Source organism: Lissotriton helveticus, chromosome 4_1 (assembly GCF_964261635.1).
Source record: "Lissotriton helveticus chromosome 4_1, aLisHel1.1, whole genome shotgun sequence".
Classification (NCBI taxonomy): Eukaryota; Metazoa; Chordata; class Amphibia; order Caudata; family Salamandridae; genus Lissotriton; species Lissotriton helveticus.
Window position 1 is genome coordinate 1,148,345,995 of NC_136063.1, and position 144,179 is coordinate 1,148,490,173.

The window sequence follows — 144,179 nt, forward strand, 5'->3', positions numbered from 1 at the left end:
CACAGCTTCATCAGTGTGGTAAATCACAAAACTGTTGAGTCAGTATGCATCATAGACTGTTGATATACAATGTATATAGAAAGGGTGACAGTGCTCAACCATGCCTTACACCCTCACTCTATGCTGAATGATGCAGCACACTCTCCCGTAGACACATACCGCACCCTTGCTCTGGTCCAGAATATAGTTGACTAAGGAAGTCTGATAGAGATGGGTCAAAACCAAGGCTGGCCATTACGTTCCACAGTTTTTAGTGCTCCACACAATCAAAAGCCGATGATAGATCTACAAATATCAAAAAAGAAGCTTCCCTACTTGGCCAAAGTATATTTCCCAATTAAAAGCTTCAAATTGAGTCCCTGCCCGAATGCCCCTGTCCTGTTTAAAAACCGAACTGCAATTCAGATACAATTTCTTTAAATTCAGCCCAATCCTGAAGCCTGTTCAGTACAATACATCCTGCTACATTGACCAGTAAATCCAGTAATGAAATTAGCTGGTTTCATGCAGGGTTGAGTCGATTACCTTTTTTTATAGAGTGATACTATAAGTGATTCAGACCAGGTTGCTAAAAACCCTACACAACAGCAGCTTTCCAAGACGATTGTCAATAAGGGGGCCCAAAGTGTAAGGTTGACTTTAAAGAGGTCAACTGGTATACCATTGGGCCGGGTGCTTTTCCCCCTTTATTCACTTTTAAAGCTTGAGTGACCTCTTTCAGTGTGAATTAGAGGTTGATGAACAATTTGGGAGGAGAATAGATGGGAGGTGATTCCACTAAGGAGCTGCAGGCACCCGGTTTCTCTTTTGATATTTTATAAAAGTTGGAAAAGTGGGTTAACAGGAACAAACAGATAAAGTGAGGGTCCCAGGGGAGTTTAAAGACCAAGCACAGTTATATACCCCTAAATCCGAATTCTGAAAACACAAAGTAACTATGGGTCTAGATAAGCTAGTAATTGTGAAAGACTGACCATCAACCTGATCTTAACTAAAGCATAATTCAACAAAGTAAGTGATGCTTCTCGGGTGTGAAAGTACCCATCAGATATCGTTCGGTGCCGCCTTTGTCATCACTTGGGACTCCTTACACCCAGGAGGATGTTACTGCATCCAACAACAAAAATAAACGGATGCCCCAATGTAACTAAGGATCTATAAGGGTAACCTCACAATGATACCTGAAAAGCAGTGCGTGTGAAAAAAGGAAAGTGATAGCGAATGCTATAAAATTGGAGAGTATAGAGGGAAAACAATTCATTAGATACCTCTCATACTTCAAAGACTAAAAGCCAGTGCAGGAACATAGTAGTTTTCCACAAATAGCTACTATATAGTTAGAGAAAGTTGACATGTTTCAGCAGTATAAGGACCTGGTGTCCACTGCCTTCTTCAGGACCAAAACTTCATACTGCCAAGGTGTGAGTAAACTAAGAATCACCAGTGTGTATACACTGGTGATTCTTAGTTTACTCACACCTTGGCACACAACTTCGCTACTGCCAAGGTGTGAGTAAACTAAGAATCACCAGTGTGCATACACTGGTGATTCTTAGTTTACTGATTCTTAGTTTACTCACACCTTGGCAGTAGCGAAGTTTTGGTCCTGAATAAGGCAGTGGACACCAGGTCCTTATACTTCTGAAACATGTCGACCTTCTCTAACTATATAGTAGCTATTTGATGAAAACTACTATGTTCCCGCACTGGCTTTTAGTCTTGGAAGTATGAGAGGTATCTAATAACTTGTTTTCCCTCTATACTCTCCAATTTTATATCATTCACTATCACTTTCCTTTTTTCACACTCACTGCTTTTCAGGTATCATTGTGAGGTTACCCTTATAGATACTTAGTTACATTGGGACATCGTTTATTTTTGATGTTGGATGCAGTAACATCCTCCTGGGTGTAAGAAGTCCCAAGTGATGACAAGGGCGGCACCGAACGAAATCTGATGGGTACTTTCACACCCGAGAAGCATCACTTACTTTGTTGAATTATGCTTTAGTTAAGATCAGGTTGATGGTCAGACTTTCACAATTACTAGCTTATCTAGACCCAGAGTTACTTTGTGTTTTCAGAATTCGGAAAAGTGGGTTACCCATTCCATTTGAACAATTGAGATCTCTATTAATGGGCCTTCAATAGGTCTCAAGAAAGGGGCATTTATCGCACACCAAAATGCTGCGTTGTCTTTAACCATATTTGTTTCATTCAAGGCCTCCTATGCCTCCTGACTCAACAACCCCTTTCTCTGTTCTCTTAGAGGTTGTTTAAAGGTAAAGGTAAAGGTAAAGGTGCTGGACTTGTAAAGCGCACAGCTGCCCGTAAGCGTCCCGGCGCTTGCTTAGGGAACCCGTCCTGGTATTCCCCTGTGAGAAACCCCGGCAGGGTGTCCACAAGGTGAAAGCCAGGCATCCCGCCGCGAGGGGCCGTAGTGGAGATTAAGCAAGCTATTGCCCAGAGTCGCAGAGTGTGACCCCGTGAGTTGAGTAGGCACCAGAGCGAGAATTGTCGAGTCCGTGGGATTTTTTTAGCCCGAGACCTGCCGAGGCGGGGAATCGAACCCTGGTCCACGGTCGATCTCAGCTTCCGGGTCTGCCGCCTCTAACCACTGAGCCACGCTTCTCCCATCTGCATACTTTTATTTCATGCCTGCACTTCAGTGATTTATGTAGAGCATTGTTCAGTTTCTTGTGTGCCTTAGTGCATCTTCTGTCAAACCATCCATGCTTATATTTTTTAGTTTTTCTATTTAGTGTGGATAAGCCCTCCTTAATCCCTGTCATAATCAATTGGAAGGCTTCTACAACTTTAGCAGGATCCAAACTGTCATCCAGACAATCTATAAAGGCTTTATTAAATGTGATCACTAATTGTTTGATGAATTTATCATTGACCAACGAAGAGAGTTGAACTTATTTCTGTCAAGTGTGATGTCATCACTCAAATATTGGTTGTTATCCTTCATCAAACAATTCAAGACATACACTCTGGAGGATGTGATCACTTAAAGGATTACTATGTGTGATGAAACTCTTAACCCTGGTTGAGTGTCTGGTTGATAATATCACATTATCTATAACGGTATTTGCGCCCCTCCAATTAAAGGTACAGTCAAATGGAACCGGCGGAGTGCATAATTCCTTACTAAGTGCTGAACCAAACATGAATAGTATATCATTTAGGCTGTCCCCATAAGGGGTGTGTGTAAAGTGGGTATAATCAATCTTTTCATTGGATGTTAGGCCACATTTTTTTCCCATGTGGTATTAAAATCCCCACCCCAGATTATGATCATATCCATAGTAGTACCACTCTTAATATGCCTAAAAATATTTGCCTAATTGTTTAAGGATTAGGCATATCTCCTTGGTTGGTGCATTGTTATAATATTTTACCACTGCTAATAAACAGTCTGGAGCTAGTTCGGAAGTACTAACTGGATAATAAAGGTGGGATACTACAAGGTTTATCTTGGTGATGTTCACTTAGTTCAAGATATAAGTACATAAGCCTCTTTAGGTCTTCCAGATATGGACTGTATTGCTGAAGTATGGTATGTTTTGTGTCCGATAATGTGTATTTACACCGTCCAAGTTTCTTGTAGACAAAAAATACTAAAATTGCTGACAACATCTACCCACTCTAATGTTACAGACTTAAAACGCAATCCTGCAATATTCCAGTATAAAACATGTTTTTGGTACCTATTCTAATGTTTACAGCTGGGCTAACATTTGGGAAGAGGTCAGGATTACGTATGGATATTGGGGTTTCTACAGGAAAAGTGTTTTTAGATCTCTCACAAGTTACTATCAATTGATAACCTTTGATAGTTTACATCGCATTCAGTGCAGGACTATCTATTTAGACACCACCATCCTACCGGGAATGTAGATCTTGAACAGCAGATTGAGCTTTTTGTGATTTTGTGTAAATCTGCTCAGTAGTTTTTGCGGAAATTAAGGGGCAAAAATATTTGTATATCTCTGTGGTTGGATCCACGGGAGTCTTGAGAGACTTTTGCGGGAGCACCAATTCAAAAAGTGAGTGTTAGTATTGGCCCAGGGAGCTTTTATTCCCTTGGACCAATTCACTCCCATCGGAGTCAGACTCCCATGGGAGCGAATGCTCTGATTGGCTGCCAGCAACATGAGAAAAATGTTGCTGGCAGCCATTACAGTACTCAGGGACATAGGGCTAGAAGTACGAATAATTTTTGGGTTCACAATCTGTCCGATTGGCAGAACCACACCGTTTATGAATGCAAAAATGCCTCTTCTGATGTACAAAGTTCAAATTGCGATTCAGTAACCTGTTAACGAATCGCAATTTGGGTTTTGCGAATCGGCATTTGAAAGGAACATGTTTAGGGCGTCCCTTCCAAATACGGATTTGCATTGGTATGTATGACTATTTGACAACCGAAATGCGGTTGCAAAATATTTGCACTTTACTGCCAACTCCAAAATGCTGGTAGCCCATCCGCAAATGCAAAAGGGCCCCCAATGTACCCCGTCCCTTGTGGGAAAGCTCATAAAACATTTATTTAAGAGCAGCCAGTGGTCCAAGGGACCACTACCTTCTCATAAAATATGAAACTAAAACATTTCATTTTTTCTTTTTAAACAAGGCCCATTTTCCTTTAAAGAAAACGCGCTGTGTTTAAAAAAAGTGTTTTATTTAAAATCAAACAAGATATGGTGGTCTGCTATGTAGAGCAGGCCACGATCCCTGTGATATATATGCTAACGTAGATTCTGTCAGGAGAAAAGTATTTGCTTTAAGCGACCATAAACATGTATGCATGAAGAAAGTAGAACACACTTGGTTCGACGTAATCAAAAGGAATTGTATTAGCAAATTAATTCATTTCTCTTTTTTACAATTTTATCTGGTTGTAACATAGTCCGGCTGTCACAAAAAGTAAAACAATATTGCTAAACGAAGCAAGGCAAACTAATCTGTGATGAGGTGATCTAGAAGTGACAAAGTCCTTAAAGTGACTTAAAGTAAATACGGTGCTGTACAAGATGTATCTAAAATGTTCACTCAATAGACATCAATACCTATACACATGAATCTCCAGTCCATAAACAGTTTTGCTTTTCACGTGGAGTGGAGAGAGCGGGGAATAGATTGTGCAGGCATGTTGACGTTTTGACCCAGAGGAGTGCGTGATTCAAGAGGAGTCACAGGGGGTCTTCTTCAGGACACGGAGGGACACCCTTTGAGGTCCAGTGGGGGCCGTTCTTCGTGGACCACCACCAGCGACACTTTCTTTGCTCCAGGTGACTGTTATCCCCGTGAACTGGGCTACTGACACCATTCAGGAGAAGGTAAAACTTAGGCTGGACTGATGTGGGACTGTATCCTAGCCGTGCTCCATCGCGGTTGGCTCGAACTTTCGGATTTTACCTTGTCCAGCATGACCAGATTGCCTTGGTTGGTCTTTTATGCTTTTTAGTGCTACGAAAATTCATATCTCTGGTTTGATTTTTGTTTTGTTATGGTGTTATTTTAAAGATAAAAATGTTTTCTATATTTCGATAAATTGGTGTTGGATTTTCATTGTGTTGTGTCTTTTACTTACCTACTGTTTTGGTGATATTAAATGCTTTACAAGCCTGTCTCCAAAGTTAAGCCTGGATGCTACTCTTCCAAGCTGCCAACAGTTGAACAGGGATTCATTTATTGAGACTTGCCTAGACCTTATTAGTGATTGTGGTATTATTACAAACTGTAGGTACCTCCCTGCACCAATGAATACCCCACCTTCTTACAAATGTTACATACAAATATATAAGGGGCAGGGTAGGGATACCCTTCGCCCATAAGCCCCACGGGGAACCAAGAGGTACCGCTCTGGGGCAAAAAAAAAAAAAAAAATCTGCAGATTCTGCCACAAGAAAAAGGCTGCTGGGGCTGCATTGTTTAATTATAGGCCCCAGGGAGACCTCCCCCTGGGCCATATTTAATAGGGGGGAGGGAGCCACGTTGACCTCTTCCTGAGCAAATATAGGCCCTGGGAAGCCCACCACCGGGGCCAAAATCATCAAAAAGGAGGATGGGGCTGGGTGGCCCCCACTCCTCAAGTCATTAAAGTGCCTGGGGAGCCCACCCCTGGGCTGAAATTTGCAAAAAATTGGAGGGGTCTGCACGGCCAGCTCCCTGAGCCTCAAGAGACCCCCAAGGACACCATCTTCCAGGGCCAATTTCATTAATACAGAAGAGGGAGGAAGCAGCCTTCTCCACAAAATTGTAAGTAGTGGCCCTGGGGGATGGGGTCCCCAGTGCCTTTTAGAGGCTTGGGGAGGGAGGCCTTGTGACCCCCCTCTCCTTAAACTTAAGCAGTGGCCCTGGGAATTGGGTCCTCAGACTCTTTTCAAGGCTTGGAAAGGGGGGCACTTAGCACCCTCCACTTTAAAAAAACATGTTCCTGGTCCCCTTAAATATCCTCACATTGAACCCTAGGGATAAGGGTTCCTGGGGCCAAAATATGCACAGGAGGGAGCCCTCTTGGCCCCCTCTGTTTAAATACATAGGGCACCGGAGGATGGGGTCCTTAGGGCCTAATGAGGCCCCCTCCTTATTAAAAGAGATATGGCTCTGCAGGACAAGGTTCCCAGGGCCTTTGAAAGGCTGTGAGATGGGACTCACGTTACCCCCACCCCATAAATAAAAATACAGCCCTTGGGGATGGGGTTCCCAGGCCTAAAAAGCTCGGTTGAAGGGTCCACTTACCGCCCCCTCATTCAAAATCATAAGGCCACTTGAGGATGAGGTCACCAGGATCTAATGAGATGCAGGGAGGGAGCCTACGTGCCCCTCCCCTTAAAAAACATGGCCCTGGGGCAACTAGGTCCTCAAGGCCTTTTAAAGGCTTTGGAGATCCCATTGGGGGGCATGTGGCCTTTTAAAGGCTTAGAGAGGGTGCTGCGTAGTCCCCCCTCATCCTAAAAAAACAGTTCAAGGGAATGTGGACGCCAGGGCCTAGTGAGTCTCGGGGAGAGGGGCACTATGCCCCTATCCCCTTTAAAAAAATAAGGCCCTGGGGTATGGCGTTCCCAGGACCTCAAAGGCTTAATGAGGCCCAGTGAGAGGGCCACGTGGCCCCCATCCCCTTTAAAAAATATAAGGCCTTATAGTTGCACACTGCGGGGTCACCCTAGCAGCTTTTTAAGCTTCATGTTTAATAGAATGTTGTGCTTGCGGGTTGGACATTATAGGTAATACATGATAAGGTGATTCAATTAGTCAATCCAAAAACAATCTTCTTTACCTAGCATAAGCCCTAAAACCAATTAAAAGAACATTTCTGTGTACAGTGATCTAAGGAGAAATGTACATATAAAATTACTATAACCGTAATAAAAGAAGTATGTCTAAATCCGGGCAAAAATCATAAGTCATAAAATACAAGTAAGGTAAGTCATACAAACATTAAATACATGGGGCTTCCTCACAATACATGTCAACATGCAAGTTCCCTAAAAATGTAAGCCATACATGAGAAATGTTTTGGTATCAAGTATACTATAAAGATTCCATACAATGATATCGTCATATGTATACATGTTCATAGCATTTTCTGTCAACTAGTGCACTCTTGATTAAATTTAAAACAGCATAGCAGATATCTAGAGAAGACAGTTTTTTTTAAAATCCCAGGCCCAGCTGAAAATGTCTAATATTTGTCTTATGCAGCACGAGGATTAAAAAAGAAGATCTTGGGGCTGACTATAAAGGAAAAAAACAGTATAAAGGGGCATGTGCTCTGTTTCTCAGTGTTCCTACAATGACATGGGCATGGATTGTACCGCCAGACACATTTAGATGGAAAAGCAACTTTAAAATGATTGAAATGTAATAATTAATAATGCAAGATACGACCTATAGATAGGGTTATTAAGCCATAATCAATAGGGTTCAATATTTCTAATAGTTGATACCTGTAAATAATTCTCAACAGTGTGCATGGTTTGTGCTCTCAATAATTTAACAATCAGGCAGTGCTCAGACAAAATTGCTTGACCATCTCCTTACTGTTTGAGACAAGATTATGAGGTTTTATTAACATTTCACGTAAACCAATTTATGAAAGGTACTTTTTAAATATGTAAACCAGGGTATACTAATGTCTTTATCTAAAGATATGGTACAAAAGGGGGTGGTGATGGACGGATCATGTGAATCAATCAAACACTCACACCCAGTCAAAAGATCTGGGTTTAATCCATCACCATTCTTTAGCCCACTCTGCCACCCCAGTTCAGACATGGCTATATGCAAATCAGTCTGACCATGTGCCTCATGGGAACAGTCCAGCCCGAACTTCCAAGCCATGTCTTCCCTGGACCGGAAACAAGCTTCCGAGGACCGGTTTCTGGCATTCCAGCCGTCTTCAGCCCGGCTTGCTTGAATCCAGTGGCAAAGTGAGCAAGGGACTCACGTCTGATCTAAAGATAGGCAATTGGTGATACTTGGCTTTACTAATGCCACCTCTGGGTTTTGCCACCATTTTATGCCCAAAAGGAGTAGGGATTTACCAATTTGATTCTCTACATAAGGTAAACCCAAATTCTTGTGGCAAACCCAAGTTTGCTGAATTTTTGGGGATGGCTGGCAATCCACGAGTGAAACCATTCTCCAAGTGTTGGAATGCCTTTACTTTATAATACCACCAAACTCATGCACCGTACATGTCTGCAGAGATACATTTTGCTTTATAAAGGGCTATCATCTCAGCTATCAGTTTATGTTTTAATGTATGTGCAAATAGAAAGATTGACTCAATGTTCCTGCCAAATTGTTGTGTTTTCCGCCAGAGGAGAGATTTACACGCGAATGTTGAGCTAAAGGTTAGCCCTAGATAATTGAAAATCATTGTCATCTCTACATGTATACCCCCCATTTTAAAACACTTTGTTTTCCTGTTAATGGGCCCACAGGTCATTACATAGGATTTGAAGTAAATTACTTTTAAGTCTAACTCATTCCTAAAGACCTCAAAATTATCCAATAAAGGAGAGTTTTCATCCTAACTCACTCGATTGCTATATAATCTTGGGGCCTGTGCAAAAGCCCATTCTGTGGCATATGTTGCTTTCACCTCCTCCGGGACAAGAACGGAAAAGGACGTTATTATTGTATCCTTCCCTTGTGGGACTTTTCTGACAAACTCTGGTGGCTAATCAATCTCAGCCAAGAGAATGTTGTATTCTATTGTCAAATTCTCCAGAAAGATTACTTTAATAGTACATGGTATGTCACCCTCAAATTGTATATCCAAATCATAAAGTCTATCAAGAGGGTTCAGCCAGTGATCTGGAGTTTCAAGCTGTTCATATTCATCAGTTGGTCTCACCACTAGAAACTCTTGAAGAGTCTAGTGAACTATTATTACCTTTGCTGGGCTCTTGAGAAGAGTTCTCGCTCACTTCTTTTTCTGAAGAAGCGGTCTGAGGTTTCTGGCATATTTATTAGAAATCCCTGTCACTTTCATTTTTTTAAATTGAGCTTTTTGTTGTGGAAGTTTCTCTGTGGAGGTACTGTGAGACCGTTTTTGTTTCACAATCTCCTCCTGTCTGCAATTGTCTTGTCCCCCTCTCTCTGACCGCTTGTCTGTAGAGTCCTGAAAGGAACAAGAAGGACATGTATGAGAATACTGATACCTATCAGGCTGTTTAATTTTATCATGGTCACGTAAATGATAGCATTTCCTGGAACTTTTTGGTTGCGAAGATTCAGTCCGTATTTAATTTTAGCCCTGTCTTATTATTTATCCCAGGGCTTTTTAGAAGACTCATGATTCTGCTTGGAAATTGCAACCTCAGATTTGCCATTAAATTGTGGAGAGTCACGTACCGCCGCCGCCACCGCCGAGAGTCTTTAACGGGCACTAAAAGCACCAGTCGTTCCAGCCGCCACCGCCAAGAGTCACGAAGGCATCAGACTCCGCGCCGCCGCTCCGGGGGACCACAACACCCGGCAGGCCTCGCGGCGGCGCGTGCGAGGTGACGACACACGCGCCAGAGAGCGCCTCCAGGCCCCATAAAGTCAGAAGAATCCCCGCGTCGCGGGACGCGAGCGGGTCGCTCGGGGCTAAGCCCGGGCAAAGGGCGGGCCCTCTGTGGCCCTCAGGGGACCAAAGGAGACGGGACGGGCCACCCCCCTAACGTTGCATATCTCCCAGGATAAAAGATAAAGGTGACTGTTTGATGACCATTATACCTTTCTTTGCTTTAATACCTGCATCAGTAACTAATATAATTATTGTGTCACAGTGACCTTCCGGATTGTTGTTCATAATGACTAAAGTAAGAAAGACACCTGTGGCCACAAGATCATCCACTAGAAATAAGACTTTGCCATCCACACCTCTGCCGACATTGACAGCCATTGATCTAATGCTTCAAAAGACCATAGGTGTAGTTGCGGATGCTATTCAAAACACGGAGAGGCGTCTCTCATTGACCCCGGATTTGTGTTTTCCCAATTTATCACAGCATACTACAGCAAACACCACCGCAATTAATAATACTATGGACTCCTCTTTCAATCAGGAGGAATCCCTTTTAATGCAGTCTTTTACAGGGCTGCCAAGTGGTCAAAAAAGCTGTAGGAAAACCGTACTATTGTCCTCACCTATAACAGTAAATAGTTTAGAACAAAGCCCTATGCTTGTTTCCAATTTGGGGGGCAATATATGTTCTTCTCAACCTGGAATATCTACACCTAATTCGCCAGGGGGCACTTGTGCTGAAAATTTACCAAATGTCAATGTAATAACTGTTGCCAAAACACTATCCCCCAACAAGAGAAAGCGTCAACAAAAGAAACACTTAAAAACTAAATCAATAGTAAGGAAAATCTATAGACCTTTAGGCACTCACAAGCCATCGGCCAAGGATGTTTGGCGAAATTTTAGGTTGGCTAAAGCACTCAACGTTATACAAAACCCTCCCTCTACACTTGCCATCAAGAATGTTAGTATACAAAACGACATACAGGCAGAGCATACTAAGACACACTCAGTACTAATGTGCCAGACCGAAAAAGCTAGTGTATCAGATAATATAACTCCAATTGCCCTGGAAGACTTGTTAAAATCTTTACTGCAACCACTGTATGACAAAATTATTTGCATAGAGCAAACCTTAGTAAAATTTGAAAAACTACAAAGAAAGGACACTTCAAGTATCCTCAAGATCCTTTCTACATCTAAACCAAAGGAAAGCTCCATACCACCTAACAGTAACCTTAGACAATCAAAGATATCGAAGACACAAACAAATATTACTGCTTTAAGTTGCAGTCCTATTTTGACACCGTCGCTACCTGTAAATACATCAGCGCAAAACACTTTAATATTACCGACACAGGCTAATAATAACACAGTCATAGCTCAAATCTTGCCTATCTCATCTGAGAGTCATATAACTGACACTGATGAGAGTGAATGGGCCACGGAGGGTATATCTCCTGAGCCTCGCGACGGCCAAACTGAGCCACAAAGGCCAATAATTATACAAAATGCTACTTTAGACACACGACCAAATCAAACATCTACAACAACATACCCAAAAAAAGCTACCCACATTCACCTTCCACCTGACTCTCATCGGCACACCGTAGTCATGATTGGTGTGCCACAACTTGAGACAGGTAAAACAGAAAGCTATGGGGACTTGAAAAATAAAGTAAGCCACTGGTTAACTGCTCATAGACCGATTCCCCCTTATATCAGTGGCAAAATAACAAATGTTAGGAGAGTGGAATGGGTGGGAAATAGATTTAAGTCTACAGAGGGCGACTGTGTTGTAGTCAATTTTAAGGATGGCCGGGCGGTAAAGCATATAACTGATTGGGAGGTTAGCTCTATCAGCAGCCTGATCCGCACCATGGATTTGAGTTATTTCTACCCTCCGAATAATCATTCACTAACATCAGTGCACTCATATTCCATTGCTGAGCATGAAAGAGTCCCAGATAACTATAATCAATATCCCAGTGGGAAAATACCCAGAAATCAAGGTCACCACACTGCTGGAGAACAAAGGCAGCCTAGGAGGAACACATCCTGGGAACCTAGAGAGGTTAGCTATCAAGATACTTATCCAGTGAATTGGGAGGCTGCTCATGGGGCGTATTATCACCAAGATCACTCTCAATTTACATATCCAAAAACTTACTATAATGTACCTATCGCTAACAGGTTTGATGCCTTTTATAACCAGTGCGATCTGGAGGGGGTTGATTGACTTCAGGCTGGGCCACTTACAATAACATCAGATGACCTTACAGTACCTAGCAACACACAAGGAGAGGCACATAAACAAGTTATAGCAGCCCCCCCTCTGATGACAAAGCTAGATAACTCCAGTAAGAAAGTGTTAATTATAGACCATCTAACCAATAACAGTAAATCACCTGTCTTGCATGAGGTCCGTCATCCCCCTTTGGCCCACACAGAATTAGACTTGTTTAGCACTGTAAACATGGAGGCTATACATGCAGAACTAACCAACATGATGCCAGCTCCAACTATCAGAGAGTCTGTCTTAGAAACTGTATCTGGTGATTGTAGTATGAACCTAGTCTCTTGGAACATAGCCGGCATGGCCGATAAATTACGTGACCCTGTCTGGTTGACATTTGTTAAAAAATATACAATTATATGTCTCCAAGAGACATGGTTGGAGGACAATAATGCCCACATTGAGGGTTTTCAAAGCTTTGTTATACCCGCAGTTGCATCAATTAGGGGAAGAGCAAAGGGGGGCTTGGCTATCTTTATTAAACTAGGTTTATGTTGCAAAATAAGTAACCGTCACAATGCCAATCGGAATATTCAGATGCTTGAACTGAAGAGAGGCAAAAATGCTTTGACCCTGATTAACTTTTACAATGCTAATAATGGTAATGTTGAATGCAACATTGTGTCTTTAACAGAGATGCTGAGAAAAAATGCACGCACCCTGTCACGGAAGATGCTGATTGTAGGTGATTTTAATGTACATCCATGTGGCAATCCAGGCTCTACCCCAATGGGATCCTTGGGATGTAATAGTGTAGAAGGTTTCCATTTCGCCCACTCAAGGGGTGGGGTGAATTTGAATGACTTGGTGAACGAAAATAATCTAATTGTAGCCATGTCTATGGTTCCTGAGACAAAGGTCTATGATGTTTCAACATTTAAAGGATTAGGTCAGGGGTCCTTTATAGATTATATATTAATATCTACAGATCTTGCAATCTGGGTCTCAAATTTCACCATTCACATGAGTGTCTATAGTGATCATAACCCCTTAACTATCAAACTGGGTGGGATTTTATTTGAACAGCGAATGCCCCGTGAAGATCGGGGAACGATGAGCTGCATAAATGGTAGACGCCGTATAAAGTGGTCAATGGTAAATCAAGCAATTATGTACACTAAAATAAATAAGACATGTGAAGAGGAATTGATAATTTGTACATCTTCTTACTCCCCTCCTGAAAATATTTTGTCCGGGTTTGAGGCGATAGTATCAACAATTGGCTCTATGCTAACAGTGCCGATTAAAGGACAAAGTAGAAATAATTCTAAATGGTTTGACCATAACTGCTCTAAGGCAAGTAGTGACCTGAAAAATGCGCTAAAAATCACACCCAGAGATTATGGCCAAATTAAAAATTTACGCTTGATCTACAAGAAAGCATTAGCCGTTAGAAAAAAAGAAATCAAGGCTAATACTATGGAGTCCCTCCTTGACCCCTCAGTGCTAGGGAATAGTAGTACGTTTTGGCAAATCATTAACAAACCTCTGTTTGATAACTCTAATGATACGGCCCTTGGTACTAACATCCCAGAGGAGGAGTGGGTGACCCACTTTAGTACAATTTTTAAGAGTAATGAACAACGGGCAGAAAATGTACTTTTAACTTCATCTGTGAATTCTCTGTGCTTCTCAGTTAACGAGGTTGAAAGAGGTATTCAGGGACTAACTAGTAACAAGGCCCCAGGCCCGGATGGTTTACCACCGGACCTTTTTAAGTCCAGTATTTCCTTTTGGGCACCCGTCCTCACTGCGGTAGTGAACGCAGCCGTGATCTCGGGATGCCCAAATGCGTGGGGGCTATCGACTATAGTCCCTGTTTTTAAAAAGGGCGACCGTAGCAGCCCATTATGTTACAGGCCGATATCCTTAATCAATTCCGTGGCTAAAGTGATAGGTGGAATAATTCTAAACAGGCTATCCACATGGGCAAAAGAAAATAATATTTTATCATCTATACAATACGGATTCAGATCCGGTCATTCGACAATCACACAATGTCTGAACCTGTACCTGATCCTAAGTAAATATACCCTGGCCAAACAAGGAACTGTCTATATGGCATTTATGGACCTATCGTCTGCTTTTGACTGCGTGGACAGAGGCAAACTATGGGCTACCTTGATAAAAATGGGCGTAGAGAGGAATCTAGTTAACTTTTTGGCTGATCTGCATGCGGATACAAGAGCCAACGTTCGTTACACTCAAGATCTAAAAGTAACGGGTGAATTTAGAATAAATCGGGGAGTGCGACAGGGATGCATCCTGGCTCCATTCCTCTTCAATTTGTACATCAACGAATTGGAGGAAAATCTGCTAGAAATTGAAGCCGATTACCCCTTTGTAGAGCGCAAGGGGGTTCCTGTGCTGCTTTATGCAGATGATGCTGTCCTTATTTCTAGAACAGCAAACGGCCTCCAGAAACTACTAAATTCCTTCTTTAAGTTCATGGAGTCCCGTGGCCTAAGCATTAATAATTCTAAGTCTTGCGTTATGAAAACAGGTCAGGGCTCACGGAAAACTAATTCTTTCAGTATAAATGGGGAAAAAATCCCTACTACCAACACCTTTTCGTACCTTGGAGTTCTATTAGATCATAAATTATCCTGGGGTCCCGCTGTTACCAAAAAGAAGGGGGAGGCAACACGTGTTAATGCGGCCATTCTTGGCTTTGCGAAAAAAATTGGAAATTGCCCAACGGCCGCTTTGCTTAAATTATATCAGGCAAAAAGTGTTGCTGTCGCCTGCTATGGTAGTGAGCTCTGGGGTTATTGCAAGATAAGGGACCTAGAGGTTACAGAAAATAATGTCCTGAAGAAGATACTGAGGCTACCAAGGGGAACTGGGAATTTTCCGGTGCATGAGGAGTTGGGTGCCCCCTATTTAAGTGACAGAATAGCAATGAACCCGGTATTGTGCTGGTTGAATTGCTGGCTCAATAAAGATATACCCCTCACCCAAGCCATATTAAAAGAAGCCCTAACATTGGATGGTAGGTTTAAGGTTCCATGGCTGAAGTATATAAAGGACTGTTTGTCGGCAATTGGCCAGTCTGATTTATTTTTAGTTCCTAATTCAATTACGAAACCCGATGTTATCTTTGTAAAAAACGCCATGCTAACACTCAGATGTACTGACAGGGAAGAGGCTGAGCTACAGAAGGACAGTGTTAGGAAACATCTATTTCTTATAACTTGTCCACAAATGGAACCTTACTTATCATGGCCCATGACTGGCTATGAACGCTTTCTGTTAATAAGGTTCCGCTTTGACCTATTCCATCTCCTATTGGCGGTACCTAGTGGAGCTCATCGGGGCGTGGTGTTGCCAGCTTGCGGCTGCGACGGGAAGTCTCCGCAAGACCTGGCACACTTTTTATTCATTTGCCCTTACTACACATTACCCCGGAAATTATATCTTAAACCGTGCCTCAAAAAACGGAATTTTGCACAGATCAAACCTGCACTTTATTATCTCCAACTACTGAAATGTGATTGCACTTTATTTGTTTGTAATTTTTTGAAATCAGCTATCACTTTCAGGAAAAGTATGGATGGATAATTATGTTGCTAATGCTTTGAGCACTTTTTACCTTTTATAACGAAATTATTTAAATATTTATTGTATTTTTAAAAAATATGTTCATGTTGCCCGTTGCTTTTTCCTCATTCATATTGTTTATTGGATTTTGTACTTGTCAAATGAATTATCCGGTCTGTTTTTAATTGTCTGTTGATGAACTGTACTTTTATGATTGTAATGCTTACAATCGAATAAAGTCATTTGAAGATCACTCGATTGCTATATAATCCTGGGGCCTGTGCAAAAGCCCATTCTGTGGCATATGCTGCTTTCACCTCCTCCGGGACAACAACGGAAAAGGACGTTATTATTGTATCCTTCCCTTGTGGGACTTTTCTGACAAACTCTGGTGGCTAATCAATCTCAGCCAAGAGAATGTTGTATTCTATTGTCAAATTCTCCAGAAAGATTACTTTAATAGTACATGGTATGTCACCCTCAAATTTTATATCCAAATCATAAAGTCTATCAAGAGGGTTCAGCCAGTGATCTGGAGTTTCAAGCTGTTTATATTCATCAGTTGGTCTCACCACTAGAAACTCTTGAAGAGTCTAGTGAACTATTATTACCTTTGCTGGGCTCTTGAGAAGAGTTCTCGCTCACTTCTTTTTCTGAAGAAGCGGTCTGAGGTTTCTGGCATATTTATCAGAAATCCCTGTCACTTTCATTTTTTTAAATTGAGCTTTTTGTTGTGGAAGTTTCTTTGTGGAGGTACTGTGAGACCGTTTTTGTTTCACATTCTCCTCCTGTCTGCAATTGTCTTGTCCCCCTCTCTCTGACCGCTTGTCTGTAGAATCCTGAAAGGAACAAGAAGGACATGTATGAGAATACTGATACCTATCAGGCTGTTTAATTTTTTCATGGTCATGTAAATGATTGCATTTCCTGGAACTTTTTGGTTGCGAAGATTCAGTCCGTATTTAATTTTAGCCCTGTCTTATTTTTTATCCCAGGGCTTTTTAGAAGACTCATGATTCTGCTTGGAAATTGCAACCTCAGATTTGCCATTAAATTGTGGCTTATTAGTCTTGGTTTCCAAACTATCTGGACCGATAGATGTATAGGTTTCACAAATTATTTTAGGAAGCTTGTGTTCCTGATCTACAGAGGAAATTAAAGCAAGCCATTGGCGTATCACCAAATAAGCTGCCGCCCCCTTTATATTACTTAAAATAATGGAGGATACTGTGGCAAACTTGTAAATGAGTTGCATCTCCAAAAAAACCTGCTTGAAGATGATTTGTAATTGAGCAATCCAAACGGAAATTCAGCACGTTTAGAACGGACCCATAATGGCATTAATGGTATCTGGACTAACTTCAGGCATAGAGAACCACACCTTTTCAGCTTGATGAGCACTTGCTGGGGCAGTAGTAAATGTGTGCATAACATACTGCATCCGACATCGCTATAAACTAACCAAATACTTTAAGAGAGCAAGCATCTCTTGCTGCATTAATGCATTTGCAAGCGAATAAGGCGTATAACCTGTTTAGACAGGCCAGGTTGCACCTTCATTACTGATAGGGTCCGGTCTTACATTTTGAAGTGTATGTGGAAGGGCTGCTTGGAATCACTTATGATGTTGCTGGTAAGTAAATGTTATTTCTAAATATTCATAAGCTCTACATGCAGACAGAACTGCAACCTCAGAGTAGATGTAAAATGTTTGTGAATTCACATCAACTGCAGGAAAATTAAACCAGGAATAAAAAAATAACATTTATACTCTCTTTGTGCCTCAACCATGAAAGTAACATCTCTACCACCATTGGTTAGCCCATATCTGACCAAATGCTTAGTGATAGCTTGTTTACAACTAACAGCAATAATCTCTGCTTGCACAAAATTTTATGAATGGAATTCAAAGAAGGGAAACATTATAGGGGACAGCCCTTTCAAAAGATCAAGCTTGATCAACCTACAGACATAAATAGTATCTCCCTATTAAAGCTGAGGAGGATAAGCCCTTATCATCACAGATGTCTCTGTATGATGGCAATAAAGGAGCCTTGGACACACTAAATAAACCACTGAGCAGACTCATTAAATAGTTACCAAACCTAGAATGTTGGAGGCACCATGTGATATGGTTCCTACAAATCTAGTAGGATAGTGAATTTGGTCAACAACACTTCACAATATAGACTGACTACTCAGTACCACATCTATACTGCTAAACCTCCAACGTTGTAGATGCTGTCAGTTACCTCGAACATGACCACTCTGATTCCCAAGGAATTTGAGGATACAGATCTGACCCTTTTGTTTCTCCCTTTTGAATGCCCATGGGGTTACAAAGAAAAGAAGCAAAAGGAAATTTTCAAATGTTTATTGAAAAAACTAATCCTTGTAAATAAACATGAACTGCAATTATTTGACAGATGAAACACATCGTTGTTATAAGAATCATTAGAATGGTGAAAAACACAAACAATTCAACCATGTTCATTGTTCATAATGTTACTCCTATCTGTCACTAATACTGCTACACTAGTGAGAGCATGTTGGAACTACCTTTTTGCCAGACCTGTTTTTGAAATGATGTAACCCCATGCCTTGGTATAGTTTCCGAGGGAGCCAGCCTCAGTGCATTATTGGATGCACCCCGTCTGCAGGCATGCACACTACAGCTTGTGTGGCTATCTTTATTCTCAGGATAAAGTTCAGGGCCTGCAGGGCTGCATCTCTTTCACAGCATTTTTTCCGATAACTCTGGTGTGAAGTGTCTCCCACTGAATTCAACATAGGTGCTGTTTAAACAATGAAACACCAGCCTTATAGCACTGTGCCAGAGGCTCAGAACAACATCTCTAGTTAGTCTGGAGGAAAAGACGTATCTCCAATGAGCACAAAATAAAACAAGGACATCACATTCTAATTGTATGACCCTAGAACTAACATTGCAGACTATAACACAACAATGTCTACTCAAGAATAGATAGATACATGCATGATGCTTGCATGTTTTAGTGAAAACATTCTTATACTACAATCTTAAAAATCCAGCACTTATTTCATGGATCACATATTTACTGAGTGCAAGAAAGGAAAACACCACACAGATAGAAGAGATAAAGAAAGAGAAAAACAGGAAACCCGTCACAAAGAGAGAAAGCAGGAACCTGCAAGTGAAAAATAAAGGGCCAGGGACTGTCTGGAAATGGACTAAAGACTATGTACCAGCCTTGGTATTCACCATGCCTATGTTTAATTGCATAGGCTATGGGCTTCTGGCTAGAGCTCCTGCAATTGCACTCTTTCTTTAAAAAATTAAGCACTTTCTATGTCACTCCACTCTACCCCTTCTCATGTTTTCACATTTCCACTGTATGCCACTCCAGTATATGCCTCCACTCTACTCAATGCTATTCCATTGTGCACCACTCCACTCTAGCACACTACAGTTTGCAAAACCCCACTGCACACCACTTCACTGTACGCCATTCCACTGTGTACTACTCAACTGTATGACACTCCAGTCTAAGCCACTCTGTTGTACATTACTACCCTATATGCCAATACATTCTACAAAATTCCAGTGTACCCAAATCCACTGTACAACACTCCACTCTATGATATGCCATTTTATGCCATTCTAAGTCATCCACTCTACATCACTCTAATATGTACTATTCTACTGTATGCCACTGCACTGTACTCCACTCAACTACAAGCTACTCCACTGTATGACAATTTGGTGTGCATGTTTGAACTGTACATCACTCCATTCTATGCTACTCCACTCTACTCTGCTCCTCTCTGCACCATCTGCTTTTCACTGTACAACTTTCTATTCTATGCCACTCTACTGCACACTATTCTAGTATAAGCCACTCCAGTCTACATCACTACACTGTACACCAGTAACAGTCAACTTTATTCTACTCTGCTTCAATCTAATGTACACTACTATACTCTATGCCACTACAGTCTTCACTTTATGCCACTCCACACTATGCAGGTTTAGTCTAAGCTATTCCAATGTACATAACTCACTCCACTATATTCTACAGAACACCACTCTACACCACCCACTCTGTGCCACACCACTCTGTCCCAACTCCAGTGTACACTATTGCACTGTATGCCTCTCCAGTGTACACAACTCCACTCTACTCAACTCAACTCCACTCTATGTTATTCAATCAATCAATCAGGATTTATAAAGAGCTGCTAATCATCCAAAAGAGTATCCGGGCACTTGTAGGTCCCGGAAGTCTCATTCAAACAGACAGGGCTTGAGGGCCCTTCAGAACTGAGATGATGGTCCAGAGATGTGTGAGGAGGCTGTTTCAAGTCTTTTTTGTGAAGTGTCCTTCACATCTGCTTCAGTAGATGTGGGGAGTGTGGACAAGTGATTGGGAGGCAGAGTGTAATCTTTTCGATGGGTGGAGAAAGTTCAGGCAGAGATTAATAAAGGTGGGTACTTGGTTGTGTAGAGCCTTTTTGCATGGGTCAGCAGCTTGATTTGACATCTCCTGTACGGAAAGCCAGTGAAGTTGCCTGAGGTAGGGTGTAGTGTGTGTTTGTTGGGGGAGGTTGAGGATGAGTCTGGCTGTGGCATTTTGCATGGTTTGAAATCTCGGCAGCAATTCCTACATAGAGTTTTGCCATAGTACAGTCGGCTGGTGATGAGGGCCTGTGTCACTGTAGGTCTATTGTACAGAGGTATTCACTTGAAGATCTTACTAGGCCTGAACAGAATGAGGACGAAGGTGGAGGAGATGGTATTGATCTGTGATTGTATGCTGAGCTTGTTATCAATGATGATTCTGAGGTTCCTGGCTTGGCCGGCCAGTGTGGGTGTGGGTCCCAGGTCTAATGGCCACCGGGATTCATTCTATGAGGTGCTATTGTTGCCGAAGATCAGTACTGCCATCTTGTCAGTGTTCAGCGTCAGACAGTTGCTCTTCATCCAGTTGGCGATGCTTGTCGTGCATCTGTGGAAGTTGGTCCTGGTGATGGTAGGATCATCAGCGTGAGTGAGAGGATGAGTTAGGTGTTGTCTGTGTAGGATAATATGTTGAGACCTTGAAGATCTGACGATGTTGGCCACTGGGGTCATAACTGTGTTAAAGAGCATGGGCTGAGGGATGAGCCCTGGGGACACGGCAGATGACATCTTTGGGTTCAGAGGTGAAAGGTGGTAGGCGGATCCTTTGTATGCTTCCAGTGAGTAAGGAGGTGATCCACCTGAGTGCGTACCATTGCATGCCATTGAGGTGGATTCTTTCAATCAGTGTGTGGTGGAATATGATATTGAAGGCTGCTGAGAGGTCAAAGAGGTTCACAGCTGCTGTTTCTCCTCAGTTGTGGAGGGTTTGGGTGTTGTTGGTGGCTGCGATCGAGGCAGTCTTGATGCTGTGAATACTGCAGAAGCCGAATTGGGAGGCACTGAGTAGCTGGTTCTGTTTCAGGTGTGTCTTGAGTTACTCATTGATAGTCTACTCCGGTACCTTGGCTTAGAATAGGAGCAAGGAAAGTATATTGGCTGGAAGTTAGTGAGTTTGCTGGGGTCTGCAGAGAGTTTTTTGAGTTGTGGTCTGACTTAGAAGTGTTTCCAGGTGTCATGAAATGTTGCAGTGGTGATTGAGGTGTTGACTAGGGTGGTGATTTCCAGGCTGATCTTTTAGTTTCCAAGTTTGAAGATGTGGTGCTGGCATAGATATGTCGGAGCTCCTGAGTGGATGGATGTCATAATGGAGGTGGTATCCAGGGAGGAGAGGTAGTCCCAGGTGATCAGTCTGGCTCGTGTCAGTTGTGGTAGAGGCATATCTGTCAAGGAAGTCCATAAGTATAGGATGGGGTTTGGAGTTCTGGACTTTTTGGTTCCGTCCAGAGGTGTCAGGGACAACACCCGAAGACCCCGGAGTTCAACCTGTCTTGGTACACAAATAAACAGAAACACGGGCTTCTCGATGGTGGCGTCAAAGACCAAAGGTTTATTACTGCAGGGACACAGAAGTCACAGAAACTACACATGGGCAGTATCTAGGAGCCTGTTCGATTTGTACAAAGAGGGTTGTTCCTTATATACTAAATATTGGGCTTCAGGCAAATTCTTTACATGTTACCACAGTTCTAAACATTCGTGTCTTATACAATAAATATTTGGCGTTGCACAGGAATCGTCAACAGTATCTGATGTCAAAACATTACAAATGAGGGGTTCCCACTAGTCCATCATAATCCCATGTCAATTCTTCATTCAAGACCCGGACCGCCTCATCGTAAATTTCGTTACCACCCCCTACTAAAGGCCCAGAAGGAAAGGAGCAGAGCCAGGTGTGGAAGATAGAAAGACAGGATAAGAAATGTTTGTGGGTCGTAAATGGGCACGGTTACCAGCTTCGGCCGCCTAATCATGATCAGGCCACCGAACACAAGAACCAGTATAGCAGGACTGGCCTCAGGCTGGGGAGGCAGCTCTTGCCGAGTCATGCTGCCACAGCGTTGCTGGCCTAAGGTGCACGTGTCACTTGCAAGGTGATTCGCCGGCCAAAGCCTACGTGTCCTGTAATGAAAAGAGGTCATTGCGTGTCCATTGACTATGTGAGGGCAAGGAATACAAAATGGCTTCCGTGTTCTAAGATGGATGCCATGGGTAGATCACAAATGTGTTGGTAACAGGAGTGCTCTTGCTCGTAGCATAGCGAAAACACCAGGATATACTAAATGGATCATTTGCGGTTCACCGATACCAAAATTATGTATTTACGACAATGTTACAAACACGAGTAAAATCGTCATGGAACCTCAGACCCTCCTTTTGCCCTTACATAGGCAATTACTCAGTCTATATCAGAGTCAGAGTCCATTTCTATGCTCATTAGGTCAGCGACATGTCGTTGTATCATCATCCTGCCTCGTGCCTTTTCTCCTAATGCAGGTGGTTTCCTGAAACAGGTTGCAGCGCAGAGACTACACAGAGCGGGACCACACTGGATAATAAGACAGCACGAGAACAGAAATACTAGGATGACACCAATAACCATCAGAACCTTCCATCCCCACGCTGATACCAGAGTCCAAAACCACTCCATGAAGGACCAGTTTCCCTTATCTACGTGTATAGAGTCGGAAATCTTGTGTAGCTTAGAGATTGCTTCATAGACTGTTGGAGCATTATTAGGAATAAAGACACAGCAGCTCGATTGGATCATTCTGCATACCCCACCTCGATCTGCAAGTATTACGTCTAGAACCATACGATTCTGCAACGTCATGAGACGATCCGCCTGAAGCTCAGCTGTTAAGTTACTAAGAGCACCTGCAGTTTCTGTAATAGTAGATTCAACTACCCGTGTTAGTTGGCGAAGATTTCTACTATTGGCCATAGGCCCCCAAAACGGAAGGAAACCTTTGAAGAAGTCTCCAGCTTCTTGACCAGCGGTATCTTCCTTGCTGAAGACACCTCTTGCTAATCTGGGTTTATGATAATCTGAAGAAGCAGTGTATGTCGGGGGTAACAATCAAGCAATATAACATGAACCTGAAAAGTCAGCAGGCAGCCATGTATATGCTCTGTCCTGACAAATGAAGTAGGTACCCCTAGCAGTCAGAAAGGCAGGGGAGGAGTTAGACGGAAATACGTAAGTCTCAATGCACTCACTCTTCCCTAGCTGAGCTCTCGGATTTCTCCCATTTCCTTGCAAACAGACCTGACCTCGGTGAGGCACGACCCAAACTGAAGTGGAGCTTTTACGCTTGCTTTCTCCCAAACTAAGGCGATACTCTGTAGAGTTCCAACTCAGATACACCAGTAATTCATCTCTAGGATAAGATGGAGTATTATTGACGTCTTTAATCATATCAATAATTCCCTGGACTAAAGCTTTGTTGGCTGAGTTGTATTTAGTGGACCGTGGTGGACGCGGAGGATAGGTCTCAAGGGCATAAGAAAAAATGGTCTGAAAGGCCTGAAATGATCCATTATAGCTAAAAGGCAAGACTAGATAGGGAATGCCTTTATCCATAGTGTGAGGTATCAAGCCACACACCCAGCAGTTTGTAGTATTAACTATCAGTTGGTGTTGATGCAAGAGCTGTACAAATGTATTATTAATAAATTCTGAGCGTCGAGCTTGTTCGTGTTCAGGAAATGAGTGAAAAGAATGCATAGAAGAAACCGTAGAAGTAGTAGGATCGAGGGGAGGTACTGTAGCTATTGGCACAAAAATCAAATGTACGCCAAAGACGATTCCACCCACCAGCGTCATCAAAACAATTAAAAATGTAACTGCACATTGCATTAGAAAGCATTTGCTGTGTAGTATTCTGTACAGTCTATTTCTGCGAACATAAATTACATTTTCTCGTTGTAGCTCAGGAAGCTCCATCTTCTACGACCGTTCGCGACCACTGATGATGTGTACGTAGATGAAAATGCCTCTATCAGCCCTGGGAGTTCCCAGAACTAACAGAAAGATCGACCTTGTGTCAGACCCCTGCAGATTCAACTAGGCACACAGCCACGACCCTACGGCTACCCAGACGGCAAGGCAATTTTAAAACAAAAAGAAACAATACAAAGTATTAGCAAACTTCCTGGCTGGAGGCAATGTATAGAAAATGCAAATCTGAAAATAGGCAGTTTTCTGCTTTATTTGTCCATATCGCGAGAACGTAAGTTGTATCTCAGTTTTGCAGGAGCTGTCTGATCTGGAAACAATGTATTTTCAGCTGGCGTTGCAATGTTCACGTTCGCAGATGGCAAATGTTCTTTTGGTGCAGAAGGCAAATGTTCAGGGTTCAAAAGAGCAGTTTCAGGAGGAGAGTCAGAACTTGGTGAATCCGTGATCAGGTCTGCATCGCTGAAAGGTATGAACCTGGGGACTCGTTCCGTTTCAGAGGCACCGATTCCTTTCTTTACCCAGTTGTCGTAAGGAAGTGGCAGAGGCACACGTTTAGCATGTGTCGTGTGGATCCAATGTTTCCTTCCGGCCACACGAATAGCAGTTCTCGTTGCTAACAGGACCTGGAAAGGGCCAATAAATCTGGGCTGAAGATTTTTCGTTCTTGCAAAATTTCGGATGACCACCTGATCACCCGGTTTCAGCTGATGGCCTGGACTCTCCGGTGGCTTTGGCAATGCGTCGAAAACCTGTTGGTGAATAAGACTCAATTTAGCAGTCAAGTCGAAAAGGTAATCAATTAACATTGGGTATTCCAGCTGCTTAAATTCTTTCGGTCTAGGTATCCCCCAAACATTTGCAGGACGACCGAAAACTATTTCGTAAGGACTAAGCCCTACTCTAGAATGTACAGTTGCTCTTGTTGATAGCAAAGCCAAAGGCAATGCATCTGGCCAGGACAAACCCGTGGATGCTTGTATCTTAGCGAGTTTCAGTTTAAGGGTGCCATTGTAACCCTCGACTAAACCCGCGGACTGGGGATGATTCGCACTATGAAATTTTTGCCTAATCCCTAGGCCGGCACACACACTCTGCATAACTTTCCCTACGAACTCACTTCCGTTATCTGACCATACAATCCGTGGCATTCCGTATCGGGGGAAGTATTCTTTAAGAAGAATTTTGGCAGTGGATAAGGCAGTATTGTCCTTCAGTGGGTATGCTTCGATCCATCTGGAAAAAGCACAAACTACCACTAGGACGTATTTCAGGTTATTACAACGGTCCATGTGAATGAAGTCTAGCTGGATCACTTCAAAAGGGCAGGAAGGAGGAGCGAAGTGACCTGCAGGTGTGGGGATTCCCTTGCCAGGATTATGCATCAAGCATACCATACAATTTCTCACCACTCTCTCTGCACACTTACTAATTCCGTCATTCTTCCAGACCGGGGCCAACATCTTACAAATCCCTTTTGAACTGATGTGTGCTGTTCCATGCGCCATCGTCACTACTGCAAGCACATACGCATCAGGCAACATCCAACGCTGTTGTTCCGACAAATCAATCCAACACCCACTCGAGTCCAATTTACCCATGCTCTCTCTCCATGCACGTTTTTCCTCCTCAGTCGCCTCTTTCTGAATTTCCTTCACGCTTTCCACTGTGTCTTCACACATTCCAGACTCAGAAATCCATCTTGCAGACGTTGCAACATATATTCTATTCATCATATTTCTAGCTGTCTGTTTTGCGATCTCATCAGCAAAAGCATTCCCACGACCAACATCATCCGTGATTGCTTTATGAGCACTGCATTTCACAATCGCAACTTCAGTCGGTAAGGTTAGAGATTCCAACAAGTCATTAACTAGCTGACCATGTTGAATCTTAGTCCCATGGGACGTAATGAAACCTCTTTCTTTCCACAAACGGCCAAAACTATGGGCCACGCCGAACGCGTACTGACTATCTGTGAACACATTCACTCTCTTTCCCTTAGCTAAAACGCACGCTCTTGTTAGCGCGATCAATTCTGCAGCCTGGGCAGAATTCTGACTCACTCTTGCAGTCTCCACAATCGTACTCAAAGTCGTTACGGCATAGGCAGCAGTCACATCACCATTCTCCAATTTGAAGCAAGACCCATCAACATACAACGTGCCATCTGGATCTGACAACGGAGTATTTTTTAGATCGATTCGTCCTTTTGTTTCTTCCTCAGTTCTGAAACAACAGTCGTGTGGTTCGGAATCACTCGACTCTTGGCTAGTCGGCAACAATGTTGCTGGATTCAATACATTGCATCTTTTGATCTGAATATGACTAGCTAATAGTGTCAGTTCATAGCCTGATAATCTAGCACTGGTAAGGTGTTGCGTCTTGGTTCGGTTCATGAGTGTATCCACAGCATGAGGAACCATAACTACTAGCATGTTGTTCATTACTAAACCAGCAGATTGTCGAATGGAAGCTGCAGCTGCGGCTGTAGCTCTCAAGCAACTAGGCAATGCTCTAGCTACTGGATCTAATGTTGATGAAAAATACGCACAAGGGCGTTGTTTATCACCAAATTTCTGCGTCAAAACACTCAATGCACAACCTTCTCTCTCGTGGACATAGAGCGTAAATGGCTTACTGTAGTCGGGTGTACCCAATACAGGTGCTGAACACAGTGCATTTCGTAACTCAGAAAAACTCTGCTGACATTCAACAGACCATGGTACCGGACTCGGAACACCTTTCTTAGTCAAGGCTACTAATGGTTTTGCTAAAAGAGAAAAATTTGGGATCCATTGCCTACAATAGGAGGTAATACCCAAAAAGGCACGCACTTCTCTCTGCGTGCTAGGAACATTCATCTGTGTAATTGCTTTTATTCTCTCTGGGGTCAACTTCCTTCCCTCCTTTGACAAGAGATGACCTAGGTAGGTCACTTCTTGGCAGCAGTATTGCATTTTTGAAGGTGACACCTTGTGATTTAAATCTGACAAGTGATGCAATAAAGAAATCGTAGCTGTTTTGCAAGTTTCCTTGTCATCGGCAGCCACTAGAAGATCATCGACATACTGTACTAAAGCAGAACCACGAGGAAGTACGAAGGAATCTAACTGACTTTTTAATGCTTGACTGTAAATGGATGGGCTTTCACAATAACCTTGTGGAGCGCGTTTAAATCTAAAACTTCGTCCTCCTAGAGAAAAACCGAAAATATCTCTGCTTTCCTCGGCTATCGGAATGCTGAAAAAGGCATTTTTCAAGTCGACAACTGAAAACCATGCTGCTGTAGCGGGAATCAACGTTAACAATGCAGTAATGTCTGGTACCACAGGAAACTGTGGGATCACAATTTTATTAACCTCTCTAAGATCAATTACGAACCTATATACTGGAGGCTTTGTAGGGTCAGTTCGTTTCAAAATAGGCAGTACAGGACTATTACAGACATTACCTCTAGTCTCTTCTACAACATCTTTCTTGATCAGGTCTTGTACTATCAGTAGGAGCGCACGCTCACCTTCACTAGAGATTCTGTATTGTGGAATTCGTGGAAGTTTGACATTTGCTTTCAAAGTTACTACATAGGGTGGAATTTCCAATAGACCTACATCATTAGGACCAGTCGCCCAAAGAGTATCAGGGAGTGAACGCAGCTCTGGTGGGAGCGCATCCATCGACAAGTACATAGGGGAGATGATTCTTTTACCCAACGTAAGCTGTACTCCCGCTGGAGAACAGTACAATGTCGCGTACAGGCGTTTTAACAAGTCTAAACCAAGCAGATTTTCGTTACAACCTGTCGTCAAAATCAGGGGTGCTTTCAATTGACGGGGTCCAACAGAAATAGACAAAGGACCAGAAACAGGGTTGTGAACAGGGGCGCCCGAAAAACCTACTGAAACGTTTGTTGAGCCAGACAAAGGTGCGCCAGGGAGTTTTGCATGTATGATAGAACTTTTTGCTGCACCAGTATCCAACAGAAACGGTTCGACTATACCTGATGTTGCTACTGCGACATAAGGCCCACTCTGATCTACTGGTACTGATACTACTCCCTCTCTTTGTCCATGGCTGTCCTAGTATTCACTTTGCTGACCTTCCTCACTAGCTTCATAATAGTCTTCAACATGATACTGTGGAGACCTATTCTGTTGGGCAGATTGTCCATTTCGCTGGTCGAAATAATTAGAGGGGCGATCACTTGTCTGTGGAGGCATAGCACCTCGTCCTCGACCTCTAGAGTTTTGCATAGAACTACCACGACCTCTCTGAGCTGCCGCATCATTATTTTGTGTTCGAACTGGACACTCACTTTTGTAATGACCTTCCTTTTTGCAATAAGCACATTGATTCCACTGGTATTGTGGCCTTTGAAAGTTATAATCCGTTCTTTGATATGACCCCTGCTGCATATTAGTTTGATTCATGCGAGGCGGATAAGCTTGTTGTAAAAGTACTTTAGTTTTTAAATCTTTCGTCTTTTTATCTGATTTTTCCTTCTCTTCTTTATCCCTATTTTCATAGTACTGAGCAGTCGCAAGTATTTGCGCAGTCGTAGAGACAGCCCACGCACTTTCAGAATTCTTTAATTTACTACTAAGTTCTGGCAACAGATTGTGCACGAATTTATCGACAAATAATCTCTGGCCTCCTTCTGTGCTCATATCCTGACCACTATGATCCACGAAAGTCTCCTCGAATCTTGTGAAAAAGTCGGAGATGCTTTCGTCTTTCTTTTGTTTGCACGCGGACAATTTGTCCCAGTTAACGCGCAATGCTGGCATCAAGGTTTTCATTAAATCGATTATTCTACCAGGCAAATTAGCAATTAAAGGTTCAGGTTTGGAACCACCTATTTGTTGACCATCCGCTGCAATTATAGCTGCCCAGTCACCACCTAGGGCAACTGGATGATTCTCTTTACGAATTTTAGCCCAAATTGGTTGCGGTACTACATTACCAAACAGCAGATCTATGTCAGTTAAATTTAATACACAAGCGTCAACTGTTTGAGCTAACTCTTTGTAGTACCCTGCAGGATTTTTACGCGGATCTGGCAAAGCCTGTTTTACTGCTAATACTTCAGCTCGCTTCCATGGAATATGTATCCATACTCTCTGGAATTGGGCCGGAGCGGCTGCAATACCAAGCGGTGCATTAGCTTGCACAGCTTCGCGCCAAATTGGTGGAACCTCTCTCATTGGATATTGACGATTTCGTTTCGTACTACGTTTCTCTAACTCTCTCGGTGAAAGAAGGGATGAGTCGGATCTATAACTTAGAACCAGTTCCATCGCTTCTTTTATATTTTGTCCAACTATCATACCTGTAGCAAACTCCTGCTGAACATTAATTAATTCTCCTAGATTTGATTCAGGGTCATCCTCTTCCAATTCCTCACGTAGAAGGAAACACATTTCATCGAACACATATCGTTGTGTCGGTTCGTTCCATTGCATAAATGTATCTAATACATTTTGTACATTATATCTTCCAACTTTCGAAACCCATCTAAGAGCAGTGGAATCTAGTATTCCTCTTTCTTCAGTACTGGGAAGCTGACTACGTCTCTGCACAGAGTCAGAGGTAGGAGTCTTAATCAGAGTTTTATAGAAGGGAGATAGAATATTAGAGACAGAATCAGTGATTCTTCGACGAACAGAAAGCGGAGTCATAATATTAGCAGAGGCAGTGAATAGAGTAGCAGTTGGAACAGATAGATCAGGAACAGTAGGAGTAGCTTGAAAATTAGCTTGTGAAGTAGCAGGTGTGAGCGACACAGGCATAGGTAAAGAAGTCGGCAACCCTAGAAGAGGGGTTGTCGAAGGAACATTAATATTGACCACAGGAGGTACAGGAACTTGATTCAGGGGAGCGAGAACAGGGACACCAGGTTGTCCAGCAACCGGTAATTGAACATTCGGTATAGGTGGAGCCGTAGCACCTTGTGCATACGGTGGGGGTGATCGTAACAAGTAAGACAACAGGGGATCCTTTTCAGGGTCCTCTACTATCTTAGCCGTACTCGATGGTAAAGCAGGATAGCACTTGTCTATCGCTAAATTACGCTCTCTATCGGCCACCTCCATCGCTTTCTCAGACTCGTTGAGTTGCAGCTGCCTAGCAGACTGTTCTAAAGTCAACTCTTGCTCTTTTTGTTCTTTCTTCAACTTTTTAATTTCTCTCTGTTTAGATTCTTTTCGCCAATAACGGAAAGAATCAAACATTGCCGGCCGGGCTTTCTTCTTAAACAACCTTCTTTCTAGATTATCGAGAATTTCAGGTTCAAAACTACCATGTAGTGGCCAACTAAGGACACCATCTTTTTCTGTATAGCGGATCCATATCTCGTTATAAGAGATAGGGCCCACACCAAATTTGCAATATAGATCATAAAGGGGAGTTCCAATCGGAGGAACCAAACACGAGTCCTCCAACTGGGAATCACTGTTGCAACTAAAACAAGACAACATACAATTTTTCTGACTTACCATTTTATAATCCGGAACACAAGACAAACAAAACACAAAAAGATGCGCACTTGAACCGAGAACTTAGGCCTACCAGAACTGACAATTGTATCGATACCTGAACTGAACAGAATGATTATCGTAACTAGAATAACCAGTGATAACCTTACAGAACTGAACTGAACTGAGAACTAAAAGGATTATCCAAATAGGAGCAACCCTCACAAAATAACCAACTAGCAACCACTAAATACTTAACTGAGGCACTGAAGACGTCACCAAGGAGAAACCCGTCACGTTTCGCCGTACTGAGGACTGCACCTCGGGTCCAAGACAGGGCGACGGTCAAGGCAACGGACCACTGCAGCCGTCTGAACGGGAACCCTCGTGGAAGAGGACGTCGGGGCCACTTTTGCGATATGCCGGGATCGATGAAGTGGGGCGCCTCCCTCTGAAATCTTCACACGAAGCTCCTCGAATTCTTCAGGCTTTTGGACCGGAACCGAATGACGTCGCCCCACGTTGGGCGCCAAATGGAGTTCTGGACTTTTTGGTTCCGTCCAGAGGTGTCAGGGACAACACCCGAAGACCCCGGAGTTCAACCTGTCTTGGTACACAAATAAACAGAAACACGGGCTTCTCGATGGTGGCGTCAAAGACCAAAGGTTTATTACTGCAGGGACACAGAAGTCACAGAAACTACACATGGGCAGTATCTAGGAGCCTGTTCGATTTGTACAAAGAGGGTTGTTCCTTATATACTAAATATTGGGCTTCAGGCAAATTCTTTACATGTTACCACAGTTCTAAACATTCGTGTCTTATACAATAAATATTTGGCGTTGCACAGGAATCGTCAACAGTATCTGATGTCAAAACATTACAAATGAGGGGTTCCCACTAGTCCATCATAATCCCATGTCAATTCTTCATTCAAGACCCGGACCGCCTCATCGTAAATTTCGTTACCACCCCCTACTAAAGGCCCAGAAGGAAAGGAGCAGAGCCAGGTGTGGAAGATAGAAAGACAGGATAAGAAATGTTTGTGGGTCGTAAATGGGCACGGTTACCAGCTTCGGCCGCCTAATCATGATCAGGCCACCGAACACAAGAACCAGTATAGCAGGACTGGCCTCAGGCTGGGGAGGCAGCTCTTGCCGAGTCATGCTGCCACAGCGTTGCTGGCCTAAGGTGCACGTGTCACTTGCAAGGTGATTCGCCGGCCAAAGCCTACGTGTCCTGTAATGAAAAGAGGTCATTGCGTGTCCATTGACTATGTGAGGGCAAGGAATACAAAATGGCTTCCGTGTTCTAAGATGGATGCCATGGGTAGATCACAAATGTGTTGGTAACAGGAGTGCTCTTGCTCGTAGCATAGCGAAAACACCAGGATATACTAAATGGATCATTTGCGGTTCACCGATACCAAAATTATGTATTTACGACAATGTTACAAACACGAGTAAAATCGTCATGGAACCTCAGGTTCTAAGTTTCTGTATATGGTTGTGATCTTGTCATGGAAGAAGTCGTAGAGGTTGTTGCATAACTCTCAGGACGGTGTGATGTTGTTTTCGATGTCAGCTGTGTTGGAGAATTCCTTGACAATGTTTAAAATATTCTTGCTGTTGTTGGCACTGGTTTTGAAGCATGCTGCTAGGGCTGTCTTATGTGCTGCTCTCAGCAGATGGTTGTAGAGGATGAGGGAGGTCTTGAAGGCTGTCTTGTCTGAGGTGTCTTTGCTGGCGTGCCATCTCCTCTCCATCTGTATTCTGTCATGTTTCGTTGTTCTGAGTTCAGCTGGCCATTTTGGAGCATCTTTTCTGATTGTTTCTCTAGATGGGAGTGATTGTTACTCTTGATGGGGGCAATGCTGACATGCAGTTCCTGATCAAAGTGTTGAAGTTCATAATTCCTTCTTCCAGATTGATTGCAGCAGCTGGCTGGGAGATATTGAGGCGTCCATCTAGCTGGTCTCTGAAAGTTTTCTCCAGTTGTGGTGGGGGTGCTGCTCATCTTGGAGGTGGTGGTACATGGGCTAGAGTTGTTGAAGTGGATCATGAAGTGATCATTCCATGTGAGTTCTGTGACATGTCTGTATTTGACGCAGTTGCTGAAGGTAAAGATGGATCTAGCATGTGTCCTGTGGTCTACATGGGGTCACAGATAGTGCGGGTCAGACTGAGGCTGCTCATACTATAGAGTCATACTGTCATACTGTATGCCACTACCCACTACACTGTATGCTCACTCCACTCTACAGCACTCCACTGTACGCCATTGTACACTGTTCCACTGTATTCCACTTCACTATAGAACACTCAAGTGTAGGCCAGTGCATAGTACACCACTCCACTATACACAATACACTCTTAACTGTATACTTTTCAACTGTAGCACAGAAGGAGTATGCAGTTCCTGTAGGGTAGGGAAAGAAGAGAAGGAGGCTAGGTTGGTCAACACCATCCCAATTTGGGAAGTGGGACCCGCACACACCCATTTGGTTAACATGCTTCATCATAGGGCTTGCTCCTCGTCGGGCCAGTGCTGCGATACCTGACAGGCACCCTATGAGGGGCTCTTTTTCGGAGATCTTTTTCCCAAGATGTATAGGTGAGGTGCGTCTGAGGAGCCTAGTGGTCTAGATGTGAGGTGGTGGAATAAAATGGGGTGAGGTGGTGCTACAAAATGAATTTCAATCTGCGAGCCTACTCGTCTCAATTAAAACCAGAATAGGGATACCGCTGATTATAATGGTCGGAGGTGTCTATATGTGTGTAGTCATGGTCAACATGTTTCTAGCCTTATGTGTAAAAATCTCTCTGAAATTCTTAAGGACCTGTCTTGTTGCTCTATCTACATGGTTGGTTGGTTATAGAAAATTAACCAATCACTCTGATGACCCTTCAATGAGGTACCTTAATAATACTGAGGCAGAGCAAGGGGTAGATTCTCGGCATCTGTTTTCCGGCAAAACTCATGACATTAAATTTTGTAACGAACTTTGCTCTGCCTAACTATTGATGAGGCGTGACTTGAACCCAAATTGGGAGAGTCAGGCCTTGCAGTAGTGAAACAAAATCATAGGCAGTAGAGCGAGGACTACTCCCTGTAGTCACACACTATGTGTAGTTAAAGTGGTAATGCATCGATAGTTCATTTGAGGTTCAGACACTCAATACTGCCACTCATCATCCATGCATAATAAACAACCGGGGAGTTTCCGAGACACCCAGTTATATTTTTAACTTATCGTTCCATGCCGGGCCTTCCCCCTGGCAAATATGAAGGTAAGTGCCATCTCCTCTCAACCAAGCCTTTGTCTGCCCCCAGGTTCCCGCTTACTTCATCAAGGCGAGTCCGTCACTGAGACTCTGTCACTCCCAACGCCGAGCAGATGCTGTGACTAGCTTCCGCAGCCCTTTACATTGAGCATTCACTTTCCATGACGTGATCGCATTTGCATGTTACGTGATGGACTACAGGTAGTTGTTGTTGCTCCCCCGCCTATTTGAGCACGAACTACAGTGAAACTTGATAAGATCTACCAAGTATAAGCTGATATACTCCATTTCTTAGAAATTATACAGAAATATGGTTTTGCAATCCAAGTGATGATTTTTTTAATGAAAGATTAGGGGTTATTTGACAAGTTCATGAAAGACGAATGTCTTAGTTTACGGCGATCCTATAAAGGATAAATTATAAGATATTGATAGCCGCGTTGCACTAAATGAGTTCAGAGGGGCAAATTTACTTGTTTCATTATTATGCACACATGTATTCACTTCTGTTTTCTTTCACATGTTTATATATTCTTTCACTTACAAATTTTATCTAAGTGAGATTACATGACCTGTGGCCTAAACTTCGATCTACTGAGAAAGGTAGGAGAGAAGGGTATTAATTAGGGGTGGGCGGAATTTCTGTAGGTGCCCTACGTAAAGCTCTGCGAAACTATAAAAAATCTCTGCGAGCAAGCAGAGTTCCGCGAACACGCAGAATTGCGTTTGTTCTGCCCATTCGCAATGCTTTTTTCCTGTTCGCAAACACTGTTTGAGTCCCCTGGGGCAATATTTTGCGAACACGCATTTTGAAAGCGCAAACAAGCAACAAATTCCACAAAGCCGCGGATAACAGAATTTTTGGCAATTTTGCGTTCTCCGCGGAACACAAAATTACTCGAATTCCGCGAGCGGAACGGAATTTACCACCCAGGCCTAGTATTAATAGGGGGAACTAGTAGCCCTGATTAAAGCCTGGAAAGACACTGAGACCGGCTGAAATAGGTTGACAATTCTTGCAGAGTCGAGGGGTTAATGGTCCATAACCTACCAATTCACCTCCTACCACTGGTTTAGTGAAATCCTTTTTTTATTCTAACCTGGAAATCTACTAATAAAATGGACATTTGGAGAACCTTGAGTTAGTTTTAACTTTGTTTGTCTGCACTTTAACTTATGCTTTGATCCCTACTCTTCAATATGTTTGTATTGTTTCCCCCACCCTAGTGCTCCACCTCATGCGTTGACTTGCACTGAGGTGTGGGTAAGGGCGGTTTTCTAACATAGTATTTTTGCCATATTTACAGCTTAAAAATAGTGACTTGTTATGCTCCTACTTCTTTTTGTGTGTGATAATGTTTATTTTGCCAGGTGGTCATGGCAGTGGAAGTTGCACTCACAGTTTCTGCAAAGACAGGCCTTGTTGTGTGTTTTTTGCCTGGCCTATTGTAGCTTTCTGTTCTTTTCCTGGGATTTAGTTTGAACACCAAAGACAAGGTAAAAAAAACAATGCCCCTTGTTATTCTCTCTGGTTGGACACTAGCACATAGATATAACATGAGAATGCAGCTGCTATTTGTGAGCAAACATGTCTTGTCATCTAACTGAGGGAAGGAGTTCAAAACACACACACTGAGCAAATATTGTGAGTCAAGATTACCACACCAACTGAGATGTAGAACATCCACCTCTGTATGCTAAATCCACCACTAATCCCAGAGATCTTTGATATATAATATTCAGCTTCAGTAGGAGGGGGTGGGTGGGTTAGGCTAATTTGTCTTATAACTTCACAGGGCTTTTTATGGAATATGGTTTGTTAACAATGCTAGCAGTATTTTTACTATGCATTTGTATTCAAATTGTAGTGAAAATACTGCATCTTAGAGCATGATAGTTTAAATAAATATTCTAAACTTTCTTCGTGTCTCTTGTTTATTTTATTGTGGACAAGTACGAGTGAGAGAATGAAAGGGCGTGTCATGTTACCGAGATCCCTGAGTGGATCAAGAGTGTTGTGTTCTGGGGTGTCATCTCACTTGTTTCCCTGCAAAGGTTAGGTGGGCAAGTGAGGCACTGTAGCTAGTCTGACTCAGGCTCACAGATACTGAGTTGGTATAGTGACTTCAGTTCCTACATGTCAATGTTCAATGGTCCAAAGCATTGTTCTGTTCATGAGCAAAATCGCTGCAACAGCCTGAGACATGGCTAAGGGCCTACTTAAATTGGTGGCACAATCAGTGCTGCAGGTCTACTAATAGTGTTTAATTTAAAGACCATGGGCACATGTAGTGTACTGTACAAAGGACTTATAAGTAAATTAAATATATCCATTGGGGATGAAACAATATTACCATACTTAGATGAGAGAACACATGCCCTTTAGCACTGTTTAGCAGTGGTAAAGCGATCAGAGTCCTAGGGCAGCTTTAATTGAGGAGTCCAATTAATATAAGCATGTTAAAGTGAAGTATGGGCGGATTTTGCAGATTCGCGGTCCGCGAATTTGCGCGAAATGGCAAAAAAATCCGCAAGTTTGTGGGAAAATCCGCAAACTCGCAGATTTGCACAAACGTGTGTCTGTAACTTTGCCACCGCGCCGAAAGGTGCAGAGGTCCCTCGAGTGAGCTGTCCATCATAGTGAGGAAAGGGCGGGTAGACGTTGCATACCCTAGTGTGTGTGTGGCGGGGCCAAACAGGCGGGGCTTCTATGCGAGTTTACATGCCTCTTGTTTATAAAGGGTCAGAGACCGATCAGAGCAGCATATGAGAAGAAAGCAGCCCCCTGGTCACAGGAAGTACAAAGGGATTGCGCTAGAGAAATTCGTGGATGCAAAGACCTCCATCAAGGATTACATCTAATTGTAGGCGGTAGATATGGGGAGGAAGCACACCTGGACCATGCTCACAAGTTGTTTGGGCTGATTATAATGCGCGACTGAATTTGAGCTTCAACTCGGGCACCTGCTTATATCTGTAAGTGCTTCCTGTTGAGGTTTAATTTTTGTGACAGGAGCATCGTGCCAGAATGAATCCTGCCTGCATATGTTATGTTTGTTATGTTATGTTATGCACTTTTGTATTGCGCACAGCTGCCCCAGCTAAGGGGCGTCCTGGCGCATGGCAGGCAATGTGCAACAGTTAGCAGAAACACAACACGGATAAAAGAATTTATTAAAAAAGGAAAGTTTTCAGTGCTTTGCGGAAGGCCAAGAGGTCATCCAATAGTCGCAAGTCCACCGGGAGGGAATTCCAAAGTTCAGCCGCCCTAACCCGAAAAGAGCGACCACCAACCCGACACAGCCTGTATCGGGGGACCACAGCGAGCGCTTGGCTTCCCGATCTCAGAGCGCGGGAAGGAACATACCACGACAGGAGATCAGCAAGAATTGGCGGACCTACTCCCCTCACGATCTTAAACGCCAAGCACAACACCTTAAACTGGATGCGTGATTTGATGGGGAGCCAATGCAAAGATCTCAAAACTCCCGAGACAGAACTCCTTCGAGGTAAGCCAACAATGGCTCTCGCCGCAGCATTCTGCACGCGTTGGAGGCGGGTGATCTCAGCCACATTGGTCCCTACCAAAAGCGAGCTGGCATAGTCCAGGCAAGATAATACCGTGGCCTGGACTATCAGCTGCCTGGTACCACGGTCAAAGAACTTAAGAATGGGCCTCAGCGACCGCAAGATACCAAAACAGCAGGCCGCGATTTTCTTCGAATGGCCCTCATAACTAAGAGCAGGATCCATCCAAACTCCCAGATTCCTAAGTTCAGTGACCGGGAGAGGGACCGGCCCCAGTTCAACGGGCCACCACTTGTCCCCCCACAGTTCCGCCCTCCTGCCGACGATCATGATCTCGGTTTTCTTCGCGTTGAGCTGGAGACAGTTGTTCTTCATCCAGCTTGCCACCGCCCTAAGTCCACTCTGAAACCTGGGGGCATCCCGGTCCGCATCCCCGCTGATAGTAACCGCTAGCTGAGTGTCATCAGCATACGAGACCATAGTCATGTCCCATTGCTTGACGATCTCAGCCAGCGGTCTCACGTACAGATTGAACAACGTGGGACTCAGCGAGGAGCCTTGCGGGAACCCCTGTCTCAGAGGAAGGAATTGGGACTGGAACGGTGGCAGAGCAACGCTGAAGAAACGATCGTTCAGGAAGGAGCGAAACCACTGGAGGGCAGAGCCACCCAGCCCAATCTCCTCCAGGCGATGCAACAGGATAGGATGGGACACGGTGTCGAACGCGGCGCTCAGATCTAATAAAACGAGCGCCGCTGTCTGCCCCGCATCCATCACTGTGCGCAGGTGTTCAGCCATGGAGAGAAGGGCGGTCTCCGTGCTGTGACCCGCACGGAAGCCATTTTGGGTGGGATCCAAGATGTTAACCTGGATAAGGTGGGCCGAGAGAACTTTGTTGACATGGGCCTCCATTACTTTGGTAGGCCAGGGAAGCAAAGAGATAGGCCGATAGTTTTCAGGCTTGTCTGGGTCCAATGAGGGTTTCTTTAGAATGGGAGAAACCACCGCCCTCTTCCAACTAAGGGGGACCGTGCCCGACTCCAACGAGATGTTGATCAAGGAGTGTACCACGGTCCGGCCCAAGAACGACTCATCTCTAAAGAGAGCCGAACTAAGAGGGTCAGCGGGGGACCCAGATTTCACCTGCTTTGCCAAGATGTCAAACCCTTCAGATGTCAACAGGGGCAACGCGTGCAGGGCCGTGTCTCCACAGATGGAAATCGGAGACTCAACTGGGGGTCCTGTAGATGGAAAGGTCTTATAGATGTTTTGGACCTTTTCCTGAAAGAACACCGCAAGGGCCTCACAATGTGCAGTGGAGCCAATCGTCGGGGCACCAGGGCGCTTAGCTAGAAGATCCTTCATCAATTTGAAAATAGTTTTCGAGGGATTAGAGCTGTTGCCAACTTCGGCAGTATAGTAGGTTGCCCGAGCACGGCACACAGCCCGATGGTACACTTTGACGGAGGCGAGATAAATAGCTTTTTTCCCGGAATCGTACGCCTTCCGCCAAGCCCTCTCCGCACGCCTACAGCTACCCTTGAGCGCACGTAGGGCGCCATCGTACCACGGGCTAGAATCTCTAGCACTGGTCTTACAGGCGGTAAGTGGAATAAGCGCATCTAGCGCCTTGGAGATCCACGCGCAGAACCCATCGTAACCTGAATCAACAGTTACAAACGGATCTAATGGCTCTGCAGCGAGGACACGGTGCAGATCTTCCAACCGTAATTTACCCCAATGCCGCCTTACGACCAGCTTGGCAGGAGGAATGACAGTCCTACCTGGTAAAGGGGTACTAATGGCGACCAAAGAGTGGTCAGTCCAGCCCAGGGGCGAGACGGCGGTGACAGAAGCATCTGCCAAATTAGTGAAGAAGGGATCTAGCGTATGGCCACCGGTGTGGGTGGACTGCTGAACAAGTTGCGTCAGCTGTAAAGCCTCCAAATCCGCGAGAATGCCACTGACCGCGGGTAGGTTGGGTCTGTCGAAATGGAGATTGAGGTCCCCTAGAATAGAAAAATTGGGACACCCTACCACCAAGGAGCTGACCACATCAGGGAAAGCAGCGCGAAAATATTTATCCGCGAAGATGCCACCGAGTTGTGCCCTACCTCTACTCAACTGGAGTACTTTCTACTGGCTAATCAGTAAGTGCTACCTCGTTGGGTAAATGTATAGTGCTTTTGCTACACTACAGCTGCGTAAAGGGCCAGAAGAGTTGTCTCCAGTGACCATGTGTGTCTGTAACTTTGCCACCGCGCTGAAAGGTGCTGAGGTCCCTCGAGTGAGCTGTCCATCATAGTGAGGAAAGGGCGGGAAGACGTTGCATACCCTAGTGTGTGTGTGGCGGGGCCAAACGGGCGGGGCTTCTATGCGAGTTCACATGCCTCTTGTTTATAAAGGGTCAAAGACCGATCAGAGCAGTAAATGAGAAGAAAGCAGCCTCCTGGTCACAGGAAGTACACAGGGATTGCGCTCAAGAAACTCGTGGATGCAAAGACCTCCATCAAGTATTACATCTAATTGTAGGCACTCGATATAGGGAGGAAGCACACCTGCCTAGCATAGACCGTGCTCACTAGTTGTTTGGGCTGATTATTTGAACTACAACTAGGGCATGTGCAAAACAAATCTGCTCGCAAGCGAATTTGCGAATTTTTCAGCAATTGCGTGAGATTAGCGGATCGCGAAATTGCCGAAAATTCACAAATTCCACGAGCGGAACGGATTTTGCTCCCATACTTAGTTAAAATGTTGTTTACGCACAAAATATAAAGGTAGAGAGGTGTGATACCTCATGTGCGAGTAGGACTATCTCTTAGTGTATCACTTAGATACATGAGCGAACACTAGTACTTTAAATTGTTAGGGTATTGGAGAAACGTGTATAAATATGCATATTTGTATGTTTTTTGTAAGTTTATGTATATATCATTGTTTGTGTTTTTGATTAATTTATGTGAAATCAATTGGTGGGCCAGAGACGGGCTCAATGGCATGTGTGTGAAACTGAATCATTGATAATTGTTTGTTGAAAATCTATTGATAATGTTAGGGTAATTAATTGTGCCCTGTTCACAAATAAATGTGAGATTCATCCCTCCATACTCTCTTGTACCTCATCATTCAGAATCCTAGGGCCAGCAAAAATTAATTCATCAAAAAGGGGAAGGCAAAATGTTTGACAGTGACCCTGCAAAGAGGGCAATTTCTGACATCTAGCCATCCTGAACCTATCCTCGACACCTAGGTTTAATGCACAGGTAACATATATTTTAGATCAGGCCTATCTGCAGGGTCACCCTCAAACTTTCTGCCTTATGTCCCTCCACTTTTTGCTGAATTTTTCTTTTATTGGCCTTAGGTTCTGAGCACTTTACCACTGAGAATCAGTGCAAATGTGTGTGTGCTCACTCATTATGGCTTATAACCAATTGCCATATTTATTTTACTTAAAAGTCCCTTGTAGAGTGGTATTCCATATACCCTCGGGCCAGTAAATTAAATGCTACTTGTGGCAGGCTGCACCAATTGTGCCACTCATTTAAGTAGCACCTTAAAATATGACCAAGGCCTCCTATCACAGCATGACTGCAGTTTTAAACAGCCATGTTGATTTTGCAATGAACCCATTTGCCAAGCCTTAAACTACCCTTTTATTACATATGTTACCCCTAAGGTAGGCTGTAGGTTGTCGATAGGGTGAGGTGTATTTAAAAGGTTGGCGTTGTACTTTTAAGTTTTAGATTTCCAGGTAGTGAAAAACTCTTACATTTGTTTTTCACTACTGTGAGGCCTACCCCGCCCATAGCATAACATTGGGGAATCCTTATTACATTTTAATAAGCTGTAATTTTCAATTTGGGGCAATAAGCTGTAATTTCCAATTGGGAGCAGATAGCAATGTCATGTATGATATCTTTGGATTTATAATGAAAAACCCAAGTCAATGGTACAATCAGGGATTTTTTTATTAAAAATTAAAAAATGCCACTTTTAGCAAGATGTCATTTTTCTGCCCTTGGCTCATTTGCACCTGTATCATGTCTTGGGTCACATGACTGGGTGTAACGGACTGTTAGACTTCATGAATTTCTCCCGGACAATCAGAAAATATATGGATTAGGTGTGCCTCAATGAGTCATCTGATGGCAGAACGTGGGGGCAGAGCTGAACACAGCCTGCTGCAACTGAATAGGGAGTGCTCTACCTTCACACAAAGGACCTTTCACCTTCACATTGTCACTGCAGCCAGCTTGGAGCCAGGGCAGGGGAGTCAGTAAATTGTATGCACTCTAAAGCCACTGTTTGGAAGTCTCTTCCACCTTCCTGAAAGATGGCACCAAGGAGTAAAAATAGGACCTCAAAACCAACTTTTCAGTACACTTCTGGACCTGTGGATACTCTGCTAGGAAGAAGGACTGCTGTGCTGCTGAAAGGGCTGGCTCTCTGCTGGACTGCTGACCTGCTGCAACCTTACTTAAAAAGTTGGCACAAGATCCAAAGCGCCGAGGCAGGATCTCTAAACTCCCATCTTTGGATTGAGTTGGTTCGCCACAGAAAATCTCCAGCCAGGGAATTTGTGCTCGACTCCCTTAAGTCACTGGGATTGAGGGACCTTTGGGGAACGCCAACAGATCATCTATCCTCTAAAACAATTGTGACAAAGAAAACAAAAAGGGCATCTGCCTTAGAAGACAGGGATACACTCGCTAAAAGGGCACACGGCTGGGTAGTGCTCAGTGACTACGAAGAATTCATTCTGCAACCTTAACTGAAAATGGGATTCAAAACGAGGACAAAGGAAAAATTCCTAAAGTTATGGCTAGGCGTCGTTCCGATTATCCCACATCTCCCACCATGGGAAAGGAGATGAGGTCTGCAGTCCTGTTGCCTCTGCGGAAGAGGCAACGAGAATCTTATCCAAGTCATCTGTATCTGCTCCAACTTAAAGGACATAAAAAGCACTTTATTGTGACCATCATTCAAGCGGTACAGAACCAGGACCTGTAGGCAGGCAGTAAAGCTGTGCTTCAATCCAGCCGAGCTAAGCTCAACTGCCGGCTCACAAAATATTTACCATCGCAATACAAATTTCATAAAAACTCTTAAAAGGTCTGTCGTTAAACACTTTAAAAAAAATTTCATAAAAGGAGAAACTCAGCAATGCAGAATAAAACACATAGTTGAGAGGGCCGGTCTCTCTGTGATAAGCTCTCATCCTGTTCAGCCACTTCCCGTGTCTACCCCGTATGCTCGACCTTGATCTCTCTCTTGCTGAGTGATATTGCACTGGTATTAGGCAGTCATGTTCCATGAGGTGCCATTTGGTCCCGTTGTCCATCTGCTACTCTGCCTGCATCCTTGATAATTTCCACCAGTTTTGGCATTCTCTGTTCGGCCACTCTCAAGAATTACACAAATCTGCAGTTCAGTTGCGTGTTTGATGGATTCAGGCAGGCAAGCACCACTTGCCTTCTGGTGCCAATCCCTCTTTGCTTAAATTGATTTTGAGAAGCAATTGGCGTGCCTGTTGCAGTTCTTCGCATAGGCAAATTACATGAAGGATGTAGCCCTTGCTGGCGTTGCATAGCCTGTTGGTCTCGTTTCCGTCTTTCCGGGGAACGTCCTTTACAACAGAACTTTTACAATGAAGCACCGTTACGACGCAGGTTTAACAACGAAAGTCATTACAACGACTTTCGCTGGAGGGCGCTCTAGGATAGGTAATAGTTTAATTTACTATCCAACACCTTCCCTACTATCCACGGGGACTGGAGTTGGAATCGTAAATTAAACTATTCACTATCCAGCGCCCCCCAACGCAAGTCATCGTAGCGACTTGCGTTGTAAAACCTGCGTCGTAACGGTATGCGTTGTAAAAGCACGCGTTGTACCGTCATACATCTGTATTTCCTCAGCCATGGTGGTAAGCGCCCTGTGCATGGCAGAATCCCTAATCTGTACTTTTAAAAAGTTCATTTTAATGGCTTTCGGGAACGCCTGATTAAAGTATATTTGTGGTGTTAATGATTTGCAGGAGTTGAGAGTCATCCATGCGTGTGATCTTTTTGCAATTGAAGCCTTATCCTCCAGTAAGGAGAGTAATTTGACTTTTTTCCAGGCTATTCTTTTGAAATTTCCATGCCCAAGTTGTTTGTCCCAGATCTCTGAGAGTTTGGTGACTCCCAAGGCTGACTGGAGGTATTTTCTTGCCTCTGAAGTGTCCCTGCTTTGTATGTCGCTCCATAGCAGAGAATTGAGTGTATTGTAGTCGCACTTCTTAGTTTGTGGCAACAGATGATGTACGCTCCGTGCCTGGCTAGATATTGTTTTTGGAGGCCGAACTCCAATCTTATTTGTGCTGGAGATGTGCAAGTCGGGAGTGAGAACACTGTTCTATAGGCTTTGACCTGTATGCTGTCTAGGTCCTTGGAGTCCCATCCCCGCATTGACTCACTGCCGTATGTGATCGATGGAAGCAGTTTTGCCTGGATTACCTTCAGGAACGGGGTTAGTGTCGGAGCCATCAATCGAGTTGCCAGATTTTTCATTGTCAAGGCAATTAATAGGCCTCTCCTTCTAATTTCCTGCCTCTGTTGTGAAAACGAGCCTTCCTTATCAAATGTGTCTCCCAGATATTTATACTCGCAAGCTGGGTCAATTTTTATGCCGCCAAGAAACCAGCTCTTCTGTTGTTTTTTGTTGGTGTGCATTGACATTGTGCGTGTCTTGCTGAGATTTATTTTTAACAAAAAACACAGTTGATGGACAGAATGGAGTCAAGCTATCCAGGCTGATGAAGGCTGATAGCCAGAAACCGGGCCTTGGATGCTTGATTCCGGTCTGGGAAAGACATGGCTTGGTAGTTCGGACTGGACTGTTCCCATGAGGCACAGGGTCAGAGCTGATTTGCATATAGCCAGTGTCTAACCCAGGGTGGTGTGGAGTGCAAAAAAACGATGGATTTAGGCCCTGATCCTTGTACTGGGGTGAATGTATGACATTGTTCTACATTCTGTCCATCACTGTGTTTTTTGCAATTTTCACCCCGAGTGGGCTGGGTATGCTCAGACGTGAGTCCCAGGCTCTCCACACCACTGGAGTCAAGCTATGCAGGCTGATGAAGGCTGATAGCCAGAAACCGGTCCTTGGATACTTGATTCCGGTCTGGGAAAGACATGGCTTGGTAGTTCGGACTGGACTGTTCCCATGAGGCACAGGGTCAGAGCTGATTTGCATATAGCCAGTGTTTAACCCAGGGTGGTGTGGAGTGCAAAAAAACGATGGATTTAGGCCCAGATCCTTGTACTGGGGTGAATGTATGACATTGTTCTACATTCTGTCCATCAACTGTGTTTTTTGCAATTTTCACCCCGAGTGGGCTGGGTATGCTCAGACGTGAGTCCCAGGCTCTCCACACCACTGGAGTCAAGCTATCCAGGCTGATGAAGGCTGATAGCCAGAAACCGGTCCTTGGATGCTTGATTCCGGTCTGGGAAAGATATGGCTTGGTAGTTCAGACTGGACTGTTCCCATGAAGCACAGGTTCAGAGCTGATTTGCATATAGCTAGTGTCTAACCCAGGGTGGTGTGGAGTGCAAAAAAACGATGGATTTAGGCCCAGATCCTTGTACTGGGGTGAATGTATGACATTGTTCTACATTCTGTCCATCAACTGTGTTTTTTGCAATTTTCACCCCGAGTGGGCTGGGTATGCTCAGACGTGAGTCCCAGGCTCTCCACACCACTGGAGTCAAGCTATCCAGGCTGATGAAGGCTGATAGCCAGAAACCGGTCCTTGGATGCTTGATTCCGGTCTGGGAAAGACATGGCTTGGTAGTTCGGACTGGACTGTTCCCATGAGGCACAGGGTCAGAGCTGATTTGCATATAGCCAGTGTCTAACCCAGGGTGGTGTGGAGTGCAAAAAAATGATGGATTTAGGCCCAGATCCTTGTACTGGGGTGAATGTATGACATTGTTCTACATTCTGTCCATCAACTGTGTTTTTTGCAATTTTCACCCCGAGTGGGCTGGGTATGCTCAGACGTGAGTCCCAGGCTCTCCACACCACTGGAGTCAGGCTATCCAGGCTGATGAAGGCTGATAGCCAGAAACCGGTCCTTGGATGCTTGATTCCGGTCTGGGAAAGACATGGCTTGGTAGTTCGGACTGGACTGTTCCCATGAGGCACAGGCTCAGAGCTGATTTGCATATAGCCAGTGTCTAACCCAGGGTGGTGTGGAGTGCAAAAAAACGATGGATTTAGGCCCAGATCCTTGTACTGGGGTGAATGTATGACATTGTTCTACATTCTGTCCATCAACTGTGTTTTTTGCAATTTTCACCCCGAGTGGGCTGGGTATGCTCAGACGTGAGTCCCAGGCTCTCCACACCACTGGAGTCAAGCTATCCAGGCTGATGAAGGCTGATAGCCAGAAACCGGTCCTTGGATGCTTGATTCCGGTCTGGGAAAGACATGGCTTGGTAGTTCGGACTGGACTGTTCCCATGAGGCACAGGGTCAGAGCTGATTTGCATATAGCCAGTGTCTAACCCAGGGTGGTGTGGAGTGCAAAAAAACGATGGATTTATGCCCAGATCCTTGTACTGGGGTGAATGTATGACATTGTTCTACATTCTGTCCATCAACTGTGTTTTTTGCGAGATTTATTTTTAAGTCATTTTCCTTGGCGTATTTCTGCATGCCGATAAGGAGTCGTTGTAGGCTAATGTAGGTGTGGCTGAGTAACACTACATCATCTGTATACAAAAGATTACTCAAGGTTTTTCCTCCTACCCTTAGGGAATGATAATTACAGTCATCAAGCACTTTCAAAAGGTCCGCCATGTAAAGATTGAACAAGGTTGGTGCAAGCACACACCCTTGTTTCAGGCCTTTAAGTGGTTGATACTTTTGATGACAAGTGGGTGCCACTTCCTAATTTCACCTGAACCCAGGTGTCCATATGGAGGAGCATCAGCATATTTAGGGTTTACTGTGGTAAACCCCATTGCGCTAGTTTCCCCCAAAGTCTGCCTCTATTGATGTTATCAAATGCAGCGCTGAAGTCGATATAGCACAGGTGCAAAGGAATTTTGGATGTTTTTGCTGCGTCGATGATTAAAGACATGGCAAGAATGTTTGTTGATGTCCCAGTCATTTTTCTGAATCCAGTTTGGTTCAGCGGTATTATCGAGTTTGACTCGGCCCAGAGTTTAGGCTCCTCTAATATAGTACCGGCAAAATATTTCACCTCGTTGTCAATGAGGGCTACTAAACGATAGTTGTTTGGTTCAGCCTTGTCTCCCTTTATATGAATTGGGACAATCGTCGAATCCTTCCAAGATTCTGGGATTTTGTTTAGTAATCTGATTTCCAGGAATAGAGGTTGCATGATTTCAGACCATTTTTTCTTCTTTGCTTTGTAGAGGGCGGGTGGTAGGCCGTTTGGCCCGGGGCGCCTTCTTTCCTGCCTTTAGCTATCTGTCTTTTGATTACATCTAGCTCCTGGCTCCTCGATGTATCTGAGTGAATGGTGTTTTTGCTGGAGAGGGCTCGACCTCGTGTGTCTAGCGTACACATTTTCAGATTTGCCTCTTTGAAATTACATGTCCCCATTTGGGCTCCTAGGTTCTTTATATCATCATTAAAATGGCTGTAGAGATATTTTGTCCAGATCTCTTCTGTGATGTGAGATCCTATTTCTTTGCGCTGCGGACGCATGAAGCCCTTTACTATTTCCCAGAAGCGGGCACTGTTGTTGCTGTTGGTAACGTACAGAAGTTTGGCCCACACTCTGTTTTCACCCTCTCTCTTGGTATTCCATTTAAATTGCTTTAGCGCTGTTCATTGATATTTCAGCCCTGTTCGTAAGCTGATGTTTTTAGGATCCTTTCTTAGTTTGCGTAGGGTCGAGTTAACTGAACTTTTTGGGTCCCTTAATTGTACTCTCTGTACTTTGTTTAGATTATATCTATAGCCCCCTGAACGAAGGTTATCTTTGGAAAGAGAGTTAACTGCAAGCTTTTTTAGCAGTGTTTTAGTAAAGTGAGCCCAGTAAGTAATATGCCCAGCCGCAGTCGGTGCTTGGCTGTTGAAGAGTTGAAGTGCAGTTTCAGCTTGGAAATTTGTGTTAGCAGACGTGCATTTTAACCACTTTTAGTTCAAGAAATAGATCAGCCCCATTGTTGTATCTGGCCTGATTAAAGTAGGCGTGATTGATGTTAGATGACATTCCTGGGGACGATGGTCTCTGTCACCCTTATTGCCCATTCTATATCCCAGGATGTAAGGAAACAGCGCAAGGCTCACGAAGGTATAATCCAGTATGGAGCTTGTTCTAGTCGAGCAAAAGGAATTAACTGGAGGAGAGTCTGCCGGAAATCTTCTGTTTAATGCCCGGAGATTTTGGTGTTCTAAGCCGTTAAATAAGCGACTGTTGTGATGTTTTTTCCTATCGATGGTGACACTTTGCAGTGGAATATTGTGAGTTCTATTTTAAAGCCAGGATCTCCTCCCCTTCTGCCGAGCCAATTAGGTCTTGATTTAGATCCTCGGTCAAAAGGAAGAGTGGGTTTTCCATTTGGATGGCATACTCGGCCAGTTGGTTATTAATTTTGGTTGAATCTTTCAGTTTATTTTTTGGATGTACATATGCGTTGATTATGCACACCTCCTCTTCTTTTCCATCAAGGGCAATTCTTATTTTGACTGTTAGTGTTGTATTTGAAGTTGAATCCATAATGGTTGCTGATGCTATTGTTGTGGTGGAGACATAGGTAGCCAATCCATCTGAATGGTGGTCAAACCTGCTAGTCCTTGAAGGTGAGGGGGTAAAACATGTGTAGCCCTTGATGTGCTGTGCATCCTTGAGCCAGGTTTCTTGGAACGGTATAATATCAAAAAGGGAGATGTAAGCCAGGAAGTCTGGGTCGTCTATTTTTGTGGTTAGACCGTTGATATTGCAGGAGCATAAGCCTAGGATTGGTTCCCTACCCCTCCTGAGATCACTGTTTTGGAAGTAGCATCAGTCCTCTTTCGAGCATAGTGTGATGGTGCGGGACAGTGTTTCCCTTAATGGGCCTTGTGGTGAGTCTGTTGCTGCCGCCGACCGTAAGTCTGGTCAATCCCATGGGGTGTTTATAATTCATTTTGGTGAGCTTCCCCAGGCGCCCCTGAGCACGCTGGTGGGATGAGCCTGATGTATTATTGGTGGTGAAATGGAAAACACATCTTTCAGTGAAAGTGTCTTTTAAATTGTCTGCTTGAAAATGCCACGTTTAGAAAGTGGCATTTTCATGTTTAACCTTCCTGTGCCTCTGCCTCCCTGTGTAATCAACGTCTGATTTAGACTGACAGGGGCCTGTTTGTGCATTTACTCTAGACAGTCTCACAAAGGGAGTTGAGGTGAGCCCTGCATATCCTGATTGCCCATCACCAGGTTGATGAGCTTTCCTGTGCTATAGGTGTGGGAGGAGTTATCACTGATACCTGAATAAGGCTGTACCTGGTCTCTCACAATGCTGCCTCCACCCCCCTGGAGTGTGTCTGGAGCCAAGAACAGGCAAGGCAAGAACTTGTGCACTACAAAGACAATCCTTTAAAGAATGCCTACTTCAAAGGCTGAAAGGGGTATACATATTGTACCTAAAACCCCAGTTTTTCAGAACACTTCTGCATCAAGAGGAGGATCTACTATGGAGAAGATCTGAAGACTTGTAAGGAGGAGTACTGCCCCTTTGCTGTGTGTTAATATGCTGGGTTGGCCTGCAGTTGCTGCTTCTGCTTCTGCTTTGGAGAAGAAAAGGACTGGACATTGCTGTTTATCCTGCTTGAGAATGTTCAACAAGGGCTTGTGTGTGCTTGCCTCCTGTTTAGAAGTCTCAGGGACATCAAAGACTTCCCGTGCAGCACCCTGAAATCCACTGCTGGGAGTTCTGACCTGTCAAGTGGTGCAAATGCCATTCTTTGTTGCTTGTAGGTGGCTCCTTCTGCAAAAAGCTAAAACAGACTTGAAAATGTACGCTTTGCTGTTCCAGTGCCTGTTTTTCTGATACGGCACGCTGTGAGGGAAATGTTTCCATGGACCACTGCTGTGCGGCCAAAGAAATTGTTACAGAGACTGCCCACAGCCGAAGAAACCTCTGCAGGCCGAGTTCTGTGCACTGTCTCTGATGTACAAGACCCCCTCACTGGATCTGATGCAGGTCCTGCTGTGTGGCTCAGAGAATTAACCCATTGTTGGACCATGGCTGAAGAAATCGATGCTGCATCTGATTGCCACCACCGCATTGACCACCAGCGTGTCTAGATTTCCATGTTTTGCACTTGGGTGCCAAGTTTTCCACTGTATCACCCCCATCACACTACTGCCTTGGATTTCACCATATCCCTTCTCCTTACAGTTTGGATTTGAAACAATACTTCTCCTGTGTGCAGCAGAACTGACACATCACCTCCCCAGGACCCAGGAATCAACGCATCACTGTGCTTTCTGTTGCTTCCCTCCTCTAAGGTTGTTTTTCCTTGTGAATTCTGTTGTATCTAAGGTACTTTGTGTAAAATCACTGAATCCATGGAGTTATATAGGCAGAATTTCTTGAAACATTTAAAAAATCAGATTTTGAGTTCTGCATGTTGATTTTTTATCTTCTTAGCCTTGTTTGATTTAGATAAAGATACTTTCTTTTTCTAAATTAAATTGGTGTGGTGTCCATTTGTAGTGTTTTCACTATTACTGTGTGTGTTATGTATGAATATTTACACACTGCCTCTAAGATAAGCCTGACTGCTCGTGCCTAGCTACCAAGGGGGTGAGCAGGGGTTATTTAAGAAGTGTATCCCCTTTACCCTGACTAGGAATAAGGGTCCCTACTTGGACAACGGTGCAAACCATTGCCAACTAGAGAAATCATTTCTAACAACAGGACATTATTGAAAAAGCAGACTGATGAAGCTGCTCTTACGTACTTTTGCACATTTGTTGCATTTTTTTATCTCTCACTTGCAGTTGTATAAATTAGTCAAATTTAAGGCCCTATTTTAAAAAGTTTGAGGGAATGCAGCGCAGCACCCAAATTTGCTGTGCTGTGTTGTATGAGAGACAAGGGCAGTCCCATATCTACAGAGATATGATACTATTCTCTCCCCCTAGTGTCTGTGCAGAATGATGCTGATGGGTGCCACTCACACACCTTTGCTCCATACTGCAAAGGTGTCTCTCTGAGACTTGCATAGGTTTTGTACCGGATATACAAAATTCTATGCTTAGACTGGTTTACATCTTTTCTCACTTTGTAAGTGTGCTATACAGTGCAGCACACATACGAAGTTGGAAAAGATAAGAGAAATAAAAGCATTCCTCCTTTTTACACCCGCTTTCAAGTGGCGTCAACTTGTGTCGCAAACCAATATCTGCTATTGTTAGTAGGTAGGGCTTTATGTCGAAGCCATGGGTGGTAGCACAAGATCCCCCATGTACCACCCACGGAAGGACCCCTTGATGCAGACTAAGGCACAGTAGCCCTTCGCGCTGGTAGGTTTTACTTTTTCTTTACAAACCAACGCAAATACCAAATTGCGTTGGTTTGTAAATCCCCCAAAAGATTTTACGATGGTTCGTAAACCCGACACAGAACCTTTATAAATCTGGCTTAAATGTCTTGCATATTCATAAGACAAATAAATTAATTGATATGATGATCGAAATGATTGTTAAATCAGTGTGAGTATAATTATTGAACTAACTCTGAGCCGATTTAAGATGGAATTCAGAAAGGGATTTCCTTAAAAATTACACAGTTAATCATAAGTAGCACAGTAAAGCACTGGCTAGAAAAGGCAAGTAGTTTTATAAAACTATAAAGGGAATTAACAGGAATATTGTCATTCACAAAATGCAGGGTACATAGAAATATTTGATAGTTATAATTATCCTACGATATATTATATTATCAGTATTAATATGTAAGAGGTTTAGAGTGGTTCTTCACAGTGTGCTGCTGGGAGCATTTCGAGAGCAAGAAGCCAATGGCTTAATATTTAACAAAGTAAATAAAATGTGGAGTTGATGGTTACGTTTACCATTTTTTTTTCCTACAGTTGTTACTGTGTAGATTAAATAGCAAGGATCGCAGATGATCTATTTGCTGCAATCTGGTTTACATCATGCGCAGTAGTAGCAACATGTAAGAAGTGACCCGCGATGTGACCCGGGGTAGAATGCATTACACTGTGTCACTATGCGAAAGAGATTAGCTGTTTCTAAATGCATGAAGGAGCAAGTTATTACCACCGCATACTGTAGCAGATATTTTTCATGCCGGTGTCTGGAGCAGACGCAGGCACACACGTATTGCACTAATGGCACATTGTGGGTTCATTAAACTTGGCTGTTTAATGACACTCTAATGAACTCAGGCTCTTACTGTGCTATTCGTATTATGGATGGTTTAATGGCGCTCTGCGAGATTACGGCGCCGAACAGTTTGCCGGTGTAGAGAAGACAAATCGACTTCTGCCCGAAAGATCAAATATCTCGGAGGACATGATGCAAGAACGGCAGCTATTCATTTCGGGGCAGATTTATGTCGGACTTGCGCCACGTTTACGCCGCCGTTGCGTCACGCAACGGCGCAGAAACGTGGCGTATCCCTGCGTCCTATTTACAACGTGACGCATCTAGGCAGATGCGTCACGTTGTAAAGCCCTGCGCCACATGAAACCTGCGTCAGGTTTCATGTGGGCGTTCTGTCGCAGGGTGGGCGTTCCCTCGTAGGGAAGCCCCGTAAAACTGACGCAGTGAAATCTATAAGATTTCACAGAGTCAGTTTTACGATGCTGCTGGGTCAAATCCTTACGCCTGCTTAAAGCAGGCGTAAGGAGTGACGCACCACGTTATGTATGGGTGGCCTCTGTACATTGCAGGAGTTGCGTCGCACTTGCGATGCTACTCCAGCAATGCGCCGCCCGTACACCACAAGATGCGTCACGCATCTGCCCTTCCTTGCACCATGGTGCGCCGCATTGTAAATGCGGCGCATCTGTGGTGCCGCAAGGAGGGAATTGCGTGACGCATCAGTTCTGGCGCATCCCTGCTGATTTGCAGAGATGCACCAGAACTCATAAATCTGCCCCTTCATGTTTACTTTTTGAGTTCTGGAGTTTAACCGATTTGAATAGAGCCATATGAGCTGCAACAAATATTTCCACACTCGATGAACAGACAGTTGCATTTTTGTTTTTCTGAGACCATAAACCGAACATATTTTAGAGTTAAGAACATTTTTGAAGAATATTTCTATTACTGTGGTCTTGCAAATAAGGATTCAGAGCGTTATCGTGAGGGGTTAGTGTGTTTTTTTTCGTAGAAGCATAGCCACTACCCGCAGAGGAGTTTGAAATTAAGCATATGCAAACATTTGAGAGAGAAAGATATACTAATGCAAGTGACAAATTTGCCAGAGTGCAACTTGGTTTAACCGAAGATGCAGTTTAAAAGATTCAGCTTCATGTTCTGTCGGACAGAAGTTGATTGCGCTCCAAGAAGTACTGTAGAAAATATGTTTGACAATTGCTGTATTTTTAGTAATAATGATAAAAGGCCTTCGCGCCATGGATTCAGTTTGTGCCATATTAAATTGTAGAAAAGAGCATCAGTGCCGAATAGTGGTCACATTCCAGGGGTGATCGTGATCGTGGTCTACCGAAGACACCTCCTCCCACTCGACCATAAGAACAACCTGGAATAGCGAGGGCCGATCCATCAACTGGTGTGGACTTTTCGCTGGTGTGTATTTACACCCGGTGTCTTAGACTGACTAGTATCTTCCCGTACACTAATCTATTGTCAACAAAACTCGTCTGAGTAGAGAACTCGTTTGGTTCTGTGCTGGTATAGCCTTTACAGCATCTGCCTTGTTCTGTCTATTTATCCATAATACGAAAACTACATAATAAAAACGAAGCTACCAAGAGTGTGCATGGCGAACTCACTTCCAAGTTCCTACTGTTCAATGTTACTGCTATTGTCATTTGGCAGATGATGGAAAAAGGGACCTGAAAAGGCTGTGACTTAAAATGTTGTTCTTGTTATGACCACTGACTCCTCCAGTCCACCTCCATTAAACAGCTACTAAATAGACCTAAAACACACTGAAAGGGACACTATGAATGGAAAACATTCTTGACTGGAACTCACACGTTTTTCCTCTTTTTTAAGTTTTAGGGAACTCATGATCTTCCCACACTTAGAGCCAGGCCGAATAACAGTCGAACACAACCAGTTCTACATATTGCCCATGCTGAGAATTTTCAGTTCAGGTGACCGGAATTCCCGAGTTGCCGCAGAGAGAGGAGGAGCCTACTCTTCGAGCCCGAGCAAGCCGAGTACGTCTCTGCCCCAGCCCGGCCTTTCCTTCGCGCTACGGAGAGAGCCGTGGAGAGATTGTGGGGCGTCCGCTTCGGCTGGCCGAATCAAGCAGCGGGCATAGCTGCCAAGGTTTCTGATTGCTATGTGTGACATTTTCATAATTTCTGTCTAATAATGAGTGACATTTCAACGAATATGAGTGACATTTTCTTGCGCGCAAAATCAAGCAATGAAGACGAGGGAAACATATACATATCAGAAATGATCCCTATTTGATCAAAGAGAAACTCTAAGAAGATCTTGCCCCAAGAATAAATTGTCCTATATAGAATCTGGAAACCTCAGTGTTCTAATTGTGGCCTCTCCACCTATTAATATTGTGTGATCCTTATCAAATCACCGATCTTCATGTACTCCTCTGTTACCTACAGATTAGAAACAGGTTGCCTGCCTGCTATGTAAAAAACACACACTCTCCCTCGATTAGTTATTATTTCTGAAACTCTCGTCTTTCTAGAGCCACTTCTAGAGTACTGTATGCATGCAAATACTTTAAAGGGGCTACAAAGGAAACATGTTTCTAAGAAAGATTTCAAGGTGTGTTTTTCGTGAGCTACTTCATTCTGACCTGTGTTTTACCTCCATCCAAAAGTTAGTGTATACCATATACAAGAAAGAGGCTCTTTGCTCACGCCTTGGAGTCTCTACTTCATAACTGTTGCTGTTTTTGAAAGATATTTTAGGTTTAAAATGGTTACCAAAGATCAAAAAAGTTTAAAGAAACACTACCTAAAGCAGAAAAGTGCACTAGTGTTGCAGAAAATGTTCATTATGTGTACAGTTTTACCTCCTCTAAACTCAGATATGAAGTAGCATGACCATTCAACCAGACACTTGTAGTGATGTCACAGCCTATTGGCTCTGATGAAATCACGTTGAGGTTGATGCACACAATCTACGATTATTTCCCCAAACGTCACAAAATCAGACCTAAGCCAGGTGTAAAAGTTGCACGGGGCAGTATATGGATGTTAGAGACGCCCCCGCTGGTATCCTAATGATGCTTCTGACGTCAGCGCTGGGCTACAGATTGCTGGGGGATCAGCTCTGTATCTTAGCTAATAAAAAAATTAACTTGTAATCTTAACACATTTATTTTTCTCCAGTTCAAATAGCGCCAAGCCTTTCTGGGTACAAACAAGTGTTTCACAACTAATACAAACAACAGAGGTTTATTATATAGCGCCTCGCCCACCTTAAGAGATGTCATTTAACCAGGCAAAGGGCTGATCCAGCGAGTCTTTGGGCTTTTACACCGATCTTTTTTGTGTCATCCAGCAGATAAAGTTGCAGTTTGACACCCTGCTGCAAGACTTGATCCAGGAACAAGAGTCTACAATCATATTGCCATGTTTATCATTTCATTCAACTAGTGACTATCACCACTAGAAACAACAGAGTTGTATGCATTACTCACAAAGCCATTCATCGTGGCACCCCAGAATGCTCACTTCTTTTTCTTGTGGATGCTGGTCATAAAGAAACAATAAACTCCCTTCTACCACAACCAATAAGGTTTAATAAATAAAACTCAATCTCTATATGGGAAGCACGCCCAAAATTTAAAAGTTTCTCTCTATAGGAAATTCACCAAACCGCTCGTTCTAGATTATCAAAACGGATCAAAAAAACTTTTGGATCAAGAAACAGCCTTTGAACAAAGCGCTGCATCGTAACATGTCTATTTTTTACAAACATGATAATGTGATGGCATATAGTGAGCATGGCAATGTGACCTAGTTTGCCTCTAATGTTCAACCTCTGGTACACATCACTCGAAACCACAAGCTTTCGCCCTCACATTTTCTTCACAATATTTTGCTACTTTTGTTGTATGTTACTTAAAGCGCTCTGATACCCTGTTGTCTAGTTCGCGCTATATAAAACTAAGGAAACAAAAAAAAAGTACAATGCTATGTTTTTTCAGAAACTAAAAGAACAATCAGAAGCCCAAATCTCTGTGGAAAGTTGTCATGGTACAGCTGAAAATCTCGGTAAACTCGGCATTATCTGATGTTTAAAGAACGATTCTATGGTTGGTGAATAAGATGTGAAGTCACACAAATACTGGGGTTTATACCGCACTTGAAAAACAACAGGAGGAGGGGGTCCCACTCTTTCCCTGATGTGCCAGGGAGTCGCAGGGCCCCTTTACTCGGCACTGACTGTGCACTAGAAATGCCATATGGGGCAATTATTAATTTAACAACAAGTCAGCACAATCTAACACGGTACCTCTGAAATGCTGCACAAGAAGGCCGATGGGGTCGGGTCTCTCTCACGGGATCACACACTGCAGGGCAGCCTATCTGCAGCACTCTCACTCGGCCCGGCAAAGCTCCTGGCTCGGAAAAAGTTTTCGCTGACACTCAGCAATAATTATTCTGGCCCACAGTGCGGGCGGCCCGGCCGTGCAGCAGCCAGTGCCATCAGCGGCGTTGCAAGGCGGCTGAGCCCATGATTCCGGCACCGCCTGCGGTGCTAACCATTGTGAGCAGCCGGCCTCCACCTCCATAATTTCATTACAAGTAACTCCCGGCGCGCACCCTCAGCAGGACGTGACGTTGCGTGCGTCCCCACATGGCGCCAGGGCAAAGTTGCCACATTAAAGTTAACTGCGGCGGCAGGCCCCGCCCGGGTCTCTAGGCACCCGGTCAGATATAATGCAACATTGTAGAACTGGGAGCAGTGCGCGTCTGAACTTTCACTGTTCCATTCGGAGCCTGCTGCCAAGTGAAGTCTGCTGCGGCTGGGCCGGGCGCTGGGAACACAGGTGTCAGAGGCGCCAGTGCGTGCGCTAGCACCTAGCATAGGCTAAGGCAGCCTTTCAGCGCTGTCGGGTCAATGGCGCAAAATGCGTGACAATTAATTTCAGTGCGGTGATGCGGGAACACCACACTGAAATGCGTTAGCGTCACGCCTAATGCGTGATACTTGACAGAACTAAGCGGGAGTCTTTGACCCGCGCTGGATACACTGTGCACGGTTGTGTGATCCGTGACTGAGCCGGCTTTGAGTCTGGTCGGGTCGGAGCGAAGAGTCTGGGGGGCCGGAGCCAGGGGGTGAGCTGTGGTGAGGTTTGCCGATCAACTTTGGCGTGGCGTGGCGCGCAGACTATTTTGCGTCTCGCACCCGCACCTTGCGCCGTGTCGGTCTGTCTGACTCGTGTCTGTAACCTCGCTACTCCCCCGCTCCCCTTCCCCGCGTCGCAACGTTGATCCCGACCCTGACAGCTGACTCCCTTTGCCGCCTAAGATGTTAACAGCTCTGAATTGACGCGGGGGACAACATTTCCCACTTTTGTAGAAATGAGCTTTTAAATAATGATCTGTCGTTGGCTGCAAGTGTTAGAAGGCTTTTAAGTAATTTTTATGCTTTGCTGTCTTCACACTCTCCTACAACAAGTGGAGACTGGGTGTGGGTGTTAAGTGGGCTGGAGCAGGTGCCTCTTCCGGCCCCCAGCACCTCGAACACCCCAGGCAGCATTTGAGCCCATGCTCCCCCATAGAGACTTAGGAACAAGGGGGCATCAGAACACCAGGCCAGCCCCACCCCCGGAGAAGGTCGCATAAGGACACTAAAGGACACTTTAGCAAGTGGAGTGGGGTTGAGCAGTAGAGCAAGGAGCAGTGAGCAGTGACCAGAGGGTTCAGAGGAACTTGAGAGGCATCGGGGTTGGGGGTCACATCCCACCAACCCCTCCCCGCCGCCTCCACTTTACACCACTCCTCTCCCGCTTTCTGACATCTGCTTCTCTAGCAATCTGACATCTGTCTCTTATCCCTTTACGATCCCCCACATTTGTCAGGGATAGCAGACACTGTATTCTTTAACTCCAACTTAGATTTTGCATCTTCTGGCCTATCAACCAAGTTCAAAGACCAGGCGTTTGCCAGACACTCACCGCACAGAACGCAGAACAACCATGCGGACAAGGAATGTGGGACTGATTTAACCCCAGTCCAATTACCACCGTCATAAATCTGCAAGATGCCAAAAAGACAAGATATTATATACCCATGGTAAAGACAGTACAAGACACGATCCAACCTTACAGGACAGGACCTCACAGGATGGGAAACAATTGGGAGAGGAACAAATAAACCCTCCCCTAGCTTCCAGGACAAATACCAGGAACACAAATACAAATACAATTACAAATGTGAATACAGGTATAACTCAAAACCCGAGTGAACATGTCGAAATCGACAACTATAACAGAAACAGTAACAGAATCAGCATCAGCATTTGCAGTAGTGACAGCCCTAAAGGCAACAACGATATCAGAAATTATTTTCAACAATTGTCTAAACAAGGTAACTCCACCGCTAGTGGAAAAACAGTTGATACATTCTTCTAAGCATCTAGGGCGGAAACCAATGGAATTATTGCCAACACACCACCATGTGCTGCTAAAAACAAAACTTTGAATCAAAGCCTTTTACTGACTGTTCCTCTCTCACCAAAAGTTTCCATTGTGAAAGGCAACAGAGCACAAGCTGAAGAATACTCAATCGATCACAGCTTGTTTTGTTTTAACTACTCAGGAATCAGCCCATCGGTGCCTACAAACTCGGATAATGGTCTCATGGAAGCTCCACCCACCTCTGCCCCAGAGGAAAGTGAGACAAATAAGGAACTAAATTTTTTATTACGATATACCACGGACACCAAGGATAATTGTATACTTCCGAAATCTCAGTCGGACCCCCTGACCTTTCAGCTTACACACATTAAACCGGGTGACGATGACGAGGGCCTTTCACGAAAAGAAAATCCTGACTTAGACTTGGTGCAAAGTCCAATAAACGCAAATGAACCACGGCGACATGCATAAAATCAAAACGGAACCTAATCTGGCACCAAAAAGAATAGAAAATCATCTTGCATTGATCAATGAAGCTTTGATATCAAAGGCAAATGCAGCTATAATGCATGCGGATAAATTAGACATCTAAATAAACATACTGCAATCAGTAGCTAGCCTTATCTCCGGAGTGGATTTAAAATTGGAACATTTAAACTCACTAATACGTAGAGCACAGGCGAACACAGAAGTAAAGGTAAAAACAAATAATTGCAGGCGCTCCTCAATACTGAAGACCTTGGGAAAACTCCCAGAAATAATGAGCACACCAGTTACAGACCTTAAGTGTGAGGCGAATGGATGGATGAGCAATACAACACACTCCTCTCCCCACAACTCAACTCAGAGTCTAAGTGCAAAGACCACATATAAAGAAAAAAATAAGATAAAAGCTACGCACGCACCACTAGGGCTAATGGGAGATCAAACTAGCAAAATAATTATAAGTGATACGCAGTCCGCTTCGGACACACATCAATGGTTACAGGAAAACCAGGATAGCCTAGAGAAAATGCAGGAAACTTTTGGCATTGATAATAATGATCTCAAATGCCCATTGAGCATTAACCCTTTCGCTTCAAATTCAAATTCAAAGTCAAAACCCCAACCTTGCCAAATAATCAATAACAGTCCTGGAAAACCTGATGACCCAAAACCACCTCCCTTAGAATTCCAATCTTTATCAAGGAAAAACAAGAAAAAACTGAAAAAGTTAAACAAAACAAAAATTTATAACAGTCATTTAAAATGGGACCATTAGCATCGGTTTGTGCCAGTAAACCAGGACAACAAAGATAATAGCAAGGAGAACCAGAAGGATTGTGATTGTATACAAAAATCAATCACTGCAGACCAATACAGAGACACACAAATACATGGTATAATCATCAATGAAATACCTCCTCAGAGCCTCTTATACACCTCAAGCGGGAATTTGACTAAAATCTCGACTAAAAGATCTCCTGCGCCCAGTGACCACTTGAGCAATGCACAGGGCCCTCAGATTAACGAGCCATGCCAAGACATCACAAATAAGCTTGATGCCGTGCAGACAATTGTCTATGAGCCCCAAATTGAAAACACGTTTAACGCCCAACGGGAGAGGGACATCATCCAAATATGTCTTAAAGACTGCCAACCCGCCCCTGACTGCACTGTCAGCTTTAGGACTGACTCGCAAATCCGTATCGTAAACACAAATTGGACCTGGGGGATCAGTTCTCTGCGATAATTCCATGGGGAACTTATGTGAGCCTTTGGAAACTACTAAGGCTCTTTCCAACTCACTTAACCCCGGCCAGACTCTTGGCATGGACCGTGAATACCCGAAAGTCTTGTTATATCCCGAATACACTTTGCAGGGGAGCTGGGACATTCTCAACAGAGGGAACCTTCTGAAGCTCTGCGAAAGCATTCCAGGTCTTGAGAATATAAAATCAACAGATATTGAGAGGGTGTTTTTTTCCAGCCCAGGGCTGAGTGAATTAAACGAAACAACTGAGATAACCTTCTCCAACCAGATCATAGCGAATGCTCTGAAAGGATACAAAACACAACTGGACAACTGGGGCATAAAAATTAAGCCTCCACTTGCTACCAAATACCCAGAGATTCAGAAAAATAAAGGGCCAAATGACCAACAGGGAGATCAAGACCTGAAGGGACAGGAAAGGACAAACAGCAAACACCTCACTTCACCTGCCACTGGATCGATCTTAACCCCTTTCATGCGTCGGACGGCCGGCGGCCGTCCGACGTCACGGTGGGCGTGTGCAGAGGACGGCCGGGGGCCGTCCGAACCACGCCCACGCCATAAATCACCCGCACCGCGGCGGAATTTTCACCGCGGTCAAGGGGTGAAACGGCTCTATAGGTGGCACACAAGCAATACAGCGGAGCAGCAACTCAATCCAACTCATCAAACATATAGATGGAGGTAATCGCTCCTGCTTAATTATGGGATATAGTACCAAAGACTGGACCTGGCTCCCTCTGGCCTTAAATTCTAGCTCCTAATATTAGCTATTTGTCGGGTAATCATCCGGTACCAACAAAGATCCCCACCGGCCACACCCAGCACAACAGCTCCACAAACAATCAATATATTGTCTTGGAATGTTGCAGGGATACAAAAAGTTTTGCAAAGTCCATGGGCAACCACATTTCTAGCAGGAGCTGATATAATCTGTGCACAGGAAATATGGGCTACCTCCTCAACACCAATAGGGCACTATGCTGAATATTTCAAATCCGCAATAAAGGCCAATATTTTTGGGAGACCGTCAGGGGACATCTCGACATAAGACAAGCATGCACTGAAAGTAAACTTTTCAGTAATACAGAACACATCAGACATGTTTTTGGCTGGAATTTTGAAAGGCCTGATTACGACAGACTGCCCAACATCAATACTCCTAATCAATGTCTATTACAACTGCCAAGGGCCGGGATAAAACGACAAACTCAACCAGCTATTAACAAGATTGAAACTCTATTACTACAATATGCAGGCATGGATTCCATTATTCTGGGCTATCTTTACATGCACGACATAGGGCAAATGATCCCTGAAAATCACCGCAATGGAAGCACCAGAAGATTCAATGCCCTAATGCGGGTTTATAAGCTGGCAACGACACACTGTTTAGATACAGAAGACAACCCAACAGAATTGATAGCACCCACTTACAACAAAAGATTATATTCTACTAAGTGAGAGCCTACAAAAACACATGTTAAATTATAAAGTCTACCCCCGGATCAAAAGTGACCATGCTGCTCTTACCTTAGAGTTGTCCATTAGTACGAAAACACAGTATACTCTCTGCTGTATTGGAGCCACAAAGGGAGAAGAGTTATGTAGACTCCTTAGAAGAATCAAATGGGGACCCTTTCCGAGCCATAAGTCTGCCTCATGGAAACTAACACGGAAAGGCTGGCAGACTGGCCATAATGATAAGGGCAGAATAGGAGAATGGGGCTCACTCGCATATGACTTAGCTCACCAACTTCTTGGGAGCGACAATCAAAGAACCCACGTCAACTCTGCTTATAAATTGGGATACCAACCAGCAATCAAGAAATGCTCAAGAGAACTTCACTCCAAACATAGAGCCTATCGAGCAACCAGATTGGAGTCTGCAAAAAAAACAGTGGTCTGGCAAGTAAAACGTGAATTTACAGAGGAAAAATGGCTGAAGATTATTGAGTTGCTTGCCCCCAATAAATCCCAAGAATTTTGGCAATAAATAAATAAGGTAATCCATGGAACTTTCAATAGAGAGAACTCACTTGATGCAAGCACTTGGTCAGCCCACGTAAAAACTCTCCACACCAACGATTCAAAGAAAAACCCAATTGAAATAACAACTTTCAGGGAACATCTAAATAAAACATCGATTGAAACCATGGACTCCCTAGCCAATGCCACACTTGCTGAAACACAGACAATACGAACAATTCTGAAAAAAATACGCCACAATGGAGCCCCTGGACCAAATGGCCTGCCTGGCTCCCTCTTCAGAGAGGACATCAATTTCTGGGCTAAGAATTTGGGACAGTTGTATGCGAGTGTTTGCTCTTGGTGGATGTCCCAGATTCCTGGAGGGGATCTCTACTACATCCAATCTATAAAAAAGGGCCAAGCACGGACCCTAGGAACTACCGCAGGATTGCCTTATTGGACATTGAGGGCAAGGCCTATGCAAGCACTCTCCTGATGGAACAAGTACATTAGGTCAGTAAGGAGAATCTGCTTCCTTTCTATCAGACCGGGTTTCGCCCAGGAGGCTCCACATTAGATAATATCATTGCCCTATCATATTTAGAACAAACAACAATGGCTCGGGGCAATCAGCCGCTTCTTGCCTGCTTTATTGATTACACAGCAGCATTTGACGGGGTTGACCGAAACATCTTATGGAAGAAATTGGCCTGTTGGAATATCTGCCAGAAACTACTACAAGCCATCAGATCGTTGTATACATAAACTTGGGTAAGAGTTAAACTCTCATGCGAAACAGTCACAAAAAAAATCAGCACTGATCACGGGTTAAAGCAGGGATGTGTTTTTGCCCTGCTGCTTTTTAATCTATACACAGCAGACCTGGGTAACAGCACTGCACGTAACGACTCTGGCGACTCCCAGGATTGAGGAAACCAGAATCCAGTTGATACAATATGCAGACGACCTGGTCCTCTTGAACCATACCAAAGTTAGCCTTCAAAAAGCCCTAACAGCACTCACAGAGTATAATGCCAAAAACAAGCTGGTCGTAAACCCAACAAAATCTAAGATAGTGATCTTTGGCCGTCACCTGTAAAAGAAGTTAATGAAATGGAGTTTGGGAGCATTAACATTGACCAGTACACAATCGTACAATTATCTCGGAGTATGGCTCAGTGAAACAGGCCGGCCACAGGCTCATCGACACAAGCTCCAGCAGAAAGGCAAAATGGTTACTTACACCATCTGCAAACTTAACGCCATCTTGTAAAGTCCAACGACTACGGCTATCCAACGAGTTCTGAGTACAAAATTACTACCTTCCCTCAACTACGCGATACAGGCGTTCTCAGGAAAATGTGTGCAAGATCTTGAAAAGATCAACTGTGCAGCCTACAAAAAGTTATTTTGCCTTCCATCGTGCACAAGGAACACTCTAATTTGCGGGGAATTTAACCTTAACTGACAATCTTTGGAAGAACTGGCAAGTCTGGCAAAATACTTCTAATTAACCAATGTGGCCCCAGAGAACTCAATGAATTTTGTTATAAACAAAATATTCAAAAACCCGGGCAACCCGTGGTCAACCGGTCTTGCCTTAGTCAAAGATCTCTTGAACCTAGCTACAGAGAACTGGGACCCCAATATAATTAAGTATACAACTATTAAAACATCAATATCCTTCAGTGAAAGTAAGACCAGCGATTACGGAGTGTCACCTCTGCCATTACAAGCGTGAAACACTGGCCCACATCTGGCCCACATCTTACTATGCTGTGCCGCCCTGTTGCCAATCCGCCGAATCCATCTAAGGCACATTCTCCTCCAACTGGACACGCGGACGGCAAAGGAGGCAGTTCTTCAGCTATGCTTGCTGGACACGGTGAAGCACTTGGCCAATTTTGCTAAGTTCATCTATCATGCCCGCCAAGCCCTAACGGACAGGTCAACCATGGCACTGCATGGAATTCATCCAGAGGAAGGCCCTATGCAGTCTGGCTCCAACTAAAAACTTGTCCGTTGCACCTAAAGGAATAACATTTACTGCATCTTAGAAAACAAAACACCAAATGGTGGGTTTAGGATTAAGCCCTGTGTATATACATTATTACTTTACTCAATTGTAACTATCCTTTTTATATTGATCGTTCATTTTTTTGTATAGGTTTATATTAATCACACAAATAAATTGCCATTGTCATTGTCCTTGTCATGTTTCAGTTCCTACCAAGTCCATATTAGTAGAACTGGGTGGAATGTGCATAAATTACTTTGTTTAAATTGCACAACATGCCCATATGCCTTTAAAATATGCGGAATTCTGTATTATTACATGAAATACCAGTTTAGAATATGTTGGGCTATTTTTATAGCATAAAATTTCACCCATTTACTTCTGTAGTAAGGACGCAGTTTGTGCTAAAAGATGGCAAACACTTGTGTGAGATGTGAATACAAATTTTCGTTATCGATTTGTTCATCTCATCCCATGCCCCCATGGTAGGATTTTTACCTACAATGCCTCAATTACCTGAAATCGGTAACTGGAATATTTGCATATATTTTGCGTAATTGTAATGTGAAACGATGAGAATTTCTGGAGATTACGCAGAAATATGCAAACTTGGCCCAGGCCTATAGGACACGCAACTTTACCGTTAAGAAAGAGTAGTAGAGAATCAGCCAGAATCAGGCTTATGCATGGGTATTTGTTTACAAAAGATTATTGTTCAGAGCTAGCTTGCTATCTCTCAAATAGGCGGTATCCTTACTACTTGAAGAGAGATCCTTTGAATGAGTAGGGAAGAATGTATGCCACCTGAAGGGTGGCCGGTATAAATCGGTGTAACTCTAAAATCCCACTTTCTCCTTGATAAAATATTAAGGAGCTTTGAAAAATCTTTAAAATGGCACACACGAACACGAGTATTTATACACACACGGGCACACACACCGGTTGAGATTAAAGTCCTCTGCCTGGCTTTGGACAGATTGTGTCTCTCTACAGTGTTGCATTTCTTGACTGCACTGCTCGTTTTCCCAAATGAGCTCTATAGTGATACAAGCTCACTGTCAATGCTCTCTTTATTTTACTTTACAGCAGACACTAGAGTGGCGCTGTGATTTCTGGGTAAGAGTCATATTGCACCTGTAGTCTGAGGGGGGCGTTGCCACCCTCTCATTTTGAACTACGGGCCAGATTATGAGTTCCGCAGTCCATCAGACCGTTGAGTGGTGGAGGTGGAGGTGGGGTTGGAGTCGGGGGCTGCCGCACCAGTGTTCTGACCGCCATGGTACAAGTTCTTTGGCGGTGGAGCAGAGGTCTAGGACAGCAATATGATTGCCTGTGGCACTGCAAAGCATATTCTGAGTTTCCCCACCACCACAGTTTTCATTGCAGTGAGATCGCCATGAACAGGTTGGTGGCAGGGAAACAAAGGGTGCCTTACAGGACCCCCTAATGCCACTGTACAATGGGGTGCATGCCTGCACAGTTCCTGCATGGCATGTACTTTACAGTCCAAGCCATGCAAGAACTTGCTTTGGCATTTCCATTTTTCAAAGGCATCGCTGTGGCAATGCCAAAGGACTATATCACAAAGAAGAGAGGGGGGACCTTAGGTTTATTGCAGCGCCGGCCCTACGAGGAGCACCGCCCGATGATGAAGCATGACATCCTACGGGGTGTGTGAGGGCAACAGAGGACAAAGAGTGGTCTTCCTTTAGTAGAGTGGGTCCTTCACCTAGGATTTCCTTCACTCTTCTCTTTCTCCGTTCTCTTTTTGGACATGGGTGACTTTTTGCACCTAGTCATAGGAACAGTGTCCTTTATGGGTTTTCATGTTGTTATAGAGAGCATGGACACTGGACCTCAATTAGCTCTCTGATCCCCCCTCTCTTCTTTGTGATATAATTAAGTACGGCGGCTCAGCCAAAGAACCCATCTTCTTCTTTTTTGTTTCCCGCTTCTTTCTAGTTGGTACACGAGCCCTCACTACACCTCCAGTGGCGGAATTGGTGTTTACGCATACGTTGCGACACCACTCTGACATTCCTTTTCCCTGTTTGTGCTAATTGGATAAGTATAGTTAGTCTTATCATATGGGGATTTATTGACTTGATTATAGCCATGTCTCCTCATTCTTTATATTGGTTTCCATTGGTTCTTGACAGGACTTAGCCACTTTTACAATATTGGATACATAGATATTAATCTTGATATGTCTTTCCTACCCTCTATTTTCTTTCCCCGAGAGGGGTGCCCCAGTTACCAGGCTCCTTTTTTCGTTTTTGTTTAGTCTTAGTTTACTTTAACTGAGTTCACATTGCATGGCCACTGCCACATCGATGTCTGAGGTCGGAGGTTTATGCACGATAGTTACCGTCTGCACGGCAGTTTGACGTCCCACACTAGCATATTTTCACACATGTGGCGCCTTTAATTTTATGAACTGCCGGCATTTATGAATCTATTCTTAGTGCCTCTGAGATTTAGTTGAAGGGGATTAGTTCCCCTTCTATACGCATGCGCACCTCCGTCTCTACAGCAGCACATGCGCATTTGGGGGTTTTCGCCCAGGGACCTGCCCCCTTCACTATTTCAACCGCATTAGCTGCCATTACTAGTTGTTATTTGGCAGTTACGTGGGCGGGGCAGGCTCTCACGGGCTATCACCGGTGCAGAACCGTGAGTTGACTACGAACTTTTAGTCTTTTTTATGTACGGAGCCTTAACTGTTGACTACTCGCTGACTGGGGACATGTAATTGACAATGTTTCTGTCCTCTCCATTGTCATTGTAGCCCGGTAACTTGCAGGCAACTCACACCGCAAGTTTGTGAAGAAGTTGTGAAGAAGTTGTTCTGGTACTGTTTGGTGAAGACTTGACGCCCCCTCATTGTGATGTTTATCTCAGCGTTGTACTTACTTTGGGTAGAGGTAGTTTGGCATGTACTTTACCTTTCACCTTTCAATATCATTTACCATCGATTTGGGTTTTTAGGCAGAACTCCCTCACCTCTCAGGGGTGTCATTCCACTTAGCACCACCAATGTAATGGTGTTATTCGTGTACCTACTTCTCTCTTTTTATGTGTGGTTGTTGTGCACACAGCTGTGGCACACTAATGATGCATCAACTTCTACTGATGCACATGCCTGTTATCTATACTGTTTTTTCTTTTCTAGGTACTGATCAGGAGCGGCCTCCATCATTACACTGTAATCACAGTGAGGGTATACAGGTTAGTGCCCTGATCTACATGGAGGGTATATTTTATGTTTTGTTTCACGTGCACCACAATTTTAGTTCTGGTCCTGAAGAAGCGCATTTGACCCTTATGGCGATATAGGCGCGAAACTTGTCGACCTACGACCAATGACACCCGGGCATAATATGCCACAAGGGGAACATTTTATTTTAGCAGTTAGATTCTGCTAAGGGTACATCAGTTTTACACTGGCTGCATGATGACCCTTTATTAATCGTCTACACTTTTGCACGCACCACTTTCTCCCTCCACAGAGGAACCACTCTCCACATACCCACATGCATCATCCGGCAGTCCTTAAAAGATCTCCGACAAAGTGACCCTTCGGGGGGCCCATAGGTTTATTGCAGCGCCTGCCCTACGAGGAGCACCTCTGGATGATGAAGCATGACATCCTACGGGGTGTGTGAGGGCAACAGAGGACAAAGAGTGATCTTCCTTTAGCAGAGTGGGTCCTTCATCTAGGATTTACTTCACTCTTCTCTTTCTCTGTTCTCTTTATGGGCATGGGTGATTTTTTGCACCTAGCCATAGGAACAGTGTCCTTTATGGGTTTTCACAATGCCAAAGGACTGCCTGCCAGACCAGGAGAAAACTTCTAATCTGGCTGTCGACCGACGGTCGACTTCGGCTGTGCAAGGGTGGGGTGGTGGCGTGCTGCCCGCTTCAGCACCACCAAAGTCGTAATCAGTCCCTTCATGTTAACTGATGGTGGTGGCAACAAGAATCTAGTTGTGGGCACAGGAATTTTTACTTGAATTCCTCTGTGGAGAATGGCTATATGACCTTTCCATTAAAAAAGACCGTTGAGCACACACGTGTAGTTTTTGGAGTTCCCGATTACTGGAGATTCCTGTTATTTTCCTGCATATGATACGTTAGTTTTCTTTAACTGATATTAATAGGTACTAATAACTTTCAAGCTCTTTATATATGTGAAAGAATATTTTGTTAGATCGATCAGCTGTACACTTTGAGTGCTGTAATACCACGTTGCATTATTAGTTGGGCCTACATTGCCTGCGAACACATACCTTACTCTTTCTTTTGAGCCATATATTGAATACTCACAAGTGAAAGATGTGTGAGATAGACATACTCACAAATGTTGAAAATGGGGACCTGGCATCACAGTAGTCCAGGTTTTCAAATAGATGCCACCTTCCACTTTATATACTTTTCACAAGAAGTATGTGTGACCCATCCAATGTCTGACTACATTTATAGAGCCCTAGGGAGACAAGGCAGCATTCACTGTTTAAGGCTCTAGGGGCTAGATGTAGGTAAATGGTATTTACCGAATTTTACCGATTCGATATTTACAAATCGGTAAATGCTATGTAGGTAAATATTCGGTAAAAATTCGGTATTTACCGATTCGGTGATTGCCATTGATTCCTACGGGCCTTGAGGCCCATAGGAATCAATGGCAATTACCGAATCGGTAAATACCGCTTCGGTAAAATTATCGAATAGTCAAGGGTGGCAGGGTGTATGTGTGCCACATAGCACAGGTGTACATGCCCAGATTTGCATATACACTGGAATTCGTTATTTACCACCAACTAATAGTTGATGGTAAATAACTAATTCTTAAAGGCCTGTGGCACTGTTTCCAGTGCCACCTACATCTCAATTTACCGATTCGGTAAATTTACCGATTCGTTACCGAATCAGTAAAATTACCGAATCGGTAAATTTTAAGCCCCCTACATTCCAATCTCCAAATACCGGTCGGTAACGGCCGAAATCAGCTGTTACGACCAATATTTGGCGACCTAGATCTGGCCCTTGATTATGAACAGTTTGAACTATTGCTCTAATCTTGCCCCTATGGTTTTGCAGATTAACACTGCAGACCCTTTTCTTAATTCCTGACCTGCAGCCATGACTTCTGCTTCCACCACGGCCTTCTGAACCTGCCCTGCGTCTGGAAGCAGTACATTATGAGATTCAGTCTTCTATAGGGAAGACAACCTTGGGACACATAAAGGGAACTGCACGGTTATAAAAAGAGAGGAAGATAAAATTCATAAAACAAAAACCTCGAATTGCTTCAGCTGCCAGACAAAGTCCTATTGGCCTTAAAAACATCAATCACACAAGAAGTGGAGGTGTGTGCTTTCCTTGGCTGTCATCACGGGGTCTTAGAACGCACTTTAGTAGCCTTCTTGATATGAAGATGCAGCTATTTTTCAACCTCTTTGTATGTTCCTAGAAGTATAGCCTTGTTGTACACCACTGTTAGCCCTAACGTCACCTTGTTGACTATGCAGAGCACGTCACTATAGACACCACTTTACTTAGTGAGGAGCAGGCGCATCTATTGAAATAACACACATACAAGCAACCATGCTTCTGATGGGTTCTCTTGGAATGGCTGTCATTGGGGCATACCTTTTCGTATGGCCCTAAAAGGAAGCAGCTCACCTTCCCTACAATATCCAATTTACACATTTCGTTAGCAAGCTGCCAGGAGGGTAAATCTACACCAGTTACACTATAACTGTATTTTTCACATCAATATTCGTACATGAGCACGACAATATAAAATTTGTAGCTGCAAGCAAATGCTAGTATATCAAATATGTTTCCTATTCCTTTTGACAAATAAGTAGATGAAAGGCACTGACATACAAATACATTTGCATTCAACTTTTTGTTTTTGTTTGATCAGTTGCAAATATAAGTCTCACACCTTTTATTTACTGTGTGAAGATGGACGCAGCAACCGTGGGATGTCAGTGTTGCTAGAGTCTTTCATATATCATCCAAATGACCAGGGTTGTTACTAGTGAATCTGAGTGCATCTTAGTTTCAGTCAAGCATGTGTCACATGGCGTCGAGAGTCAGAGCGGACAACGATGAAATGCAAAATTTCAGAAATGTGATGGAACACATAATTGTGTATGGCATTGCGCTCTGTGCCTCTGTCATTCGGGTTCATGCGTTATCATTGTGTCTGATAAAATAAACGATAGGGCAGGGAGAATACAAACACTGCTCAGTTGTCACAGAAAACAACCCGTAGTATGTGTAAGCAATGGAGTAGATCATTTGGGGTATTTTGAGGACCATGTTTTGATTGATTATACGGACATTATGGTAAGTTCTATGTGGCCATGAAACAGCTGGTCATCTATGGCCCTGGTTCCAAGTTGGTCAAAGTTGGTTGTACTGGATACAATTCAACTCCCTTGGGTTTTGTATTTATTTGGTGCAATATATAGCACCTATTCCAAACCTTTTGGGAATAACATGTAGATGTTTGTGCTTTCTGTACCAAATGCTGCATGCCATAGTAAGAATTGCATCGTTTTCCCCAGTCAAATTCGGGCAGGGTTGACCTGCTGATATTTAACAAAGAGGGAGGTATTTAACAGACCCCCTAGTTACCGACTGTTGAAATACCACTCAACCTACTATTCCAATTGTTATTTAAGGGTTCATAGGGAACAATGTTACAACCTGGAAGAATAATGCTAGTGCTGAATTATGATTTGGATAGTGAAGCAATGTATGCTTTTTACAAAGACTTGGAAACTTTTTTTTTTTTTTTTAAGTTTGATTTATTTAAGAATGGAAAAGGTGAAATGAAGGGAAAGGGAGGGAAGGAAAAGAGGAGTTACAATAAGCAAATGGCAGAAATAAACAATAGAAATAAAAATATCAAAAAATAAGCAGTATAAGCATGAAAAAGCATGAACATATCATAAAAAACAGGAACATTTAGGCAAAAGTATAATGTATATGAATACAATAGCAATATCAATCAAACACAAATGAATATATAAGTAATAAGGAAATCATGGGGGTTTACGAACTTCAGCTATGTGTGGAGCAGGAGAGGGAGGAGCTGGAGCAGAAGAAGAAAGATATGTTACCAAAGGGAGCCAAAGTAGGTCCCGTTTAATAGCCAAGGATATGGGGGAGACGTAATTGGTGTCTAAACGGTGATTAAAACAAATTGCATTCCACCAGGATTGAAAGGTAACATTCGTAGCTTGTTTCCAGTTAGAGGTAATGGTATGAAAAGCTACAGCAAGGAAAAGGTCAAGTAAAGAGTAATGACTGGGAGGATGGGAAAGTTCTGGCGAGAGGGAACCTAGAAAAACTAGTAGAGGTGAAAAGGGGATCTGGAATCGAAAAATCTTTTGAATTTGCTTCCAGACCAACTGCCAGAACTTGGAAATAGGGGGGCAGTTGAACAGCATGTGTTTGAGATCAGCAGAGGGGAATGGACATGACCAACAGGAGGAGGGAGTGTCTGATGTGAAACGGGATAAGGCGAGTGGGGTAAATAAAATTCTATGATAAATAAAAAATAAAGTTTGGGTAGTGTTAGCAGCTCTGGAGGTCTTATCGAGTTTAGTCCAAATTTTGTCCCAAAGAGGAACCGGCCATGTCTGAGAAAAGTCCAGTTCCCAAGCGAGTTCAGTAGGAGATTTCAATCTATCTTTGGTGAGACGAAGAGAATTGTATAAGGCGGAAGCAGAAGGAGATGTGTCTAATAGGAGGGAAGTGGGTCTGCAGGACGCCGGAATTTCATTAGAGGAAGGAAGAGCTTGAAGATATGAAAGTAAGACTGGGTAAAGGGCATCGTATTGAGCCCGGGCAGAAACGGGTAAAGAGAAAAGAGATCGAAGGTGTTGAAATGAAATAGGCTTGCCTTGAGATATTAATTGAGATATCCAGGAAAGGCCTCGAGAATGCCAAGTTTTCCAATATATGGTGCGATTTTTTATTTTAAGAAGAGTATTATTCCAAATCGGTTGCTCATGAAGAGAAAGAAGAGATGAATAAGAGGACGAGATATAAGGAGAAAGGAGAGTACGAGAATATGAAAGAATAGGGGAACGAAAGCAAGTTAAGGAGGATGTAAAAGATAAGAATTCTTGAAAGGTGAAGGGAGAAATAAAAGAGGATTCCATGCTTAGCCAAACAGGGGGATAGTGAGGTTGATCGGACGATAACCAGCGGGTAGTTTGATTCAGAGAAAAAGCGCGATGATAAAGTTTGAAATCAGGAAAGCGGACACCAGAGTTAATTTTGTCTTTACGTAAGGAAGCAAGGGCTATTCGGGATCTTTTACCGTTCCAGAGGAATTTTAGTAGCAGGGAATCAATTTTTTTAAAGAAAGAGAGAGGAATATGCAAAGGAAGCATGGAAGTAGTATAAAGGAGTAGAGAGATAACATCATTTTTATAGAATTAAGGCGACCCCACCAAGACAAAAAGAGTGGATGCCAACGAGTGATAGCTGCATCCATTTTTTTATATACGTAATCAAAGTTAAGCTTGAGAGTATCAGATAATAAGGGAGCAAACCAAACCCCTAAATACTTAATTTTAGAGGGTTGCCATGAAAATCCTGTGGAAGAGAAAAAGTGTTTCTGACAGAGAGGATTTAAAGGTAGTATCTCAAATTTATCAGCATTCAAACGATACCCGGATACTGCAGAAAAAGAGGAGACTTGATTAAGAAAAGAGGGAATGGAAGTAACAGGGTCATAGCAGTAAAAAAGAATGTCGTCGGCATAGACCGAGAGCTTGACTTGTTGGGAACCAAAGGGAAAACCAGAAATAGTGTCATCTAAACAAATTTTTGTAAGAAATGGTTCCAGAGCTAAGATAAAAAGTAAGGGAGATAGTGGGCAGCCTTGTCTAACTCCTCTATAAAGGGAGAAGTAATCTGAGGACATGCCATTAACAAAAATAGAAGCTTGAGGATTAGAATAGAGCAAAGAGATAACAGAGATGAATTTAGGAGGAATGCCAATCCAGCGTAAAGCCTGAAACATAAAATCCCACCCAATGCGATCAAAAGCTTTCTCTGCATCGAGGGAGATAGCAGCAAAAGGAAGAGTAAGTGAAGAAGATTTACCGAGTATGTTAAGAAAAACTCGAGAATTGTCGGAGGAAAGACGTCCTTTTACAAAGCCAGATTGTTCAGGTCCAATGATGTCCGGCAAAAGAGAATCCATACGCAGGGCCAATATTTTTGCCATGATTTTATAATCCGTATTGACCAAAGATATTGGTCTGTAGTTTTTGCATAGGGAATGATCTTTATCCGCTTTTGGAATTAAGCAAATCAAGGCTTGTTGGAAGGTGCCACTAGAGGAGCCAGAGTCGGAGAAGGATTGAAATACAAGTAGGAGTTTGGGGAGAAGAATAGAGGCGAAGTGACTATAAAACTCAATGGTAAAACCATCGGGACCCGGGGATTTACCATGATGAAGTTTGGAAACAGCATGGGAAATTTCAGAAAGAGAGATATCGCGTTCTAAAGTATGGAAATCAACATGTGAAGGTGAGGGAGAAGGTATGGATTGAAAATAAGCTAGAAGATCATCAGGAGTGGGAATTTGTTCAGGAGTATAAAGGGTATTATAGAATTGAGCAAATTCCGCAAGAATCTCTTTATCTTTAAATGTAGTTTCACCAGAAGAGGTTTTAATAGAGTGAATTTTTGTGCGTTCCTTACGAATCTTTAAATAGTTAGCCAGGAGTTTCCCCATTTTATTCTTACCTCCGTAATACCTAGAATTACATTTAAGAAGAATATTGGAAGCAGCTTCTGTTGTGAATTTGTTAAATGAGATTTTGGCATCAATAAGATCTTTAAGGGAAGAGTCAGATTTAGAAGAGAAATAGGTTTGTTCTAAGATCTTAATGTCGGCCAGAATTTTCTCTGATCTGGCCGCATGTAATTTTTTCCGTCGGGACACAAATTTCATAATAAAACTCCTAGCAGCTGCTTTAAATGAATCCCAAACTATAACAAAGGAAGAGTCGGGGGTTTGATTTAAAAGAAAGAATTCCTTAGCGAAAGCAGTAAATTCAGTTTTAAAATTGGGGTCTGTAAGCAAAGCATTATTAAAACGCCACCTGCCAGAGTGAGGGGAGAATGGAAGTAAGTCTAGGTCTACAAAAACAGGGGCGTGATCGGAAAGTAGAATGGAGCCAATTTCTGAGCGGATAGCGTGTTGGGATAGGGGTTTACTGAGAAATATATGATCAATACGGGATTGGGAATGATGAGGAGGGGAAAAGAAACTATATTCCCGAAGGGCAGGGTTACAAAGTCTCCAAATATCCACAAGGGCATTATTATTAAATGAGTTAATAAATTGCGTATGCATTCTAGAGGGGGTAAATTTAACTTTGGAGTGTCTATCAAGGAAAGGGTCTACAATCTGATTGCAATCTCCAGCGAAGAGAATATATTCTCCAGTAAGGGAAGACAATTTGGTAGAAATAGTAGGCCAGAAAGATTTATCAATTGCAGTAGGAGCGTAAACATTAAAAAGGGTGAGAGGAATGTTATCAATAAGCAGAGTAACAATAAGCCATCGGCCGTCAACATCACATTCATGAGTAATGGAAGAGACATTTAACTTTTTGTGTAACAAGAGTACAACTCCATTTTTCCTAGAAGCAGTAGGAGAACAAAGAACATGACCCACCCAGCAACGTTTAAGTTTCAAAGCCTCCGGTTCAAAAAGATGAGTTTCTTGAAGGAGGGCAACATCAGTTTTGAGTCTTGCTAAATGCGAGAGAACCCTCTGTCTTTTAACGGGGTTATGTAAACCTTTAACGTTCCATGTCGTTACACGGAATGAAACAGATTAAAAAACTATTATAAATAACATGCTCAAAACTGCATAAAAATACAATAGAAGCAACATGCATAATAATGCATAAAAGTACAATGGAGAGAAAAGAAGAGAAATAGAAGAGATGGATGAAATGGAAGAGAAGTAAAGGATATGTGCAGATAAAGAGAACCAATGAAGAAAAAATAAGTAGATGTGGAAATGATAGACATGGTAAAGAGAAGGAGGAAAGAGTGGAAAAAAGGAGAGATAGGTGAAAAAGAATCCAGGGAAAAAGGAGAAGAGAATGCAAGAAAAGAGAAAGGGAAAGAAAAAGTTGACAGAGAAAAACAAAGAGACAGTACAAGTTCGAAGAGAACGACTGAAGGACATACTTACGGGAACGAAAAAACTCGAACAGGAATGGGGGTGGTGGTTGCGGGAGATGACGACATTAACAACCAGAACGAGCAACCGACCAGTGATACGTAGATGAAATGGGCAAGACAAAAAACACTGGGAAGCATCGAAAGGGGTCGACGAGGGAGACATCTAAAGGAAGGAAAAACATATTAGAAAGTAGTATACGAAATCGCAGTGAGAACATAACTCGACGAAACATCACAGTATAGAGAAATGAGTTAGCAACACAGCCAATGAAATAAGAGAGAAAACAGTTAACATTAAATAAGCAACATTAAGGAAGAACAGATAGAAACATAATCAGACGAGAACAAGCAAACAAATCCAACAGTAGCAACAGGCGTCCTCAGCCAGACTTGGAGGTGTCCATAACATCTGGATTCAGTTGGCGAAGAAAGGCTTGCAGAACCGCAGGATCATCGTAGGTGGTGGTTTTGTCTTTGTACGTGACCTTGAAAAGGCAAGGGTGTAGGAGACCGTATCTGGCATTGATAGCTCGCAATTGAGGTCTCAAGTCTAAAAACCTTTTCCGTCGATCAGCAGTGGCCTTGGAGACATCTTGCGAGAGATAAAGACGGTGACCCTCCCATATGATTTGTTTCTTGAGTTTGGCAGCTGAGAGGACCTGCAGGAGATCTGTATATTGTAAGAATAGCATGATAACCCCTCTAGGCTTGGTAGAAACCTTGGGGCCAAGACGATGTGCTCTCTGGATATTTATGGAGGATAGAGCCGGATTGTCTAGTATCTTCGCAAGAAATGACTGGAAGAAGACGGTAGGGTTAGACCCTTCTGAAAGTTCCGGAAGGCCGTACAAGCGAAGGTTGTTCCTGCGGTTTCTATTTTCCAAATCCTCGGTGTGACGCCTGAGGAGAAGAATTTCAGCCTCTAATGAAGTAATGCGGGAGCAGGAAGAATGTAAAGAGTCTGAGGATTGTTCCAAAGTTGCAACTCGAGAGTCTAAAGAAGTCCATTTCTCCTGCATAGCCTGCATATTTTTTGTGGTGGCTTCCATAAAGGGTTTGAAAGCTCGGAGCTCCTCCAGAATGAGGTCCATGGAGGAAGAAGAAGAGTTGCTCCCAGGCGAGGGTGGATCTTTCTTCAACCGTTTGGACGAGGTCAAAGAAGGCTGTGCCTTTCCTCCAGTGTGAGCTTTAGGGATAGCTCCATGAGTCGAATCAGATTTTGAAGATTTGCCCTCCTCCATTTCGTGGGTTGGAGAATCAGAGTCAGATCCAGATGGCAGTTTCGGCAAAGAGGTAAGCTTCAAGGTGCAGAGTTTCCCCATAAAAGACAGTCAAGCACCAATATAAAAGGGGAGATAGGAGATACCTCGCAAAGACAATGAATAGCGGCAAGTAGTGGTCCCACTGCGTAGAAGAAACAATCCAGAGACTATCAGGTCTGAACGCAGGAACGAAGGTACTTGGGTAGAGGAAAAAGGCCTTCCAAAAACTTCAAAGCATGGAGAGAATAGAAGTACCAAATACTGAGAAAAAACGCTGCATGTAGACAATATATAGCAAAAGACGTTGAGGTGATGATAAGGCACGCAGTTCCAAATAGGATTCAAAAATGTGAAGGAGAAGTCCTCAGTGAATAGAAAAACAGCGTTCGTCGAAAATGGCACTGCGAATGTACAATTCGGGGTCAAAGAAGGAGCAGAAGATCTCATTTAAACTTCAGCAGGAAATGGCAGCTGTCAGAGATGGAAGCTGTGAGGCATCCTACAGTGCAGCGCAGTTGAGATAGTTCCTGAGAAAGTAATGAGGAAATGCGCAGTAGAGATACATGCAGTACTCCTCTGAGGTGTTCTTAGTGTCACATGAGTAAAGTAAATGAGAGTGCGTCACTGCCTAATGCCAACAAAAGTTGTGGTAGAAAGCGCTTGGAAAGCGGACTATGAAGACATAGGGCTTACCGAAGATCGCTCTGGAAATTGAGGCGTAGCATCCATGATATCGGCCATGGGAACCGCCAGGCGGGAAGACGCCTTGAGGAGCCAGCAGTCGCGTCACTCCGCGGTCGTTTCAAAATGACGGCGACAGCCGCGAAGGGAAAGCCGTCGGGAAACTCCCACGCTGGACTGCAGAAAGTCGAAATGAAAGGAGCGCCGTACTCCTCTCATGTTCCGATGCACGAACATGTGATTAAATATAAGGAACTCACCGACATAATGCCCCTTGTGAAGAGGAGATGTGTGGTCGGCAGCGGAGCGCTCGGTTTACGCGGCCATCTTGGCCGGCGTCCAAGCCACGCCCCCCGGAAACGTTTTTAAAGTTTAATGGAGATAAATATCTTTGAAAATGTGATGAAAGTGAAGTATTCCTACCTATGCAACACAAGCTGACAGGAGTGTCCACGAACATGAGGAAGGATCACACAGGGTCCTTAGATCACACACATATTGAAAGGGTAAATAAGCCTAATAAGTCACCTGAGTCGCCTGCCATCGGGTATAGGATTGGGGTGGTCTCAACATGTTTGACACTGAGAGACCACTATGGCATCCATGTCAAATACATTAAGACCATAATTTGTCATTACTTCACAAGTATGTACATTGGAAGTCCTTACTTCACATTGAGGTATATGGTTTTTTATTTTAGGGTGAGCGGGTTATTGTGGTATTAGGGGTTATGGGTGGGTAGTGTTCCTGGGGACTCAATGTTCCAGGTTATTGGGCGCATTAAGGGTTAAGGAGGGTAGGTTTCCGGGGGGGCAGAATATTTTCAGAGCTCAGTGACAGAATTTCATAGTCGAAATATTGGGTTTAAAGGAATTATGGATGGGCAGTACATTTTGTGAAGGTTTTTTTTTAGGGTTCAGATGAGGGTTCTATGTTAGATGTTATTGGGGTGTTAGGGTTTATGGGTGGGTATTGATTTTTTTAAGGTGCAACATTTTGTGGGTTGCTAGTGGATATGAGTGACACCAAAGGGAATGATGGACGGAACGTTTGAGCAAATCAAACACTCACCCTCAGTCAACTGATCTGGGTTTAATCCATCATCATTCTTTAGCTCACTCCACCACCCCAGTTCAGACATGGCCATATACAAATCAGTCTGACCCTGTGCCTCATGAGAACAGTCCAGCCCAAACTGCCAAGCCATGTCTTCCCTGGACCAGAAACAAGCATCCTGGGACCGGCTTCGGGTTCATAACCTTCATCAGCCAGGTTATCTTGAATCCAGTGGTAAAATGAGCAAGGGACCCTTCTCTGGGCATACCCTGCCAACTTAGGGTGAACAAAGTGATACCAAAGGGGATGATGGATGGAACATTTGAGCAAATCAAACACTCACCCCTCAGTCAACTGATCTGGGTTTAATCCATTATCATTCTTTATCTCACTCCACCACCCCAGTTCACACATGGCCATATGCAAATCAGTCTGACCTTGTGCCTCATGAGAACAGTCCAACCCGGACTGCCAAGCCATGTCTTCCCTGGACTGGAAACAAGCATCCTGGGACCGGTTTCGGGTTCATAACCCTCATCATCCGGGTTATCTTGAATCCAGTGGCAAAGTGAGTAAGGGACCCACGTCTCGGCATACCCTGCCAACTTAGGGGGAACAAAGCGATATCAAAGGGGATGATGGACTTAACGTTTGATCAAATCAAACCTTGACCCCCAGTCAACTTGATCTGGGTTTAATCCATCATCATGCTTTAACTCACTCCACCACCCCAGTTCAGACATGGCCATATGCCAATCAGTCTGACCCTGTGCCTCATGATAACAATCCAGCCCGAACTGCCAAGCCTTGTCTTCCCGGGACCAGAAACAAGCATCCTGGGACCGGTTTCAGGTTCATAACCCTCATCAGCCAGGTTATCTTGAATCCAGTGGCAAAGTGAGCAGGAGACCAAAGTCTGGGCCTACCCTGCCAACTTAGGCATATGCGTGGCTAGTGAATTATTTAAGGGAGATTTTTAGGGTTTAGGAGCAGGTTCCTAGCTCCAGGTTATTGAAGTATCCAATTATTTTTTTGGGGGGGAAGGTACTGTGATCACCTCTCATTTCCATCCGGGCTGTTTCCCTCCCCAAGTTAGCCGTATCAGTTGTGTTCTCAAGGATTTGAAAAAGTATCTACCTGGATTATACGGTATATTGATGACATGCTATAACAGTTTGGGTACTTTAACTATCTTGATCAGGGAGATCCTTCCCTCCATCAATAAGGGGATGGCAATCCATTGTGTGATCAAGTCTACCAAGGTCTTCAATGCTTTACCACAGTTAATCCGGATGAGTTCCATTCTGTCCCTAGTGATTAGCATCCCCAAAAAGTTGGCTTTGGTAGAAAACCATATTAGTGGATAATCTAGGTTTTAGGGGCGAGTAGCCTCCATAAGAGGGAAGATCTAGGACTTCTCCGAGTTAATATTGACCCCTGAGAGCTCACCAATGGCTATCAACTCTCTAAGAATGGGGTTGAGGCTAACCTAGTGATCTTGAAAATATATAGTAATGTTGTCTACACAGGCACGGCCCATGCAGGTAAGAGCGGTGGTGCCGGGTGGGGGGGATTTTGACAGGTAACCATGAGGGAAAATTAAATACATGATACATTTTCCTATGTGGTCGTCAGTCGAAATCCTCCCCACCAGGCCCTACCACCCCACTGCTTTTACTTGCACAGGCCGCAGCATTGTTTGCATTGAGGGACACCAAGAGATGTCTATCCTGCTACCCCAGTGCATACTCCCAGTGGTGTTGTCACAGTTTGGCGAGTGGCTTGATGGACAACGCAAAAAGAAGGGAGGACAGGGAGCAGGGCTGTCTAGTACCTCGAGAGATTGGAAAGGAGGGGGTGCACACTGCATTGATTAGTATTGCTGCTATTGGCTGACAGTATAATAATTGAATCTAGGTGAGAAATTGTGGTGGAAATAACATATGACCCAGGATCCCCCAGAGGTAATCGAACCCTAAAGAATCGAATCTCTTAGTGGTATCCAGGAAAACTGCTACTGTGGCCAACAGGGGTCCATATATTGCAACAGGGAGAAGAGGGTGCGAAGGTAAAGCGACGTCACGCGACCAAGTATAAAACCCAACTGGTCTGGCAGTACAAGGGATACATTAAGTGGACTCAACCTGTTGGCCGGTACTTTAGCCAGTATTTTTATGTTGCAGTTGATTAAGGACAGCGGCCAGTACGATTCACAGTTATCTACCGGCTTCCGAGGTTTTAGTTTTGCTCATGGTCAGAAGGAGAACCCCATCTTTTCTGGATTTCTCGTACACTCCCTTAGTATAGGGGACAGGGGACCAATGTATTTTTCATAAAAGTCTGTTGGGAGGCTGTCCGGGCCAGGATCACGGTCCAATCTCAAATGTATCACTGCCTCCTTGATCTTGTTTACCTTCATTTCAGCTGATAGGAACCCCCTCTGCGTCGCCTCCAGCCATGCCAAGGCAACCTGCCCCAAGTAAGTTTCCGGTGCAAGTGGCTACGCTCTCTGCATGGTGTAGAGGGTGGAGTAGAAGGTTGTGAATGTTGTGAATGTCTGGAGTATTTCAGCCATGTCTCTACGAGCCATACCATCTGGCTCCTGTATCTCCAGCACGTAGTTAGAAAACCAGGGTTTTCAAATAGGCTCCACAAGCTTCTTCCCAGGTCTTTTACCCTCGCTGTAGCTATGGGCTTGACAATATTTGCTACAAAGCAACCTTTCCCTCTCAGCAGTATCTTTGAACTCCATCATCATATCCCTAATGGTGACCTGTATATCCCCAGAAGGGAAGGCGATCAGTTCCTCCTCCAGGCACTTGAGTGGTGCTTTTAATCGAGTAAGTGTAGTGTAGAGGTCCCACAGAAACTCCCCCTTGTGCACTGCGCAGACCTCTTTTAGTAACCGTAACGACCTCCCAAACTGTTATTAGTGGAGGGATCAACCCCTTATGCCATTGAAGGTATATATCTCTTTCCCCACTTCCTCCCAAAATGGGATATTCAACAATAGTGTAGGGGGAAATATCCAGGCTGTATATCGTGTGTGATCAGTTGAGGGAAGTAACAACATCACCACTGGGGAATTATCTGAATATGTGAGTGCTAGGTGTTGTACCTGCCTTACCCAAGGACTCAAATCTCTAGAAATGTACCAGTAGTCCTGCCTCACCCATGTAAAGTGTACTGCAGAGTAAAATGTACCTTCCTCTTGAGTATAATGAAGGTGTCTCTAAGGGTCTAGCACACTGTTTTCTTCTACAATTCCCTGAACTGAGCAGCAGAGTAAAAATGATAAGGTTGGGGATGTAACTTGCCCTTTTGTGGCTCTTGCGCTGTGTTAAAGTCTCTCCCCAGATCACATGAGTGGAGACTATCTCCACCATCTTTCCCCAGATGATAGTAAAGAATTCGGGGTCATCCTTGTTGGGACCATAGCAGCTTACCAATGTGACCTAGTGTGATGCCAGCCTTCCCCACATGATGCTAAAATAGCCCTGTGTGTCCTGAAGAGCTCCATTTCAAGAAGGACTGCAAGACCTGGCTCTTAAAATGATCTTCAACTAGCAGCCCCTCCCAGTGCCCTGAGACCCTCAGGGTCTCAAGGCCATGCTATATAAGCCCCTGATTTATTGATTGATTGATTGTTATACTACAAGGGTGAGGTTCATTGAGCAGTTTCTGCCATAACTCCATAGTCAGTTTTATGTTTGAGGCACTACAGCCTACTGTAACTGCATAGGAGAGAGTTCTGCCAATTGAAGATGACTTCTGAAGCAGAACCATAGTGAAGATGTAACAAATCAGGCAAAGTACTCTGATCCCGCAGTGCACTTCCGTGCAAGTCTATCCAGGCTCCCATATCAGTGGGTATGGGTGGGATGGCGGCTACACCACCACATCAGAGGGTGACCCATGGGCGACATGCTTCAGGAATTCAGTCACATACTGGGGGTTCATGAAAATGTGTTGCTCCCCTGATACAACATAGCATAGTCAATTTGGGCCTGCTGCAGCTTTCTTTTCACTGGCACAAATGTTCTCTTGGCTTCCTGCACTTTCATGCTGAAATCAGGCTATATTGTCACTTAGCTCCCTTTAAAGTTGAGTTGTTTTTTCTCCCGGGCTAGGGGAAGACTGGCATCTCCAGCATGATAATTGAGGAGCCGTGCAATGATGGTCCTAGGGTTGTCTGCCGGAGACAGCCTCATCACAAGTGAGCAGTGAGCTCTCTCCACCACCAGCTGTGTAGAGAAAGCCTAAGCACCGAAGATCAATGTTACCAGGCACTCAACATAGTCTTCCATGCGTCCCGTATTTCAACTTTCAGGAATACCCAAGATGTATATGTTGTTGCACCTTGATCTAGCTTTTAAATCCTCATTCTTGGTCACAATAACTTTCAGAAGGCGCTCCATGTTCAGTACCTGTTCCCTCCTGTACTCCGATATGTCCTCTAAATATGAGATTACATGTTCCTCTTCTACGATTTGGCTGTCGTGTTTTTCCAGCTTCTACGCTATAAAGTCTATGCGGGTACAAACGGAGTCCATCTTGGTCTCATTGAGGTTGGGGCCTCTCTACCATGTTATGCTCTGTATTGTTCTGCAGGGTGTATAACGATTTGCAAGGCTTGAAGGGCAATTTTTCCTGCTTCCCCTCCGTTCGCCCCCATACTAGGCTCCAGATGTCATCCGGCTCCAACTAGAGCACACCTCAATAGTATGCTATGAGCGTTAATTTTACAGTGTATGGTGATTATTTGGTTGAATGGATGGGCATGTTCTTTAAAGGTACCATGAATCATCCAAATATTGCTTCTCTCAAATACTTTATTATGTGTGGAAAATATCTATTGTCATTTTTAGAAGTCTTGGTTAGCAGGGAGAAGGAAAGGGTCATTAATGCTTTCGGTGCTCATGACAGAACCATACTGTCATGCTTGTGTGCTTATGATTAAACCATTCTGTCATGTGCACAAGCACACAGAATCCCTCTGCTGTTAACAGCAGAGGGATTTCCTTTTTCTCTCTTTATTGGCCTCGGGAGGTGGGGAAGAGCTTTCTCAACCTCACAAGGTATTTTTTTGTCAATGTAATGACAATCATGCGCATGGCAAGCTGACGTCATTACATTGAAATTGAAACTGAAATTTAGTTTCAGTTTTACTGTTTTATTTCTTGTGGAGCTATCTCAGCCCCCCAAACACCAAAACACATTGGAAACGGGAGAATCTCACCTTTCCTAGCGGCTCCCTGCTTTGAGATCACCCCAGGAGGGAGATCCCCAAGCAGGGATACACCCACTATGCACCAGTGAGGTGAGAGCGGTCTCTTGGGCAAGGGTCTTTGCTCCCCTCATATAGGATAGAACTTCGACTCTTGAGGCGGAAGCCGGGAGTCAGGGGCTGAATAATTTTATCTTGTGTAATTTGTAACAATTTGTATCTGTGTTACGTCGTGTTTTAAAATTTACCTCAGGAACATCATGTGATTTGGACACATGTTTTAAATTTATTGCACTTACTCCCATTCTCCACCCGCTCCTCACGAGGGTCCACGCGCTCTCAAGTTGCCGATTTGGGGCTCCTGGACCGCGGGATCAGGCAACCGAGCACTTCCTGCTCAGGCGCCATCTTGGGGGAGGAAGGTCGGCGCTCTAGTGGTGCGGGCGATTCGGCCCTCCCACTACAAAATGCCTTCTCCACCTCGTACGCGCAGCGGACGAGCGCAGCGGGCGCGATGATGGCGCGCCGTCTGCGCCACGTCGGGCCCAGGGCCAATTACCTTGGTCCCACCCCAGCGTAAGAGTATAACATACTCTAGGGAACTCTTGGGACAACTTAACCAGCCCCCCATGTCCCTCTGTGCCCACTCCATTAGAGTCGATGGCCCTTGTAACCACTGTCTCCACTGCTCATATAAACTATCCACCCCTAAGAACGGCCACTCTACCCAGACGGTCACTAAAATGGCTATGGTAAATTGCCGATCCCTGCCCAAACACGCGCAGGAAATCCATATGCTCTTAGAGGAGCAACAATTGGAGATTCTGTTTCTAACCGATACATGGCTCTCATCAGATTCTGACCCGGAGATCGTTCAGGCGCTGCCCCAGGGCTTCCTCATACAACACTTGGACCGAGTGAAGGGAAGGGGAGGAGGGATAGCCATAATACATAGAGACCACCTTCTATGCCGGCTTCACGGCAGCCCCCTCTCCGACTGCGAAAATGTCCAATTCACCATCCAAGTGTCCCCATGTAAATCCCTTTCGGGAGTTCTTATCTACCGCCCCCCAGGACCCATGGGACAGTTCTGCAGCTCTCTCTTAGAAACCTCAATGGCCATGGCCAGTACTCTGCCCAACTTTATGATCCTAGGGGACTTAAATATCCACTTTGACAACAACAATGATAGTATAGCTTTGGACCTGTTATTAGATCTAGCAACCCAGCAGCTCCACTTGGGGAACGACCAACCCACGCACACTCTGGGGCACCTACTAGATCCCATTTTTTCAAATATCCTGGACCTTAAAGTCGGAGTACCCATCCCGATACTGTGGACCGACCATCTGCTTATTCCATTCAGCTGGTGGATCCCGACTATCCCGCCCCCCACGCAAGCGCCCGGCAGACCCGCACGCCCTTGGTCTAAATTAGACAGTGTTAAATGGAAGCACACCCTGGAGCTTTCTCCGCCAAATTATGAGGCTGACCCCGCAGCTGCGGATGTCAAGCTTTCCTCGTGGATTGAAAACTCCCTTAACATCGTCCTCCCTAAAAAAAAAAAACATCTTAAACCATGGAAAAAAACCTCTTTGCCCTGGTTTACTCAGGCGGTTCTTTGTAAAAGATCTGAAAAACTATGGCGGAAGGACTACGACCCCAACAAGAAGAGGGATTATAAACTCACCATTCATAACTACAAAGAGGCTCTTAAAACTGCGCAAACAACCTTTTTCGAAGAAAAAATCAGAACTGCCTCTAGCTCGTCACGAGAAACTTTCCTAATTGTAAAAAAACTTTTAAAAATGCCGGAGCCCACATGCCCGGGTGATTCCTCGGATGATCACTGTAATAAGCTAGCAACTTTCTTTGACCAAAAAATCCAAAATATCCTTATACAGCTCCCCCCCCCTCCATCCTGTGGACCTATTCGACCCATGTCCAAGACAGTCGCAGAACCTTAACATAGGTCTGGACATGTTTATTCCTATCAGTGAGGACACCCTGTCCCCTATTCTACAGTCGATTAAGAGTGGCTCCCCCTTGTTCCAGCCCCTGTTAAGATCTTAAAACTTGTGGCACCTACCATCCTCGCCCCGATGGTGAACGTGATTAATTCCTCTCTGTCGCAGGGCTTGGTTCCCCCCAGTTGGAGAAGGCTGTGGTCAAGGCCCTATTAAAAAAGCCTAACCTCGACCCCCTAAATCTGACCAGCTTTAGGCCGATCTCTCTCCTACCAAGTACCAGCAAGATGGCAGAAAAATTCATCAACAAACAACTGTCCAACTACCTTGAATCCAGGGAACTGCTTAAACCCTCACAGACAGGCTTTCGTCCGGGCCAGGGCACCGAGACTGCGATGGTGGTGGTGGCCGAAGAGGCCACGAAGATCATCGATGCAGGAGGATCAGTGGCAGTGATCCTCCTGGATCTAAGCGCGGCCTTAGACACTGTTAACCATCGTACGTTGGTCCAACGGCTCAGGGATCTTGGTATCTCAGGGCTTGCCCTGTCCTGGCTAGGATCCTTCATTCACGGCCGCTCCTTCCAGGTGGCTGAGGGTAACCATCTCTCCAAAGAGACCCCAATACACTGCGGAGTGCCGCAGGGCTCTTCTTTGAGCCCTACGCTCTTCAACGTGTATATGTCTCCCCTCGAAAAAATGGTCACCCCTTATGGCATCAAATTACTAACATATGCCGACGATACCCAACTTGTAGTATCTCTAAGTCACCAGGAAAATCCCACCATAGATCTGCATTCCTGCCTTAGAGATATAGTCAGTTGGATGGATAGGTCCCACCTAAAACTGAATGGTAATAAAACGGAGATTATGGTGATGGGCAATCAGTCCCACTTCCGTCCAGAGACCTTGTGGCCCCCCTGAGTGGGTCCCCCTCCTATTACTAAATCTGACATCAAAAGCCTTGGGATCTGGCTGGACCAGGATCTCACACTGAATACCCAAGCAAGGAAAACGGCTGGAGCCTGTTATGGTCTCCTCCGTACTTCCCGTAAAATCCTTCCGTTGCTACCCTTTCAGTCTAGGAAGCTCCTGGTCCAGGGCCTAATACTGTCCAGATTGGACTACGGAAATGCCCTCTACCTCGGTGCACCCAAGAAAGTGACAGCCAAACTCCAAGGAGTGAAAAACACTGCCGCCCGGATCCTTACTAAAACCAACAACCGGTGCTTGGCCAAACCAGCTCTTAGAGCACTGCATTGGCTGCCAGTACTGGAAAGAGTTCATTTCAAGGCCCTTTGTCTTACACACAATATACTGCACGGTAATTCCCCCCATCCTCAAAGATCTTATCGTCCCTTCCACTACCAACAGAACCCTCCGATCTTTGAATCTCCGCCTAACCCTGACGCCCAGGATCAAGAGGGCCCGATCTGGAGGTCGGCGTTTCTCGTACATCGCCTCCAAACTGTGGAACGCACTCCCTCTGGATCTGCGTGCTCAACCCAATCTCCTTCCTTTCCGTAAACTTCTGAAGACCTGGCTGTACCCGTAACTCTCCCCCTCTTGCTGTCGCTTGTTTCTATCAATAGCGTTGGGACGCTTACGGGCAGCCATGCGCTCTAGAAATCTTTAAACATTAAACATATAGAAATGGGCATATTAAGTCTTTCTGCCCCCTAGACACCATGGATCTTTTTTTATGGTTCAGTTGTCGGAGCTGCCTACAATAGGCATGCCAATGCCCCCACCATTCCCTCCCAAAAAATGCCAAAGTCTTTCAGATGTGGGAATAGCCCCTGATTTGCCCCCCGGGGGGAAGAAAGCCCACTAGACAAGAGAGATTTGTTTTTTTTTATATACATAGGGGTGGGAGCTGCTCAGAATGGGCAAGTCAATGTGCCCACACCCCAAAAAATGGCTACAGTCTTTCTGCCTCCCCCCAGAGGCAGATGTTGGCAATAGCCCCTGATCTGCCCCCCGGGATGGCAGAGAGCCCACTAGGCACCAGTGATTGTGCTGTTTTTTTTTATACAGAAGGGTTGGGGCTGCACCGAATGGGGATGTTAATGCCCCCAACCCCCCAAAAAATGGCCACAGTCTTTCTGCCACCCCTTGGGGGCATATCGGGGCAATAGACCCCAATCTGCTACCCATCAAGGCGGCAGAAAGCCCACTAGGCACTGACCTTTATTTTGGAATGTGCCTAGCTGTGGGTTTTGGGCCCTAGTGCAGTCTGCACCTAGGGAAACCTAGCAAACTTGTGAATGTTTTAAAAGTAGACGCAACAGGGGAATCCAGGATGGGGTGACTTGTGTGCCTCTCACCATGTTCTGTTACCCAGAATCCCTTACAAATCTCAAACTTTGGCTAAAACCCCCCACTATTTTCTCATCTTTCTGCGATGGAAAATTCTAGAATATGCGGGGAGCCACAAACTTCCACCCAGCCAGCATTCTCCTGATAACTAAATGTACCCCACTTGTGTGGTTAGGCCTAGTGCCTGCAACAGGAAATGGCCCAAAACATACTGTGGAGACTTCCAAATTAACGATCACAAAAAGACTTGGTTTTGCAAGGGAGTCTGCATTTTTGGTCTGGGGCTTGGTGGGCATCGAGGGAAACCTACCAAACTCACACATTTCTGAAAACTAGACACCCTGAGGACTCCATGAAAGTGTGGCTTGCGTGGATCCCCCAAGGTTTTCCCACGCAGAATCTCCTGCAAATTCTGCAAAAGTGTGATGTGTCCATGTTGCATGTTGGGCCATTTCCTGTTGTAGGCACTAGGCCAACCCACACAAGTGAGGTACCATTTTTGTTGGGAGACTTAGGGAAACTCAAAATTGTAGAACAAGTGTTAGTGCTAATTGACTTTCTTTGCATTTCTGCCTTCTAAATGTGAGACAATGTGTAAAAAAGAAGCCATTTTGAAAAAAGTCCTCTAAATTACATTCTTGTATGGGTGCCCACAATTTTGGAGATGTGCAGATAACCACTGCTTCTAACCTCCGAATTTCGTTCCCATTTTGGAAATATATTGTTTCCTTTGTACGTATTTTTCACTCTTTATATTTTATCAAATGAATTTCTATATACTCGATACACAATGAAAAACCATTGCAAGACGCAGCTCAGTTATTGGCTCTGGGTTTCTCGGGTCCTTGGTAAGCCTACAAGTCCTATATATCCTTGTAACCAGAGGGGTCCCGTGGACATAACGGTATATATATCTTTAAAAAATCTGACAATACTTAGAAGAAGTTGCAGGTAAAAACGTTGGCACAAATGGCTGTTTTTATAACTTAATTTCAATATTGTTATTATTTCAGCTGTTAATTTCTATTAAAAAAAACCTTGAAGGATCTGCACAAATGACCCCTTGATGAATTCAGAATTTTTTCTACTTTTTAGAAATGTATAATTGTCCTGGATCCATTATTGCCTCCACACCCATATCTGCCACTAAATAGAAGGAGATTGAAAGCACAAAAGATAAAAAGAATGAGCTTTGTCCCAGTAAAATATAAAATACCAAATTTGTGTAGAACATTTTAGTTTTCTGACAAAAGTCTGCCTGTTCCTGAAATCTGGAAAGATGGTGATTTTAGCAACTCAAGCCCTTTGTGATACCCTTTGCAGCACCTTTTTTCTATTTTTCAGAAAAAACAGGGTGTATATTGGGATCACTGACATAATATAGAATGACAAAATATAGACTTACCAAAATATAGTCACCAAAATATAGAATGCCAAAATATCGAATTCCTATCTACAAACAGGTAAAGGTAAGTACAAAAATATCGAATCCAAAATATAGTCTGTAAAAAATATAGTCAGTCAAAATATCGAATTTTTTTAAATGTCTTAAAAGTAATTTAAAATTAATGAAATAATAAATATAATTAAGATATAATTAATTTAAGTTATTAATAAAAAATGTACAATATTTTACCGTAGGATAGCAGGAGGGTAACATTTAATATTACCACTCCAGTGAGTGCAACAGTAGGGAAAGCGTTGGATAGCGTAGGGGTAAAAAATACTATTCCCACTCCAGTGAGTGCAACAGTAGGGAAAGCGCTGGATAGCGTAGGGCTAAAAAATACTATTCCCACTCCAGAGAGTGCAACAGTAGGGAAAGCTTTGGATAGCGTAGGGGTAAAAATTACTATTCCCACTCCAGAGAGTGCAACAGTAGGGAAAGCGTTGGATAGCGTAGGGGTAAAAAATACTATTCCCACTCCAGAGAGTGCAACAGTAGGGAAAGCGTTGGATAGCGTAGGGGTGAAAATTACTATTCCCACTCCAGAGAGTGCAACAGTAGGGAAAGCGTTGGATAGCATAAGGGTAAAAATTACTATTCCCACTCCAGAGAGTGCAACAGTAGGGAAAGTGTTGGATAGCGGGAGGGTAAAAATTACTATTCCAACTCCAGAGCGTGCAACAGTAGGGAAAGCGTTGGATAGCGTAGGGGTAAAAATTACTATTCCCACTCCAGAGAGTGCAACAGTAGGGAAAGCGTTGGATATTGGAAGGGTAAAAATTACTATTTCCACTCCAGAGAGTGCAACAGTAGGGAAAGCATTGGATAGCGTAGGGGTAAAAATTACTATTCCCACTCCAGAGAGTGCAACAGTAGGGAAAGCGTTGGATAGCGTAGGGGTAAAAAATACAATTCCCACTCCAGAGAGTGCAACAGTAGGGAAAGCGTTGGATAGCGGGAGTGTGAAAATTACTATTCCCACTCCAGATAGTGCAACAGTAGGGAAAGCTTTGGATAGAGTAGGGGTAAAAATGACTATTCCCACTCCAGAGAGTGCTACAGTAGGGAAAGCGTTGGATAGCGTAGGGGTAAAAAATACTATTCCCACTCCAGAGAGTGCAACAGTAGGGAAAGCGTTGGATTGCGGGAGGGTGAAAATTACTATTCCCACTCCAGTGAGTTTAACAGTAGGGAAAGTAATGATTTAATATATTATTAAAAATAAATTAAATATCAATACCAATAAAACATTAATTGAAATAATAACCAATTTAATATTATGTAATAATTATTTAGAAATACAACTACATATTAGTTATTAAAAATTAATAACCTATTCATAATTATTTAACAACTAATTAATTTTCAATAACAAAAACTAATTAATAATAAAAAATAATACCAATTAAAAATTAACAGTAAATTAATTATCAATACACAAAAAGTATTTTTTATATGTAATTAATTACAATTACATTACTTCCCACCCTATTCCCCTATAAACCCACATCCCACTACAGAAAATACATTAATACAATTATCATAATTATCAAATATTTAATTAATACAAAATAATTACCAATTAATAAAAATTAATTAACAATTAATAGAAATTAATTATCAATTAAAAATTAATTAACAATAAATTTAAAATCAATACCAATAAATGAAAAAAAATATTTACTTAATTACAATTAAATTACTTCCCACCCTATTGCCCTATAAACCCAGAACCCGCTACAGAAAATAAATTTAGAAAATTAACATAATTAACAATTAATCAATTAATACAAATTATTTGGCAATTAATAAAAATTAATTACCAATTAAAAAATAACAATAAACTCAAAATGAATACCAATAAATAAATAAAAATATTTAATTAATTACAATTAAATTACTTCCCACCCTATTCCCCTATAAACCCACAACCCGCTACAGAATTAAATTACGCAAAAATTAAATAACATTACATTTATTACTTAAAATACATTAAACATACATTACAAAAATTAATATACACTTTTCACACATATACTAACATACAAAACACTTTAAAAAAATTGATATTATAAAAAAATCGATATATTTAATGCCTATATTGTATACTTCGATATTTTGACTTCTATATTTTGAAAATCGATATTACTTACCTTAAATTCGATATTTGTAACCACTATATTGTGTCCATTCGATATTTTGTCCATTCTATATTTTTACTTCGATATTATGTCCATTCTATATTTTGGAATCGATATTATGACTGTTTACCCCACATTGGCCAATTTCTTGATCCCCTCCAGGGTAATCCACAAGCCCTGGGTACCTGGACAATCCTCAAAATGTTGGAAGAAAAGCACACAAATTTGGTGTAGATGCCTTTTGTGGACAGAAGGTTACAGGGGCCTAAGTGCCATCTACCCCAAATAGCCAAAAAAAGGCTTAGCATGCCTTTGCATCGTAGGGGTTAATTTTGTAACTTTAGGTTTTTCTGGAATGTTAATATCAGAGTATGTTTTAGTCTGGGGTAGGAGATTACTCCTCACTTCATTTTTTTCGAATAATTAATGTTTAAAAGGTTGGTGACGGCATGCATTTCTCATGCAAAATGTTGAGGTATGTTCTGGCATCCTCTCATAGAATTCAATGTGAGGGCTCACTATAAACTGCTTTTATTATTCCATCTGTTTTTGTGGCTGCTACTTCTAAGGCAGAGGCAGAGTGGTTGTGCTCTCCCAGACTAACATTGTATCTTTCCCTGTAATAAACATACCCCATATGGCTTAGTAGCCAATTACCTCTCATAGATAGAGCACATTTAGCCAGAGTCATGATCAGAATTCTAGGGCAATAACATAATGTACATTATAATTATTATATCTTTTTGAGAAATTTACATGTATTTCGAATATTGTGTTTACATTTTTTTTTTCGGTTTCAGCCTTTACTGGTATGTATGTTTTCTTAATATGTTCTCCTTAAACTATTTATGTTGCCTGCTTATTTTCGTGGTATCTTTGGCTAGAAAAAAATATATTATTATTGAATTATATTTGATGTCTTTCCTTTCCCTGCAAAAAGAAGAATTTGATTTTCATACAGCTTTTTCCTCCATGTTTGACAAGAAATATAGTGTTTTCTAGGTTCTCCTCTGAAGAGGAAAGGTTATTATGGTTCATTTTAGATTGCAAAAATAAATTATATAAATGAATATTAAGGTACAGTTTACTTGATTTATTGTTGCCATTTTGAGTAGTAATGGCTGTTGCTAGCTGTGGATTTCCTCTTCAGAAGCTGCGTGAAGATGTTCAAATCTTCTCACTTGTGGAATGATGTTCTTGCTCTTCTACACAAAGTATGGTTTTCAGGCAAACCTAAAATGGAAAAAAGGGTACTAAAAATGTAAGGAGCATATTTTAAAGAAACGGATGGAGCGCAGAGCTGCAGTAAATTTTGCAGCTCCACAACAATATGGCGCAACCCTGTGTTTTCCCTGGCAGTGGCACCGAAAAAATAGCTCCAATGCAGGGAATGATTATTTATGTGCAGAAAGGTGTCCGTTGCTGCACATAAACAATGGATAATGGTGATTTGCAGAATTCAGCACACATAGAAGTAGCAAATCGCCAGTATTTAATCATTGTTTATGTGCAGGAATGGATGAAGTACCTTCCTGCACATAAGCAATCAATAATGGCATTTTGCTCTTTCTGTGTGCTGCAAAATGCAGCACACACAGAAAAAGCAAAAACGAGAAGAAATAAAATAATTTCTCCTCATTGTGCCATTCTAATGCCTGTTATTGCATGGCATTAGTTTTTGCACCTGCCTCCAATTTACACCATCTTGTAAATTTGGCGCAGGGTCAAAAAGCAATGGGTGCTGCAGTAAAAGGAACACAGCAACACCCATGGCACTCCCCTTTCACACAGATACCTGCATGAAAGGGTACCATATTTGCAAAGCAACGTTAAGCACAAAAGATGGTTTCTGCCACTTTGTAAATATGGTGCAGGCCGTTGCAACACTGGAATGTCGTTAAAAGTTATGTTCCAGTGGCTCAGTCCCTTGTAAACATGCCCCTTAATGTTTTTGTGTTAACACTAGTTAATGTTTATAAAATGTTACTCACTGTGTATGCATGCTTACCTTTTTCAGAAAGTAGGTGGCACTGTTTTCTCCTACCCTCACTACTTGACGAGTCATGTCTGTGAAGGAGTTATCCATTTCTATTTAAAAATGTGTTTTATAATCAGTAAAAAATGTATTTCAGATATATAACCGAACCTTACTTTTTGGTACAATCAATGATTTTAGCATTTTAAAAGTTGTACAATAGTTGGAAACCGTACCTACTTGGTTGCAGTTTAAATTGCAATTCAACGTATATTTGCAGATGTATTTATACTAGAGTCTTAAAATGTTCAAATAATGATTTATTTGATTTAAATACACATTAAAAAAAAATCCAGTAAGGAATATATATTTTTCATAAAAATAAAAAAAATCTTTTGGTTGCACTGCTGTACAAAGTTTCTCAGGAAGGCCAAGTGTGTGGATTTGTTGCCATCTTTCTGGAATGTACCTGAACCACATAAGCAGTGACTTTGTATAAAAAAATTCCGGGCTTAACTGAGGGCAGATGTCAGGCGATTGAAAATGCATGGGCAAAGGAACAGGTATGCTACAGTTTTGTGCCAAAGTTTATCCTGATAGTGCATTGGTCTGCCACTTTCTATATAGTTGTTCAATTCAATTCAAGGATCTGTGTGGCATATTATCAACAAGTAGCGATATTTATCGCTAACTAAGCTTAGCAACATTTTTTCTATTGCCGTGCTTCGCCTGATTTTATCGCAGAAATAACGTGCTATTAGCAACGTATATCTCAAATGTGATAACATTTTAGGCGTTAGCTGCGAAATGCGTGAATATCGCTGGTAATCCACCGATATTCACGCATTATCGCCAATGGGGACTAAGCGAGAATATCCACCTCCCATTAGATATAATGGCTAAGAACTTGTCTGAGCAGGCGTTCGTTTTCAGCTAATTTTTTTATCGCTACGCCTGCGTTGATAATAGGCGATAGCGATGTTAGCGACTGCTTTCAGTCGCTAACAGTTTGGGTACGCCCACTTTGCATGTAATTAGCAATACATATCGCTGACATGCAAAGCGGGCCCCAAACCACTCGCTATCGCCTACAAACTGTCGCTAACTGCTGTTAGCGACAGCTTGCTGATAGGGCTATGAAATTATCGCCACTTAGCAGCCGAAACCGGCCGCTAAAGCAGCAATAATTTCATATCACCCGCCTTGATAATATGCCCCTTTATTCGGATGCACTGTGGCATTCATAAAAGTATCACACATGTAAACAAGACAGAATGATACAAATATGTTTCATGAAAATGCAATACAGCAAGAGAAACTGGATTAAGACCATAAAAATAATCCGCAATATAAGAGTATTTGAAGCATAATGTAGCACAACATAGATATGTAAGCAAGCACAGCAAATTTCAAAAAGGTCCCAAAGTACAAAAGAGCTTCAGCATTAGATAATTGAAGTAGAAATCAAAAAGCAGGCCTGCGTTGCCTGATATTATAACAATGCTTTTTTAAAACTGGGATTAGAAAGAGTCTTCTATACCTTGCATAAAATGTACAGGAAAAAGTGAAATGCAACAATCCATTGGCCTGCTGTGTCATCGTAAGAGTATGGTCTTTCATCAAGATTCATCTGAACCCGAGGGAAACAACATATTTTACCGTATCTGATCTGAACCAAAACAAAAGAAAACTTAGACTGAATTGATCATGCCAAGGTACAGGAACATATTAGTACTATTAGTTAGAACAGTTTGACATAATTGAGAGTTGTTTTCACCTTGGTCCACAAGACATAATATGGGATTTTCTGAAATTGGTTTTCAGATTCAGTGAGGCCATGAAATAAACAAAGGCAAACACCAGCTGACGCAGTGCCCTAGGTGTCCATGAAATAACTCAGCGCGGGCAAGGTAATTGTTTATTTATTTAATTCCTTACCCTACACCTGACCTTCGAATGTCGGACTCCACTACCCCCCCACCCTGCCCCTCCCCCATCCCGCCCCACCGCCCGCAGCACTCCCTCGGCGAGATGCCACTGCACTTAAGCAGTGCTATAGTACACCGGGAAGCCAGCACCTGCATTGCTTTCTAAGTGTACTATTACATATTTTTATGCATATCAAAAAGTCTACAACTATGTTCACACGGAGGCCTATAAATTTGTCCATACTTTTACACTTGTGTTTATTTTGCCCCTTTGCGTTTTCCAGACGTTACATTCTGGAACAGAAATTGCAATTCTGAAGTGGATTCTACATGTCTACTTGAAAATGTAGGTATTATATTGAGGATTATGACACCCTAAATTCCAAGATGTATTTTATTTTTTGGGAAACACAGGACCCAAATTCACATTTGACTAAAAGTGATATTCGAATAGAACAGTCTTACAAATAGCCTGTGATGCCCAAGGTGGTTTTCTGCACTGTTTTTGCTCACTTGGTCATTCTTCACATGGAATATTGACCGGTATATCAAACATGTATCTTGCATGCTGCCTATAGCTGTCTTTGCTTTTACCAGGAACTAACATTACAGGAAAACTGGATGATGGATTAATCAATTATTCTTGATAATATGATCACCACCAATGAACCATACGGAAATAAAGGAATGGACCAAGTTGGTGACTGCGCTCAACTGCACTCCGACTCTAGTCAACTCAGCTAAGTCGCTAGGAATTACTTTAGACGAGAATCTTGACATGAAAGCTCACATTAATTCAATGGCTAAAAGCGCCCGCTTCCACCTGAACTACCTAAGAAAATTGAAACCATTCATCTCAGAAGCAGATCTGAAACTGGCAATCCAATCTTTAGTTATCTCTAGGATTGAATATGGTTGCACCACCTTAGCGGGCCTACCAAAAACATCCACAGCACCACTAAAAGCTTGCCTCAACGCAGCGGCTAGATTCATCTCTGGATCAAGGAAATTTGACCACATATCTGCTCACCTGAAAGCATTAAACTGGCTAACCTATGAGGCCAGAATTCAACTAAAGATAGCATGTATCACCCATAAAGCGCTCCACTACAATACTCCTGGATACCTATCCAAGAAAATTGAGCTGTCAGGAGGCAACAGACCAGCTAGGAGTGCCAAGGAGTTGGTGCTGCGGCCAGCCATCTTCCGAAAGAAAAAAACTTATGACAGAGTGTTCTCAGGAGCTGCCCCCAGAATCTGGAACTCACTCCCTCCAAGCATTAGGAAGACTCATAATACTGCAACATTTAAGCGAGAAGTGAAGAGCTTCTTGATGAGTAAATACCTTACATAGAGAAGTTTTATGGATCACTATTGTGATCTAATGCTGCCCTAAAACAGAACACTGACGTCATCAGAAAGGGAAGGCTCGACGTGAATAAGCTGAAAGATAAATGATGGCACGAGACTGACGCCACTCCTTGTGATTAAGCTGTATACTAACTACTACCTCATGTCAATGTGAACTCATATATTTATCTCACATCCTGAAACCATATAACCTCCTACCTCATATATGTTGACGTAAATGGCATATGATATAAATTCAGCTTTATAGTACCTCATAATGCAAAGGACTAACTTGAATGGAATGTAGATATATAAGCACCCCCCTAAAGCCATATGATTATCTACCTCATATCTATATGTTGTTTAATGGTTACTATCTTGTTAATCTTTATCCTACTTCTATGTAAAGCGCTCTGATACCCACGGGTCTTGTTCGCGCTATACAAAACTTTTTAATAAATAAATAAATAAATAAATAAATTTTACTTCTGCACTGCTCTGCTAAGTTCTAAGAAACACCAAGTTGGTGTTGGTTACCTTCTTTTGGGAATGTTCCCCAATGACATAAGCAGTTACTATGTTTTTTTCTCCATATGGATTGGCTCTAAAGGTTAGGCCACAATATCTTTACTTTATGAGTTGTTATTGTATTCATTTTATCAATTCATATTTCCCAACAGCAAAGGGATTTAATTATTAGCCAAGAGATATAGAAGATCAATGATGAATTACTCTCTGTATCATATTATAAGCATGTATTCTGGTGAGTAGAGTTTAATGCTCTTTTGCCAGCTCATGGCATCATCAATGATTTAACTTTTGAGATAGATGCTCTATATTTTCTAGCTGTTGTATTCAATCACTTACCTTATCCTTGTGGTGGTTCGCTCTGAAATCCTTCGATTATGCACCAATATGCTCAGTTTTAATGGCAGGTTGCAGCTCCAGTTATTGTCTTGGGTAGAAAAAAGGTTCTCATTGATAATTCCTTTGTTGTTGTTGATTTATTTAATTTGTGGCTAGAGCAAAAAGATACAGTTATCCACAGAAATCTGAACTAAAGACATGCCAAGAATAGAAAGTCAATTTATGACACATCAAAGAATTCACTCCAGATGTTTGGATTATTTAATTAACAATGATCATCTTAGGAAGGGTAAATTACAGAGCTAATAAAAAGTAGAATACAAAGATTGCTGATGTATTCAACTCTTCAGATACTCAGTGACATTAGCCTATCTTTTGCTTGGAACACCACACAGACATCTTTCATTCCATTACTTGATTTGATCAATTCTCACAATTCTTCATCTGCAGTTGGTCTAGGAGCTTACCAATTACATGCTGAAAGCAATCCCTGTGTTGGATCTGTCTACTGTTCCCTGTGATTTAACTTATCCTGAAGGAGATCTGTGCTCTTGTAGTGGAAGCGTTGATACTTATTCATCAGTATATTTTGCATTTTCCAGGGTTTGTCTATGAAACAGAATGCAATGCCATTCACTCTGGCCTACATTTCATCATATGCGCTAAATTTTACACTTGTGCTTTCTGTATATGTGGACTTCATTTTTTCAGAATATATTTATCATTTTTTATGACAATTGTCATGATATCTCGCCCTCTGATGTACTTCTGCTTCCAAAATAGTGAGTTAATATTCTCCCTGCATTTCAAACTTGTCATTTTGATTGGGAGGGAGGAGTCCTCGGAGTCACTCAGGTTGCAAAGCTCTGCTTTCTGCAAAACCTGGGAAAACCTGCCTTGACCAAGAGCTATTAGTACCTGGATTTCCAATATGTACAAAGAGAGTCCCATATTTTTTCAAATTTCACCATTCTGCCTTGTAAAAGGGCTGTTAGGTTCCATGGTGTTTATGTTCTAGACTGCCAGCGGCGGGTGTTACAGAGACTTCCAGAACTGGACCATTGTTAATCTGGTGGCTATGAGAAAGTGACTTAGGAGCTTAACTAGTCGAGTTGGGATAGGGTATTCGGAATACTCTCCCCTGGCTCTCAGTATCGGGGTGAGGGCACTCATACTTAGTATTAGGGTCTGATTAAGATCTTGGTGGACAAGTTACTCATTATAATGTTGACAGATATCCTGTCTGCCGAAATATAAATCCCATAGGATAGAATGGGATATATATTTTAGCTGATGGATATCCATCCATGTTGTGACAGAGTAACCCATCCGCCAAGTTCTAAGTCAGGCTCACAGTGATATTCCTTTTTGGATCATTATTATAATATATTCCAAAAGGTTTGTATTACTGCAGAGCCCCAATTCATTTGTAACATTTTGTTGAGCATCACCAAAATTGGGAGGAGGGACAGTGTTAAATACCACTGGCATAATACCTTGTAGCTATTTTCTTTATATTTAGTGTAAATCAAGGCAAATGCTGCCCTGTCCCAGAGCATCACCCAGGCGTCCTTGTCTATTTCCAAACCCAACTCTTCCTCCCATTTCTTTGCATATAAGAGGTTTAGTGGATGTACTGGAGGATTCTAAATACCTGTAGAGATGTGTAAACCCCTTCTTTGTTTCATCCTCTTTGATGAGGAACTTATTAGGTGTGAGGTCTGTAGTGGCTCAGGTTTGTCTCGATAGTGCAAGCTACCTTAATCAAAAGACATTTCCAGGGTTCAATGTACATTTTTCATTCAATTTGTGGGAGTTAAGGTATTTACCCTTCTTATAGAGGTCTCCTAGAGCAGTGCTGAAACTTTGGAACCAGTTACAGAAAACCTAGTTGGTCAGGCCAGGCAAGAAGTCTGGATTATTAAGGATCAAGGACATTGGCAAGGGGAACAACGGTTGGCCCCCCCTCTCACACTATCTGTCCAATGTGTCACGATGATTCACATGAAGGTGAGTAGGCTATGTAGATGCCTCATTCAAGCGCCGAGCCCTGGCAGAGCATGTATAGAGGTAGTGGAAATCCCTCCCTCCAGTGATACCCATATTTTTTTATCTCATGGGTTCACTAGATCATGTAAAAAGGCAGAGCTATGCTGCTCGAATGTATCTGTCAATCTGTAGAAATCCTAGGATCTATCTCTTGGTGATGGCTATACAATATAATTTTGGCTACATTGAGTGTCCCGCCCCCCCAAAAAAACTTCCATAAGCCAACTCTGGACAGTACATACACCTCTATTATGAACAGATGAGGCAGAGTCTACATTTATCAGTCTAGGTAGAACGTTCATTTTTACATAGGAAATACAGCCAAGCCAGGAGATCGCCAGCAATAGAAGTATTTGTATAGGGTATCCAGCAGGAGAGGGATTTTTTCTCTATAGAGTTGCTCTTTCTGAACAGGAATACATATGCCTAGGCAAGCAGGAGTCCATGTTTTGTTTAGAAGCTCATGAGCGGTCATGGCCGCCCTCCATTAAGATGGAAGATAGGGAACTTCAATAGTTAATTTCAAAGCCCAAGACCACTGAGAAGATTTCAATTTTGTTAATGAGCATGGGCAAGGATATCTGAAGATCCATTAAAAAGCACAATAAGCTATCTGCAAAGAAGACTAGTTTATATATGGTAACTTCACCTCCAGCCCAGAATTGCAGGGTTTGATTCAATCATACGGACCAATGCTCCCAAGCCTATAGCAAAAATGTTGGGTGAAAGAGGGTACACCTTTCTAATTTCCATTTTTAATAGGAGTTGTTGACCTAGTGTATTGTGAATGCGCCGTCTTGTCTTGGAGTCGACATAGTTAGTCAGTATTCATCATTTTATATCACTACCACCAAGCAGGCTCTTATCTTATTGAATACTTTGAAAGTATATCGCCAGTCACGACTATGAAATGTCTTTCAGCGTCCAGAGAGAGAAGCAGGACTTTATTATAGGATTCATATAATTTTAAAATATGTACTTTTAGTCACACATTTTTAAATACTTATATACATACACATAGATATTACCTACTGGTTGTCCCCAGTAGGTAGTTACAGTTAGGAACAAGTTTTCATAGGAAAAGCATTTTTGACTTGGCCATAACTTTGGCGACAATTCAACAATATTCATGATTTTTTTTTTTTAAGTGTCAAGTAGGTTTTGGTTGTCATGGAAAGTTTGGGGGTGATCTGTGCAGTTGGGACCGAGAAATTGGGGCAGGAAACAAGGGCGGGTTTGTCATTTTAATACCCATAGGATCCTTTAGCCACACTTACAGCCAGAACCGCTGAATCAACTTAGACCAAATTAGGCAGGGAAGAAGATGTTGATTCAAAGAAGTGCGTTTTGCCTATTTAGTGTAAATCTGTTTAGTAGCTGTGGAGCAAATCAAGTTTAAAATTATAGTTTATGGTTGCGAAGTCTTCGCGATAAAGATGAGCTTGTGCAGGGAAATGCGCTGCTCTGATTGGCTGCCAACACTTCAACCAGGAAGTGTTGCCAGCCATCTTGGGACTTGGAAAAGTGTAAATAAAGAAAATGGGGCAGAGTAAGTACGCCCTGACCCCGAAGCCATGGTCTTGGGTTTCCCCTGGGACCCCGCCATAGCATAAAACCATTTATTTTAAACAATTGCTGCAAATAGGTGATATTTGCTATTTCGGTGCACGTTTATTTTTTAAAAGCAAAGTCCCAGGGGCATATCATATATATATAGGAGGGGGGCACATGCCCCCCCAGGGCGTATTAAACCCTCGGGACTGCCACATCCCCGGGGCTATTATCATTATTTATGCAGGTGGACCTGGTGTGCCCGCCTGCAGCCAAATTGACTGCCACCTCTCCGAGGCTATTGTGTGGTATGTGGGGAGACAGACCCGGCAACAAGGACTGCCATCTCCCCGGGGCTAATTGAAAGAATATGGGGGCCTCATGGGCTCCCATGCCCCGGGGACCACCACCTCCCCGGTTCACATGCATTTTAAAAAATAAAATTAAGTGGGGGAGGCGCTATGGCCTCTCCAACAGCCCTGGGGACTGCCATCTCCCTAGGGCTAAAATAAATAAATAATGATGTGTGGAGGCACTCTGTCACCCCACACGCAGCCCTAGGTACTGCCACTTCCCGGGGGCACACATACACTAATGAAGGGGCCAACACCTCCCATGGACTATATACAAGATGAGAGGAGGGTGCCCGGCCCCCTCTAGAAGCCCTATGGGCCGCCACCCCCCAGGGTCGTCTCCAGCAATGCCCGGAGTGCTCACCCCCTGGACCTTGCAGTTTGCAATGGCTTTGCTGGAGCACCACTCCCGCCAAGCCATAGCAAACTCTTGTCTGCTTCATGGTAGCGAGAGCACGTTTCCCTGAAGCAGGGCAGAATTGCCTTTGGACAGAGGGAGCTGCAGCTCTGCAGTTTCTGACTGTTTTTCAATTATTAATAAAATCCATTGCCAGTTGACCTCCGATTCTCTCGATGGTAAAGCCTCAAATCAGAACAGTGGCTAAGCCTCTGTCAGAATCCTTCATTTGCATTCAAGTACAGTTGGCGAGCCTCTCATTACAATACAACTTCCATTGACCTTGATGAGCAATGCCCAGCCAGTTGAGTTGGGGCTTGTTGGCACTGTTACCGCAAACATATTCCATATGCAATATCATGCACATCGTGTTTCAATCCCAAACACACCTTAATCATATGCAGAGGAAACAGGTGGTCATTAGCTGTTCTGTTAATTAGATAGCGTTATTTAAACAGTAAAGAAGGATAGCAGTGAAACCCAGTTAATCACAAGATGATCATTTCTTTTCAGTAAAAACATCCAAATAATGGGAATCAGTGAGCTCGTCAAAATTGAGTACTCTCATTCAATCTACCACCAGTGCACTCACTTGATATGTGCATGAGTTATCACTGATAAGAGTTCCCACATACTTTATGTAGACTGCAATATCTGCTATGATTTGCAACAGTAAAAAAGCATTATTTCATCCATCCCTTTTTGTATTTTTACCTTTGAGCCTTAATTATATCACTAACGGAAGAGCTGGTGTTGACCTGTTTACTCAGCATATGATTAAGGCCCGTTTGAGATCAGAGTGCATTATGCTTAATGGATCTCCAACTGCAAATAAAGCGGTGTTCATCTGCATAGATCACCACCTTGAAGCCCCAGTTCATCCACAACACCCAGCCTGCTTTTCATGCCACACTGACCTTCACCTGCAACAGTTTCATTGCTTCCTGTGAACTTCTGCACTGCTAACAGCACTCTTGGCACAAAACTTGAGAAGGTAGACTTTAGCAGGGCTAATCTTGGACTGTATCTCACCCGCGCTCTATTGCAATCAGCCTGAACTAATGACTTGGATCCGGTCTAGCACAAATCTGATGGCTTGTCAATGTGGAACCAATAAATATGGGTATTGTCAACATGGTGAGCTAATGTGTATGTTGGGAATTTTAGGTGCACCAACTTGGTTTGTAACCCTGTGCAGAATATGCATTGAACGCTTTATATGACTTTTCGAGAGAGCACATTCTAACATTGAAGACATCAAATTGAAGACACCCGGAGAACTTTGCTCTTTGGACCCTGAAAATGTTTGCTGGTATTTTTTTTTTGAGTCCTCATATCACGTATACTTCAAAATCAGGCCATTTCTATAGGTGCTTTCTGACTCTCGGCCTGCAGCGTACTTTCGCTAACCCTTTCCACGGCAGTCAAAACCAGATACCTGTTTTCTGGCTCCACCCAGGTGTAATCATAGCAGCACTCATTAGGTTGATGTTTTAGCCCTCATACAACTCCATCTTTAAAAAACAGCTCAGATCTTGTTTTGCTTGACCCCACCGGGTCTACAGTCAACATCCATTCGGCAATTGTATCTTCCAACTTGAAATCAATATGCCGCTCTCAGAGGTGATGTATCTGTCCAATGATTACAAATCTTTCTCCTAGCTGAAATAATCAAGGAACACAACAAAGCCTGCTTCGATCTGATCTGCAGGTGTCTGGGAGAGTTTTTCACTCCCATTAAAACTAAGGTTAGGCTGAATGTTATGTTCATCCCAAAAAAATCACTGACCACATCATCAATGACCTGCCAATAAGCCTTCATTTCTGGGCATGTGAAAAATACATGTTTGTCATTGGTTTTGAAGGGCCACACCTGCAGCATATAGGAGTAGGCTCTTATACATACGTTGCTATCTTTAGAGGGGTCGAATACAATCTATTAATGGTAAAAAATGGGTTACACTTAAGATTGGCTGATTTTACCATTGAAAAGAGTAATTTTAGGGAGGTGTGCCATACTGTTTGAATCTCAGTCCTGTGAATGCATTCTTCCTAGACAGAGTGTGGAACCTTCAGTTTCCTATCATTGCCATCATGCAGCTTCCAATACCACAGAGAAACCTCTTTAAGTTTGGTGATCCCTCCTGCAATTCTGACTCAATTTCCCACACCCCTCCTATCTCCCATGAATTGGCTACAAACCAAGAAGACAACTGAAGATATTTTAATCCGAAATGGGAGTTATGAGTCTTAGCCGCTGAAACATCCCATAGTAATATACCCTGTGCTGTTAGTAATTCCCCCAAACTTCAATCTTTGCTCTCCATAGTGGAACGCTCATCTCAACTCTAAGACACTTAGGTGTACTCAGAGAATCCCAAAATTGGTGTGGAATCTAAAATGTTTCCTATGCCCATTACCCTCCAAACTCCAAGCCAAAGTTACACAGCTGCCTTCAAATCCTTCAGCCAAACCTTTTTGAAGAATTTGTTTGTCACAAACTTATAAAAAAATCCTTCAGAGCCCCACTCCCCTACCATCTCTCCCAGAACAGCTCCCTAAGTTGAGGCCACCGGTTTGCAGAGTATCCTAAAGTTTTTAAACAGGAAAACATACAATAAAGCTTTAAGTCTGGGAGGGCTTAACCACCCTTTTCAAGCCTACACCTCAGTTTTTTCCATGCAAGCCTCGTTCCTGTAGATGTCTATATAAAGCATACTATTTTTCCCTGATTCGTGTCTATTGTGGGTCCTGGGAATGTCAAAGGTATGCAATTAAAAAGGTATGTCAATTTAGGTAGTATCACCAGCTCAATCAAATTGACTCACCTGTATATTGTCAGGGGAAGGTTCCTCCATCTAGTGAGCAAAACATCTACCTCCTTTGTCACCCTTTCTAAGTTATACTGTAGAATTGCCTCCAGTGGATTTAAAATTTAATGCAGAGATATCCGATCTCTACTTGCATTTCTCCCTTCTAATCTGATACATTCAAGCACATCATATCCAACTTCAAATTACTTCCTAAGTATCCTGAAAAGGCCCCAAATTCATTCACCAGGATTTCCACCCTGGGAATAGTATGTACAGGGTCTAAGGTATAGATTGTTAAATCATCTGCATACAGCGCAATTTTATGATTAATAAGGGACGAGCAGAAAGAAATAACCTGACGTCTCACCATAAGAGCTGGGCGAGGGGCTTGATATATATATTGAACAGTAATGGGGAGAGGAAACAGCCTTGCCGGGTGCCCCTAGAAACAGGAAAACTCCTGGTAAGCGAACCATTAAGAAGGATCTTAGCTGTTGTCTGCTCATAGAGCACCTATAGGGTAACGATAAAATGGGGGCTGAATCCCAATATCGCCAACATGTCCCATAGAAAGGCCCAACAAACCCGGTCAAATGCCTTAGCTGCATCTAACGTGACTACAGCCAGGGGCATCTATACAGCCTATTAGCTGCTGAGTAAGCTCATGGATATGCCTCCTCGGGACAAAGCCCTTCTAAGCTGGATGTATATGCTGAAGGACAAGTTTGTCCAGTCTCCCTGTCAAGATACTTGTGAACGCCTTATAGTCCACATTTAGTAGATATATTGGTCTGTATGAATCAGCCTTTCTAGAGTGATTTGCTGGTTTTGAAATCAGGACAATCGTGGCTTCCTTTCTTGAGTCAGAAATCTTTGCCTTCCCCTGATATACCAATTTGAACAGGGTACCCCAGACTGGACCAACTTCCTCCCTGAAGAGCTTACATAGTTTCGGAGCTATGGCATCTGGACCTGTTGCCTTCCCATTCTTACTGCATGAAAAAAAACCTCTAATTTCCTCCTGAGTTATCTGAGTTTCCATACATTCTTTTCCTTCTTTTGAAAGCTCACTGAGGCCTATGCCTCCCAGCCGCTCTCTGAGTTTATGAGGCTCCAGGGAGATCTCTTTCATATAGAGAGTGGCGAAAAGGAAGACCAGCTGACTCTGCATATATTTTAATTTGTTTGTAACATCTCCCTGGGGACAGCTCATTTATCATATTCCTAGATCTTTTAACTCTTGCCTTCCCTGCCATTAAGGCCCCAGCATGCTCCCAATACTCAAACTGCCTCATGCATCCATCCTGTCAACTTTCCCTACAGTTGGATCCAACTTGATTTATAATATAACTGTGCCTCTTCCAGCTGTCCTTCAATCCGCTCTGCATCTGTAAGGTGGCCTGCAGTCCCCCAATATCATGCTTCAATGTGGCCAATTCTGCCTTCATCTCCCTGTTCTTTGATTGTACCTGACTTTTTTATTACCCCTCCTATAAATACATCCCACACTACTCCTGGGGGGGTTGTGCCTGTATTAGCCAAAAACAACGCATCCATGGCCCTTTTTAATATAAGCGCCACATCATTATCCAAAAGGATAGTACGCTTCAAAGACCACCCTAAAGAGGGCCTATTTCCAGGAGATTGTTATGAGATAGAGATGGCTGAGTGGTCCGAGATATGCCCGAAGGCGATTGACCTCTCTAATATGCGCCCCTAAACCCCTATCTTAAAAAAAATAATCAAACCTCGAGAAGTGACCATATTTTTTACTATGGAAAGTGTACCCTCTCACCTGACCTTTTAGATGGTGCCATACATCCACCAAACCTAAATCTTGAAGCATGTTTCTGAGGGCCTGTCTCATCCTACATGCCTGGACACGGTCCCTCCGGGTTGATCTGTCTAAAATAGTTCGTTCGTTCGTTTTAAACTTTATTTCGGTTTGTTTATGAACCATAAAAGTACAACACAAAAAAAAAATACGTTTGAGACAATAGGCTAATACACGAGTTACATCTCATTTCATATATACAGTCAATAGGTTTACATATGGTTATGGAGTAACAATTAAAATAGTAAGACAATAATTTATATATAAACAAATTAAAAAGTTAAAACACAATAGAAGCCCAAGTTTTCCTGAGACAAATTATCTAACTACAACCAGGGAACTTTGTTGCTTCCGTATCATTCTCCGCCTAGTTAACCACATGGAAAACAGGAATTTACCAATAGCTGTAACAATTAGTGCATTAGTATCAGATTTTAAAATTCTAAAAAACTCTAAATAGTTCCTAACTCCTAGGTTCACACATAGCTGTATGATCCATTTCTTTCTGCTAGTGGAGTAGGCAGGACAGAACAGAATCACATGCGTTGAGGTCTCATTTGGGTCCTCACAGCCTGGGCAGGGGCTGGCTGGACCCACTTTCCATTTATCTGTGTGTGAGTGCAGGGGTAATGTACTGTATCAGAACTGTAAATACAGTTTCTTTGCTAAAACCGGTTCAATCGTATCTAGTTCCTTCTCAAAGCCGTAAACATTCTTGAAATCTAGAAAGCTATCAGTGAGACTAGAGGGCCTGGCTAGTCGGAGAGCTTCATGTAAGTTGTGGTGTTTTATGGTCTCTGCCAGGGTTCGCCTCGAGGTAACTTGGCACGCGGCCTCCGGGTTTAACCACAGATTCTCCATGCCAATCCTGGACGCCTGCCCCCTTATAAATGATAGCCACTTAATCCTCCCTGCACCCGGACAGGCCATCACAATCTTCAGTTCTTCTCTATAGCACTCAAGCTCCGGGACACTCCACAATCTTCGCCAATAGAGAAGCGGGCGTGAGGCAATTGCATCTGCAATCGGCCTCAAGTTTAAGTCCAGCCTTAGTGGAATTAGTGGTGTATTTTTTTGTAAAGAAAGCAACTGTCTAATGAAGTTGTTTTCAGTTATACTAATCTCACTCGCTGGTCGGTGCCCCCAGAGTTCCGCCCCGTAAAGAGTGGAAGATCTGACTTGAACCTTATATATTTCCAGCGGTGCACTCACTAATTTATGCACACAAGATTTCTGCACTTTTAGGATCCCCCCCACGGACTGAGAAAGCCCTAGATTGGCCCTAGACATTTGGGTATCCCAACCCATTTTGTCATTCAATGTCAGACCTAGATAGGCAAAGTTTTTTACCCTTTCCAGGGGTCGTCCATCCATTTTCGGGCGAGGGCAATTAATTGTGCTGGCATTAAACACCATGTACTTTGTTTTATCTATATTAATCACCAAATTCCTTTTCTTACAGAATTCGGTGAATTGGTCTAACACCCGCTGCATCCCCATTGATGTTTTTGAAAGTAGCAGGGTGTCGTCCGCAAACATTAGTGCAGGAAATTTACCGCCAGCTAGGTTGGGTGCGTCATTATTATTTGCACTAGTCAGATCATCTACAGGGCCGTTTAGAAAGAGAGAGAATAGGGTAGGGGCAAGTACGCACCCCTGCCTAACTCCCTTCTCAATTAGGAATGCTCATGTCAGCTGGCCAGATTTGCCATATCGTTCCTTCACAAAGGTTCCTTCGTGGAGTCTTTTAAATTGATGGCACAAATAGGGAGGATCCCCATTGTGGTTAATATGCTCCACAGTTGGTTCCTGTCCACCATATCAAAGGCGGATTTGAGGTCCACAAATGTAAGATACAGGCTGCCCCCTTCCAGAACCACATGCTTCCAGTAAAGTACCTGGAGCCGTAGTAATTGGTCGATAGTTGATGTTTTGGCTCTGAACCCTGCTTGCAGGTGAGAGACGATCTTATTCTCTATAATCCAATCTTGCAAGCGTTGTAAAAGCAGTCTGGCATAGATTTTTTGAGTAACATCGATAAGGCTTATTGGCCTATAGTTTGACGGGGCCAGCGGAGAGCCCTTTTTATAGATCGAGATGATTTCGGCCCCCAGCCAGGTACTAGGGACTTCTTGTCCGTCAAGGATGGCGTTAAATAAGACGGTCAAGTAAGGAACCCAGATCTTCAGCTCGTCTCCAAAAAGATCACCAGGGATCCTATCCAGCCCTGGGGCCTTGTTGGATTTCAAAGCTTGTACCGCTAGTGTGACTTCCGACAGGGTAAATGAAGGAGGGTGCCAACTTGGGTCCATTCCCAAGAGCGAGCTTAATAAGACTTTATTTTGGGAAGCAGGACTAGAGTAAAGATCACTGAAGTAGGCACACCAGGCTTCCTCAGCAATGTTAGGGTCGATCTTTGCCTTGCCCTCTACCTTCCCAGTGTGAACCAGATTCCAAAAGGTTCGGGCATCTTTCACAATTAATGCCTGTTTGATTGCATACCATCTCTCGGTTTCCCATTCAGATTTTGCATGGGAGAGGAGATTCTTATAGGCCTTCCTTGCGGTCAAAATGGAGGTTCTATTGCCTATTTTGAGAGCGGATACTAAAATAGTTTTCGCCCTCCTACAAGAGTGGTTATACCAGGGATTGGAGTCCCATATCTGCCGATGGCACTCGTTGGAGGGTTTGTGAAAGCTGCCCGCCAGGGCCGTTGTTAGTTCTTTATGGATGGCTAGGATTTTAGCGCCTTTGTCATAATTTGAGACGCTCTCGTGCAGTGCTAACAGCCGCTCAAGCTGAGGAATGACACTTTTGTACAATGAAGCCAGATTTTCTGGCGAAGATTTAATAGAGGCCCATCGGATTCTTTTACCACCCTGTATGATCCTGATGTTACTAGAGACCATGTCAACCTCTTGATACGCCCCATCGGGATGTGGCAAATCCAAATCCGCTACCAAGTGATTATGGTCACTTTCCGAGCGATCGTGTACATGAAATTGTCGGATCAGTGGCCATAAGGACAAGCTAGCCATGAGGTAATCTATTATTGATGAGTGGCCCATTCCATTATAGGTACTCTTTCCTGGGGAATCCCCCGGGAAGCGGCCATTACAGGCTCTGAGCGAAAATGTGTACGTCAATGAAGTAAGCTGCATAACCATGGGTGTCCAAGATTTGGTTTGATAGGCATTAGGGGGTGGGATCTGACAGGAGTCATCCTCGTCTGATGTTATCTGTGAAACCCCCCCAAGTGGCTCATAATGGCAGTTAAAATCTCCCCCTATTAACACCTTGGTCTCGCTGGGGAGGCTATTCAATAAATCGGTTAAGGACTCTAGAGTCTGTGATACCCCTCCCCCATGGACAGGGCGTAGATAGATGTTGATAATTGCTAACTTGGGTGTGTTTGGGCGAGCCAAAAGAATGCATAATATATCACGGCTATTGGTATTAATCCTTTTAACCGAGAACCCGAGGTGGACACCCACCCATTTGGTCTGGCCACCAGATGGTCTACCTCTAGGTCCCTTTGTTGCAAGCTCAGCATAAGTAGCAAAACCCATTCTGTGATGGATAGTCATGGCCCATGTTTCTTGGAATATGCAGATACCATGGTTATCCACAAAGTCACACCAGTCAGTGCTGTCTAGTTTTGCAGCCAAACCCGCCACATTCCATGATAGGAGTGCTAGATATCTATTCTTACAAGTCAGTTGGTCGGTTGACTGATTGGAAGGTATAACAGATTCTAAGGTTGGATCACCTACTTCAGGGCTCATCTGTCCCTTCGAGGTATCGTGGCTATGTATGGGGCAATTGACCTCGTGTGTGCTAGAGGGGGGAATGCTGGATTGGGAGGGTGTGGATGAGAACCTTATCCCACTCAAAGTCTCCTCCCTACCTGGCTCCCCTCCACCCACCCTAGGGCCAGTTATAGGAGGGATAGTAGAAACGGGAAGTCAGTCGCAGTCATCAAAGCAGGAAAGGACACCATATCTGTTAAAGGTTTCCAGTGGGGTAAAAGGGATCAGGTGCTCCATGTTCCTGTTCCCATGCGGGTAATCTAGCCCCCCTGGCAGCGTACTGCGGCCACTAACAGGGACTGTGTTCCACCCCGGGGTGTTCCTAATAGGCAGGGGCCTAGGAAAATGGCTCGTATGACTTTTGTGGGAGGGCATATACACATTCCTGGTACAGTGAGGGTCTGCTAGCCCTCCGGGGAAAAGGGCGGGAGTTGCATACGATCTTGGATAAAAGTAAGTTAGATCGTATGGGACTATGGCAGTATTCAGGTTCCCAGAGGACCCTGTTAGAATACATCTAACTGCCTCTGGGTTCCTAAAGTTGATTACAACAATGTCTCCCTCTATGTTTTTTTCCCTGCTGCCCAGCCAGGGCAGGTGCCTGACGTGGACTATCTCCCCGTCGATGTAGTATGGGAGTGGTCTATTTTGTCCTAACCAGTGCAGAATCTTATTTTTTAACTGGGGATGCCCCTCCTTTTTGCCTGCTTCTAGGGTGGGGACACCTGTGAGTACAACTACAAATGGTAGGGCCTCGGGGGTAGTTCAACATTATAGCCCTGTGGTTTATCATTAGTGGGCAAACTCAACCTTCCCCTTCCCAGTTGCTGACTCTTAGTACTGGGGTTTACACCACCCTTCTGGAATTCTCTTGCAGCCTGGGCTATAGATTTTACCGCTGATGCCACAGGAGCCTTGACCTGTTGGGGTACCAGATTTTTCCGCTGGATATTACTAAGAGGCTTGCTAACTACATTATTAACCTTGCTAGAGCTTTTGGGAGGGTCTGCAGTTCTCGGTATGTTGTTGCCAGAAGGTTTATTGGTTCCTATATTACCATTATTAGGACCGTTTGGAGCAGCCAGGGTAGGAGGAGGGACAAATGGAATCTGGGGTAGAGTTGTCGGCAAGGTGGAGGACCTTGGGGTGGTCATAGGAAGGCTTGTCCTATCCTTGTCAGCGAACAATGCCTCCAGGTTACCTAGTCGATGCTCCACCCTCTTTAGAATATCCAGTATGGGAAGCATAAAGGACCTAAGTAACTGCTCAATGGTGTTCCGCGCAGTATCGGTAGAGGAAAAAATTTCTTGGCATGAGGCGGAAGTAACCCCAGTTTCCCTCCCTTCATTGTTAACAGACAATGTATCATTTGGGTCTAGGGTAGGTACTGCTATAGACACTGTATCAGTAGGTACAGGGGCATCAATTGTGGTTGCACCAGTAGTCTTAATTTTCATTGATTTGCCAAACTCGGAATGGCTAAGCTTGGCCCTTTGGGGAGCACCCAAACCCCTCCTCTTTTTGGTTGGAGGTGGTCCGAGAGCTTTGGTCGTATGGGGTAGCTTGCCCAACCTTTTTGGCAACTCCCTACCTGGAAGACAAGACACATTTTCTACATTTAGACCTAGACTTGGGGCACATGAAGGCAAAACATTAGATGGAGAGTCAATGGATACTGGGCCAGAGGGCGGTGGAGTACTTCTGAGGAGTAGGGGGAATGTATCCAGGGACAATGGATCTTCATTGAGGGAGTCAGTGATAGTATCCGACAGAGTGGGTGTAGTCGCCTGATCAATCAGTGGTCTATTTTTCAAGGACTCAATAGAGCGGCGGCGTTCAATCCTACGCTCAGTTAGTGAATCATCCTTGTCCAAGTCCACAGAGGCCCTAGTGAAGTAATTGTCTAGTGTTCTTTTGCTGGTCCCCACAGTACTAGAATTATCGCTATTTGATGCCATAGTGTTGTATTCCTACCTTCGAGCCTTGGTTGAAGGTTTTAAGGGGGTGGCCCGTCCCGTCCTCGGGCGTCCCCGGACGGCCACAGATGGTCCCGCCCTTGTCCCGGGCTTCTCCCGCTCGCTCCCGCGAAGCGGTAGCACTGATCACCTTTGTTCAAAAAAATATGGCAACCTCATAGGCTGATAGGCGGGTGGGCGTGGCCAGCGGGGAGAGCAGCCCAGGTGACTTCAATCGGGTGCGCAGGGACTCCTGGACACTGGAGTCCCTGCCAGAGTGCTCGCAGCCCCGCTGACGCTGTCACCTGCCCCGCGCTCCTCTCTCAAAGCCTCCCAGACAGCCAGCAGCTTCAGATGCCAAGAGCGCTGCGGGACCCGCGAAGCGGGTCCGGCGAGGCGCTGTAGAAATCCTGGGGTGCAAGGACTTGCTGTAAATCCAGGAGAGGTTAAAGGGCCAGGTAGGCGATTGCACACAACTCCCAGAGGGTCCCCTAAAATAGTATATAATAAAATATTAAAGTCCCCCTAGAACGAGAGGGACTGAAACCTCCACTAAATTCAGCTGCAGATCCATACTATGCTGGGGATCATCCACATCTGGCCTACAAAATTCCACGCATATAAGCTTGAAGTCATCACATCTCATTCTAGCTAAAACCCACCTTCCAGTACTTTCTGCTTTAGAATGCATAATCTCCTCTCCGGAACCTTTCGATGTCAGAATTGCAACTCCTTTGCAACACTGGGACCCAATGTGGGATCACACAGCTTCACCTCCCAGCAGGTTCACCCCTAAGTATTATGGTGCATGCAGTTCTCCAAGCATGTGAACTTGCAAGAGACTTTCAAGTATTTCACCAGATTGGTGCAGAACAGTACTGGCCATCTCAAAAAAAAAAAATGTAATTTTTTTTGTTTTGTTTTCTATAGCGCAAACCAGACCCAAGATAGGGTAACAGACGCTTTCCAATGTGAGCAGGGAAATAAAAGGACATTTGTTACCAACAACACCGATCAAAACAACGCAAAATAAGTAGCAAGTACATAATAAAGTTTGGGGGATAAAGGCAGAATAGAGAACAGCTCTGCGATAGGGAGTCAAATCAAGATTGAAAAAGTCTTATCTTCGAGAAAGAGTTTGAAGCTGGCTTGGTATTTGTGCGGAATTTACGGTAGGATTTTGCTCATCAGGAATGATTTTGCTTCCTTTTTGAAGAGGAGCGTTGAGGTGATTTTTCTGATGAATGGCGGAATCGAGTTCCAGATTATTGGCGCTGCTCCAGAAAATGCTCTGTGGGAGGTTTTAGTCTTGTTGAACATTACGGGTTTCAGGAGTAGGTTATCTGTGCTCCTGGAATGTCTGTTTCCTCCAGATAGAGTACGTTTTTGGGCTAGGAACTGTGGGGTATTGTGGTGTAACGCCTTATGAGTAATACAAGCAACCTTTAAGTGTTTCTGGATTATATTTCCGTCGTCAGTGGAGATTAGGCATTTCAAATATTTGGGGCTGCCAAAGTATTCTCGGGTCACAGTACCTCTCAAGGCATGCAGGTGCCTCTCCACGAGCTCGTCAGCTCAAATGGCTCGAGGTAGCCTTTTAAACAGGAAACCAATGGGGGATCACACTGCTTCGTCTAAACAAGAGGAAGGTACCCCTATATGGTATACAGGGAGGGGGTAATAAGCATGAAAAAATGTAACCCTGTGGTGACAAAGGGCCTATTTGGCACAAGGGAATGTGTTTTTTACCCAAAACTAATGAACATTATTAACTGCTAAGTCATAAATGCATTTACAATTTGTCGGTATTGACAAGACTCACAGTGTTCTAAATAGTACATACAAGTTTATAGAAGGAGAGTATATTTTATTTGATTCAATGCCTCCCTGCGGGTTACACTCTAAAAAAGCAACGATTACACCTGTAATCAGTTAAAAAAGATAAAAATGAAACATGCATAAACAATACAATACAATCAATAAAAAACAGTGGACGCGGCGTTTCGGTGTGCAATTGTCTTTTCCGCCTTCATCAGGACAACAATGATGCGTGTTCTATAAATAAAAACAACAACAACAACATTTTAAAAAACCTATCCTTATACTGTGACTCATTGGATAAATACAATGTCTAATACCTCTCTATTTCCACGAATCAACAACACTGTTGCCAGTGGTATAATCATCTCTGATTATCTACGTGTCAATATAATGAACCATTTTTCTTAATGTACCCATAGATAACCTAGTTTTATTGGCCCACCGTTATATTACTAATGAGCAATATGATTTATCATCAATTCATCTATTCACTTTGATGGTTAAACTAGTCCCATTACTACTTAAATCTACTTTTCTGATTGCATGGGATCATTTTATCTGAAGTTTGTTAAATCTCACAGTACCTTATGTTTAATCTTTTGTGGAATGTGATTCATCAATTTCACCATTCCATAATTCCAAGATAAAGCCTTTTCTTCTATAGCTCTATTGTGAGTAGCTTTTGGGGAGAGAAAGCAACCATTATGTTCTGTCATTAGATTCATTTAAGGCAATCTTTAAGATCTACCGCCACTATATGTTCTAATAGCATTACCTGATTTTTATAGTTCCTATATGCTCGTTTTCGGATGTTTTATACCAACACTGCATGTCGGAGCCACCGTTCAATACATCTTGTGCTCTCTTATATAGCCCTCGCGTATATGGGTTGGCAAAGCTACGAAGAACAACACCAAACTTGCCTTTAGTTATTGGTACGATTTCTTTATGAATTTAAGTGGAACCAAAGGTTTAACTCATTGCACACTTACCCCTTATTCAATTGCATATGTGCCTTCTGGACTTAAATCGTCGTTTTGTCACTTCAATACGTGTTTGATTACGATTTCTGTAAGAATATATACATATGTTACTGATCCCCTACTTGGCCAGTTAAATCAATTTTCAATGTTACGATTTTTTATTACTTATTTCAGTGCCTGACTTCTATAACTATCCTTGTGTGGGGATTGAAAACGTATTCTATCCTGTCGTTTGCCGTACTCTCTTAAAATTCATCTCACCGTATTACATGGTATTAGTGATTACTCAACATTCGAACGATTGTACGTGTTAAAATAACTGTTGTGATCACTACCTTATGTCGTCAGGTGCTATGGGACCTCTTTTGAAACCCTTTGAGTGTCTCTATCTTATTATTAAATTTTCACTATTGATATGAGATGTTGCAACGATATTAACCCGATGCATGTCACCGAAGGATTTCGCTAAACCACTCTTAGTGCTTTTCTGATTTGGACAAGTTACATCAGGGTTATGCATATATACCTGCCACTCGGTTATTACCATCTATACCGATTGGGGAAGGTTTGGTATCTCGCTCGATAATTTACATGGACTAATAATTCCCCGATTCCCGTCCATTCGTTAACAAACGCCCAGACATACCTGATTTCTTTTGTGGCGGCCTCCCTGCTCCAAAGTGCATCACCGGAAGTTTTTTGTGATAAAATGACTTCCGTTCCCCTCACTTCTTTTATCCTATCAATCACTCCGTTGACCAGGAAGTTTACATTTGAGATTTATCATCAATTCTTTATATTTGAATCGTTCTTGTTATATGTTGTTATATACCTTGTGGGCTCAAACAATTCATAGATTCACTCACAGGTTTTAATCTGAGCAGTGAATTGTATTTTGTCGACGGTATCGAGGATGAAGAGCTGTTGGTTACGGCTCTGCATGTTGGCGGCCATATTTAAATATCTGATGTTGTGTTCAAATGACACTACTTGCAATATATTGTCATTACTGTTATGATATGCACAGAACCCTTACTGTTCAATTTCTTTTAAATACAACTAAATGTAATAATCCGGTTGATATACTTAGTTGGCCAATGTTATTCATAATCAACTGAATTATTATGATAGTACTGGCTTAATATCATATTGTTCCCAAAAGGGCTGGTTGTGTTTATGAATTCGCTACCCGATTATAGTCTAAACTGTACATTATACTATTTACGCAGGTATTATAGATCCCAGAACTGCCTAATTATGGCTCCGATCGGTGGCGGCCATCTTTGACTATCTAATATTGTATTCAGATGACTATCTCTACGGTGAAGTCTCATTGATTTAAGATATGCAACCAACTACAATTGTTAAAATTAACTATAAGGTCTGTCCACATCATTACGGCAGCTCAATCATCATTTGATATACAAATTGTGCATTAATCATTATATCTAGTTCCAGTGTTTGTCACGCAGTAGTTCACATTGGGAATTAGATATGTTGTACAGCACAATGCTGTCAATGGTGCTGATAATTACCCATGTTCTTAACATCTTTACAGTCATATACTCAGGGCTCTTTGAGCATTACATCAGTAATTATACCTTACTCCAGTCTCTACCTCGCAGAAGTTCACCCTTGAATTTAGCAATATTATACAGCATAATCCTATCAATGGTGGTGATCATAACCCAAATTACTTACACCATTACAATAAAATAGTTGGGGTTCATCCAATGTTACGTTGGCGGATACAACAATTTCATAATATCATTCATTTTTATACATTTTGGCAGACTCTGTTAAGATTCAGTACGTAGTCAAATCCCATATTCATTGTTATTATCATCAATTCCCCGTTGGTCTATACACTTTGATATTGCTTATTATATATGAATCTGTATTGCCTGTCCCTAATTCGTGAATGGCTTCCCTAGATGATCAGTCTTTCCCATTCCTCTTTGTTGTTAAGTCCAGTCCTATATGTATTGAAATGGGACATATAAAATTGTTCTCTCTTTTTCCTTTTGGTCAGACTGTTACCGCCTCTCACACTATGTTGAATAATCTCTATTCCACACCCCTTTAATTCATCTATTGTGTGGTTCTCATTAATCCAATTTTCTACCAATGGGGCTGTTTTTTTCTTAGTTCTTATTGCTGACTTGTGTTCTGTAATTCTGGTTTTGATTTCTCTCGACTTTTCCCCTATGTATCCTTTGTTACATGGGCAGATTATCAAATAGATAAGATCTTTTGTTTTTGCAGTTAATGAAATGTTTTATTTTGTGTGTAATTCCATTGTATGCAATTTCTGCACCTTTGATTATGCTATTGCAGTACTTACACATGCAACATGCAAAAGTTCCAGTGGGTAGGGGAGCATTATTTATAGAACGCTGGGTTTGGTTGTTTTCTTCCCTATATGTATGAACAAGTCTATTCCTAATTGTGCGGTTCCTTCTGAAACTGAACATTGGTTTCGGGAGTTTGGTACTGCTTGTTTCATTTAGTAATGACCAGTTTCTATTTATGATATTTTTAACTTTATTACTGGCACAGCTAAAATTAGTGACAAAGATTAATTGATCTTTAGCTTTATCATCTTTGTTGCATTTAGCCTTAAAGAGACTATCTCCATCGTAGTATTTTGCTCTTTTATAGGCTTTCCTCACTATATTTTTAGGGTAACCCCTATTTATTAGTTTTTTAGTCAGGTCATCCGCGTGTGTATTGAAGTCTCTTATGTTTGTACAATTCCGTCGGATTCTTAAATATTGTCCGAATGGAATGTTATCTTTCTGACTGTTGGGATGATTGCTCTTGTAGTGGAGCATTGTATTGCGGTTAGTAGGTTTAGTATAAAGCTCTATTGCTAATTGGCCTTCTGTCTGTTTAATAATATATATAAACTCAACCTTTTCTTTGGCATAATTAGAGGTGATTTTAAGATTGCTGTCACCCAGGTTCAGCCAACTTATGAAGTCATTTAGATCTTCACCTGTCCCTGTCCATATGAAAAAAACGTCATCGATAAATCGTGACCAACATGAGATGTTTTCATAAAAGGGTGCCATTGGATTAAAAATATGTTTATTTTCAAAGTCGGCCACATACAAGCAAGCCAAGCTAGGAGCACAGGTGGCTCCCATGCTGGTACCTTTGACTTGCCTATAGTAATCATTTCTAAACAGAAAGATGTTATTTTTAAGTATGATCTCCACACATTCTAAAATGAAGGTCGCATGAGCTGTTAAATCGCCTTCATCAGTGCTCAAAAGGCCCTCTAACATGGTGATGGTGTCATCCTGGGGGATATTCGTATAGAGGGCCTCTATATCTAAAGTCACCAGCCATTGAGAATTGACATTGTATGTTTGATGTTCAATTTTCTCTATCATACTCGTAGTATCTTTAATGTATGCTTGCTGACTAGTAAGCAATGGTTGCAGAAATGTGTCTACGTATTTGCTTAAAGGTTCTGTCACTGAGTCAATACTTGACACAATTGGTCTCATTGGTGGGTTTGTTAAATCTTTATGGACTTTAGGCAAACCATAAATCGCCGGAGTAATTGGATTCAAATTTTTTAAAAACTTATATTCGTCACTGCAGATGATCTCATCATCTTTTGCGAAATCCAATAATCTTACTACTCTCTGGATTAAGTCATTCCAGTCTTGCTTACTGGCCTTATGGTAATGTGATGTGTTGTTTAATAAAAGGAGCATTTTGTCATTGTAATACTCCGTATCCATTAAAACAATACTCCCTCCTTTATCTCCTGGTTTTACTGTCAATGCTTTATTGCTCTCTAATGTTTTTAAGGCTATTTTTTCACCGGTACTCAGATTATTCTGCCAATGTAACGGTTGGGCTAAAAGGTCTGATATATTACTCTCAACTACTTTCTCGAAGAGATCAATTTTATTATGGACCATATTGAGTGGAGGTGTCCACTGTAACTTAGGTTTCAAACCTGATTTAATAATTTGCTGTGTGTCTGTCATTTCTTTGTCCCTAAAAAAATTCTGAAGTCTAATCTTTCTAAAAAAACACTGTAGGTCTCTTTCGAGATTAAATTTATCTATGTGTGTGCTGATGGCATAGCCTAAACCCTTTTTTAATACTACAGTTTCTTCTATGGTGAGGTTTATACTTGAGAGATTAATGATGGCTGCTTTCTTTGCTAATCCCACTTCGCCTGGCTTCTGGTTCTAATGTATGGTCTCTTTTGTTGTGGAGGTTGAGGGTAAAAATTCCCTATCCCTCTCCCTCTCTCTCGATTTTGATTGCCACTTGATTGTCGATGATCTAAAAAAGAGAAAGTATCTCTACTAGCTCCCGGCATAGGATCGCTGTTTTTTTTGTTATTCTCGGCCATATTTTCATTCTCAGATTCCGGACTAGTGTACGACGTGTCCAAGAACGTTACTCTTTTTTTTGGGTAATTTCTTCTAGGTGTTTGCCAATTATTGCGACTGTAGGTATCTTCCCTTGGTCTATCAAAGTAATCTTTTTGTATATATGGATATACGGATTCTAAGTTGTAATATGTTACCTCCTTTCTAAATTTGTTGGACTTTTTATTAAGGAGGTAATGTTTATATCCTGATATATGTTTTTGGATATCATCTAATTTTTTCTTTGCATCCTCTAATGCAGTATTACCTGTTAATTGACTTTCAAGCTCTTCTATTTCCCTTTTTTCAATAATAAGAATTTCACTGGCGGTTTCAATAATCAATAACATCCAGTCTCTGCTACAGCGATTTGCAATAAGGGTCCAATTCTCAATAAATTTGGCATGTCTAATGAAGATCCCGGGTTCATTCTTAACTTGTAGTCCTCTTGGGATGATCCCTTTCTTGCACCATTCAATAAGAAAATCAGTGTGCAGCTCTGTTCTAATGGCTTTTTTCTTATTATTCCACAATTCCCTCCACTGTTCCTCATCACAATTTGTGGTAGAGACTGAGGAAAAACTTTTTGAGGTGCCATTGATTATTTTATTGAATTGCTCCTCTGAGAAGCCATATGTTTTCAGTGCATCCATTCTTAATTTAGACCAGCACTCTTAGCTTTAATAATATTATAAGAGTCAGTATACAAAAAAATCTTCCCAGCTAACAAGCTGTACTTATATAGTCTAAACAAAAGGAAGGTACCCCTATATGGTATACAGGGAGGGAGTAATAAGCATGAAAAACTGTAACCCTGTGGTGACAAAAGGCCTATTTGGCACAAGGGAATGTGTTTTTTATCCAACACTAATGAACATTATTAACTGTTAAGTCATAAATGCATTTACAATTCGTCGGTATTGACAAGAGTCACAGTGTTCCCGAAAGTACATACAAGTTTATAGAAGGAGAGTATATTTTATTTGATTCAATGCCTCCCTGCAGGTTACACTCTAAAAAAGCAACGATTACACCTGTAATCAGTTAAAAAAGATAAAAATGAAACATGCATAAACAATACAATACAAACATAGGTTAAAAAACAGTCGACGCGGCGTTTCGGTGTGCAATTGTCTTTTCCACCTTCATCAGGACAACAATTATGCGTGTTCTATAAATAAAAACAACAACATTTTAAAAAACCTATCCTTATACTGTGACTCATTGGATAAATACAATGTCTAATACCTCTCTATTTCCACGAATCAACAACACTGTTGCCAGTGGTATAATCATCTCTGTTTATCTACGTGTCAATATAATGAACCATTTTTCTTAATGTACCCATAGATACCCTAGTTGTATTGGCCCACCGTTATATGACTAATGAGCAACATGATTTATCATCAATTCATCTATTCACTTTGATGGTTAAATTAGTCCCATTACTACTTAAATCTACTTTTCTGATTGCATGGGATCATTTTATCTAAAGTTTGTTAAATCTCACAGTACCTTATGTTTAATCTTTTGTGGAATGTGATTCATCAATTTCACCATTCCAAAATTCCAAGATAAATCCTTTTCTTCTATAGCTCTATTGTGAGTAGCTTTTGGGGATAGAAAGCAACCGTTATGTTCTGTCATTAGATTCATTTAAGGCAATCTTTAAGATCTACCGCCACTATATGTTCTAATATCATTACCTGATTGTTATAGTTCCTATATGCTCGTTTTTCGATGTTTTATACCAACACTGCACATTGGTTCACCTCCCAGCTGGTTTGCCCCTAAGCATTATAGTGCATGCAGTTCACCAAGCGTGTGTACTTGCAAGAGTCTTTCGAGTATTTTACCAGATTGGTGCAGATAGGTACTGGCCATATCTTTACACGTATTTCTGGATAATTATCCGTCGTCACTAGAGATTAGGCATTTCAAATATTTGGGTTTGCTGAGTAGGCTGCCAAAATATTCTTGGTCCACAGTACCTCTCAAGGAGCGCAGGTGCCTCTCCACGAGCTCGTCAGCTCAAATGGCTCGAGGGAGCCTTTTAAACAGGAAACCAATGTGGGATCACCCTGCTTTACCTCCCAGCAGGCTCGCCCCTAAACATTATGGTGCATGCAGTTCGCCAAGCATATGTACTTGCAAGAGTCTTTTGAGTATTTCACCACATTGGTACATATAAGAAGTGGCCATCTCTATACACGTATTTCTGGATTTTTTATACGTCATCTGTAGAGATTAGGCATTTCAAATATTTGGGGTTGCTGAGTAGGCTGCCAAAGTATTCTAGAGTCTCAGGTACCTTTCGAGGCGCGCAGGTGCCTCTCCATGAGCTCGTCAGCTCAACTGGCTCGAGGGAGCCTTTTTTTTTTTTTTTTTTGAAAAACCTTTATTGTACCTTTAAATTTCACACAGCTGTTGGCCTACAACCCGTAGGGCCGGCCGCCATCACATTCTTATAGTTACCATGCAATAGGCTAAAGCTTGATACTAAATGCGATTCTCATGCAGTACTTATTACAATTTTAAATGAAGAAAAAAGGGTACATTGCTCGCGATACTCTGCTGATCAACACAGGTTTTTTTGATTTTCTATTTTTGAACAAAAAAAACAACAAAAAACATAAGGAATCACATTGCGGTCGTCCATTTTTGGTTATTTTTCGCATTAGCTGAGTCAAGAAGCGCTCCACCAATGCACACCTATACTATTCCCCTCCAATACCACACACAATCGTGACGATAGGAGTGATTGGGCTCTCCTGGATGTAACTCCCCAGTTGTCCCTTCCTTCAGGTCCCTTCAGTACTCCATCTAAAACCTAGGTCGAGGGAGCCTTTTAAACGGGAAACCAATGTGGGATCACACAGCTTAACCTCCCAGCAGGTTCGTCCGAAGCATTATGATGCATGCAGTTTGCCAAGCGTGTGTACTTGCAAGAGTCTTTCAAGTATTTCACCAAATTAGGGCAGATAAGTACTGGCCATCTCTATACACGTGTTTCTGGATTATTATCCGTCGTCCAACCCTGTTTCTGTTTAAAAGTACTCCTGTGAGTCATTGAGCTGACGAGCTTGTGGAAGAAGCACCCGCGCGCCAGTGAGAGATACCTGACCTGATGTGATGTTTGGCAGCCTACTCAGCAAACCCCAAAATTGAAGCCTGTAATCTCTACTGATGACGGTTAAAGAACCAGAAACATGTGTCTAGAGATCATCACCATCTGCGCCAACTCAGGCGAAACACTCCGAAATATTTCAGCAAAGCAAGCAACATGAGACTGCATTTACCATAATGCCAGGGGCAAACCTTTCTGGGAGGTGAAGCGGTGTGCTCCCACCCCTGTTTCTATTTAAAAGTACTCCCATGAGTCATTGAGCTGACAAGCTTGTGGAAGAAGCACCCGCGTGCCAGTGAGAGGTACCTGACCTGATGTGATGTTTGGCAGCCTACTCAGCAAACCCCAAAATTGAAGCCTGTAATCTCTACTGATGACGGTTAAAGAACCAGAAACACATGTCTAGAGATCAGCACCATCTGCGCCAACTCTGGCGAAACACTCGTAAATATTTTAGCAAAGCAAGCAACATGAGACTGCATTTACCATGATGCCAGGGGCGAACCTTGCTGGGAGGTGAAGCGGTGTGCTCCCACCCCTGCTTCTCCTTTGCAACACTGACCTTGATCTGTTACCACAAAACTCTTGGTTCATCTATACCTCATGAAAAGCTCCCTACTACCAAATGTGTCTCTTGTAGAATGATAATAAGAGCCAGGCTTTATTCTGAATACTTCAGGACCACCCTCTGTCTAGCTTGAGACTGAAAAGCATTCACATTCTATGTTACCCACCCCAGCCATCATTTCCTTCTTCAAATAATCCGTCTCTTAAGGAGAAAAAACCTCCATGTTGATATTGAGGACACTTTATTTTTTTTCCACTGCTCCCCACTGTGTGCCCCTCCACCACAACCCCCACCTCCCTCCCCTCACCCCACCCCACTCTGGGGAACCCTCCAAATTCTTGTGGGCATATAAATACCTTATGGGCTACCTTGTGGGGGTACACAGATGGTTTTAACTGCAGAAGACTAAAACTATCGTTCCTAACACCATATAATTGATATTCAGATGTCCTCTCCTTTCTTTTTGATGTCGTCCATCAGTGCGTCTACTTCTTCCACCACACAATGGTTATACATTTGATTACTCCACATAATGTGGAGAGTAGTGGGGAATTTTAGTTGTACTTTTGCTCCCAATTTCAGAAGATCCTCCATCCTCTTGCCTAACTCCCAGTTCCTCTGTTCTAATGCCTTACACATATCCGATCTGATTGTGAGAGAGAAACCTTTAACGAAGTGAGGACTATCCCCAAGGCTGCACTCAAGATTGCCTCCTTGACCGCGTATAGGAGGACGTTTACCAGGATCTTTCTTGTATTAATTTTTAGGGGATTCTGTCTTAAAAGGTGAGCTCTCTGGATCTCCTGCTCTAAATTGATTTCCGGCATGTTCTTTAAGACTGTAGCTCGCAGGACACTGCAATGAAGGTCTTCATGTCTGCACCCTCCTCTGCCTCGGGACATTAAAAAATCTTACGTTATTCCTCCACAAATGTTTTTTGACCCTCTCAATGCCCTCGCTCAAAATTGTATTTTCTTTGGCCAACATGGTGATCCCAGTGGCATTATATGCCACACCTTACATTATTGATCCTACCTCCAGTTCCAGGGCTTTGGCACAGGCAGGGACTTCATCGAGCTTCTGTGATACCTCAAAACATGAGGCTTGGATGCCCTCCTGATTAGCCTCTGAGACTATAAACTGATTTTTATCTCTTCTTTTTGTCCCAGTAGAATGCCGGTCAATGAATCCTCTACATTTTTCATAGATGTTTACACCTTTTTTATTCAATTGATCCCTCACAGATCCTAAACTGGTTCTGGCTCTCCACTTGATGCCAGGACCTCAAACTTATCTCTAGTGGGAGCAGGCGCCCCCTTCCATGATGCTGCACCTAGGGTCCTCTCTTCTTCAGAAGGCCTTATTGAGACAGGTAATTTTCATGATGTTAAGATTACAAATATTGGGAGATGCTACAGGGGTCTCCATTCCACAGCTATTTTGCAAGGTAATACCTATGGCTCCCCATGCTTGCTGAACATCTGGCATAACTCTGAAGAAGGATTTATGGGAAGGGGTTATCTTCAGCTGCTGGGCTAAGGACCTTTTGCCCCTACCCCTTGGATTTTTACTAGGAGACCTAGCAGGTTCCCCATTTAGAGAAGCAGAAATCACCAGCACCAGGCAGACATCGCTTCCCCTTTCTTGCATCCTTTTTAAAGCCAGAGGTGACCACAGAAGGCACATCTGGCAGAGCACACACCTTACCAGCCACTATGCTCCTTGTATTCAATATGTACCTTGAAACCGTGTCTGCAGCCTTACCAGTAGTTGAAATGCTCTCCTCCATATGATGGAGGCTCCTTACCCACTGTTTCTATTCCCCCTGCATCGAGTCTCTCTTCCTTATATCTCTCAAGGACTGAGGACAATTGGAGCCCTCTATCCATGTCATTGTTAAAGGTAGATGAGAGCTCCAGCCAGCAGCCTGACTTGTACTGACCCTGCCAAGCGCTTGCATGCTGGCCGCCCTGCAGGCTGGAGCTTCTGCGCTGTCTCCTCCTACCATGAGCCAGCAACATTACAAAACCACGGACCAGCGTTGGCACTGCCTGTGGCTCATTAAGCCCCCAGGCTCCCCCATTTAGAGCCGGGAAATCCTGATCCCGCAGCCAGGTGCATTTTCAATAGGAAAGGAAGTAGTGGCGTATCCTTACTGCTGTACTACACCCCCGGGGCACCTGCGGCCACTAGGCATGAAGCTGTCATATTTCCTGACCTCCACAAAGGCTTACTCTTGCCAGGATTTTAACCACATATTTCAAGCTATGCTGTCCTTTATGTGCTAATACAAAAAGTGAGCGACCCAGATTACCCTTGAGGGCTTGGGTAATAAATGAAAAGGTAAAAGTACCTTCAAGGGAATTCGTTTAAACAGATGTTTTCACTTTCAGTGTGACTCTCCGCCTATTCGATAGAAACAGGATCCCCGCCTTGTGGACCTCCGGTAGTACGCTATCGTATTGACGGAAGCTACTTGAAGTTGATGTAAGTTAACGTCTGATCATAGGACCGTCTCTTCTTTTTGATTTATTCGTCTGAATTGCTGTCTGACTGACGTCCCAGTGAAAGCGGTATTCTGCATTCACGTGTTTACCAAAAGCGAAAGATTGGTTTATATTAATAAACTCGCCGAAGTCCCCATGTCCACAACTTAAGGACGAGACGTGCTCTTGTTGTCCAAATTTAATTTGCAACAGCCAAAATACTCGCTATTACACTTTGTAATATACAGATTTAAAGTGTCATCAGTCCTGAAGATGGTCTCGCCAAGTATTCTGTAGGAGACCGAAACGTCGACCTCCGCTTCATCCTGTTTGTTTTTTCATTATGCTTTTGGGATAGGCGTCAATAGGTTCTGTTGAGTTGCTTGTACATATACTAAGTGTCAACCTGCAGTCCTATGATATTATTTTCTGTATATCTGATGAATTGTTTTAAATTTTTGATAAATTTCTTTCTCTATACACCTGGCTTGTGTTTATGTCTTGTTATATATGTAGTTTTGTCTGTTTGATTTAAATTGCATTCAGTTGAATTGAATTCTTATGAGGATTATTAATTGATTCTTACAAGTCAAACTGAAAGTGAAAACATCTGTTTAAACGAATTCCCTTGAAGGCACTTTTACCTTTTCGTCCTTTATGTGCGACAAAAAAATCCACCTCTTGGAAAAGTTACTGATTTATTTTGTGGAAAAGAGTACCAAGCAAGAGCTGCTCCTCAGATTCACATGTTGTGTGGAAGAGATGCAGCTAAATTTGGAATATATAATTTATTTTTTAATTTTGAAGCTTATAAAGCGTGCAGCTACCCCTGACGGGAGTGTCCCAGCGCTACGCACTAAAGAGCAACATGGATGTTTAGCATGGCTAGAGGTTGGAAAACAGCCAGGTCTTTAAGTTGCGCCGGAGCAAGGATTCAGATTTAATCAGTCGCAGACATAATGGTAGGCTATTCCAGAGTTTGGCGGTCACAACCGCAAATGATCTGCCCCCCATTCTGGAACGGCGGAAACAGGGAGAGAAAAGAAGGAGGTGATTGGATCTGATAGCTTGGGCAGACTGAACAGGGTTTAGCCTACGTCTGAGATATTCCGGCCCCTGGCCATTTAGAGCCCTGAAAGCCACGACCAAGGCTTTAAACTGGATACGATAGGGCACAGGCAACCACTGAAGCTTCATCAGATGAGGGGTTATTGAGTGGCGGTAAGGGATGTTGCATATCAGCCTTGCTGCGGCATTCTGCATAATCTGCAACCGATTAATCAGATAGGCTTGAGCTCCCACATAAAGGCTATTGGAATAATCCAGGTGAGAAGTAAAAAGGGCATGGATGACAGTCCTACGTGAATCCAGAGGAAGGAAAGGGAGAATTTTGCAAATCATGTGAAGTTTGCCAAAACATGCGGAGGTGACCTTATTGATTTGAGTCTTACATGACAGTTCATTGTCGAATTGAAAACCCAGTTTTCGGGCTGTTTTTACGGGTACCGGGGGAGGGTTGAGCTCAGACGGCCACCACAGTAGAGACGGAAGTGGGGCACTTTGATTGAAGAACAGCACCTTGGTTTTATCTGTATTGAGCTTGAGGGTATTGAGGGTCATCCAAGATGAAATATTGGTGAGGCAGCGTCTAAAGTTGGCAAGGCCGCCGTCAGAGTGATCTCTAAATGAAAACACAAGCTGAGTGTCATCAGCATAGGAGATCACTCTGACCCCCCCAAGATTCAACTACCTCATCCAGATGTGAAAGATAGACAGTAAAGAAGAGGGGGCTCAGTGCCGAGCCCTGGGGCACTCCGCAGCTGAGTCGTTTTTCCTTCGATACAAAAGGCCGGAGAAAGACCTGCTGAGTTCTGTCACTCATAAACGATCTTATCCAGGCCAAGTGAGTATCCCGTATCCCAAGACTATGTAGTCTATCTAACAGAATGGTGTGTGACATGGTATCGAAAGCCGCAGACAGGTAGAGGAGCACCAACATGGCCTCCTCGCCTGCATCCACGCATTCGAGAATGGTCTCAGTTACCTTCAACAACGCGGTCTCCGTACTGTAGCCGGATGTAAATCCGGATTGTGAGTCGTGGAATAGTTGTCTGGACTCCAAATAGTTGGCCAGTTGTTCTTGCATGACTTTTTCCAGTACCTTGGCTGGTTTGGGGAGGAGCGAAATTGGACGATAGTTGCTGAACACAGAAGGATCGGCGTCAGCTTTTTTTAAAATGGGGATTAGCATGGTCTGCTTCCATGATATGGGGAACTGACCTCAGAGTAACGAAGAGTTCCAGATTGAGATTAATGGGGCAGAAATGATGGAGGCAAGAGTGCTAGGCACCTGGGCAGGAACCGGGTCTAGCTGGGACCCTGATTTGCACAGCTCTATTTTCAACATCGCTGTTTCCATAGAAATCGCTTTAAATGCCACAAACGCCTTATCTTGAGGGACCTTAATATCCTGGGGAGGGCTAACAAAGGCCTGGTTGAAGGAGGTGGAGATATCAACGATTTTGTCATGGAAGAAATTAGAAAGACCGTCACAGAGATTTTGACTGGGGCAAATTGAACAGGCGAGGGCCGAGGGTTTAGCAAATTCCTTCACAATTTTAAACAAAGTTTTTGAAGAATTTTCAGCAGCACTAATTTTAGTGATAAAATATTCCCTCATAGTAGCACACTTTAGTTTATGATTTTTGTTTATTGAGGCTCTATAGGTAGCTTTTACGAGCGGATCATAGGTAAGTCGCCAGCTGCGCTCAAGCTTTTTACAATTGCTCATTTCAGAACGTAGGGCCTGGGAGAACCAAGGCGCCGAGGGTTTTGATCTGGAAGAGGATAAAGGTCACACTGGGGCGATGACATCAATGGCAGAGGAGAGGTGAGTATTAAAATTAGAGTCATCGGTGTTCAAATCGTCAGAAGTCTGCCAGATCGAGTTGACCAGTATGGTTTCAAGAGCATCGCAAGTGACCTTATACCATTCCCTGCCCAGATCCCTGGCTTTAGTTGAAATACCAGGTGGCAGGGAAATGGCCAGCTCAGGTAAGGGGTAGGGGGGTGAAGTGGTAAGGCCAGAATAATTCATAAATAAGAGGTCAAGAGTGTGGCCCGCTTGATGTGTAGGGCCCTGTACCCGCTGAAGATAATTCAAGCCCTCCATAGTGTCCAAGAGAGGTCTAGCCTTGGAGCATGCTGCATCATCCACATGCAGATTAAAGTCTCCAAGGATAGTAAAATGCGGATGCCTTAAGGAAAGGTCAGCGATCGTAGCGAGGAGCTCAGTAAGAAAAGAAGGAGATGCGCCAGGGGGATTATATACCAGAACACATGCTAAGATTAGGTGTGTTGCATCCGAAATGCTAAAATACATAGCTTTGATAGAGCCAATGTTCACAAGTTTCCTAGAAGTAATCTTCCAGTGAGAGTGTAGGATTACAGCGATCCCTCCTACCACCTTAATCCCGACAAAGCGGTAGTCTGGGGGAATAGAAAGACTAAGGTCACGGTTGGAGGAATCTTTAACCCACGTCTCAGTCAAAAACATTAGGTCCCAGGAATTGGTGGACAAAGAGAGCCAGATATCTCCTGTGTGTTGAGGGAGAGATCTGCAGTTAGGAAGACAGGCCTTGATAGCATCAGGGGGGCTAGAAGGTATGACATCCCTAACACACGCAGTGGGCCATTCACTGGGTGGGCTTAATGTAAACGGGCAATTATTACAGCTAAAATAGTTGGTTAAAAGCCGGGAGGGAATACAGCATGAGGAGCAACTGCAGTTCCCTTTTCTAAGATCCAATAGTTGGGACCTAGACCAGCAAAACCTTGACACAGGGGGACAGGCATGGACGGGTGCAGATGGGCTTGCCTTTGGCGCACCTTCGGCGTGCCCGCCGCGCGCGTCCGCTGTGCGTAGGAAATGGCATCTCCCTAATGTAGCTAGAGCGCTAACCCCTGTCTCCACCCTCCCAAACCGGACGTGGTTATCGGCCGCTCTCACTACCATCCACAACAATTGAGAAAGCCCGTGGTGGAACGGGGTAGGGGCCGAAGGAGTGGAGGTGCGGGGCGCTTGACAAGAGGTCAAGATGCAGGTAGAAACAGTACAATTCACGACAAAAGAATTAAAAGTATTTTTAAAATGCAGAACAGTCTGGGTAAAGTAAAACCTGTAGCAGCTAGCGCAGAGATATCAGTGCTGCACACTCCCGCTGTGCATAGGAAATGGCATCTCCCTAATGTAGGTAGAGCGCTAACCCCTGACTCCACCCTCCCAAACCTAAAGTGGTGATCGGCCACCCTCACTACCCTCCACAACAATCGGGCAAGCCCGTGGTGGACCGGGGTAGGGGCTGAAGGAGTGGAGGTGCGGGGCGATCGACAAGAGGTCAAGATGCAGGTAGAAACAGTACAATTCACGACAAAAGAATTAGAAGCATTTATTAAATGCAGAACCGTCTGGGCAAAGTAAAATCTGTATCAGCTAGCGCAGAGATATCAATGCTGCGCGTAGGAAATGGCATCTCCCTAATGTAGCTAGAGCGTTAACCCTGAGTCCACCCTCCCAAACCGGAAGTGGTGATCGGCCGCCCTCACTACCCTTCACAACAATCGGGCAAGCCCGTGGTGGACCGGGGTAGGGGCTGAAGGAGTGGAGGTGCGGGGCGCTCGACAAGAGGTAAAGATGTAGGTAGGAACAGTACAATTCATGACAAAACAATTAAAAGTATTTTTAAAATGCAGAACAGTCTGGGCAAAGTAAAACCTGTAGCAGCTAGCACAAAGATATCAGTGCTGCAAGCTGATGAATCTGGACTTTCTTTCATAGCGGATTATATTACATATAGCATCTGCAAAATAAACTGACAAAAAGGCTATAAAGCAGGAAGTACTGCATTTCCAATCACATTAATGTAGAAAGTACTGTCAGTAGACGTACAGAGCAAAAGGAACATTGTATACAAAACGTGCTTTAGGATTTTCAAGACCTGTCATTTCAAAAGGAATATGAAACAGTTTTATGTCTGTTGGGAGACATACACTTACTCATAAATCACCCAAAAACACGGACAACCTCAGGAGAACAGAGGCTTCAAAATATATTATTGCCGACAATACGGTGATTTTGAAAAAAGGGAGTGCCAATATGGATAGCCAATTTGTGGCAGACAACCATACTGCTTGTTATTTTCCTTCATACATAACACAATCTGAGAAGATGAGATGAAATTTGTGTGGAAGAGATTTCTGCTGAAGAGTCGCTTGCAAAAAAATTGTACAGCTCAGTTTGAAGATGTTTTCACATAGGGAAACTGGATCCTATGGATGCTGAGATCAGTTGAGTTCTGCTAGTTTATCTTCTAAGTCAAAAATAATTTTTGGGTGAGTCTAGGCCTAGCATCAAGTCAAAATAGAGTTTTGAATTTTTTTCTAGAAATTGAATATTTTGCAGTTTGAGCCAGATAGTATACATGTTGTCAAAACAAATATGTTGGAAACTTACTATCCACAGAAAACTGAGTTGCTAGAATGTTTTTTTTTTTTCTATTGGGCACTTTTCCAGCAGCCCAAACCTGGTTGTTCTGAAACAGAATTACTAGGAGAGTTTGACAGCTATGAAGACCTTTTCATTGCTTAAAAGGATAGCATTGCGTGTTCAGTTTTTCCAGACTACATTAAAATGTTGAATGATGAAATTCAACAGGAAGATGCAATTGCTGCTCTGGTAGCTAAAGAGAGTTCACAAAGCTGCCAAAGTACAGGTCTTCAAAGTCAAGACCCACTTAGAGAACCAATCATTCAAAATGAGGCCGCTATTGCAGCGAATGAGGGGAAGACTGCCATTGAACAAGCAAGACAGAAAACAGTTGATTGGGAAGATTTAGTTGGACAACTAAATGATAAGCAAATAGAAATATATATATATATAAGTGAAAGCTACTGTTGAGCATGGATTGCTTCATAACATCAAAGAGTGTGTTTGTTCAACAATAAAGCCTATACTGTTGTGTGTTTAAGCGGTCAAGCTGGGGTGATAAATGTTTCTTAATACACCTTTTTACAGCTTTTCTACAGACTACAAAATGTAATTTAGCATGTGTAGTTATTGCAGATACTGAACTAGCTGCACACTATTAAAATTATTAATTGACATTGTCTTCTGATACTGCCTGTGTAACTTGACAACAAACTCGAATATCAAAGGTTACCTGGTGAAGCTTGTCATGGAGTGTCAAGAGTACTAAAAAAGTTGAAACTTTTGATCATCGATGAGGTTAGCATGGTCTCAAATTTAATGCTCGCCTTCCTGCATTTGAGAATGCAAGAAATTTTATGAACGGATTATGATGTCCTATTTGGAGAAAAACATTTAATTATTTTTAGAGATATACTGCAACTTATACCTGTGAAGGGTCAGTCTGTGTAGAAAACTACACGATGATGCTTTACATTTTTGGGGAAGCATTGGAGATTTGAATATTCAATACAAATAATTTATTAGGGATATGCAACAAGCATCTGCCACTAAATATGGGAATAATATGAAGGATATTAGAGTAGGTGTTCTTTAAAAAGAGGAAATATGTGTTCTTGGAAGTTGTCTTCTTAAAAAGCGTTATGCAACAACAAAGACAACAGCAAAACTAATATTTAGTTTTATATAAGAAGGTAGACATATTGTGTGTCTTATACAAACTCTGGAGGAGTGTGCATATTTCAACAATGAATTGATGGAACTGGAGTAAAAAGAAATTGTGCACCTTAAGGAAATGGATAAAATGAAACACTGGAATGTTACTGTATAGATCAATGAAAAATGACAAGGAAAACTGCATACATTTGAGAAATCTGATTCACAAACTTCAGGATTGGAGAAATGTTTGTATATGCAAAAACTGTAGAGTGAATTTGTGCGGAAATGTAAATGTTAAAGGAGGTTTGGTTAATAGTGCCATGGGTAAAGTTGTTGATTGTATTAATTTTCCAAATAGGAATGAAGTGGAATAGCTTGTGATTAAATTTAACTAGATTGACAACGTGAAGCAAATTGGTTAATCGAATGCACATTTTTTGATGGCAATATATTTATATGTTTGAGGGAAGCAGTTTCCCATTCCCTAGCATGCGATGTTACTATTCATAAAAAATACACAAGGTTTAAGTCTAGATACAGCATTTAATATTATTGGTAGTACAGTGTTTAAGAAAGGTATTTCATATGTAGCCTTGTCTCAAGTTAGAATATTGTCTGGTTTGTATCTAGTTACTTTTGATGACAGCGGAGTAAATGCAGATCCAGTTGTGTAAAAGAATACAACTGATTAAGAAGTCTTTATGTTCCTCCTTTAGGACAGTATCCAGTTTATCAAACATGCTCCATCTATCCCAAGTGGAAACATGCAAAGCAGTATAGTTATGTTGTTGCAAAGAAGGAAATTAAAGAGAAGAAGGAAGTTGTTAAACAACAAAAAATTCAAAATGAGGGCAATATTGTTGGTTACAACTTGTCAAACCCTTCTGGTGTTAACTGCTATGCTAATGTTGTGGAACCAAACTGTTTGCATTTCTTGATGTTGTATATGCAATTGAACAGAAACAACAAAAGGTATTGTGTTCTGCACTGTGTTTTTTCTTGCAACAACTGCAAAGTGACAGAATTAAAGCACATTGTGCATCACACATCCAAGAGATTTTTTGGAAGAAAAGGAAATACCTGTTGATAAACTATTTGGACTTACTTATTTATGGAACAATGTATGTGAAGACTGTTCATTCAGATTAACAACAGAAATATTTTCAGACCATTTTATTTATTAACATTACCAGACTGCAAAAGGGTGACTTGTCACAATTTGCTGAGAAAAGCGACGCAAAACAATGTATGCCCAAATTGTCAATCAGATCTTGTGTCAACTTTACATGTAGGAAGAAGTAGCAAGTATTTTGTTTTAATGCTACAGTGATGCAGAGAAGATGGGACTAAATTAGATACTGAGATTACTAACTTTAAAGCAGGACAAATATCTATTTCTGGTAAAACATAGTACTATCTCTATCATTATTCATGAAGGAGGTATTATTAGATCTGATTATTACACTATCTACCTAAACAGTAGATGTGCATGGACAGAATGTAATGATACAAACCTTAAATTCAAACCAGCACTTTTTTTTATACAGCTTATATAATTGGCTTTTTTCCCCCTGTTCTAGGATGATTCTATAAATAGTACATTTTGTATCTTGTATATGTATAAAATCTGAGAACAGGAAAAAAGGGAAAATGAAAAATGTTAGTCCTGTTATAACATTTCATTACATTATTAGAAATGTGTAGTGATGTGTTGCTATTATGAAGTATACATTTTTAAAGATTGTAAGTTTATTTTAACATTTTATAAACACTAATTGATATTTGGTTTTTATACAGATGAATGCCTTGGTTTATTGGAGCATTGTGGTTTACAAATTACTTCTTCCAGTGTTAGTGAATTTCTTTATATTGTGAGAGTGTTCCAGAATACAAGTAAAAAAACATACACCCACTTATACAGTCAGACCACCACTTACACTTTCATAGAACTACTTATACACCCACTCACACATTAAGTTAGACATTCACACACACAGTCATACAATGATGCACATAAATACACACCCATTCTCATTAACACACCCATACATTAATGGTACAGATACTCAAACACCCACTCACACTCACATAATATAGTCAGTCACACAACTATTTACAGATGGAGATGCTTAATCACATAGACGCATACAGTCATACAGATACTCACACATAAACTCTCACACCAACACAGACAGTCATACACCCACTCATATCAAAATAGCCACTCACACACCTAGTAACACACTGATACCCCCACTCACACATGCAAAAAGAACAGATAATGGATGAAATGCTGAACAAATCAAACTTTCAACCCCAGCCACAGATCTGGGTTAAATCCATTCAGTCCAAGGATGCTTGCTTCTGGTCCAGGGAGGACCTAGTTTGGCAGTTCAAGCTGGATTGTTCCCAAGAGAAGCAGGGTCAAGACTGATTTGCATATGTATGAGTCCAAACTGGGGTGGCACAGTGAGCAAACGAAAGATTGATTTAATCTGGATCTTTTGACTAGTGGTGAATGTTTGATTTGTTCTGCATTATGTCCATCATTGTGTGTCTTTTACTTTCTTCCCTAATTGCGCTGGGTATGCTCAGTTTTGGGTCCCGAGCTCACTGTGCCAATGGATTCAACATAGCCTGGCTGATGAGGGGTGATACCCCAAAACAGGTCCCAGGATGCTTGTTTCTGGTCCAGGGAGGACCTGGCTTGGCAGTTCAGGCTGGACTATTCCCATGAGGCACAGTGTCAAAACTAATTTGCATATGGCTGTGTCTAAACAGGGGTGGCATGGTGGGCAAAAGAACTATGGATTCAACTCAGATCTCTTAACTGGGGTGAATGTTAGATTTGTCCCACATTCTGGCAATCATTTTGTATCCTTTGCTCTCTCACCCTAAGTGCACCAGGTATGCCCAGACATGTGTCCCAGGCTCACTGTGCCACTGGATCCAGGCTAGCGTGGCTGAAGAGGGGTTATACCCCAATACTAGTCCCAGGATGCTTGTTTCTAGTACAAGGTAAGACATGGCTTGGCATTTCGGGATGGACTGTTCCCATGAGGAGCAGGGTCAAATTGTATTTGCATATAGCTGGGTCTAAACTGAGGTGGCATGGTGAGCAAAAACATATGGATTTAACTGAAATCTCTTGATGGGTCAATGTTTGATTTGTTCTGATTTCTGTCCATCATTGTGTGTCTTTTACACCCACTCACACACCATCACATTTGTATACCCACTCACAAACTCATACAGCCAGTTACATACCCACACACACCAATATAACCATTCAAACACCCACTTACACACTCATAGACCCACTCACATACCTTTATAGCCGTTTACATGACAACTCACACACTCATACACCTACTTACATATCCACACCGCTATTACCATACCTACTAACAGATCCACAGTCACTCACACAGCTACTGACATACTCACACAGTCACACACCTACTCATACACCCATTCACAAATCCATGTTCACACTCAAACACTGACTCACTGATACAGCCATTCACACACCCACTCACACACTGATAAAACCATGACAACACACTGACTTATACAATGATACAGACACTCCAAACCATTCACACACCCACGCAGACACTCCCACACCCATTTGCACACTGATACAGTTACTCACACAGAGGTACACACCAATGCAGCCAGTGACACACAACAATACAGCTGCTCACATACCTACTCACAAACTGATGCACCTACTCACATTTCTACACAGGCCCACTCACAAACGCATATAGGCACTGGAAAACTCAGTTTTACACCCATACAGACACTCACAACCCCACTCACACATCAATACAACCACTCACACACTCACCCACATACAATACATCCACCCACATACCACTTGCACACCAATAAACCCATTCACTCACTCACACAACCACTCACATACTCACAAACCTGCTCTCACACCCATACAGCCACTTATACACTCACTCCCACACAGACACTGAAAGACCAATCAATCAATCATTTGTAAATCACACTACATACCGGCGAGGGTCTCAATGCGCTGGGGGGCTGCTACTGATCGAACAGCCAGGTCTTGAGTATCCTCCTGAGGGTCAGCAGGTCTTGGGTCTGTCGTAGGCTCAGTGGGAGGGTGTTCCATGTCTTGGCGGCAAGGTGGGAGAAGGATCTTCCACCAGTGGTTGTTCTTTGGATGCATGGTATGGTGGCGAGTGAGAGGTCGGCGGAGCGTAGCTGGCGGTTGGGAATGGAGAAGGAGAGCCGTCTATTGAGGTAGGCAGGCCCAGTCTTGTGGAGTGCCTTGTGTGCGACGGTGTGGAGCTTGAAGGATATCCTCTTCTTGACGGGGAGCCAGTGCAGGTTTCTCAGGTGGGGGTGATGTGGCCGTGGTGTGGTACGTCGAGGATCAGTCGTGCCGAGGTGCTTTGGATGTGTGGTAGTCATTTGATGAGCTTAGTCGGGGCACCCGCATAGAGGGCGTTTCCGAGTCTGCTGGTGACGAGGGCCTGGGTGACTGTCTTTCTTGTATCTGTCGGGATCCATCTGTAGATATTGCAGAGCATGCGGAGGGTGTTGAAGCAGGAGGAGGAGACGGCGTTGACTTGCTTGGTCATTGAGAGCATTGAGTCGAGGATGTTTCCCAGGTTGTGTGCGTGGTCAGTGGGTGTCGGGGCTGCCCCCAGTGCCGTCGGCCACCAGGAGTCGTCCAGGCTGAAGGGTTGGAGCTGATGATGAGGACCTCCGTCTTGTTTGAGTTCAGCTTCAGACGGCTGGTCTTCATCCAGTCAGCGTCAGCCTTCATTACTTTGTGGAGGTTGGCTTTGGCTGTGAAGGGGTCTTTGGTGAGGGAGAGGATCAGCTGAGTGTCGTCGGCTTAGGAAATTATGTTGAGGTCATGCTGTTGGGCTACGTGTGCAAGCGGGGCCTTGTAAATGTTGAACAGTGTCAGGCTGAGGGAGGATCCCTGGGGTACGCCGCAGATGATCTCAGAGGCTTTGGAATGGAATGGGGGAGGCAGACGCTCTGGGTTATGCTGGAGAGGAAGGAGGTGGTCCAATCCACAGCCTTATCTCGGATCCCTGCGGCGTGGAGGCGTGTGCGTAGTGTGCGGGAGCAGACGGTGTCAAGGTGGGAGAGAGGTCTAGGAGGATGAGTGCTGCGGTCTCGCTGTTGTCCAGCAGGGTCATGATGTCGTCGGTGGTGGCGATGAAGGCAGTCTCGGTGCTGTGGTTGCTGCGGAATCCTGACTGGGAAGGGTCTAGGATTCTGTTTTCTTCGAGGTATCGGGTTAGCTGTCTGTTGACAGTTTTCTTGATGACCTTGGCGGGGAAGGGGAGCAGAGAGACGGGCCAGAAGTTCTTGAGGTCTCTTGGGTCTACCTTAGGTTTTTTGAGTAGGGCGTTGATCTCAGCGTGTTTCCAGATCTCTGGGAAGGTCGCGGTCCCGAGGGAGAGATTGATGATGTTGCGCAGGTGGGGTGCGATGGTGCTGCTTGCTCTGTTGAAGACGTGGTGCGGGAATTGGTCCGACGGAGAGCCGGAGAGGATTGAGCACATGGTCTTGATGGTGTCATCGATTCTCATGCTGGCCCAGGCTAGCAGGGGGTATGGTTGATGGTGTACGGAGGGTCTGTTGTGTTGCTGTCTGTTGGGACTGTCTGGGTGTTGAAGCTGTCGTGGATGTCTGCTATCTTGCGGTGGAAGAAGGTGGCAAGGGAGTCGCACAGGGCTTGCGACAGCGGGATGTCATTGGTGTTGGAGCTGGGGTTGGAGAGTTACTTCATGATGTTGAAGAGCTCTTTGCTATTGTGTGCATTGTTGTCGAGGAGGTATTTGAAGGAGGTCCTCTTGACCGCCCTGATGAGGTGGTGGTGGTTGCGGATGGAGTCTTTGTGTGCTGCGTGGCTGTCTGGAGTTTGTTCACTGTGCCATTTCTTCTCTAGTTTCCGCAGGCTTGCTTGGAGGCTAGGAGTTCTGGGGTGAACCAGCTGGCCCTCTTGCTGGTGTCTCTCTAGGGGGGTTTCTTCAGTGGGGAGAGGGTGTTGGCGCAGTCTTCGATCCAACGTCTGAGGTTGTGGGCAGCGTCGTCGGTGTTGGAGAGTTCAGTGGATGGGCTGAGAGCGAGGTTTGTGTGTAGTTGGTCTTCAGTGATTTTGCTCCAGCAGCGGCGGGGATCTGTTGGGTGCGATGGTGTGTGGTGGGTTTCAGGAAGGCAAAGTGGATGCAGCGGTGGTCGGTCCAGAGGAGTTCGGTGGTGTGGCTGATGGACACGTACGGCCTTGAGGAGAAGACTGGGTCGAGCGTGTGGCCGGCGGAGTGGGTAGGCGCTTCAATGAGTTGCTTCAGTCCGAGGTTGGCGAGGTTATCGATCAGGGTTGTGGAGTTGTTGTCTTTGTTGTTCTCAAGGTGAAAATTCAGGTCTCCGAGGAGGATGTAGTCGGTGGAGGTCAGGGCACGCGTGCTGATCAAGTTGGCGATAGAATCTCTGAGCTGGGGGCGGAGTCCGGGAGTCGGTAGACGAGGGTGCCTATGAGGGTGGAATTAGGGTCTGTGTGGATCTGGAAATGCATGTGTTCGGCAGTGCTAAGCGCATCGTCAGTGCTAGTCGCCGCACTCACGCACTCATATACTCACACAGACACTCACACACCAAGTCACACATTGATGCACCCACTCACACACCCACACAGACACTCACATACCTATACAAACACTGGAAAGCCCACTTCAACATCAACACATGCACTCACACACTATCACACTCAGTCTAACTAACATATTTATGTCTCTATATATATCTATTTGTATATCTATATCTACATCTATCTCTCTCTCTCTCTCTCTCTATATATATATATATATATATATTACCTACTGGCGGTCGCCAGTAGGTATATATAGTTAGGATTTTTTCTCTATGGGATTTTTGAAAATTCTATGTCAAATAACTTTGGCGTTTGTGGACGGAATTGGCTGAAATTTTCAGGAAAATGGCACATTTTGTTTCTGAGCAGCCCCTGAAAATTGGGGGGGGTTCGTCCAGGGGGGGTCGAGAAAAAAGGGGGGTCCCAAAACGTGTTTTTAACATTGAGTTTTCCATAGGTCGGTTGGCCTCACTTTTAGCCCGAACGGCTGAATGGATTTGCACGAAACTTGGCAAAATTGTAGGGACTGGTAGCCCGATGTGCCTTTTGTAGGTCTCAATATATGTGCTACAGTGGATTTTGAGAAATTAACGTTTAAAAAAAGATATATATCTGTAACAGCGGACCGGGCAGCGCTCCAGTACGCGTACTTTTCGCGCAACGGAGCTTTGTGAAGCGAAGCTGATTGGTTCTCCGGCGTCTGTAAACATTCCAAACAGTCCGTAGCGGCCGCCATCTTGTCTCTCGGTAGGATCGAGAGACAAGAGGAGGCCAAAGCTAAGGGGCAAATGACCATAAGGGGGCATAGTAGATCCTCGCTGACCCCCTAGGTTTGATGTGGAGGTTTTAAAAGGGCCCCGCGGGGCAAAAAAAAATAATAATAATAATAATCGAACGGCTGAATGGATTTGCACGAAACTTGGTAAAATATTAGGGACTGGTAGCCCGATGTGCCTTTGCTAGGTCTCAATATATGTGCTCCAGTGGATTTTGAGAAATTAACGTTCAAAAAAAGATATATATCTGTAACAGCGCTCCGCTTCGCGTAACGGAGGTTTGCGAAGCTGATTGGTCATTCTGTCACTGGGCTATAGTTGGGCTACATCTGGCTGATATTTGGGCTACATTTGTTTTTTTTGTCTCTGGCGGCCATCTTTGGGCTACATTGGGCTACATTGGGCTTCATTGGGCTTCATTGGGCTACATTGGGCTACATTTGGGCTCCAACATATATATAGGCCAATGTAGCCCAATATATATTTTTCAAAGTTAATTTTCGTAAAAACCACTGGAGCATATATCTTGAGACATAGCAAAGGCACATCGGGCTACCAGTCCCTACAATTTTGCCAAGTTTCGTGGAAATCCATTCAGCCGTTCGAGCTAAAAGTGAGTCCAACCGCCCTATGGAAATGAAGGAAATGAATGGGTAATTTGTAATTAGCAAATAGCTCATCGCAAACTAGGAATGGTAAAGAATCGCTATTTATTCCTTAAAGTTCGCTATTTAGGAAATGCAAAAAACTTTGATGATACATATGGCGGTTCATCTCTAACAAGATAAGAAGCATAGGGATAGATTTATGATGACTGGCGCATCACCAGGGATGTGTTAGTCATTCTGTGCCGCTGTTCCGTCACCTATGGTGTGCTGCATTTACAATGCGGCGCATCATGGGGCAAAAACAGCACAGATGCGTGATGTATCTGTGCCGTAAAGGTGGCGCATTGCTGGAGTTGTATCGCAAGTGTGATGAAGCTCCAGCAAGGGTCGGGGGTGCCCCTGTCGCAGGGTTTCTGTTCTCACACAGAACTGTGGACAGAGGATTGGAACCTCGGCGAATTAGGGTGCCCCAAAACTCACCTTAGTAATCAAAAACCCCTTAGCAAGCTAGGTACAGTGTCACATTGGATATAACAAACTCTCAATGTTTAGACAATCCAGAATATGAACTTATAGTACCTCAGGATACGTGGAACTCATGAACAGTCGGTCGTTATATATTTCTTAGAAACCAGAACATGGAGTTAAGAAGAACACATGTGTATTTGAAATGTTTATTTACTAATGCCGTCTTCTCAGGCGTAGTATCTTAGATAATACAAGTACACATATTATCAGTAGCAAAATTACCAGCATAGTTACTAGTACATAAAAAGCGAATGGTGACAGTATGTTAACATGCTGTAAATGAATAAGAGTTAGCAACACTTATAAGCAGCCACGGGCCGTGGAGGGAGTTACGGTGGGGCAGGGAGGCGGGGAGGGGGAGGGGCAGGGTGGAGAGGGCTCCACCCTGCCCCTCCCCCTCCCCGCCTCCCTGCCCCACCGTAACTCCCTCCACGGCCCGCGGCTGCTTATATCTCACCCTCCCTAATACACATATTATATTATTTGCTAAGAAGGTCTGTTTGTGTTGGTTTAGGGCGTGCCCATACTTTAGTGTCTTAGATTTGAAGGAATCACATCAGCATACACCAGCTCTCTCTTCATGTGAACCGCATCAACTGTTGTGTATGTGTGTTCGGCAAAGCAATATAAAACCCGCCTCATGCCCAGAATTGGCAGAAGCTGCACTTATGTTATGAGTATGAAGTCGTGGAGATCAGACCTCATTACAATTCTGTATCGTGTTGTTCTTGAAACTTCAGCACTCGCTGTACAGATATAGTTTAACAAGCAAAGCAGATAGTAGAGCAATAACATATTATTCTCATGTAAACCACGATGAACTACTAGGTTGAAAGCTAAAGCAACAACTAACAGCCTGATTCATGTAGGTAAATTGCACTCGCAAAGGGCCAGATTCTGAGAATCTGGCCCTTTGCGAGTGCGATTTTTGCATTTGGTATTCATGATACCAAATGGAAAAATCGCTATTTAAGAAGTCGCAAATATGCGAGGAATAGCATTTAAGGAATCTCTAATAGAGATTCCTCAAATGCTATTCATGAAACATCAAGAAATAGCGATTTTGCACTTTTGGGGCCGCTATTTACCGACAGGTCAGACCTGTCGGTAAATAGCAAAAACTCAGAAAAATGCTTTTAAAAGCATTTTTCAAAGTTGCATGTTTCACACACACATGTCCTTTGGACATGTGTGTGCGCAACACCTGTCCAAAAGTGCATTTTAGGGGTGCTACAGGGTGTCCTTTGGACACCCCTGGCACCCTTAAAATCGCTATCTTAGTTGCGAGTAGCAAATTGCTACTCGCAAATCCCCATTCATTCCTATGGGCCTCTTGGCCCATAGGAATGAATGGGGAGTATTTGCGAGTAGCAAATTGCTACTCGCAAATAAAGAACATGTAGGAATCGCTATTTAAGTAGCAATTCCTACATGAATGCCGTTTTGCGTGTCCTCAATAGCGAATCGCTATGATTCGCTATTAGGGACACGCAAAACGGCCCGTACATGAATCAGGCTGTTGGTGTCGTGTGCAGAAGTTGCAAAAAAGGAAAAATGGCGTTTAAACCGGTAATGAGCCCATGCTAACTTAACACGGTGTAAAGATATCCAGGACCTAGATGACACCTCCCCATGATCCGGAAACGAACTGAATAAGATAATAGAAGTGCCATCTCATGAGAGCAGATTGCAACTTTATATGTGGACGGTCCGCAAGGTAAAACATTAAAAACTAGGAAAATTTAATGCTAAAGAAAAATAAAACAGCCAAGTACTTTATCGAGTCTTAAGCCAATAGGCAAGCTAAATAATAAAAACTTGACAAATAAGTCAATGAATTGTCAATGAAATGCTAGTACTCAGCATATCAAACATGAAATAGGTCTATGACATAACTGTGTATGCAAAATAAGCTGCAACAGCCTCCAATAGGAAGTCACCGTCTTCATCCAAAAAGAGTTCAGCCATCCAATTTAAAAGCGGAAAAGAACATACATGCTCTCCCAGCACCGGATCCTCTATCACCATCAGAGGACAGCTCGGTGGGTTTTCAAGAAAGCTCTGTTCCAAGAAAGACTGTGTTGCCGCCAGTAAATTCCAGGGACCAATTAGTCCATGCATCAATGCCACAGCCATAATCCTTTCGCCAGGACAAACCAACTCGTGAGTAATGATAGGAGTCATCAGCTGATTAAAGTCGACGTCAGGAGAAACCGGTCCGCAGAGACACAAATCAATGGCCCAATCGAAATCACAGGTCAGGCAGTGAAATACAGGCTGGACACAGGTGAAGTAGGAGAATCGAAAAGATAATCCATATGCCGTGCTTAATATCGCCAACGGCATTGTGCCATAATATTCTAGCATGCGATTGCGGAACAGTGTCAGCAGCTGCAGGGCGGGAGCTTGCACAGGAGGGACATCCATATTTAAAAATGTAAAAAAGCACAAGAGCGTCCGCTGGTAATGCAAGTAAAAATGGGAATACACGAAGCACAGTGGAAAAAAATAGAATGAAAGAAAGCAGGGATGACTCCAAAGATTTTCTCAAATGAAGTCACGAGACCACTGGTAACAACTTTAAAAAAGTGCGCCAGGCCCTTTGTGGAGGACGCGTTAAAGATAGTCCGAACCATCTTGCTGAAATGGAAAGGCGAATCTGTATTGAAAAGGGTCTGCACCTCTGTACGGGTGTTCGCTATGTGAAGCACGAAAGTTTCACGGGCCGAACTCAAGGCCACCTCTCTCTGAGACAAAAGAGCTCTTATTCTTGCCATGCCGTTGAAATCTGCTCCCAAGGTTGGTATTTGTGGCCAGATTGAAAACTCCCTATGTTCATGTGTGGGAGGAAATAGAACATTTCTGCAGCAAATAACCCGTTCACTTACTGTTACGATAAAAGGAATACTTTTAATTAACCCAGAACAATCTTCATTATTGAGCATCAAATAACTACCATTTTCCAACAACTTGAACGTGGGGATGATAGCAGGAACTGGCGTGCCTTGCAACGCGCAAGCCATATTTGGTCGGTGTTTGTTGCATGAACCGTGTAACTGTATGTGCCTACACATTAGTGAATGATCTGGCGTCTCAGTGCATTCCTCTCCATTCAGATAAACTTCTTGATCATCTTTGAAACATCTGTATGTGTATGGAAGCGACCAGACCTCATGAAGAAAAGCACTACCTAAAGGTTCATAACGACCTATTGGTATATATTTCATACAATTTGAAAACTTATATAAAGCAAAAGGCAGCGTTATTAAACCGTGG